The 109,102-nt window shown below is 38.0% G+C and overlaps 10 protein-coding genes and 1 pseudogene across 15 annotated transcripts; 7 read left to right on the top strand and 4 right to left on the bottom strand.

Annotated features, from left to right (window-relative positions):
* Nucleotides 1–6,367: 6,367 nt before the first annotated feature.
* On the top strand, nucleotides 6,368–12,149 carry LOC105044647 (protein IQ-DOMAIN 2). 3 transcript variants are annotated; one of them, XM_029264449.2, is made up of 7 exons: nucleotides 6,455–6,647; nucleotides 6,860–6,938; nucleotides 7,095–7,214; nucleotides 7,308–7,634; nucleotides 8,797–9,018; nucleotides 10,775–10,894; nucleotides 11,132–12,149. In XM_029264449.2, exons 3-7 carry the CDS (start codon nucleotides 7,140–7,142, stop codon nucleotides 11,855–11,857), a joined length of 1,470 nt encoding a protein of 489 aa, XP_029120282.2. In that variant the 5' UTR covers nucleotides 6,455–6,647; nucleotides 6,860–6,938; nucleotides 7,095–7,139; the 3' UTR covers nucleotides 11,858–12,149. The 3 variants fall into 3 exon arrangements, with proteins under 3 accessions (XP_010920914.2, XP_029120282.2, XP_029120283.2); XM_010922612.3 differs by lacking the exon at nucleotides 6,860–6,938 and having other exon boundaries at nucleotides 6,368–6,647; XM_029264450.2 differs by lacking the exon at nucleotides 6,860–6,938 and having other exon boundaries at nucleotides 6,455–6,620.
* Nucleotides 12,150–14,259: 2,110 nt separating this feature from the next.
* LOC105044646 (mitochondrial import inner membrane translocase subunit TIM14-2) lies at nucleotides 14,260–19,632 on the bottom strand. The gene is made up of 3 exons (XM_010922611.4): nucleotides 19,433–19,632; nucleotides 16,670–16,848; nucleotides 14,260–14,748 (listed from the first exon to the last, which is right to left on the bottom strand). The coding sequence occupies exons 1-3, from the start codon at nucleotides 19,433–19,435 to the stop codon at nucleotides 14,592–14,594; spliced, it is 339 nt and encodes a 112-aa protein (XP_010920913.1). The 5' UTR covers nucleotides 19,436–19,632; the 3' UTR covers nucleotides 14,260–14,591.
* Nucleotides 19,633–19,873: 241 nt separating this feature from the next.
* On the top strand, nucleotides 19,874–25,475 carry LOC105044645 (elongation factor 1-alpha). Its single transcript, XM_010922610.3, has 3 exons — nucleotides 19,874–20,027; nucleotides 23,265–23,731; nucleotides 24,266–25,475. The coding sequence occupies exons 2-3, from the start codon at nucleotides 23,270–23,272 to the stop codon at nucleotides 25,145–25,147; spliced, it is 1,344 nt and encodes a 447-aa protein (XP_010920912.1). The 5' UTR covers nucleotides 19,874–20,027; nucleotides 23,265–23,269; the 3' UTR covers nucleotides 25,148–25,475.
* Nucleotides 25,476–27,349: 1,874 nt separating this feature from the next.
* LOC105044643 (protein disulfide isomerase-like 5-1) lies at nucleotides 27,350–32,215 on the bottom strand. Its single transcript, XM_010922609.4, has 4 exons — nucleotides 31,987–32,215; nucleotides 28,800–28,858; nucleotides 28,420–28,595; nucleotides 27,350–27,690 (listed from the first exon to the last, which is right to left on the bottom strand). Exons 1-4 carry the CDS (start codon nucleotides 32,110–32,112, stop codon nucleotides 27,605–27,607), a joined length of 447 nt encoding a protein of 148 aa, XP_010920911.1. The 5' UTR covers nucleotides 32,113–32,215; the 3' UTR covers nucleotides 27,350–27,604.
* A 4,281-nt stretch (nucleotides 32,216–36,496) lies between these two features.
* LOC105044642 (uncharacterized) lies at nucleotides 36,497–45,689 on the top strand. Of its 3 annotated transcripts, XM_010922608.4 has the most exons (7): nucleotides 36,497–37,363; nucleotides 39,519–39,710; nucleotides 39,815–40,054; nucleotides 41,742–41,959; nucleotides 44,305–44,559; nucleotides 44,924–45,015; nucleotides 45,153–45,290. In XM_010922608.4, the coding sequence occupies exons 1-6, from the start codon at nucleotides 36,895–36,897 to the stop codon at nucleotides 44,987–44,989; spliced, it is 1,440 nt and encodes a 479-aa protein (XP_010920910.1). In that variant the 5' UTR covers nucleotides 36,497–36,894; the 3' UTR covers nucleotides 44,990–45,015; nucleotides 45,153–45,290. The 3 variants fall into 3 exon arrangements, with proteins under 3 accessions (XP_010920910.1, XP_029120284.1, XP_010920909.1); XM_029264451.2 differs by lacking the exon at nucleotides 45,153–45,290 and having other exon boundaries at nucleotides 44,852–44,971; XM_010922607.4 differs by lacking the exon at nucleotides 44,924–45,015 and having other exon boundaries at nucleotides 36,499–37,363; nucleotides 45,153–45,689.
* Nucleotides 45,690–46,328: 639 nt separating this feature from the next.
* Nucleotides 46,329–50,377, bottom strand: LOC105044641 (uncharacterized). The gene is given in 3 exon segments (XM_010922606.4): nucleotides 46,329–47,037; nucleotides 47,040–47,177; nucleotides 50,176–50,377. Coding segments are annotated over 3 exon segments (768 nt in total). The 5' UTR covers nucleotides 50,270–50,377; the 3' UTR covers nucleotides 46,329–46,501.
* A 191-nt stretch (nucleotides 50,378–50,568) lies between these two features.
* Nucleotides 50,569–54,265, top strand: LOC105044640 (uncharacterized; annotated as a pseudogene).
* A 3,444-nt stretch (nucleotides 54,266–57,709) lies between these two features.
* LOC105044639 (E3 SUMO-protein ligase SIZ1) lies at nucleotides 57,710–88,693 on the top strand. 2 transcript variants are annotated; one of them, XM_073257238.1, is made up of 16 exons: nucleotides 57,711–58,325; nucleotides 59,443–59,523; nucleotides 60,238–60,280; nucleotides 72,590–72,674; nucleotides 72,830–72,995; nucleotides 75,650–75,783; nucleotides 77,684–77,752; nucleotides 79,139–79,226; nucleotides 81,010–81,085; nucleotides 81,350–81,423; nucleotides 81,835–81,942; nucleotides 84,645–84,806; nucleotides 85,563–85,667; nucleotides 85,745–85,825; nucleotides 85,912–87,097; nucleotides 87,973–88,693. In XM_073257238.1, exons 1-16 carry the CDS (start codon nucleotides 58,302–58,304, stop codon nucleotides 88,116–88,118), a joined length of 2,628 nt encoding a protein of 875 aa, XP_073113339.1. In that variant the 5' UTR covers nucleotides 57,711–58,301; the 3' UTR covers nucleotides 88,119–88,693. The 2 variants fall into 2 exon arrangements, with proteins under 2 accessions (XP_073113340.1, XP_073113339.1); XM_073257239.1 differs by lacking the exon at nucleotides 81,835–81,942 and having other exon boundaries at nucleotides 57,710–58,325.
* Nucleotides 88,694–93,129: 4,436 nt separating this feature from the next.
* On the top strand, nucleotides 93,130–94,710 carry LOC105044638 (cell number regulator 8). Its single transcript, XM_010922604.3, has 3 exons — nucleotides 93,130–93,458; nucleotides 93,749–93,951; nucleotides 94,295–94,710. The coding sequence occupies exons 1-3, from the start codon at nucleotides 93,221–93,223 to the stop codon at nucleotides 94,532–94,534; spliced, it is 681 nt and encodes a 226-aa protein (XP_010920906.1). The 5' UTR covers nucleotides 93,130–93,220; the 3' UTR covers nucleotides 94,535–94,710.
* A 1,460-nt stretch (nucleotides 94,711–96,170) lies between these two features.
* On the top strand, nucleotides 96,171–102,077 carry LOC105044637 (small ribosomal subunit protein eS26y). Its single transcript, XM_010922603.4, has 5 exons — nucleotides 96,171–96,318; nucleotides 96,405–96,497; nucleotides 96,813–96,897; nucleotides 96,989–97,119; nucleotides 101,686–102,077. Exons 1-5 carry the CDS (start codon nucleotides 96,202–96,204, stop codon nucleotides 101,749–101,751), a joined length of 492 nt encoding a protein of 163 aa, XP_010920905.2. The 5' UTR covers nucleotides 96,171–96,201; the 3' UTR covers nucleotides 101,752–102,077.
* A 1,585-nt stretch (nucleotides 102,078–103,662) lies between these two features.
* LOC105044636 (uncharacterized) lies at nucleotides 103,663–105,074 on the bottom strand. The gene is given in 3 exon segments (XM_010922602.4): nucleotides 103,663–104,589; nucleotides 104,591–104,710; nucleotides 104,713–105,074. Coding segments are annotated over 3 exon segments (1,074 nt in total). The 5' UTR covers nucleotides 104,947–105,074; the 3' UTR covers nucleotides 103,663–103,869.
* Between the last annotated feature and the right edge of the window lie 4,028 nt (nucleotides 105,075–109,102).

The following is a 109,102-nucleotide window of genomic DNA, read 5'->3' on the forward strand; positions in this document are numbered from 1 at the left end:
TGCACTCCCCTCCGTATTAAGCTCAATCGATTTTCCACCAATAGGTCTCCATACTTCTTTCACACCTTGAAGCTTCTTAGTGCTGTCTATGGGAACATATGGCACAATTTGTCTAGAGTGCTTCACATCAGATGGCATTTCCTCCTGCACAATGATCTTGGTTGTCGGTGGAGACTCAGATCCTGGCGGTCCATTCTTAGTAACAGATTTAGTGGGTAACCTCTTCCTTTTCTCCTTCAAAGAGTCCATCCCTGATGTATCCCATTTAGCAGACAAGAAGAAACTTATATCCATCAGCTGGAACACAGGATCATCAGGTTCGCCCATGAGAGGAGCAAACCTAGATCCCTGGCCCTTATCACTTTCCAAATGTGTAGCTGAATTTTTAGGAGGAGATATCTTCATTGCCTACTTTTTTGACTGCATCCAAGGATTTGCAGAAAGTCCCCCCTGATTACTGACATTAGGATTTGGCCTAATGTTTCTATTAGGATTATCCACAGGAACCCTGGTCACTCGAATCCATGGCCCATACAACTACTTACCCCTTTGTCCCTCCGGTATTCGAGAGCAACCACAATCCTCCACAGCAGCAACTATACGCCCACAAATATAACATATATCTGGTAGCTCCTCATATATACATTCCTGCCAAATGGTAGAATCCTTTACCTTGACCTTTGTTCCCAGACATATCGGCTGATTAGTAGAGATAAGCAAGCAAACTCGGGCAAATCCCCTACGAGAAGAAGCCTCTATCTATTTATCCAGAAACAGAGGTTTTCCTGCTACTGATACAATTCTCAGTATCTTCTGCTTCTCTCAAAGCTCAAATGGCAATTCAAGCAGCCGAACCCAGACTCTCACCTGATTAATAGCATCCCTACTAGGCTTAAAGTTCGGCCTCCAGTCTTCCAAAGCCAACAGTTGCCCTGCTAGTGATCAGGGCCCTCTCTCTAATACCTTTTGCTTAACCTCCTCTGAAGGGAGTTGAAGTATGAGAACTCCCCCAGAGACAGGAGACACCAAGAAATTTTCCTCAATATTCCATTGGAGCTTAAGCTCCTTTTGCACAAAAGTGTTTTCTCCCCAATTCATCTATAAAGAAAGTTAAAAGTGTAGCTGAATGCTTAAAAGAGTAATGGCATAGAGGGATCACAATGCACTTGATTCAGCCGAGGCCTAAGCCCCATCAAGCCAGTACTTTTTTAGATGTTGCAAGCTTCAATTTTAAAGTGCAATCTGAATTGAGGCCTTAGTCAAAGCAAAATGTCCTCCAATTCTCAAATACTGCTTTAAACCCAGATTACCTCTTCCTACCAAAAAGAAAAACCCATATTACCTCCATTTGATGTGTGACATAAAAAATCTTTCATCTTCCTTCCATAACATAGCATATCTTTAGGATTTCATGTGTCTAGAACATCATATCCTCTGCACCAATCATTCTCTGGAATTAGCAGCTTTTATGGTAGTTGTGTTGAGTTCATATTTAGCTCATCACTCATTCTGGCTCTCAAAGAGAAATTTCTCTGATGGTACCTTATATGCCTAATCACATTGGGACTATATTATAGGATCCTAGCTAGTCTATCTATTTAATTTCTAAATATTTTATTTTTAAATTTTTTAAATATATTTATGCAAGTCTATCTTCGAATTATCGGAGAAAACAGAGAGAAATTTCTCTCCTCTTCACATGCTGGGCCACCACCTTAGGATGTTGTTTAAAGGTTGTTTCAGAGCAGTGACAGACCATGGATAAACAGTTAAAGCCCCGAAGGACGTTATTAATTGGACACTCACCTGGTGCTTCTGTGTTGAAGCCAAGCATTTAATTCTCTGCACATGATGATAAGATAAACATAAATGAGTCAATTCCAAAAGATGGTGCTCCCCTCGTGTTCTGAAGTCAGAAAGTTATACAGTGGAAACTAAGGTGGTGCGCCCGGTGCTATTCAATTCCAAGCTGCGCCCACAAGCACAGCAGGCTCATTCCTCCAAGTTAGACTTCTTTGACGAGGTTCATACTTGGTCGCGGTCTTCGTAGACCAGATGAGGAGATCTCGTTAGTATGCAAACAGAAACGGTAGAAAAAAATGGAAAAGAGCGCGGCAGTGATGATGAGGATCTCAAGGGAAGACAGCCTGGGTGATGAGCGAGCCCACCACTAACACCCACCTTATCATATCACCCACCTAACGGAACCTCTTCTCATCATTGTATTATTAAATAATAAAATTTATGCAGCCCCAGCTGACGACAATGGAGCGGTTATGAAGTATTTTTTTTTCAAATAAAAACAAAAGGTAATCTTTGACTGTTTTTTTCATAAAAAGACCCGCGCCAACTTAGCCTTTATGAGTGAATCTGCTGCGGCTTGTATGTTTTTTTTTTTCCTTTTCTTTTTATACGACGAAGCACTGGTATAAGTCTGATAAAAATAAAAAAAATCTTTTAAATATTTTGCAATAAAAAAGATGATTCAATTAGCGAAACTATTCAACTCACGATAAACATGCCTGACATCCACAAAAATATACACTTTCAACGATCTCCGTATATCAAAAAGGAGCAGATGTATGGTAGCAGCTCTCACTTGCCTCTGAATCTAGTCTACTATCAGGATTAAATCCCCTCAATAATAAGATGGTCAACCTCACATACATAGTGCCCATCTAGCCTGCTCGTAACATGGCTCTCGAGATGTTAGTATCATATACATGGCTATTGCCCGCAACCACTAGCATTGAATTTGGCCTGCTAATCATGAACCCAACTCCACCACTATTGCCGCTCACACCGCTATCAAAATTGATCTTGAAGAGACTTGAAAATGGGGGCTCTCATATAATAAAAATCAAATGAATCCCATCATGAGTACAGAGGAGTTGTAGGTGTCTGAGTCCAGCAAGGTCAAAGTAGTTGACGATCGATGAACAATCTCGATAGTCTACGTCAAAACTCTTTCTAAGATGAACCTTGCTTGCTGCCTCCTTGACTTAAAGCCAATATTGTTCCTGATTTAGCCAAATGTGTTAAGTAACATAGGCAGCTCTGATACCAAACAATCTAGAAACCTTGATAACAGCACTCTAGTGCAAAAACTAGAAACGTCTGTATCGATGTCGCTACCTAAACAATCGAGAGAAAACTGGTTAGATGTCAAACTTATACAGCACTCTAAAATTGGAACCAGACGTGCCCCACCATCTCATCATCCACTCCACAATAGAGATGACTGGATGAAGGGTCCATGCCTCTATCCATCAGCATCATTATGGTCAGAAGGTGAATACAAGCAATCTTTCAAATAAATAGACTAACTCTTAAATGCACCCTGAGTCTCCAAATCTAAGTATTGGCCAACTTCCTATCCGGCTCCCTCCTATATAGATCATGGAGGTCACTAGCCATGACACTTGGACCACAGGACAATCTCCAAATCCTCACATTCTAACTACCACAAACAGGAATAACCTAGGATAAGACCCTCTCTAGCAGCTGAGCATCAAAAATATGGATCACCAATAAATATAGTGTTCCAGCCCCTCCTATCATGATGAAACAGGTCACAAATCCACATGGACTCGCCAACCTCAATATTTACGAAGGTCGACTAGTGACTCAGTGGAAGATCAGCAACTCACGAGTCCCATAGAAAATCTATAGTTTATCCATCTTCTACCAGCCATCAAACTCGATCCATCATCAATGGAGCATGAGCACAGATCTAGCTACCTCGTCTAGCTCGAATATCAACTAAAGAAGTCTATGAGTTATATAGAATTATTGAGCTGGAGAAGAAAACATATGGCATGTCTAGTGATTAGGGCCTTACGTCTAACCAACAACAAATGAAAGCCAAGGCCCCCATCTCTGATCGACTAGCAAATCACATCCCATGCTATGAGGTGCACACTGCCGCATCTCTGGTGTAAGCCCCATAAGAAACTCTTGAAAAATTGTTTGAGATTTATCGAGCATATCCTTGAGAGAACATGTTGGATAGAAGTTAGATGGGGACCAAGTTAAGAACAGACCTCACCAATATGACTATACCCGTCGTAGATGATAAACTAGCCTGCCAACCCTCAAGATGCTCCTGAATTGATCGCTCTACTCTTGAGCCCTGCAACCTTCGTCCCATGATGGGGACGTCTAAGTATCTCCAAAACCTGCTTTAATCCGTAATGTCCAGCCGCTCTACAAGCACATGCTTCAATAGAATCTTCGTTTTCGGGATAAAATACACAACAGACTTAAGAAAATTCATCTTCTATCCAGAGGTGAGGTAGTATTTCTCCAAGATCCTCGTGAAGCAATCATATTTCAGATAGATGTCGGATCCATCAGAAGACAGTCATCTATAAAAAGCAAATATAAGATCTAACATGTCTCTAGTATATAGGGATCCAAAATCTACCCTATCTTCGCAGCCTACAAAGTATGGGATAGAGTATTAGTACAAATAAATTGGGATTGTTCCAGTAACATCAATTATTTTTATATTCTGCCCTTCAAATGAATTTGCTAGGTTTCATATTTTTTATGGAGAAAATAGTAGCAAAAAATTTATTTGTCATTGGCTTTAATAATATCAAAATAGATAATAAAGCTTAAAACAATAAGGCAGTAAAATATCAAAGGACAAACATCACAGCAATATTATCACGTCAATCAATATCTGTATGCCATCAGATTTGTCTTTGTTAATGAGAACATAATACCTGTCAACACTATGATAGCTATAGGCTAACAAGCTATTAGTGACCATCATCACTATTAACTAAAAGCAAACCAAAGGATAAAGTTGGCAGAGAAGATTTCAGGAACATATAAAGATGGAGAACACCTAAGAAGGACCTTTAACAATGTCAAAGAAATAATGTTGTATATTAAACTCAAATTATAAGGCATGGCAAATGTGGAAATTTAAGTACAATACTCTTAAGGACTCAATAACTAAAAGAATAAGAAGGGACACTTTCCATGAAGAGCCATCGAATTTCATTTTCATCCATTAACATCCATTCAACAAATTGACATGTTGCCAAGAATCTGCATCCCAAAAAAAATTACTTAATTTTTAGAAAAAAATAAAATTTTTTGAATCGCTTTCACACCTACCCCCAACATTACCCGTTAAAGCCACCCAAACCATTCCTCTAAATTAAGATTAAAAAAAAATGCAACAAGTGAAGCCATGTGCAAGTACACGGGATACCCTACGCGAGCTTCCAAAAATAATTAAATAGCAGATCATATGCCGGCAAAATTTTTTTCCCCTTTTTTTTTATTTTAAAGCAGCATCATCAACTTTCTATGTCCAGCTCTAATTGGAAAATGGAAACAGCATCACCAGCCCACAAGTCAAGATACCCAAAACCCGGAAATAAATAAGCTCGCAATCACTGGGATTAGTAATTTAGTACTGACGCGGTGACCATTAATGCGATCACCGCAACGGTGCCGTACTTCGGCCGCTCTCTCACTTAATCCATTAATCGATCAGTTGCCTTCTGACACGTCGACGGACCGACAATAAAGTCCCTGATAACGGTCTAAATAGTACTTGGACCAGGTCCAATCGACCACGTATAATTGCACGGTGGATAACACACCACACATTACCCCCGTGTATTTCATCAATTCCCGATTGCACGTTATCCACTGTACGTATGCTCCGCGATTAGCCCCGGTCCACTTGAATCTGGTCTATGCAATAATTTCTCTTGCGATTTGGGAAGCAGGTGGGCGGTTTATCGATCCAAAGAGCTGTAGGATACGGAGAAATTCTTTGTGCACCGCGGGCGGTGCAAACTTCGACGACAAATGCACGATCACGTTCGGCTGGTCTACATTGTAATTATTTTTAATTTATATTTAATATTTATAAATCAATTTTTTTATTTATAAATTTTATATGATGAAAATATTTTTATTTTTTTTAAAAAATTATGACAATATATATTATAATATAATTTAAAATATTTTAATATAAAAATTATTTTTATTTAATTATTTTTAATATATATTTAATATTTATAGATCAATTTTTTATTTAAAAATTTTGAATGATAAAAATATTTTTATTTTTTTTAAAAAATATAATATTATATATATATTATGAATATAAAATATTATAATATAAATATAAAATATTATAATATTTTTAAAAAATAAAAATATTTTTATCATATAAAAATTTTAAATAAAAAATTAATTTATAAATATTAAATATATTAAAAAATAATAACTATACGAATCAATCGGAGGTAACGATGCACTCATGTCGGATTTTCGCCGCCCGGATATGATCCAATACAATAACTACAAATAAATAAATTTAGATCACCACCGGCTCGGGCTCCCGCTGTGGGCCCCACCCCTTTCTCCTACCCTCCACCCTCCCCTCAGCTGGCGGTTTTTTTTTTTTTTTTTTTATTGCCTGCTTCGTCGCTTCGCACGGGGTAAAAGGGAGATTCTTCTTCTCTGCTCCTATCCCGATCCGTCCAAATCCTCTATCTTTCTCCGTCGTTAGCTTGTTTCTTTGTTCTCGTTGTTCTCTGCTCGGGGGAGTAGAGAGGTGAGGGAGAGACGAGTATCGACATTACGAGGTGATGGGGTATTTGAATCCCTAACAGGTTGATGCATTGCTTCCCAGCTTTCTTTTTCCTCTTGGTTTTTGATCTCTTTTGCTTTTCCTTGTCCTTTAATTTTCGGCGGTGTTGGGGCCGATGCGAAGCTCTTTTCTCTTTTCTTGCTTGTTTTTTCTTCCTTTGGGCGTATAGTTTTTGGTGAAAGATCTCTTTTTTATCTTTATTTCTTCCGAGAGAATTTTTTATCTTGATTTCAGTGTGGTTGTTCTGGCTTTGCGCAAAAGATTAAATTGTTGTGGTATTTTTGGTTCTGCTAACTCTTCTGGATCTTTGAAGGTGAGAGACTTGAGTTTTGAATTTTTTTTTTTTTCTGGAGGAAGTCGAGATCTGGCGTTTCCTAACGCTCGAAAGATTCCATTTATTTGATCTCGCAATTTCACTCGACCGTGTGGAATTTATGGTATTCATTCTCGGATGATTGTTTATTTCAAGATCGGAGCCGTGTAATGAGATAAAGAGGAGGGAAGGAAAGAGAGAATGGGGAGAAAGTCGAAGTGGTTTGGTGCTGTCAAGAGGGTTTTCAGCCCAGAATCGAAGGAGAAGAAGAGCGAGGTTTGGGATCTTACTCACATTCCTTTGCTTTTCCAATTTGCGATTATCAAATGTCTTTGTTCAAATTGTCATCTTTTCTCCTCCTATTATCAGAAATCCAAGAAGAAATCAGTACATGAGACGTCCAAGAATTCAGATCCATCCCCTTCGGAGCCATTAGAGAATGCTGCTCCAGTCTCAGCTCCTCCTCCTCCACCTCTGCCTCAGCATGAGGAGGTCAAAGTGGTCGAGGCCGAGAATGAGCAGAACAACCATGCCTGCTCTGTAGTGCTGGCCACTGCAGCTGCAGCGGAGGCTGCCGCGGCAGCTGCTCAGGCTGCTGCAGAGGTCGTTCGCCTCACAACAGTAGCAAGGTTCCCCGGAAAGTCGAGAGAGGAGGTTGCGGCAATCAAGATCCAGACTGCCTTCCGAGGATACCTGGTATACAAACCCAAATACTCAAACCTTCTCACTGTTTCATATAGATTTCTTTTTAGTTTTTGCTTCGCATTCTTGCATATTAATGGATGGAACTGTGATATTAAACTGTGTGATTATGATTGAAGAGCAATGCATGTTAAACTATGATCGTAGTAACTGAAGGGGATACTGTTTCTCTCTGGACCAGGATTGATGATTTGAGAAATTAGATTGCCTATTTGCCTTCTACTTTTTTCCTTTTCTATTTAAAGATTAGAAAAGAAGGCCAACTATTATGGTGGTTGAAGAATGTAGTTATTTGCCTTAGATATTATCAGCATCATATTTGAGACCATAAAATTTTTGGTATGAAACCTTTCAAACAAGGTTTCTCAGTGTTCTGCAAAAGATAATAAAGAAGATCTTTCTCTTGTACATCTTTCTAGAAAGTTCAATTTCTAGTTAAATCAGTTTTCCTGGCAGAGAATTACTAGTCAAATAGTTTGCTTTTACAGGAGGGTTATTGCATCTATGAATATGTGGCAAGCTTTGGATTACTCGTGAGTTGTTGAGCACAACATTTTGTGCTGGAGACTTCAAGTGCCAGATTTGCTTACGTTTAAAAAGCATATTCAATTTTACTTTATATTTTATTGTATTCATTATTTTGTCATTTTCTAGATCAATATTTTTAAGAGACATAGTTGTTAAATTCATTTATACAAAAATAAGAAAACTTCCCTCAATGTGCATGAAACATGTTATTTACTACATCCTATACAGTCTTTTTTTTTTTTAGGCCTCGGTATGCCATTTCCCGATTCCCGTTCCTGATTTTACATTTTCACCAATGTCAGTTAAAGCTACTTATACTATGACATATTAATAAAAAAAAGTTGTAATTTGTCTCCTTCCAGCTCAAGCTTTATGAAACAAAATAGGAACACTGATCATAATTTAAAAAATTCAGAATTATTCTTGATAGTATGACAGTTATCTTTTTCTTAGAATCAAACAGTATATCTAATGCCAACATGAAATCCACTAGGCACCTATGGGCCCTATCTTTTGTTAAATTTACTGTTGACAGTTTACTTCCCATAAAATTTAGTATTTAAATCTCATGTTCTTAAGCTGATGAATATGCTTGCAAAATTTTTAAATTGTTTCAACATTATATCAGGCAAGAAGAGCACTGAGGGCCCTGAGAGGACTGGTTAGGTTGAAGTCCTTGATTGATGGAAATTCTGTCAAGCGTCAAGCCACAACTACATTACGTTGCATGCAGACACTGGCAAGAGTGCAGTCACAGATCCGTTCTAGGAGAATCCGAATGCAAGAGGAAAACCTGGCCCTTCAACGGCAGCTCCTGCTTAAACGTGAGAGAGAGCTTGAAAGTTTAAGGGTACATTCATATACCTGGCATTTTATTTATTATATTTAAATGGGGTCTGCTTTTCTGCTTTAACCCTTTGTCTGCACAGACGATCAGAAACCAGCATTAAACTCCAGTTTATTGTTGTCTTGCTCATTTCTCTTTTTTCACATTACAAAGTGACCAGGGCTTGGAATGAAATTTTAGGTGGGAATAATGTTTTACAAATTACCAAAAATGAGACTAGGAAAATGAACACTGTCTGGTAGGACTATGCTTGACAGTGGAACACACAAGTGGACTTGTGGGTTTGCAGAATAAAATAGAGAAAGATGCTTTTAGCGTTGCCTTGCTCATTTCTCTTTGTGCCTTAACATCCTTTCTCAACAAACCTCTTCTTTATTTCCAGAACTAAAAGCATTGCCTTTTCTTTCGCTTAGAAATTTTATCTGTGTGCTTCTAGAGAATGGGAAATTTTTGTTACACAAAGCAGGCAAACCCTTGCAACAACAGCACCCCCCCCCCCCTCCTCTCTCTCTCTCTCTCTCCCCCTCTCCATGAGTGTATCTTTGTTGGGGGAAGGAGGGGACCAGCTCACTTGAAGTAACTCTGTTTAACAGGTCAAAAGATTCCATTCTGTTGTTTTATTTTTAGGACTTAGATGTAGTTATTCTATGTTTTTATATGTGCTGATATTGATTTATAGGTCCTTATAATTTCTTTAGCAGCTCCATATAGATCACTATCTTCTTTCAACATCTTCTCTAACTCGTTTCTTTGGTTGCCTTTGCTTTTAAGGTAAGCAAATCTATAGTGCAATGTTGATTCGAGAACACTTGGCATGGGTGCTCAATGTCCAAAAAGGCTCAAGTCTTTGACCTGTCAACCACCTGGAAACTTGACCAGTGTATGGTTATATGCAAGATGTGAAGTCATTTATTCAAAAAAAATTACAGAAATAACTATTTCTTAGCGCAACAAGTGTATATTGGTACATGCAAAACTATATATATATATTTGCTACCAGATATATGCATGCAAATGTGATGGATGTAATGGAGCATGTGTGCACCTGTTCATGTGTTTGTATATATACTTGTATATATGAATGTAAGGATGTGTACATGGATGGGTGCCTCAATCATATAAATCTGATGCAAGTGATGATGTGTGCATAAATTGGCTAATATTTCATGTATGTATATCTGTATGAAATAATGTTATTTCAGATCACATGTAGGCTAGGATTTCTTTGACGTATTTGGTATTAGTGATACGGACATATAGCTATAATGGAAAGAGGCACATTTAGACCGTGCCCACAGATTAGGTATTCCAATTGAAACCAATAGCCTCTGGGTTTGGTTGTACACCCTATTCCATCTGTGGCTTCTCATTAATAATGTTCAAATATGATTTGTTGAAAACTAAAGTTTTCGTTTGCTGTCTCGTCCAAGCATTTTGAAGTGTTAGCAATTTGTGTCCTGGGAAAGAAGATTGATCAATATTTGTTTCCAAAAATGAAGGACTAGCATGACTAGGATCAAGATGTATATTGATAGGGTTTTATTACATTTCAATTTAACCATAACTCCTTGAAACTATGCTGTGATCTAGGGTTCGCTGTTTAATAGGTGCATTTTCCTCATTATGTGCAGTTCTCCTTTGATTGTTAAAGCAATAAAGGATTTAATTGTTGGTCCACCAGAGTCTGATATGTTGTTTATTACACTTATGGTAAAGCAAGTTAACCATATCAGCCTACTGATGTTTGTTTTGATTACAGAGGGGAGAGGAATGGGATGATAGAATGCAATCCAAAGAGCAAATTGAAGCAAGTCTGCTGAGCAAGCAAGAGGCTGCAATAAGAAGGGAGAGAGCATTGGCTTATGCATTTACTCATCAGGTACTCAGCTTATTTAACTAAATCACGTGATCGAATACTAGTTCAATTTTCTTCATGCAACAGCATCAACTTATGTTTTCTCATCAGCCATTCGCAGTTTATTGTATGTTGTGTTGTTCCATTTAGCTGTTACTTAGTCTTAGTACTGTTTTAGTCAATCTGATCCAGTCTCCATTTCTATTATGAAACGAGCATGGATTATATTCAAGTATTTTAAACTCTTGAACTGTCCAACAGTGGAAGAACTCTTCAAGGTCAGTGACCCCAATGTTTATGGATCCCAACAACCCACACTGGGGTTGGAGCTGGTTGGAGCGCTGGATGGCAGCAAGGCCATGGGAAAGCCAGAGCATGACGGATAAAGAACTCAACAGTGAACATGCCTCCGTAAAGAGCACCAGCCAGAATGTTGGAGGGGAAATAATCAAAGCCTATGCTCGGCGTGACAGCAATCCGGATCGGCACTCACCCACCACCCAGAAATTAAACCGCCCTGCCAGCCGCCAGTCTCCATCAACGCCTAACTCCAAGACATCTCTTCTTGTGGGAAAGATAAAATCAGCAAGCCCGAAAACTGGCTGGGGCCTGTCAGAGGATGACTCGAGGAGTGTAATCAGCACACAGTCGGAGCGCCCCAGGAGGCACAGCATAGCAGGGTCATCCATTAGGGATGATGAGAGCCTAGCAAGCTCTCCGGCCGTTCCTAGCTACATGGCACCAACAGAATCAGCAAGGGCCAAAACCCGCATCCAGAGCCTGTTAAATGATAAAATTGAGGCTTCAGATACAGTGTCTGTCGGTTCTGTGAAGAAGAGGTTGTCTTTTCAAGTGGGAGATAAGAATAGTGTGACATCTCCAGCAGGAGTGAGGCGATACTCAGGTCCTCCCAAGGTGGACATTGCATTCATTGAGGATGTCGAAGTCCATGCAGACCACAAAACTGGCAACGGTGTAAGCAGGTAACAAGTCGAACTTAAGGTGACACAGAGATGGAAAAAAGCTCGGGTGGAGGACCTATTATTACAGCCAATTTGTTTATTGTAATACAATTGATTTTTATTGAATTGTTTATGGATGGGACACACTCGCTTATGCGGATTGCTTTGTTTTATTATTTTTCTTAGTTTTATTCCCACATATTACTTGCTGTAGTGGGATAAACAAGAATTTGTTTCAAGTTCTACGACAGGATACTGGATCCTGAGACTTGTCTTTTCCTGCTATTGGGTGTTGAATGAAAGATAATATTTATTCATGATGGATTCACCTTTCGTTTTGTTATGGCAATGTAGGAGGTGGTGATCTGTATATCAACACGATATTTAGTAGCTGCAATGAAGTCGAGGGCATTCAAACCATGTAAAAAAATGCTTGGCATAGTGATGATTTCAACTGTTCGAAGCCTCTGACTGGCTGGAATTTAAGCTGCAGGTTATTATTATGTGGCAGTGACCGTGATCTAGCGGCCTAAATAAAGCATAGATGCAAGTGCGAAGACTTGGTCTCTGCAGCAAGTTTTCTCCTGTACTTCTGGGCATTGGAGTCAGGATAACTGTATAAGCCGTTATCACCATGAGATACTGCATTTGTTTGTGTGAGATGACATGATAATTTCTGAAGTTTTCCGATCAAAACTTCTTCAGAAGGTATCTTTGCAATTTTTTTTTAAAAAAAATAATCAAGCAAAAATAAGGTTTGGCTCATATTTAGCCCAGAATGTTTTGACTTAGAGATAACATGCCATACAACGGATCAGAGAACTTCATCTTCGGAACATGGTTCATCTTATACCAGCACCAATAAACTCCCTAATATCAAGTCATTAAGGAGTGTTTGGTTGGGAGGAGTGAGGATCTGGAATCGAAATGGGTGACTCCCATTCTAATTGTTTAGTTGGAAAGAATCCGATTCCGGGATGAAATGAGAATGACTCAATCTATATAGAACTCAATTCCTACTCTTTTCTATAGATTCAATTTTTCATTCTAATTTCGATTTCGATCACGAACCAAACGCTTCGGAGGATTTGACTATTCCAATTTCAATTCCAAGCAATTTCGATTCTCATTTTCATTCTGATTTCGATTGCGAATCAAACACCTTTTTATTTTTTGTCCGAAGTCCAACTTTTTGATGGCATAAAATTACAAATACCTTTCCTCCACGCGGTCGATCACAACTGCACTTTTTCCTTCTCTATCTTTTTCTTGTTTTCTTTTTCCCGTTCTCAAACCTCTGATATTTTATTACCACTGCGCTAGTCAATACCCCTTTGGTTTCTCTCAGCATTCAGATTAAAGTGCCTAAACATGACCTTGATCTTTACGAGGTCTTTAAATAATGCGTGAAAATTTGCCTAAGGGTTATTGCAATTGGCGACGACAAGCCTGACCTTGGATCATCATCAGTGTCTGCGCCTTGTGTCAACCGGATCAGTATCGACTATGAAAAGCTTTTGCTAGCCTGGTACTTTAATAACAATAGCAATGATGCTATTTTACTCTTTGATTTTAGTATAATCTGTTGATAACATCATATAATTAATTCAACATTAAAAATAAAATTGTATACAAGAATCATTCATTGTCATCAATTTTTGTTCATGCACCTCTTCTATCCCTCTCCCAACCAAAAGAAGAAGAAGAAGAAGAAGAAGGGCAGAAGAGAGGTGGACTAAATAAAGCACATAATAGGTGTATGACAATTATTTTCAAACACCCACCCCCGAAGTGCAGTGCAAACCGTAAGAACGTAGAGGTACTTGATGGTGAGATCATGGTTAGACTTGCACTCTCCATATAAACGTGCTTACTACATCCGTTAATCATAAGTTTATTTCCCATGCAAAGAGTGCATATGTGGAACACCCAAATAACGGGTAAAATGTAAGCACACCCTGAGGCAAGAAAAAAAAAAAAAAAAAGAGGTTTCTGCGTCCATGTTAGGCATTGGACCCATTTAGGCATTTGTAATACAGCCTGATTAGAAATCTCAAAGTTCTTGATATGGTTTTCAGAGCAATGCATAAATGTTCACAAAAATTCACAAAACACAACCACTACATCCCATATTTGACTAAAACAAACAAACTAGAGCAGAGTACTCGTACCAGAATTGAGAATAGGGATTACGATGAAAAAAAGTTGGCCACAACATAGTCTGGACATTATCAAGCACACAAGATTTTGTAAATAAGATGGTGGTGGTGACGCATTACCAGTCCCCAATTTTCCAATGGAAATAGTCAGTGCAAGATATTAAAATCATGCAGTTCAATTTAATGGGATTTGTTGCCAAGTCTCAAATATCCAAACAGAACTTTTCATGGTGTATATTTCATGCCACATTATCATTTCTCCAGGTCGTTTGCTCAAAATCAAACAATTCCAGTATCTGATAGCCACAATGCATAACAAATTTGAGAACATCCGGTGATTAGTGTTTACATGTCCTCCACATTAAAAGTAATACATTTGATGGTACTCTTAGCGGATGCACAACAAAATTTTTCACAGTATTTTTTTAAAGGTGCCAGCTTATTTGAAGTTTAGGCTAGCTGAAAAGAGATTGAAGATGGTCTAGGTAAGTGTAATAAATGATATAATAAAAAATCAAGCTCTCCACCTTTTCTCTAATTAATTCAGTCTTCTGATTTAACTGGGAGGCAGCACCAGGACTCTTAATAAGAGGGGAAACATCAAAATGCAGATCCTCCGCCTTTGGTCTTCCCTAGCAACACATCTTTTGCCTCGTTGATTTTTGAAGCAAGGTAATCGCTTCCTCCCGCATCTGGATGGTTGGCAACCATAACCTTTTTGTGCGCTTCTTTGACCTTATCTGGCGGGGTGCTTTCCCTGGGACATTGGAAAGAAAAAAAGCAGGATAATGGTAGGGGAAAAGAGGAATGAGAAGAAAAAAAAAGTACATCAATCACATAGTCGATAATATGGGGAAAAATACAGAAGATAAATGTCAAGTTCATCTCCTGCCATCTTATGTACAAGAACAAGAAACAAGCTCGGTAAGCGGTGGAAAATTGAACTAGGATATGCTTTGCACAATAAGTGAAAAGTGACTCATTAAAGAGCCTGAAACATATGGTTTTCCATTAATTATTACACAAAATGCCTTTACAGAGAATACAAATGAGAATACACTTTGCACAATCCCGAATTGTTGAAAATTTCTAATCAGTGAAATCAACAGACAGGCATTGATAGGGAAGGAGAACCAATTATGGAGAGTTGCTCTATTTGCTTCATAATATGAAATATGATAGCAAACAAATCCAACATCATCTTGTATCCTTCCACTTTTACAGCACATAACTATCAAAATAGAATTAGCTAAAACAAATATCTTTGACTTTTGCCAACTACTGTTCATAATGCAAGCCTATGAGTAAAAACATGCACCAATAAAGATGTGCTAGCATTAGAGAACTAGAGATAAATCCTCAGTTCTACTTTCAACTTAAAAGCAGCTTTCCAAATAATTTTATGTAAAAGTACCTACCCATCTAAACATAAGTTAAAAGCAACTACCCATTTTGACTGAAATTATCCTTATAATCTTATACCCTTTAAAATAATACAGTATTACATTATCATAGTTCAATATTCTTTTACAATAAGATAGTATTACATTATATTAGTTTAGTATTCCTTTATAATAATGTAGTGTTGCTTTATTGTCTTATATTACTATAGTATTTCTTTACAATAAAATGGTATTACAATATATTAGTGTAGTATTCCTTTATAATAATACAGTGTTGTTTTATTATATTATATTAGTGTAGTATTTCTTTACAATAAGGTAGTATTACATTATCATAATATAGTATTTCTTTATTATAGTATTATTTTATAAAATGTAGTGTTGCTTTATAATAGTGTAGTATAACCTTATAATAGTATAGTATTATTTTATAATAGTGTAGTATTACTTTTGTTATAGTGTAGTATAATAGTATAGTATTACTTGATAATAGTATAGTATTGCTTTATAACTGCAACGGCAATTGGATTATTTCATCCCATTTGGATAGTTGATTTTAAGTTATATTTCAAATGGAGAGAATTTTTTGCTTGAAACTTAAGTGGGTAGCTACTTTTAAGTTTAAACTCAATTAGATATTTCTCATTAGTTTTTCCTGTTAGCAACAGCATGTATATGCAACTTTCTTTTCTTTTATAATCATAAGATGACAAATGTGAAATATGACCAAGTTTCGTCCAATTAGTATAAACATCATACCCTGCAATTTTAAAGATTTGAGTTTGCATGGGCATATGCGGTTGCGTGATACTGGTCTAGTTTGTATACAATTTATTGAAGACGAGGCACCATGGAAAAAATGGCCAAACGTAAAAAATGCTCATGGTGTAACTAATGCAATACACTGACTCAATGAATAAAGATATCATAGAAAACCAGTCGGTTGCAATTTATTTGCATGGTGGTTTATTCACTGCATCCAGTAGCAAAAATATTATAGAAAACTGCAGCAGCAATTTATTTGTATGATGGTTTATTCACTGCATCCAGTAGCTACCTCAACTGCAGATCAATGGATGATACTGCCAACAAGAATTCATCATTATCATTCAATAATCTTCTATGTGCATTTCAAATTTTTAAGCACATACATAAGATATTATACCTGTGAATAGACCTTGGAAATGTCTACCTGTTTCTACAGGCAGACCCCAAAGAGTAGCTGATATTAAGAGATGTTTGTATTATCTATTCCCATAACTCAGATATACTTACCTAACTCCAAGAATTAGAGCAGCTTCTCTTCTAGTCATGGTAGGTTGGAAGCCACCTTCATAAAATTTTCGCAACCGAGGAACAACAGGCCGTGCCTTGTATGCCTGCCAGGCTTGGATTCCATATTTACCAGCATAAGCAGTAGCAGCTACTGCAATGCCTGCTAAAAGTGGTGCAACCTGCAGAAGCAGACAATTTGACATCAGAAACAATACAAAACCCTCAACAGAATTAATAAGGAAGAGGAAGCCATGTCATAGCATATAAGTGAAATCTCAAAGATGTTTGATAAAATGAAAATACAAGTAAGATGCTACAGAAGCATGATCAAAGGTATAAATCCATGTAGAATGTATAGAATCATATCAACAAGTAATTTTCCATCACAGCATGACACAAGCCACCATATCTTAGATTGTATCTCTTCTATCTCTATAGGCACAGTATTAATTATCAATTAACATCTATTCCAATTATGGCATTCCAGGGCCCTGCATTGCAATATGAAGAAATTGTGATGATGCATATCAGGAAAATCTAAGACCTACAAAATATGCAGCTATTTTAAAACTTTTCTATTAATTGCTTTGAGGGTGAGTCTTAAAGCAATGGTAAGGTTCCTCCAGTACTTGGGTGTCATGGATTTGATAAACGAAGATAACCTCTCCACATGGAGAGGTAAGGCTGCATATATCTAACCCTCCCCAAATGTTACAGTAGTGGGAACCTCATGCATTGGACCACTGCTTTTTTTACTTTTACCTATTAATTGCATTCCATGATAGAGTCAAGTTATGACAGTTTGCAATCTAAAGATGCTAATACAGTTTGACATTTTTCAGAGATGTTTAGCAACAGCAGCATGTACCTCCAAGGAAATCCTGGCATTTTAATAAGACAAGTGCAGGAATTCTTTTTGGAATTATGAAACCCATATTGATTTACTTATATATTTGAATGAGTGTCAAGATTACAAGCCTACCCAGGAAGCTTAAATTATGAAAAAAAAGAAGAGTATTACACATCAATGGAGAACAGTAAATGTCGCACTGGGTCTAAAGAATATGGAGCATTCTCTAGATCAACTCAAGCTTCAATACATCCATATGGAGTCAACTTAATGCGTCACGGGTATGGTCCAACAAAACTTTTTGATATTTCAGCTCTGAAACTGATATCAATCCCAGTGTCAGAGAAAATAAAAGAACTTAACTTAGGTTCCTAGTTGATATGTAACATCAAAATAATGAATAAAATATGCAAAACAAAATTAAACAATATATCAACAATTTCCAGTTTTAGGGGTATGCAAGGAAAAGGCAGTGCATCATTAGTTCCAGCAAGCAAACTGAAATATCTAGCTAACTTAAGTACAAGTACTGCTAAAGATTCTATGATATCATAATTTATAAATATCATCTTAACGGTAGAAAAAAGATAACACCTACTACCTAGCCCACAACTTGTTAGTGATTCCAAAAACTAAATAACAACTTAATGTCATCCACATGTATTCAGCTATAGGCGCACTTTACATGTTGACTTCAAAGAAGTCATCACCACAAATCGGTGCCCTACCTGAAACCCAAATAGCACAAGGAAATGAATTGAAAATAGTTATAAAATTAAAACATGACCTTTATGAGTGGTTAATGATGCACTTCCATCCAAATGGAATGGGCACTATCTGGGTGTGCAAGAGGGAGAAGAGGCGGTGGGAGCATGTGCACTATTATTGGTAAGTAAGAAAGACAATGAGAGCCTAAGCTCTAATGGATGCATAAATCCTTGTGGACTCTCTGCTGACTTTAAAGTGTGCTCTGCATGTTACTTTATTGAAGCATTCTCCTTGAGGCCAGAAGATAATTTCACTTGATAGCAAAAGCTTGCAATGTTCTATGAATCCGAACATCAGGAATACTGTAGAGCTGAATATGAAGAAAAGTATGCCTATGGTGGAGTAAAGCTAGATTTTTTTGCTAGAAAATAGAATGCCCAAGGATAGAAACTTGTGCGGAAAAGAATTTGATGCTTGCACCAAATGACGCTATTGAGGGACCTATATTGTCAAAAAGTCATGTCTAACACACCTAAAGAGAAGCAAATGAGAAGATAAGGGTAAGTTTACATCAGAGGATTAGGAATGAGAAGAAGACATAACGAAACCTATTAGATGGAAGCTTTGAGATAACCATGTTATATAATTCCAAGCATTGAAATAAGAATCTTGCAATGATGAAGGTCCAGAAAATTCCAAAGCAACTACAAATTTCACATTTTTGTCCCATAATATGATAATTTTTTTTTGTGAATGATTTAATTTTACATTCGGCTATGAAAGATCTTTTGCTGTGGAAGGTCAGTTTTTAAGTGTCGTGCCCGAATGCATCTAGAACATATTATCAGATTTCGGCCATGAATTTTTCTTTAAAAAAAAAAAAAAGATAAAACTCTATGATCTTATCTGGATTCTCTGTTGTCTTCTAATCTCACTTGTACCCATTTTTTTCAGAATTTTCATTGGGTTTGTTTGGGGTTCTTCCCCCTCCCTCATTCTCCTTGTCCTCCGTTAACCAATCCCTCGATTCCAACGTCGAATCCTAGCGGCCCGATTCATCTTCTTGAGCCACTTACAGGCTCCAGCATCAAATCATAAGATTTCTCTACTCGCATCAAGAAAGTAAGATCAAGAGACAGAGATATCAAGAAAAAACCCAGCTGTACCGAGGATTCCGACATTGTTGAAGGGTTTAGAGAACTCACCATATTGCGATAATAAATCCGCGAGAGATGTAGGGATGGGCGTTCCCGCTTGATATCGATTTGTTTGCTAGGGTTTATATCGCCACGGCGTGGAGCAAACGGCGGTCGCGCCGGCGGCTGTGACGGTCGCTTCGCCCGAGAGTCTGGTTCTCCGTATGGGGGCTTCAATGGGCAAGCTGACGTGGTGCTCAGTGGGCGTCTTCCTATCTGGCTAGGTTAAGACGAACAGCAAACACGGAGCCGGCACGAACTGTTCCAAACTTCCCATGGGAGGTCACGTGCGCCGCAAGCGTGCCGATGGGCCTTGAAATCCTACCAGATATCGCCGCGTTCATCTCACGCAGCCTGGAGGAAGACGTGGCATCCTCTAGTTTGTCCGATTATAATCGATGGTACAATACCGAGCACCGTCCGATCAAAGAATCCAACGGTCTGGAGAGAAACCCTAGCGTGTCAAGTCTCCAAAGTTTCAGTCCTCCTCCATATAAGGATCGCAGTGGTTCGCGTCCCAAATTCTCTTCGCTTCTCTCTCGGTTCTCGCGGCCCCAATTCCGTTCTTGAGTGGGGTTCTATCGCTCTGCCGCGGACGACCGAGGTGAGATCGATTGTCTGTTCGAAAAGCTGTTCCTTTTGATCGAATTTTGTTTCTTCCGGTAAAAGCTTGCATGAATTCTCGAGTTCTATTGAAAAATTACGTAGCTGTTATATGACATGGATGTACTTAGATTTGTGTGTTAGATCTAAAGTTCCTGAGATTCGTCTCTGTTTTTAATTTTATTTGCGTAGCTAATATTGCTTGGTGGAGGATTTTTAAGAAACAGGGTTTGTTTCTCTCTGATGCAGTTTATGTTCTGATCTGAGTTTTTATGCGGTTGATATGATTGTGTTTTGAACGAAATCGCTGGAGGCGGTTGTTTAGATGTTCCGTGCCTTGCTTAACGTCTTCGCTCTAGAGTGTCTAGTAGACTATTCGTCTTACAATTTTTACTTTGAACCGATAGCTAGCTGAATCTTGCTTTCCGATTTTAGTTCGTTGGACAGTGATGGTCGTTTCTTAGAAAGCCGCTGTTTTTTTTTTTATTGTATATCTCGGTGAGTTTCTTTCTTTATTTATTTTCTGGTCCAATTTCTATCATCTTTGTATGTGCTTTTGAAAAGAAGAGATTGGAAATTCATGTATACACTTGTACTGCAATCTTTTCAGCACTTTGTTGGAGATTAAAGTACTAAGGTTCTGGCAATTTAATGTGGTAATCTGGATTACCATATGCTTTTGGGGTGGTAATCCAAATTGTCTTGGCAATCCAGATTGTCTTGGGGAGAGGTGGCTATTCAGATTATCACTTCTTTAGTAATATTGTAATAAAAATTTTGGACAAAATTATCCTTCAAAAAAATCACACAAAACTTATTGCCAACCCTCCCCCCTCGCTCCCACTCCCCTTCGCGTGCGCCCCCAGCCCATAGCTCCATCTCATTTTGCCTGTTTGCGGCTCGTCCGCCCTTATCCCCCACCACCTCCTTTGGCTCCTCCATGCCTGTCCCCACCACTCCCACGGCTCCACACGTGCCCGCCCCCTCCCCACCTCATTAGTGCCCATGGTTCCCAGCACTCCTCGGCCCACCACTTCTCCGTGCCACCACTACACCCACGTTACTCCCGTTACTTCTTATCAAGGAAAAAAAGAGAGCATCAGTGCAAAATTATTAGAGATATTTTGAAAATTTGATTTTACATTATCAATAATCTAATTGTCATACCAAACATGTCAATTAAGATTTTCAGTAATTTTATTACTATATTATCTGTGTACCAAACATAGTAATTAGCATTACTGGTAATTTAATAGTGGCAATCTATCCTGAAGGTAATTCACATTACCTTCCAAGATTGCCTGACGATGCACCAAAACGCAATCTAAGGTCTTTCTGGAAGTTATATCCCTTTGTTCCTGTAGTGCAAGAATATACCTAACCGCTTTATTGTTGTATTGTGAAAATTTTGATCTTAGCTGGCTTTATTGTGGTTGTGGTTATTAAATATATTGCAATTGCCTTTTGGTATTACTATACCGTATTCAAATATGTTGCAATTGCCTTTTGGTATTACTATGCCGTGTTCAAATATGTTGCAATTACCTATTGGTATTACTATACTGCTTAGTGATATTATAGTGCTGATTATTCCTTTTACAGAAGGAAAATCCACGTTATTTGTGTGCTGAGTGGTTCCCGTAACTTGAAGGACATGCTCAGAAATATTGTTCTGATATTTTTTGGTCATTTAAAATATTTTCATGTTTTGCCCTTTTGTCTGGTTTATGTATACTCGTATGATTGATTAGATCAGTGGAGTCTTAGTCAATTCTTGCCTATCCTTCTGATTGCAAGAGGTTTTGAATCTAAATTCTCGTTATTTTTTTTGATATGGTAGCACGTGTTAATCCTTATGCTAAGGAGGTTTTTTTGGCTTTATTACCTATTCTGAGTTATTTCTTCACGTTAGGTTTCCAGTTGTTATACATTTTCTTCTAGTTCATAGTTGCTTGTATTATCAATTGGGGTTCTTTAAAGTTTGATTTATTTTTGCCTCTCCTTTCGGCTGCAAGAGTTTTTGGCTTTAAATGTCTTGATGGCTTTGTTCTGGAGGCATATATCAAACTTAAATATCAGAGAGCTTTCATGTCTTGAGTTTTTTCATATTAGCTCTGGACCTCAAACTCTCTTATACATTGCAACATAATTTGACTTTAGTCTTTTTCTCTTTTGGATTTTTTTGGATCTGGCTATTCTGAGTTATTTCTTCATGTTTAGATTCCCAATTGTTATACATTTTCTTATAGTTCATAGTCACTTATATTGTGAATTAGGGTGTTTTGAAGTTTGATATATTTTTGCCTCTCCTTTCGGCTGCAAGAGGTTTAGACTTTAAATGTCTTGATGGCTTTGTTCTGGAGGCATATGTCAAACTTCAATATCAGGGAGTTTTCATGTCCTGAGGTTTTTCTTAAACCCTGCACCTCCAACTCCCGTACATGTCAGCATGATCTAACTTTAGTCTTTTCTTCTAGATTTTTTGGAGCTCGATAGCACTATAGCTCTGTGACTCTTTCCGAGCATTTTGTTTGTTTTTCCTCCTCAATTGCTGTATGTATTGTGTTGTATTTGTGTATGTGACATAGTCTGGATTTAACAGTGGATGAACTCTCCTAGTTGGTAAAGGAAGATACGATGGTTTTTTTTTTAAGATGATGTTCTTTGTGGTTATGGTAAAAGCATTTTATTGTAAACTCATTGACTCTTTTTTCTTTGCTTTGGACAAACCGTTGGTTTATATAGTTAAGGGCATTTTATTACTAAAGTGTAGGAATGACCTCCTAAGTTTTTTATGGGCATATTTACCATGTTTTCCCGTTTTATTGTCTTATGCTTATTGTCAACAAAAATTTTTCTGGAGATGCTCATAGGTTTTTTCACATGTTTTTCAAGTTCTTTCTTCTCTATTTTCTATTTTTTTTTTCCCTGCTTTGTGATGATTTCTACCTGATGAACCTATATATGCAATGTGACTGTGGGTGTATCATGTTAGATTGCATTAGTTTTATTGTTTACAAGCTATCCTCTGTTGAAGGCCTTTATCTTGACTTAAATAAAGTATATGAGTTTAAAATTTTGAATGCAAGTATGAGTTTAAAATTTGGAATGCAACCTTTGTATTTCCACTTAATCTTCTATGACATTTGTGTTCTTAGTTTTTTTCTCTCTCATTAGATATGCAGGTTTTCTTGTTTCCATGTTATTTTTCTTGATCATCCTCTTTTCCCCCTTTCAGCAATCATGGGTAAGGAAAAGGTGCACATTAACATTGTGGTTATTGGCCATGTCGACTCTGGGAAGTCAACCACTACTGGACACCTTATCTACAAGCTTGGTGGCATTGACAAGCGTGTGATTGAGAGATTCGAAAAGGAAGCAGCTGAAATGAACAAGAGGTCATTCAAGTATGCTTGGGTTCTTGACAAGCTGAAGGCTGAGCGAGAGCGTGGTATCACAATTGATATTGCTCTCTGGAAGTTTGAGACCACAAAGTACTACTGCACCGTCATTGATGCCCCTGGGCATCGTGACTTCATCAAGAACATGATAACGGGCACCTCTCAAGCTGATTGTGCAGTCCTTATTATAGACTCTACAACTGGTGGTTTTGAGGCAGGTATCTCAAAGGATGGACAGACACGTGAACATGCATTGCTTGCCTTTACTCTTGGTGTGAAGCAGATGATCTGCTGTTGCAACAAGGTATGAATATTTCTGCCTGCTTCCTGCTGCTTGCTGTTCCCTCTGTCATTTAATACTACATCACCATTCATTGTCAAGAGTTTTAAAATAATGACTTCCACAATATGGTGTCGTCATATTTTTTTTCATGGCTTTCTGTCTAGAGTTCTCAGCCTTCTCTGCTACGCAAGCTTGTAAGTGTTTTAGTTGTAGATTACATGTTTTCATATTTGGCCGTTTTGTTTGCTCTGCAATGGAACCATGATATTTTTTAATCACGATCTGTTTATTTTATGTTTGTATTCCCTAAATGCTGTCTTATTTTAAGATGAAAAAAAACTGAGATCTATTTTGTTCAAGGAGCATCTGTTTGGTGTGCGTACAATTTATGTTCAAAATGGAACATTTAGGTTCAATGAATCCCGAGTTTTTTCTTTTGGTTGCTAATGTGATAAATATCATGTTCCTTTTCTTCTTTTCTCCTTCATTTAAGTGCATAGCCTGTCTACCTTTTTTTTTTTTTTTAATCATATTTGTTATGCTGCATTGTTCTAGATGGACGCCACAACTCCAAAGTACTCAAAGGCTAGGTATGATGAAATCGTGAAGGAAGTTTCTTCTTACCTCAAGAAGGTGGGTTACAACCCAGAGAAGATTCCTTTTGTTCCCATCTCTGGATTTGAGGGTGACAATATGATTGAGAGGTCCACCAACCTGGACTGGTACAAGGGTCCCACCCTTCTTGAGGCCCTCGACATGATCCAGGAGCCCAAGAGGCCCTCAGACAAGCCTCTCCGCCTGCCACTTCAGGACGTGTACAAGATTGGTGGCATTGGTACTGTCCCAGTCGGACGTGTTGAAACTGGCATTCTCAGACCTGGCATGGTGGTTACTTTCGGTCCCAGCGGTCTGACAACTGAAGTCAAGTCTGTGGAGATGCACCATGAGGCCCTGCAGGAGGCCCTTCCTGGTGATAATGTTGGTTTCAATGTCAAGAATGTTGCTGTCAAGGATCTCAAGCGTGGTTTTGTGGCCTCTAACTCGAAGGATGATCCTGCGAAGGAGGCAGCCAGCTTCACTTCTCAGGTCATTATCATGAATCATCCTGGTCAGATTGGCAATGGCTATGCTCCTGTGCTTGACTGTCACACCTCCCACATTGCTGTTAAGTTTGCTGAGATCCTTACCAAGATTGACAGACGGTCTGGTAAGGAACTTGAGAAGGAACCCAAATTTTTGAAGAATGGTGATGCTGGTTTTGTTAAGATGATTCCCACCAAGCCCATGGTCGTTGAGACCTTCTCAGCGTACCCACCACTTGGTCGTTTCGCTGTGAGGGACATGCGCCAGACGGTGGCTGTTGGTGTCATCAAGAGTGTTGAGAAGAAGGACCCAACTGGTGCCAAGATCACCAAGGCTGCTGCCAAGAAGAAGTGAACAATGTCATCAAGTGCCTGGTAGTGGTAGTATTAGATGGCTTTGTAGCCTGTTTTTAGTGTTGGTAGAGGGGGCATCGGTCTTTCGGTTTTCTGCTGCCCATTTTTCTGGATGGAGGCGGCTGGATTCTCAGCTGGAGGCGGTGGTTCTTTTTGCAAGTTCTTTTCCCTTGTTTATTTTTCCGTTTTGAGTTTGGATTAAATCCACAAACAGCTTAAAATTCAGAAGTCCTTTTTGTTTTTTGTTGGATGACGAAAGTTTTGGACATCTGATTGGAAAATTTTGAGAACAGCATTTAGGGTTTAACTGAAGTGCTCCTCTTTCGTTTGTTTTTCCTTGATGGCTTTTTTGTAGTCCCACTGATGTTACTGGGTCCTTGGAGTAACCTGTGCTCATAGATGAAGAGGTAAAACGTACGTGCTCGGATGGTTTATTGTTACAAATTAGACTGTGGCCCTCTTTCGGGGATTCTGTTTTTTCTATCTTAATATTTGTTATCTTGTTTTGCTGCGTTTGTCGTTTGTTAATTGTTTATCCGTTCTTGTTATTCAAGTATGGCGAGCTTTGTATCAATCCATCAAAATAAAATATCAAAATAAAAAGATATTTGATTTGTGAGTGAAATCGGAATGAATTGAAATTAGGGTTGAAATAGTTAAATTTTTTAAAGTGTTTGGTTCGTAGTCAAAAGTGAAATCAAAATGGATGGTTTTTGTTATTGAATTCATATAAAAAATAAAAATTAATATTAATTTAAATTTTTATTTTTATTTTTGATTAAAATTTTTTAAAATTAATTATTTAAAAAAATAAAATTTAATTTTTTATCTCAAAAATTTTATAAAAGATTGTTAAATTTTTTCTTCTTCCTCATCGCCACCTCAGCCATTTTTTCCATCATCACAACTTCATCGTCTTTGAACTCTTTCGCCATCTGTCCAGCCACCTCTTTCTCTTTTGTTGGAGTCCATCCTCTTTCCAGCCGTCTCTCCTCCCTTTCGTTGGAGTCCATCCTCTTCCCAGACTGGGAGATCCTCCTCATCTTCCCCCTTCATTCTGCTGCCTCCGCGTTGGCGATCATCGAAATTTCTTCTATCTCTTTCACAATGGTGCTTCGTCGGAATCCTCGCCATCTCTCCCGCTTGTGGCGTCTTTTGCTGTCCTATCCTCACATGCATCCGCTGCCTCTGCCACTTTTGCACCCCTTGCCTCATCAACCCCACTACCGGCATCTCCATTTCTGACAGCCACGATCTGCACTTCGAGATGATCAGATGGACCCACCTCGCCTACGAGCTCCTTTTCATCTCTATTGACGTCGTCATCTTTGCCAAGGACATTGTCGTCCAAGGCTTCAACGACTCGTTATTCGATGGAAAAAAATGCTACAAAAATTGAATGGATGATAGATATTTTTTTTTTAATTTTATCTCACTCTGGTGGAATGAAATTTTAACTCCTCTAGAGATGGTCCAAATTCAATTACGGAAAATTGGACCATTCTTATTCCTCTCTCAAATAAAAATCAGAATAAAACTCTCTCCAATCAAATGGTTGAAATGAAAATCATCCATTCCAATTCTCATTTTAGATCTCAATTGCCCCAACCAAGCATCTCCTAAATAGACCACCGTTCCAGATGAATAAAGCGGAGGCTTTAAGCTTCTGCTGGGCTCGGTTAAAAGTTGGTTGGTCGAGGGTTTTTGCTTGCTAGCTTTATGTGTCAAAAGAGCTGGTTGAGGTTTTCGCCAGGTGGCTTTCTGTGTTAAAAGCTTCTTGTTGAATTACTACCCTTGAACACCGTCAGGAAGAAAGGCCAAAAAAAAAAAAAAAAACACTCCTCAGATTCTCTGATTTTGATCAGGAAGAAAATAATGGACCACCACACTATTTGAAGACGCCCATGCGTGAATAATATGATACTTAACTGTAGTAAAATAGGACGCGTATAAACGTGATTTGACAAATATCATGCGACTGAAATGGGGTTAGCTAGACTTGGTCAGGCTCCTTACTTTTGCATCCACTCCTTTTTTTTTTTTTTTTTCTTTTTTTTTTCTTTTTTTTCTTTTTTTGGTAAACATCCACTCTGTTTGCTCTTGTGCGTATACAGTTAAAAGAAGCCATTCAAGTTTTTGCAGACATGTACTAAATTAAACTATCGGAGACCCTAATCATAATAGAGGGCAATGCATAGCAAAGTACTCTGATAACTGGCCATATTGATTGCAAATGCTTCCTATCAAACCTGAAATACTAATACACAATGTCACGTTAAGAAGATATCTCCTTCCTGTAATTGATCACTGATACGATAAGATTATCTAGATTGGGTAAAGAAAAAAAAACACAAGTTTGTGAAAATGCAAGCTCGGTTATCACCAAAGAAAAATCAGTTTCCCTGCACTCCCTTGGTAAGAACAGACTGGGGGCATCAGAAATTTTCAGCATATACTCTCAAGTATCAGCATCAAGCTTCGTGCCCGCTGCTTTCTCTGCCTCATTCAAGACGAATGCTTTTAGTGACTCAACATCTCTTGGGCCTGCATATCATGTATAACAATTTCCACCAAGTCTGGTAGTTAGCAGAGGTGATCCATCCAACCATCGGTCAAGTAACAGAAGGATGACCCAGACACAAAAAAGAAACAGAATATCAAATATATAGAGCGGCTATCAACCAGAAACAGACATAAATAGCCATAAGCTAAATATGACGTACATTATTTCACCAATATTCTGCATCTCACATTAAAGTTTAGAGGGACTTCCTAACCAGACTAATAAATGCTGAACTTTGCTGTCTGCTTGAAAAGTATGGTTACCTTTTAGTTACCAACACTTTAGTATTCGTTTGGTTCACAAATCCTGAATAATTTCATGATCAAACTTATCCTGGGCAACATAGTGTTCAAATTGTGATTTCCTCGAGTTAATTTAGGCTTTTTTCCTCCTACATGCATTATGTCATTTCTTCAAGGTGTTTCCACATACTAGATATGCATCTCAAGCTAGAGTAGCTTTTTACTATAGGCAAGCAGGCAGGCAGACAAACTATAGTCAGGGGGTGATCTGTTCAGATCTGCTAGAGTAGCTTTTTACTATAGACAGGCAGGCATGCCTGCCCACGCGCGCGCACACACAGACACATGTGTATATCCAAATCAACAAAAGTAACGAAAAAAACCACCAAATTTCATCAACTAGTTCATTGTAGAGGAAATTGTTTAGAAACATGTTAATGTGCCTCAACAAATATGACTAAAAGTTACCTTTGTATTTTGCAAATTCTTCTCCATCATAAAATATCTTAAATGACGGGTATGAATGGATGTCCAGCTTGGAGCATAATGGTTTGCTTAAACTGCAGTCAACTTGTCCTATCTCTATTTCATCTTCACCTTCAACAGCCCTTCCTAGGTCCTCCCAGAGTGTTCCCAAGTTCTTACTGAGAATGAACAGTCTATTAGCAGCGATCAAGATAACCAAAATACTACTCAGAGTTATGCTGTATAACACATGCATGCAGATCGCTAGGTCTAAGTGAAAAGTATACCATGGATCTCTTTTTTCCTTATTATAATCAGAAAATGAAAACAGTTAACACCATCTCTAGGTCATGGAGATAAATTGATATCCATGGGATATTTACCAGTGTTTACACCAAGGAACGCAGAACTGCACAAACCACACAGTGTCTTTCTCCTTTACCTAAATAACACATTAAAAACATAAGATCAGAAATAGTAATTAACATATACATTCATCGATAAGAACATATTGAAAAGTTTATAGAACAAGTATATGAGGTTACTAAACAAAGACGCAAAACTGCAATACTCAGTGTGCAGGCCCATTTATGCTAAAAGTTATCATGAGACCCTAATTAAGCTACAACAAAGACGCAGTATAATTTCCTCTCCTATTTGATCAGTTATCAACCATTATCAGAATTTTTTGGGAATTCCATAATTGAAAGAATATTATAGGTATAAACCTTTCATGGAAACAAACAAACCAAGTTATATGCATACAATTTCTAACACATAATTTGGCACATAGCAAAATTTCACTTTTTGTAATTATAAATTCAAAAGTCAAGATTGTTTAACAGCCTCAACCTGGCTATGTAATCAAGATAAAATTAAATTATATACATAATTACATAATTATATACCTGATCAACGTGGATTCTTAGAATTCAAACTAACTACTAGATTGATGGACTGAAGTTAAATGGCAAAAAGAGGATAGACAATTATTCCTACCTGTAGGCATCGGTAAACATAATCAATTTTGTTGATGAACTATGAATAGGCTAAACATAAGACATGAAAAAAAAAATCACAAACTAAAATTTTCCAGTGTAGGATCTTAGGCTGGATGAATTCTAGGGTAGAAAAGTGTCCTGATCAAAGCTTGAGAATCAGTATGCAAGGTATGAAAAAATTCAGATCTGTTGTAAATCTATACTCGGTGAGAAGGGAGAAAAAGAACTATAAACAAATAATAAGAAAGAGAAGTCAGAATAAAAGAGATAAAACAGAAAAGGAAAGACCGGAGTGGTCAACTTTACTTTTTGCCACAGAAAAAAAAAGAAAAAAAGAAAACAGAAAGAAGAAGCAGCCAGGATAAACTTTCCTACCTCATAAATAGAAGTTGCCAGCTGCTTCAAGTTAGAGAGTCCTAGTTGAGCTCTTATATATTTAGCAAAAGCAAAATGTGAGATATAGAATACATGTATCTCCAAAAGACCTAAAGTATTAGAAAAGAAATTTCAACCATTTCCCACTGATCTTCATCCTGGAGATCCTCATAAGTTCAAAAAATTGGCATATGCATCCAGAATGGACCAGTAAACAGTTTGCCAATATCTTCAAAATTTGGGCCCATTGAGAACCAAAAAAAGTATGGATCTAGCTTCTTAGGCACATGTACTGTGACCTTCTGGCCTTTCTCCCCTTCTTTTTCATCACCTCAACCTTTATTTGACATCCCCTTGTTGCTAGAAAATTTCATGCCTATGTTGCATACATGCAAAACACCTCAAAGGATTCTTTCTGCCATCATCACTCCTAAGTTTCCATTAACCATTTCTAGCTTGATCCTTCTTCCACCATAAGAGTCAAAAATAACCATTTCTAGCTTGATCCTTCTTCCACCATAAAGTTAAAAAAAAAAAAAAAAGGGCTGGAGAAGAGAGAACAATCAATACATCTAGTATATACCAGGAGAAAATAAAAACATTTAATAAAAAAATTGCAGGTTGAATTCAAAGAAGCTATCCATGATCGAAGGTATTGCAAGGCGAGTCAATCAGTCAAATATGGAATAGATCTTCCAACCCTCTTACAGGTTGTTTTAGTAATATGGCAGGCCACTATCCTGTCCATAGTCAACTTTGCTGCAACCTAGCATAGACTAGCAAAGGGACAACTTTAGATTTAAAGCCAGTCGATCCATTTGGTCAACCCTTACCGATGAGATGAGGTTTGTGGTTAATACAGACTATATTAGCCATGGAGACCGAAGATTCTTTAATTTAATGGGAATGAAATACAATCAATAAAAAGATAAAAAATTAAGTCAATCTGATGGAACAGCTTTGATAAGGAGAGAAATCTAATGGCAAAGAGTTAAATGCAACACATAATTAGGATGAAGAAAGGCTTAAACTCAATATTGAGAGCTACTATAAATTAGTAACCAAAAAAAAAAAAAAAGGGAAAACCCAAGAGATGAAACAAAGAGGCAGGAAATATTAAAAACTGATATTGCTCTGCATAAGCTCTGAAATGTCAGACAATTAAAAAAGTGCACAGTATGTAATCCTTATGCATCAAAGGTTGCATCCTACTCCCGGAAGCATGGTTGGGAGCTTATGATACAAGTCCCATGCATCAAGACAAAATCAAAATCATAGGATGTAAGAAGTGTTTGAATAATTACAACACCGTCTGAAACGAGATGACTTGCTGATGTTTAATGAGGAGAATCATCAAATTGTTGTAGGACAAAGAAAATACAGTCACGAAGAAGGTTAACATAAATAAAAGCTGTTTTGCAGTTAACTACAAAAGGGGTAAAAAAAACCCGAACATGAAACAAATCAGAAAGTGATATGCTACTAAAAATCACAAACCAGCTCAAAGGAGTCCATACCCATGCATAAGGTGTGAGTTTAAGTATTACACACTTCAGTATTTCCTATATATCAAGCGACCGTAGCCTCATACAATCAAGGCTAGGTTTGGAGCTCAAGGTATATTTTGCATAAAGCCAAGTCGTGGAAAACATGACCTGGATTTTGACAAAAAGGCAAGATTTGAAAAATTTTAGTCTTGGACAGGCCATTCGCATCATCTCCGAGATGGAATTTCATGAAGCCACTGCCAAGTTCCAACAACTAAATAAAAATAATAATTCCCTTAATTAAACATTGCTGGTTGCCAATAGAATCTATAATTACATGCTGGTTTGCTTGGCGCTTTGATGCTCATCAAAGCCATTTCATAAATTTTTCTCACAGAAATACGTTGCATCTTAAAAAACGGCCTTTTTTATGAAGTAATTGTCATCATAATTCTCGCATAAATAACTTATCTATGTACTCACAAAAAAATCGAAAAAGGAAAAGAATCACGCGTCATATTGAATTGAGGCTTCAAAAGGGGTAAAAATCATTTTTACGGCACAAAACGTAAAGACGGTCTCGATTTGGAGAAGAATCGATGAAATCCCTACAGCCCAAACTACTCAATTACAATTTTCCCTTTGATACTTCGGAAGGAAAAAAAAAGGATAGAAATAGATCAAGACCAACCTAATCGAGAGGTTACCTTGTCCGTGAAGGATTCTGCGGTGAGCGTGAGAACCTCGGCGTTTGTTCGAAGGGAGGCGTTCAGAAAGAAGAAGAAGAAGAGGAGGAAGAAGAACGCACGACAGCGACGGAGGACCGGATCCATGGTTGCCCTTCGCTGTGTCCCGCAGCGGGCTCTTCAAGAACGTCTTCGGCAGTGAGGGTACTCGGCTCCTCGCTTTCCTCGATGCCGGGCCGATTCAATGTCAGCGTCCGGTCTGCCCTAGGCAAATTTGGACCGGAGTCACACGGTCCGCAATAATTGGGCTAGTCGACGGCAATTGGGATTTGCGGCCCATTTTGTGTCCTCTATTGTGATCCTGACTGTGACCGAGGGTTGCGTGGCTTAGGAAAAAAATTTTTATAATCGAATTAATTATGAAAAAAATTATAATCAAATCATCATTATCTAAATTTATTTATTTTTTTTAATATTTTAAATTTTAATATGCATACAAATATGTATAATTATTTATTTTTTATAAATATTTTTAAAATATATTCGATCATAATCCTTCTACGATCGATCGATTATAAAAATTTTACTCGTGACTAAGCACCATGGCTGCGAGTCTCAAGCTAAAAGGAGACAGTGGGTTTGACCCAAAAATAACTCAGTGAGATATGGTAGAAAGAAAATGATAAAATTAACAACAAAATGTGATCGCATCATTTCATGTTGTGGCATTTTATATAGTTTTTAAGTTACAAGCTTTACGAGGGGAGACAAGAAATTTTTATAGGTTCCTATTTTGCATATTAATTTTTTTTTTTTTTTCCTCTTAATCTTTCATTCTGTATATAGTCATCTCAAGATAGGTAATATGATCACTAGATGATATGCATCAAAACAACATCGTATGAGCCAAACAAAACCATTACATGGTGCACGAGACATGCAAAGCAATCACATAATTGGGAGGCCACCATATATAAATAGGATATATTGAGATAATTGTTTAAAAAAATTTGTACAAAATTTTTGGCAGCATAAAAAAAAAATTGAAAATTTCAATACGAAACTTAACACATATTTGTACAGATCTTCACATATTCTCCTATCTAAACCATGATATTCTTATTAAACTAAAGACTCAAATCTATTTAAATCTAATCATAAGCATTATGAATGGCCCATAATAAGCTTCAATAAATTTATACTATAATGTGCCATGTCCATATGGACTATAAAACATATTCATTCTGGTATCATTTGAAACAATTCAAATCCCATGTAAAAAGACTAACAAAAAAATATTATTTGCATTATTTAGACCGCATAAATATACAAGATCTACTTAATATAAGTGTGACTAAACGTATGCTCACACCAATCTTCACAATTACATTTGGCTCTAAAATATCTCTCACTTTATTGAAATGTGAACTTTGAACATCTGCCACCGCTCTAAATGTTGACTCGTTTGGTAGGGTTAGATCCCATTTTCTAAGATTTTCTTTCAGAGTATCAAACTCTTGACCCTTTGATGCTTGCTGATGCCTCCACTAACGCATCGTTGTCAATGGGTAAAAAGCCGCATTTGCATCATACTTACTTCCCTCCGAATGCAACCTATTCTGTGAAACGAATTAAGATTTTGCCTTGGCAAATACCAGGTGGAGCTTGGGGGGAAAGAAATCAGGCGACAGATACCAAAAAATGCGCATTAGCAACAGCTTGTAATCATTGGCTTCCGGTGGTCTTCCATTTCGTAGTAGACTTGAGAGTGCCTCCGCATGTGCACCTACCAACTCCCACCATCATAACCTTTCCTCTCGGTTTATTTTTTTCTCTTTTTTTTTTTGAAAAAAATACTCCTTTTAAAACCCTAATTCACGAAGTCAAACCTACCACCTCCCCTCCCGGAGGCACCATGTTCTTACCAAACATCCAGACAGGCAGGAACTGAGGAAAGATGCCTACGAAGTTTCCGCTAAATAAACATCTTCGTGTTCTGGCTCTGACGCCCACGGGCAGTCCTATCATTTGATTTATCTTTTTTTTTTTAATTTTTATACGGACCGTATTTGATTTATTCTCGGAATCAAAATTAAAATCGAAATAAAAATTGATTGAAATGATAATACGATTGATTTTATCCTCTAATATCTTTGATTAATAAAATTAAAATAAAATAAAATTTAAATATTAAAAAATAAAATTTGAATTTTTATGAATCTAAATGGGTTCTAACTAAATAGACGAGAAGAAGCTTACTCATTTCTATTTTATAGTTTAGCTCCTTCTAATTAAATAAATCTTTGTTGTTTTTCTTAAAACTATATAATAATAGATTCCTTGCAACCAATTATGCATGCGCTGGAGTTGGATAAAAACTCCACCTCACACATGTATGCACAGATGGTGCTCCAATTAAAAAGTTGAAACAAAAGTTATACAACGACAGGTTCCTTGCAACCAATCATGCATGTGGATAAAAACTCCGCCACATTCATGTATGAATGGGTGGTGCTTCAATTAAATAATTGAAACAAAAGTTGCTCAATTTTGTTCCAACCATAACAAAATCTTTCGATCAAGAAAGATTTTGATGTATAAAAATTTTACAATCAGTCAAGATGGATCTCAATCCGGATTCAATTCAACATTTGAGGTATTATCTGTTTTGATCGATGGATCTTATGATTTTATCTTCAAAAGATGCCTCACATGAAAAGAATGATTTCCTCCTTATAAGTGCGAGTTTCTCTTGATTCACAATTAATATGAGACTATTGATGTCTTCCATATTATTAGAACCATAATAACTCTCTAATTTAGTATGCCCATAATATAATTTTCAAAACTATACAACGGTCAATCCCTTACAATCATTCGTATGTGTGGATAAAAGCTCCTATCTCATTCATATATTAATGAGTGGTGCTCTAACTAAATAGTTGAAATGAAAGTTACTTATTTTCATTACACAATTTAATTCTTCTAAATTAAATATATCTTCGATACGGTTCTCTGAGCTATGCTGCAGTCAATCATTTACAACTAATCATGTATATGGATAAAAGCTCCGTCTTATCTAAGTAATGGATGGTGCTCTAATTAAATAGTTAAAATAAAAAAAAATTAAATAATTGAAATTAAAGTTACTTATTTTCATTCCATAATCTAGTTTTCTCAAATTAAATATGCTCTCAGTGTAATTCTAAAAGCCATGTATTGTCAATTTTTTGCAACCAATCATGTACGTGGATGAAAGCTCCATCTTATCCATATAATTGATGGTGCTTTAACCAAATAGTTGAAACTGGGGTGATTCATTTCCATTCCACAGCCTGCCTCTCCCACATTAAATATATCCTCAGTGTAATTCTCAAAACTATGGAACGATTTTTTTTTTTTTTAACAACTAATCATGCATCTGGATGAAAGCTCCACCACATCTCTGTAGAATGGGTGGTCCAAGCTTCCACCACTCGAACGAATAACAGTCCGGGACGAAGACCTTGGTCTTGCTCCGTACCCGTCCATCAAACCACCATAACTAATCCACCTATCGTTCTCAATCTGACTCATGGTTCCTCCATAACAAATCAAATCATATCAAATCAACTCAGCTCATTTTTTATGTCGCATTGCCCGTAAAAGAGACGGTTCGCCTACCGGCCCGAGACTAGTCGGACTCTCGCGTGCACTGGACTACTTGCTGGTCCACTGCCGCACTACACCGGTCGCTGACCCAAGAATTACCGTTGCTATCGTCACCCTCCAACGGCACCCCAAATTCCGATGACCGCGATCACGACGGTCGGTTCCTCCCCTCCGACTGCTCCCACCGTCCCCCAAATACGCACCGAAACGTCATTGATGTTCACTGCGTGGCAACGTTCCAATGGGGCTAATAGATGTCCGATGTATGCTGTTTGTACAAGTAAGAGGTGATCCTAGCATCACAAAAAAATGGACAGCGGTTCTATCTATCGCGCGAAAAACGATTCGCGTTCCTTCGTGAGAATCTACCGTTGGATCGTATAATGATCCTTTTGAGATCTGTGCAGACGGATGAGTAGAAGGTACAACCCGAACCCCACAAAAAATAGCTTATGTCCGCTTCCGATGTGTCCCCACAGCCCAAAATTCTATTTTAATTCCCCCCCCCAACCCCACCCACCCACTACCGCAACCACCCATCTCGCTCAGTCGCTCGCTCCAACCGTTAGATCCTAGAAGCGGTTTCACATTAGTTCCTCGCCGGTTGCCTCACCGCGTGCCACGTAATCCAAACCGCCTTTTCATACTCACAGCACGACTTCTCTAGTGTTCGGTGCCGCGCACCCGATCAGTGGACCCCCGACCGGCATATCGGCGAGTGTTGGTGGCGCCCACCTCACCTGTCCCCACCAACGTAACCGATGCGCGCGCCGTTAAATATACCCGACGGACGTGTAGCTGACCCACGTCCAACGTGGACCACTCCACGCCGTCTATTTCTTCCTCTTCCGCTCCTTCCCACCGTCCAATCCCCCGTTCCCACTCCCAAGACCTCAAAAAAGAAAGCATCGCCCGGTCCAGATCAAAGAAAGAGAGAGGGCTCCATTCATGGCGGTTATCGTAGTCCTCCGCCGCGAGCGTCTCCGAGTCAGCACGGAGGGGGAGGGGGCGTGTAAAGGATAAAGGCGATAGAATCCGACACGGGGCTTTAGATGCTCTCCTACCTTTTGCTCCCTGTCCCTTTTCGCCCTCTCCGTGATATCTCGTCCATCCATTCGCTGCGCCCCTTCTACACCAGAAGACCGCATCTAGCTTCCATCTCACGCTACTGCTCACTTCTAGTCCCTTAGTTTCACCCGATGACTATTTAAGCCTCTCCATTTTGTTTAGATTATTCTTTCCTTTTTTATCTAAAGAAATTTTGGGGCGGTGGTGGGGATGTCGCCTGGGGGCGCCGGCGGAGGCGGACGAACGATGACGTGGCATGAGGAGATTGCGAGCCTGGTGGACGACACCGGGACCCAGTACCCCGCCGGCGTGGAAGCGCCGGCGCCGGCGGCGGCGCCTGCGGAGGGGGAGGCGGGGGATCCGAGAGGAAGGATATTCGGGGAAGGGTACTACGGGTACGAGGATGGGGTGGCACCGGTGGAGGAGAGCTTAAAGGATCAGGTGAAGGGTTTCTTGGTGGCGACGGCGGAGATGCTTCAAGAGTTGGGGCGAGGGTGCCGGGATATAGTGCAGCAGAGCCTGGAGGGGGCGGAGGACACCTACGTCGTCAAGAAGCTCCGGGGGCCGCTGGCCGTAGTGTCGAGCCGGCTCAGTTTCTTGAACGACTACCTGCCGGAGGATCGCGATCCAATGCATGCTTGGCCGGTCGTCATCTGCGTGTTCCTTCTGGCGCTTATAGGTAATAATGCCATGATTTTTTTTTTTTCGTTGCTTTTGAAATAATTAATTCTTGGTTTCTAGATGGGGTTTTGTTTGGATTTGGGCCTGCTAGTTGCAGTTTTTTAATGTGAATTTTGCTTCTGCTTTAGATGTTTCAGTTAGATCCTGTGATCTAGATCCTAAGAGGTATCTTGGGAAACGAAGTAATCTTTTTCCTCGCAAACGAAGAAATATATTCAGATCCAGGGTTAACTGATTCTTGGTGGGCGAGAGTAGTGGGTGGACAGGAGTTGATTTGGTTGTGCCAAACTCCTCATCTTTGATTTGGAGGTCCAATTTTTTGATCTGAAAATTGGACGTATTCGTGGGAGGAATGACTGCATCTTGTAATTTTCCTTGATGTTTATCTTTTTTTTTTTTTTTTTTTTTTTTTAGGATTTCATGGACTTTATGTGCGTATTTGTTTGGCATGAGATTGATGTGGCAACGTATGCTTCTATCGCAACGATCTTCTTTGACTGCTTCCCTGTTCTTTTCTGTTCTTCCTCTTTTCAATCCTCTGACCTTGGTTCAAAGTCATTTTACCAAACCAAATTTAGTGTTGATAGCTTCATGCTCTGTTTTTGCTACTCCCATGCTTTCTTTGATATGCTAATTTTCGCATACTGAAAGTTTGTCGTATATATAGTAGTCAACTGACATACCGTTACACATATGCTGATCATGTCGTTATATCAAGTGCCATGCATCAAACACGTATAATTTTTTTCTCATTTTTCTAGTAGCCGTTGATGACGTCTTCTGATCACGCAAAACTTAGGAAAGTTACTACTTTTCATCTGCCCAGTCAAATTCTATCAAAAGCAATTATTTAGATCTTTGCCCTTGTGTACGAGATTAAATGTAGATGAAATTATCTCTTTTATTTTGCTATCAGTTTTTATTTTGTTCTCATATTCAATATTTATAGTTTAAGATGGCCTTTTTCTTTAAACTATATGGGCACGGGCAAATGCACGGTTAGATATTTTTTTTTGAAGTTTATATATCAACAATTCAAATAGATTTGAAGAGAGAGTTTGAAGAGAGATAACATTGGTTAGCATAAATACTGGATAGAGAGTTAGACAACTCGGTGATATCTTTTCAACAAAGTTGAATTTTCAAAACTACCTGTACTCATGATTACCGTATAACGAAGTTTTGTTTTCAAAAAAATAAAAAAAAAAATTGAAAACTAATCAGTTTCCTTCTTAAGGGCAAATATGACTGACCCAAAAGCCCTCTAATGCCCTTTTCAATATAATACTAATATTTGTTTTCATGGAAAATCCCGTAACTTGTAAATTTTAATTTTTAGCACACATCTCCACCCTTACATGCACCATCTTATACGCTTAATAATAACAAACATGAATAACAAACATCAAGAAAATCTCGTTTTGGACATAGTTCAGCTATATATTGCAACTGCAAAAGGATGAGATCACAGAGTAGATCATACTGTTGTCTTGTGGTAATCATACATATATTTGTCTCTCCCATTGATTAAAGAAACGTCACCTACAGCCTAGACTGCCTAGGTGTCCACCTAGGCATAGGCAGCTCTCAATCTCAATGCTTGGGGCTTAATAGCCAAGGAAGCCTCTGTACATGGGCCAATCACCTAGCGTGATACCTAAGCAGCTCATCTATATTTAGGCAGCTTATGGGGGTCAAGTTTGGAATATATATTAGGATGGGTCAGGATAATAGATGGTGTAGCCATTTCTTTACACCAGTGCTCCGATGCCATAGTTGTTTTGCAAGGATGCTTACCACATGAGGAGAAATATCAAAAAAGACCTTTGACAGTGAAAAGACTGCTTAGAATTCAAGACTTGCTTGGAAAGGAGATACCACCCAGGAAACTCTTCCACAAGATTGACATGCTCCTGTCCTTCAATAAGCTGCCTTGTAGCGATTTTCATCCATGCATCTGCAGTTTTGGTTTTACATATCCTAAGAAATTCATGCACGGAATTTGTTATCCTAAGAAGTATTCATATATTTGTAATTGGTTAATGCTATGATTTACAGAAGGCCATGCATACATAAAAGAATTTAGTCAGATGGTTTTGCTGCTGTCTGATTTGTCATCTTGTTTCCTTGTTTGATGAAAAAAATATGTGCAGCATTGAACGTAAATAGTGGAAATGAAACTTCAGTTCAACAACCAAGGCAACTGTATATAGGCCCCCCAAATGCAAGTCGAATCCAACTTCCTGATGGAAGGCATACGGCATATCAGGAACAAGGAGTTCAAGCTGAAAGAGCTAGATTTTCTTTGATAGCTCCTCATTCCTTTCTTTCATCTCGACTGGCAGGTAAAATTGCTTAATGCTTACACTTTTATGTCATTAGATAAATCAGCAAGTTTATTGCCGTGTGTCAATATATGCAATATATACTTGCTAGTCTTTGTTTACAGGACTCCCTGGCCTTAAAGCATCACTCCTGGATGAGTTTGGAGTTCGGTTTATTGCATATGACCTCCCAGGTTTTGGTGAAAGTGATCCTCACCCAAGCAGAAATCTTAATTCATCAGCTCTGGATATGCTTCATTTAGCAAATGCTCTGGGAGTTACAGACAAGTTCTGGGTGATGGGCTACTCGGCTGGAAGCATACACGCATGGGCAGCTGTTCGCTATATTCCTGACAGACTCGCAGGTACTTTTATCGTTGCCCAATACTTGCATGAGTTTTTCTTCACCAGCCCTAGCATCGTCAAAGCATTAGCGTCACTTGGTCTAATTTATTGTATTTGTAGATGTTAAAATTCTTCCAAGTAGTTCTTTTCTTACTGGTGACATGAGATATGTCAAGTCAATTGTTCACCTTTATACAGTTCAAGGAGAAGATAAATTTAAAGCTCCCCCCCAAAAAAAAGCACTCCCAAGAGAGAGGCAAGAAATGAAAAAGAAATTACCTATATAATCTTGCCTCTTAGAATGCTAGACTAATATAGCATTATCTCTCAGAATGACACTTCTTGTTGTTGTTTGCACCTATTCCTCCAGAAGAAAATTTCTGCAATTTCAGTGCATAATGCAGCATTCCAACCAGTTATATTATCAGTCTTTTGTTATGTGGTGTAACAAAATGCAAGACTCTGACACTCGGATCTGTCAACTTTGAAAATTATGTCATGCTGGTTGATTGTGCTCGAGAATTTGTGAACATCTTGGTGCGATGGAAGAAAAATTGGAGAGTTAAGATTGATTAGTTAGAATAAAACTGAGACCTTGTATTTTAGTTTGTATTTTGTGGAGTTGAGTACTGAATTAGAATCAAGAAATAGAGTTCCCTGAACAATTTGTTAATCATAGTGAATATTGGAGAAAAAGAATTTGTGCAGAGAGTAAAGTTGAGTCACAGCTTTGTGAGCTATGGATCATTGATACAGTTAAAATTTAACCAAACAACATACAGGACAGCTACAAGAGCAGCTTTGCAATGTAGAGAGTAAGCATGTATAAAGCAGAGGATCATGCATACACATGCATAGTAGAGCAATGTCCAATAAACAATCACTTTTCCTTCATCATGGATTAACCTTTTGGTGACTCTGACATTAAGTGACTAGAATTGGATGCATATGATGGACATGGATATGGTTAAGGAAAGACTGAAAAGGGGAGATGTGGTTGCTGGGCAGCGTGTGGTACGTGAAAAAGGGGAAAAACACGAGATGATTCTTTTTCATTTTCAGGTGGCGTTGAGACTCTAAAAGTCCAATATAGTACAAGGTGCTGGGCCATGAAAAAAAAGAGTTCAGTTTTGTAGACTTCTCTGATTAGATATTACTAAGATGGTTTCTTTCGAATTCTAGAAAGCCATAGAGGTCTTGAATGTGTTGAACCCATCTGGATTCTTCCTTTCATAGAACTTATAGTCATGTCTGCATCTTAGCATTATTGTTGTCTAGACTGTTATTCAGTCATTTTTAAGTATTTTGATGGTTTGCGTGTTCCTTTTATAGAACTTATCTACAATTCTGTCTGTATCCTAGCATTATTCTTTCCAGAATGTTATTCAGTCATTTTAAATATTCTGATGGTATGTATGTCTGTGTTTGTGTATCCATGTATCTATGTGTTTGTGTGTGTACAGGTATATGTATGTGTTCGAAGTGCAAATAAATCTCTTCTGAGTGAAGTTTATAGTATTGCATTTTGGATGTTGTAACTGCTGTATGCTAGGATGGGCACACTTCATTGTGGCTTCAAAAGATCTAGAACCATTATTAAACGGGAAATTAAGGCTGGCTCTAAATAACAAGATGGCTGAAGTTTTATTTTGTCTTCTGTACTTTGATTTTAGTTCCTCATTTGTTTTAGAGGTTTCACTGTTTCAGGGGTAGCTATGTTTGCTCCAATGGTTAATCCATATGACTCCAGCATGACCAAGGAAGAGCAAGGTAAAACCTGGGAAAAATGGACAACAAAAAGGAAACTGATGTATGTTTTAGCTCGAAGATTTCCTTCTCTTCTTCCACATTTTTATCGCAGAAGCTTTCTATCTGGAAAACAAGGGAAGCTTGAAAAGTGGTTATCGTTGTCATTGGGGAAGAAGGTATGTCTGGATTTAGCTTTCACTTTGCTTGAAGTTGAAAATGCTTCATCTTTGTCAAAATGGTCAAATCATTTCTCAGATCTTTCTCAGCTTAAATGTATTCTAATTGTGAATATGATGCTATAGCATCTTTAACATTTTGAATTTGTCAAATATCAAGTGCTCATATATATGAGTCCTTCTGTTTGTAGGTTAGCTGGTTTCAAAGGCTTAGCCATAAGATGCAAATATCTCAATCTAAATTATGGCTCATATTCTTTTGACTATATCAGCTTAATATGGCAACATAACGTTTATTATCTTATGGTGTAAATTTTTTGAGTATATCACATGAATATGGCTATGCAATATATATTAGTTTCATCTATGATTGTTTCTGGTTCCTTGACTACCGAGAAACATCATCTAGTCCCTAGCTTGATGACCGATCAATTAATTATTCTCATATTGCTGGAATAGTGTAGTAAATGAAAGATGATCCCTAGTTAAAACAGCAGATGCCTAATGGTTTATTTAATGCCAAAGATAATAACTGTATTTGAGAGAACTGGGTATGCTAATATGGTGCCACTACGAAACATGATTTTAGATGAGAAAGTTATGCTTTTTTGCAATTTATTTTTACTCTGATGCCACTGTCCATTCTTTCTAGTAAGGGTCTTATGCTTTTTGATCATCAGATGATTTCCATTTATAGATTGCACAATTACTGGCAGTTTGTACATTTCCAACATGAAATCTTAAGAGTTCTGTCTCTTGACGTCACAATGACATAGACGATCACTTTGTTTATGAGGTGCTTCTAAGTTTACACATTATGGTTTGTTGCAAACCAACGTTACTTTCTTCTGTTTATTTCAAATTCCTGAAATTTGTAACTGTGAATACAACGATGCTGGCCTTCATGTTTCACTTGTTGTGAAGCTTTTTTTGCTTCAACATTGATCAGAACTCCTGATCTTGATAAGTAACATGAGGCAAGTTTTTCTAATGTTATCTGCAGACAATTTAGTTTGGTTAAATTATAAATTGCTAGTAGTATATAATACAAAAGCCTCAACTGTCCTGCTGGCTGCTGGGAGTGTACTGCCCGAAACTTGTGTTAAAAAGGAAAATAGCACAAACTGCAATAGCACAACCAACTCAAATGTTCATCCTTCCATGCAAAAGTAGCTCCTCACATGTTGCACACCAATTGTTTTTAAGCTTGTGTGGTAACAAGTTATTTTTGCTCTTTAACTCTGGTTAATGTTCAAAAGATTCTGGCGTGTGGTAACTATTAATAGTTGGACTTTGTGTAAACCTCACTTTCTTGTGTTTTTTTTTTTCCTCTCTCTTTTTTGGGTATATGATGGCATCTAATTACTAAGAATTTGTAATAATCCCTTCAAAAAACTACAGTGTAGTAACCTTACTGTTAACTTTTGATGGTGGAGTGTTGCCATTAGTCTTTTGCCCTCAATCCCTTCAAAATTGGGTGGTTAGTTTTCATAAACTATAACATAGTTTTTCTGGAGCTAATGTAAGAGAAATTTGCATATAACACACTAAAAGGATTATATAAAATTCCATCAGTTTTATATATTTAATTTAGTTACCAGAACAAGTGTTTGTACAACTGCCACATTGGCTCCAACTTTTCTGATATCGGCCTTCCATTCTTTCTGTAAATATTATACAAGACAGGTTGATTGTTAAATATGTGATAAGGCTAAACATGAGTCTATTGAAGGTACTTAAATCAAATCAAATAGTTAATAGAAATGTCCTGGAGAAATCATGTTAATCATGCTTATAAAACTTTACATAAATTTGTAGCCAACAGCGGCTTCATACATATCATTTCACTTTTGTTTCTTCCATGTTCATTTTCTAAGAAGAACTACAATCCAATCATTAGATTCTACGTGTTCAATGGGAAAAATCTCAACAATTGAATTGTTTCCTCAGCGAGTTAAACTAAAAATCATGGTATTTTCACAGAAAAATCAGCTGAAAATGATCACCATTTCATTGAATTTCAACTATGTTTTTCTTTTTTAATTCTTAACTCTCCTTCCATTAGATTGTTAAATGTGCACTACAACCATTATTTTGGGGGAAGGTTCTCTAAGCAAAGGTTGTTAAATCTGTGTTTTAATAATAAATATAATCTAGTCATAGTTTGTAATTGCATAGCTTCCAAACATCGGTGTTCAAAAGGCATTCTGTTGTAGGTATATGCAAAAGATCCATATCTGACCCTTGTGAAAATTGACATCTTGTAGAAAAGGCTGTTGATATTAGTTGATTAATTTCCACCTAAAAGATGTTGCAGTTTCTGACTGCACATTTGATGTTTTCAGGATAAATCTTTATTGGAAGAACCAAATTTTAATGAATTCTGGGAGAAGGACGTGGCAGAATCAGTTCGTCAGGGGGACTCTAAGCCATTTGTGGAGGAAGCTGTGCTGCAAGTGTCAGACTGGGGTTTCAACCTGGCTGATCTTCAGGTGCAGAAGCAGCATCGTGGTAAAGGCCTTCTTCAATGGCTCAAGTCCATGTACAGTCCAGCTGAGCGTCAGTGGACAGGCTTTCTTGGTCCGATACACATTTGGCAGGTCTATATTTGTTTTCCTTCTGGTGTAACTATATTTGCATTTGGGTCTGCTTTCAACTATTTGGAAAAATACTTCAAATGTTCAATGCATATTTGATTTTTACCTTATAATTTCTTTTTTCTCCTCCCTGAATCATGCATTTGCAAGAATTTGTACCAATTATCTTGATCTTGGCTTAACTCGTTTGTGAACTTTGATAATCTACTGCCGAGCTTAGGGGATTTTATGATTCTGGAATTTGAATATCTCTTCATTTACCCGAATTTTTTAATATAAAGGTCACTTTTGTCAGTTGTTCTGGAAATGTTCTGGTGATAATTGGGCATTTCTCAAATTCTGGTTCTCGTCGAATTGAATCCTCAAGGAATCATATTTTTCTCCCCAAGAAGTTCGCTTTCTTTTCTATCCTCAAACATGGGGTTGCAGTTGACAACTAATAGATAATTTGAGCTCATGGTCAGGTTTTTTTTTTTTTTTTTTTTTCACTCATAACTGTCATACTTGGATGGTTCTTTTTCTTTTTCTTTTTCTTTTTCTTTTTTTTTTTAATTCTTACCTTGTTATTGGCATTCTAAATGTTTAATTTTGGGCAGGGTATGGATGATCGGGTAATGCCACCATCGATGACTGAATTTGTACGACGAGTAGTTCCAGGAGCCACTGTGCATAGACTGCTAGGTGAAGGCCATTTCTCATATTTCTGTTTCTGTGATGAGTGCCATAGACACATATTTTCTACCCTATTTGGCATTCCTCAAGGTCCTCTCAGCAGCTCTATGGAGGAGGATCGGCCGCCACCTGAAGAAATCTGTAAAGAAACAGCATTGCATAACTGTACTGAACAAGAATGAAAGAAAATCTTTCTTCTTGATAGTTAAATTCAAACTTTTGGGTGGGAAATTTGTAGATACATAGTATATTTCTTTTCAATCTAATTTTTAGAGCAAAATAGCCCTATATTTCTCATTAGCGATTGAAATGAGATATGGTGGGGGTTGGATGGTGCCTGGGGTTAGAATTTTTCCAATCTTTGTTATGTAATATGACCTTAGAAAATTTTGTAATCACTGAGTTGCCATGTCAAGATATGGAAAAGCTATCAAGGGGTTTTATTTTCCCGCTTTTTTCAAGGGTGTTACTTTTGTGACCGTATAAAGATGTGCGGTCAAAGGGGATGTGGTATTTGCTGGTTGAAGCCGTTCTACCGTATCCCGGATAACGGCCGATGTAGAACTGGACCTCACCGGTTTAACCTCAATGTCAAGGGGGTCCAAACTCAAAAAGTCGAGACCTCTCCTGGGTGGTTTGCTTTGTTACTTATTGGGGACGTTACATTTATCATAGCTCATCCCAGAGCTTGGAGGTGCATCATTCTCGGCATTTGCACTCCTACTATCATATTCTTCATTGACCTCTCATCAAGTCTGGATGTATGATTAGATCATATGGGTGTTAAATTCTCATGTGCCTTCCTTTTTCCCTCAGCTTCCTCATGCAGCGCTTCCAAATTTATGTTAAGAGTTGGGCTTTGATCGCCTGCCGACTTTATTTGTCTTTCAGAGTTGCAAATGTTTACACAACCATGCTAAACAGATTAAGAGCTTCTCGGTTCATTGAATGGGTTAGGTAGCACTGTGAGTTCAAGTTCTACAGGCTTATGGTCTTGATTCAGATCAAGTTGAACCATCAAGCATAAAACAACTGCAGTTTTGCAAAGTATTACCACTGTTATTCACCAAGTTGTGCCAGTCTGACCCTGCAGCATTAACTTATCTAAAAGCAGAATCAAGTATTAAAGCATAAAGAGTTTAATACGGGCATCAGACAATTTGTAGGGTGTGAAGTTCTCAAAGCATCAACCCTAGCAGCAACTTTTATCCGCTTACAAATCTTAATGCGCTAAAGAGAGGATGGTGACAAGCAAAACAGTCAAGGTCCTTCATCACAAGTTCTTGAAAGCAGATTCAGGAGATGGTTTCTGAGGTGTCAGCCTTGCAAGTAAAGCCTTGTTGTGGCAGTGCTCAACATCGACGAAATAAAAGTTACCATCAGCCTTAAATGTCACAAATGGTCTATTGGTCTCTGGTGGCCTCACATCGGCGAACTTGATTGTCCTTGGGATAGGTGTGGCCAACCAGGACATCATTTCAACCTCAAAGCTATCTGAACCAGGGTGCCATCTGAGCTTGTGGATATATGGGCTGACAAACCAGTGTAGGGCTGCTGTAGTGGAAGCACTAAGGAAAATCACAGTAGATGCCACCGCTCCCTTGAGGATTACATTCAGCTCAGGAGAAGTCATGAATGTTATGACAGGGCCAAGAGACACTGAGAGGCAACAGGTGGAGAGAGATAAAAGCTTCACTTTCTTTATGGTTGATGAGATGGGTCCTTCATAGACAACTCCAGTTCCTTTACCATCTTTCTCTATTTCACTCCTTTTAGGTCCAATGCTAATTCTGCTGTCACCTACTTCAGTCTTGCAGCTGCAGCTTGAGAAGCCCAACGTTTCTGAGAAGATATATGCACTACCGATCCAAGGCTGTCAACTTTAATTGGAGACGAGGGATTGATATTAGAGTAATGCTTCCATATTTCATACCTCGAAGCCTGAAAATCTGTTTGATAAAGAAAGTAAGCAAAATATGTCTTGCAGCAACATAAACTTACAAACATGAAATGAAGCATGATATAAGCCACAAACAATGCTTTTTTGAAACTGATCATAGAATAGGTTACCAGCGCCATGCCTGAACTAAATCAGATCCATGGCAGTGAAAATAATAAGACAGTTTCTCAGCATATCCATAGATATTCCCCAAAGGCAGACGGTTGTGCATGTGGATCGCAAGTATTTGCAGAAAATGTAGTAAAAATGACATATCGAACAAGTCTCATGAAAGATACTCCATCCATTCAGAAAAGTGACATTAACAAGTCAAGTGATTAACTATAACAATCCATCATCCATTTTCGAGTCAGGTGATTCAGTGTATACATACACTCATCACTGACTACTACTGTCCACCAGAAAATGCTAATGCTAACAAACAATCAGCTGTGTAATACCATATCAACTTTATTGTGGTACCTTAATAGACAATATCATGCAAAATTAGAATGGATAAAGAAAATCATGGAAAAAGAGGGGGGAAAAAAAAAACAGAACCTTGCAATAAAGAGAGAAGAATCTTCCAGCAGACAAACCTACCATGTCGAGGATAAAGACCCAAAAAATCTCCATCACCTGGATCAGCCTCTAAGCAAATGCTAGACATGGTATGGTTCGATATGCAATTCTATTTTGTGCATGTGAAGCCTCGATCCTCTAAAATTCATGTGATAGCTCTTAAACCCCTTATTTGCAGTACCTTGTAGTTACTCAAGAAGTACATTCATGACCAATGCTGCTCATCAATAACACGCATACTATCAAATCTTCTGGTTTATCTTGTGGGAAGAGCAAATCTCAACTTCCTAATTCCTAAGAAGATGACCTAAAGGAGAAAAGGAATGATTAAAATATAGAAAAAAAAGAACAGAACAAATTTACCCTCCTATATATTTATAATATAAGGTGCAATGTCTCGAACCATTTGCAGCAAAAGGGGGAAAAAAAAATCCAAACATCATTCCTATCATTATGTATTTATGAAAACATTGTTCTTCGATGTTTTCATAGCTACTGTCTAAAGGTAGAGTTTGGGCATCCACTGCTTCTCTTCCCCAAATACTAAATATCCAGGAAGTCAACTATCATTTTGCAAACATTAACTCAACTCAACTAAACCTTAATGCCGAACTAGCTGGGGCCTGCAGACATCATACTTACACTCTTTACAATGTGACAGTAAATGTAGTACATTTATTGCCTTTGTCAGCCAATTTATTCTCAATCTGCCTCCAACCACATAGATTCCTTTATTTCGACATTTCCCTGTAGCACCTCCAAAATTAATTCCTAGACATAAACTTCTCTTTTCTTCCTCCGCTAAAATTAATTTCCATCACTTTAGACCTTCTTTTACAGGTTCCAGTTTATGAGACAAATTATAATTTCTCTATCCAACTAACTAACACTCTCAGATCAGAAATTCAGAACTTGGATACACAAATGATTGTTTTTAATCTAAAACTTTAGGTCACAAGACCTTAAGTCTAATGAGGTTCAGATATGGCATGTGACACTGTAGGTGAGCCCTTCTATAGTTCTACTTCTGCATGAGGATATGGACTCTCAAACATAGAATAGCAAAAACAGATAATTTCTATCATCACCTGATCTACCTTGAAGAGTATCATGGAGGAGGTCTATAGCTGGAAAAACCACACAAACTTCTATCCATAACAACTCCTTTTCTTTTTTCATAAGTAAATCAAAGAATTGGTCTCCCATGGTTCAATCTACATCTAACTTGACATATTGCAAGCACTGGCACCTTTTCAAGAACAGTTATGTGTCAATACATGACATTGGCATTATCATGGCATGTGTCTTCCCAATTCACATGTCTACTTCTAATAGTGTCTCATATAATCCATGAGTACTGCATCAACAGTCATCATACATCTTTAAATTCTTCTGCACCTAAAATAACAATTACCATGTTGAGGAAAAAATTCAGAGGTAAGATGGATTTGCTTAAAAAGCCCTTTGTCTTCCATAAGTGGAAAAGTAGAAAAGAAAAGGAAGTAGACTTAGAGCTCAGAATTCTTACCACAATATAGAACCTACCATTTGAAACAATTAGAAAATGAAACAAAGAGCTAAGGAAGATCTTTAGATTTTCACACCCCTTTTCTTTGAGATGCAAAAGATATATGCAAGAAGGCTGCATATCCTGAAGGAAGAAGAGGAATACAGAGGATTGTCACCCTGAACCTGAAATACATGTTTCAGAAGAAAAACAATACGAAATGTGGATTCATGGGACAGTGCAACAGAAATTCATCACACATACATAACCATGCATGTCTTTTGATGAATTATACATGGTACAAGTTAAACAAACATGGCAATCATTTCCAGCAAAAGCAAACCAAACCAAGATTGGCCAAAACAAATATTAATTTGTGAATATAGACGTCGGTTCAGGTTTAAGTCTGTAGTTTAGAGGTTAATAAGATGATTTTTCTTGAACTTCTAGAAGCGCCAAGAAAGTCACCTAACCCATCAGCATCAGCATTGGGTGACTCCCTTGTTTGCTTCAAGCACAAGATTTTTTGTTGCATACTTGGTTCAATCATCTTCTTCAAGCAAAATGAACTGCTGAAAATCTTTCCATGTAACTCCTAAAGGAGAATTCACCCGGAAAAGTGGCATGAGTTTATAAATCTCATGTCACCTCATCTATGCCACATTAAACGACCATGAAGATCGCTCGATAAACTAATGGACGGACACCAAAAACTTAAGTTGCTAGGGTTTATGATTCCTTCAAAGATCTAAGATCTAATAACAGATTCTCCTGATCATTTACTTCGAAGTTCTTTCAACCAGATAGTTCTACGACAATTTGCGAGAGAAAAAGGGGAAACTCTTGGAAAAAGCTTCGTCAAAAGCCACAATTCAAATCAAAACCCTAAGAAAAGAAACGACAGGGAAGAGAGATCGACCTGGTCGGAAGCTTCTCATCTCCGGTGGCTTCGCCACCGCCGGCGAGCGAAGCAGAAGCAGACGATAGAGAGAGGCAGGCCGTCTCGTCGCCATTCCCGTCTCGTCTAGTCTCTGCTCTGGTCTCAGCTGGAGCCTCCGCTATACCATGCTTGCGCTCGCTGGGTCTTACAAAGCGATTTAGGGTTCCGGTTCGAGTCGCAGAGATCGCATGACCCATTTACGTGGCAGACCGTTTGGGAGCCTGTGATGAACTCCACGTGGTTGATGGAGAGGATCCAACGGGCAAAAGTAATCCAATGGTACAACTCGACAAGTGCTTGGACTAGTGTGATTATTTTTTAGGACTCTCGTGCCGTCGTGCGTTTATTTATGTCCCTCCGTTTGGGGGTTGCACCTTGCACGACCGTCCGTTATGGAATTTTGCATAAATTCTTTCTTTTCCAATTCCCAATCAAATCTAATCTAGTTCCATCATAACCGTCCATCACGCCTGCCGGGGGCCCAGCGCTCTTCCTGTTCTTTCTCGTTACCGGTTCCCTCCGATGAAGACCCGATCGCTCCCCTCTGCCGCCGGCTTCCGTTCACTCCATCCGTCGCCGCCCCTGCCTGACCCCGTCCATCGCCGGAATTCCTCTGTATCTGGTTTCTAATGTTGTTTCCTTTCTCCGGCCGGCCGCCGTCCATTTATCTCTCGCTTATATCACCGTCTTCTTCTCTCTGAAACCCTGGGAACATATATATTTTTTTCTACGTGCAATCTCACCGTCTATCTCTTTCCGTCCAGGTTTTTCTTTCCAATTGCGACGGCGGCGACGATGTCGGCTTCGGGGGTGGGGATCTCGCCGGACCTCTACCCGACCAGGACAACCTCGTCTACGGCAGGAGATCTCCGCAACCCTTTCAGCCTGAAGCTATGGTGGCGCTACCTAGTGGCCCTCGCCACCCCCTTCAAGAAGCGATCCGGGATCTACGAGAAGGCCTGTGACATCTTTGAGGTGGACCTCACTACCGTGATTAGCGTGAGGAATTTCAGCGCCATCTTCGAATCCTATGCCCAGTTCGAGCAGAGTGCGCTCTCTGCAAAGCATGAGACGGTTGAGGACTCTGATGAAGAGGGGGACCGGGACGAGGAGAATGGCGAAGACGGCATCGCGAAGCTTGTGAAGAAGTTCCTTCATGGCTTTTGTTTGAATGACGATGACGATGTGGATCTCAGGTTGGCTAGGTACGACCACCTCTTGGAAAGGAGGCCGGACCTCCTCAACAGCGTGATCTTGAGGCAGAATCCTCACAATGTTAAGGAGTGGCACAAGTAAGCGCTCGGATAAACATGTCCTCCTTTTGTCAACGGATTAAATTTCTTGCACAAAAAATTATTTAAAAATCACTTTTTAGATTCACAACGCAGTATATTTTCCTTATATTCTATGTTGGTAAATTTTTCCAATGATACTAAACCTTTCTTGAATCATGGAATTTACGCCAATGCAGCTGAGTGAAGCTTTTCGAGGGCAATCCCACAAAGCAGATGTTGACTTATATGGAGGCAGTGAGAACTCTGGATCCATCAACGTAGCGCCGTAAGCCTCACACTTTGTGGGTCGCTTTTGCAACGCCGTATGGAAGCCACAATGATCTTGAGGATGCTACAAAGATATTTGAGAAGGCTGTGGAAGTGAATTACAAGACAGTTGACAATCTGGCTTGTGTGTGGTGTGAATGGGCAAGAATGGAGCTAGGGCACAAAAACTTTAAGAAGGCACCAAAACTCATGATGCGGGCGACTGCAGAGCCCTCTGTTGACATCAAGCGAATAGGTAATTTATTCTGTTTACTGATTCTACTTTTGGAATGATTCAAGTTGTTCTGATGTTGAGTCCTTGCCTGCTTGATCTGTGAAAATAAAGGACTTCAAAACTTTTGTTAAGAAAAATATGATCTATGATTTTGATACTTATTTGCTTTGGGCATACATTTACTGCCCTAGGTCAAATATGGTTGATTCAATCTGAATGAAGAAGTTAGATTGGAAAGGGTGTTGTGGGGAGAGACAAGGTTTGTGTAGAACTGAGCTTTAATCAGTGAGTACCAGTTGTTTGTTTGGTGACTGTATAATAGTTGGATACCAACCGGGTTGGTGTTTGAGCCATGCAGGAACTTGATTGTAGCCAGCCTAGTGGCATGCTATGGGCCAATACAAATTGTACATGATAGCATGATACCCAGGGTTTAAATTATTCTCATGAGGTTTGATTTTCTGCCAGACAAAGTTGGACTTTAACCCTCGATCTCATCTTATTTTCTTTCTCTCAACTCCTGTTCTGAAGGCAGAGACACACCACAGCCTTTACAAACAAGCATTGTCTCATCTTATGAGGTCATCTAAGCAATAGACATATGCTCCTAATGTTTCAATTCTGGATACAATTAATACAGACACATAGACGTACCTGCATGTTTCTGAAATGAATAAATACAGGTGTGGATCATTGTCTTGAAATATTAAATTATAAAATTAACCTATTAAATTTTTGCTGTTTGATATTGAAATAATCTCCTAATGTCATAGGTGATATGCACGTATATTGACCTCTTGCCTCAGTTGAAGCTCCTCTCAGAATTTCTAGCTGAACCAAGCATATCATATGATGATGAAAGAGCTGTTGACACTTGCTCTGTTTCTAACTTGCATACTTTTTGCAATTGCTGCCAATGGGAATAAGCCCGTGCAGATGAAGTTGCATAAATCTTTGAGGCTGTGGAGCTTTTATGTGCATTGGGAAGAGAGCTTAGGAACATTAGAATCCACTTGTGCTGTTTATGAGAGAATACTTGACTTGAGAATAGCTACTCCACATAATTCTTAGCAATGCTTTTCTTCTTGATGTGAACTACCTGAATAAAGTTCTCCAAAATGTGTCAATTTTCTATCTTCAATAAATGATAAACTTATTTGCTGCTGAATGACTTTGGACTTTCTTTAGGAGCACAAATACTTTCAGGATGCATTTAAGGAGGTGCGAAGATCTTTAAATACCCCCACGTTAAAGATATATGGGTCACCTACCTCTCCAATTTTGTCTAAAGACATGGAAATACCGAGATAGAATGGCCAAGGGAACTATTTGAGCATGCCGTTGAAAAGGTACTTGACCGGTGCTGTACTCGTGTTTGTCTTTGTATGCAAGCATTGTGTGCATGTGTATGTGGATATGTTTGTGAATGCAGTACCCTCACTTTGCTTGCATGTGTGATCAGGTTTTTGATTTAATGATCCAAAAGTATCATTATCTGGGTAGGTGATACCTAACAGGATCGAATGGCTAACTTTTTGAAGTGATGAAAATGTTGTAAACAAAAATATCTACTTCTGAACTGACCCCCACCCTTTTGTTGTATTTTTTATATCTTCCTTTTTGATATTTGTGCTGCAAGACTTTCATTTGTTTACGCCTCATTTGTTCGTAATCTGTTGTGTTTTTTCTTTTTTGATGTAATATGGAGGAAGTAAGGTACTTCCCTCCACTCAATTTAATTAATTTAAAGTAAGCATATGTACAAAAGGAAAGAAAATCTGAGGAATCTGTTCTGTGTTTTGATGGTGTGGGAATGCTGTTCTGAGAGCATCCCAATCTTTACATAAATATTCTTGCGAGCAATATCCTTGTCTTATACATTCCTTTTTGTTTGAAAAAAAAAAAATGGAGATTGACAGAGTTAGGAAGTATCTAGTTAACTTTTAGACTATCATTTTTTGAATTTATTTTTCGTGCTAATATGGTATGGTATTTGATAGTTGTCTTTGTCTTCAACATTGAATTAAAAAAAGCCAGCTGGTTAACAATATGCGTCTACACTTATATATCTAGCATTTGGTATAGTGCATTTGTTACTGAGGCTTATATTCATTGCCCACCACCACAAAAGCTTGCATGTATGCACGTGTGCATGTGGTTATTTGTATGTGCGGGGACATGTTTGTTCATGCATGCATACATATTTCTGCTTTTGGAATACTGCATTGGCTTTCTGGCATGTATAATTTGGTTCCACAGCAATAGAGGCTGACTCATGATTTTGTTTGTTACTTTTCATCCAGCACCTGCCAAAGATGTGAAGCCCTTATAATGAAAAATTGAACATGTATGAAATTTACATTGCTCAAGCTTTATCTCATGCAATTCTGATCAGATTGTAAGACGTGCGTATGTGTGTACACGAACATATACATACATATATATATATGTATGTATGTGATTACCTCAGTGACTTGTCAGAAATGATAGAAATAAATAATGAGGTTATTTTTTATCCTCTCAAATTAAACTTATTCCATACAAAAATGTGCTTGTCCTTTCATACAGAACTGTTCTTGTCCTTTTTGTATACATTGGTGCATTCGTGGTGGTAATTTTAATGGATATTTACGTATGCTAGAGTGATAATGCATTTGTGACAAAGAATTGAAGAAGAGTATGGATTTCAGCCAGGGCCGGCCCTGGGGCAGGTCAAACTGGACGACCGCCTCAGGCCTAGACCTTGTATTGATGTTCCAATAGGGTGCAAGGATGACTTTCTACAATATTATAACAAGAAAAATAATTAAATAAATTAATGATGGGTTTTATACACTGCTTAACGAATATATCTATAGAAAATTATTGCACGTAGATTAATTTTTCAATGATAATTAATATTTAAAGTATGTTAATTTTTAATAGAGAAGGTCTCATTTTTTCATTTAGCCCTAGGTCTAAAAAAAGTCAGGACCGACCCTGATTTCAGCTTATGTGATAGAAATTGGAGACAGGTTACTTTTGCAATATTTCTTAAATTAATGACCTTTAAGCAGTGTTGAAAGAAATTTGCGATGTCTCTAGGCTTGACACGTTCAACAAGTATACAGGCTTTTAGATGCTCGACAATCGTATACATAAAAATGTCAAGGCTGCACTGATGGTGGAACTTTGAACAGATGGTGACCTTGGAAGCGCTATGTTTGACGGTGCTTGGTGCTTTGTGTGGAGGCGCGGCGGCTGCAAATTGGCTTCAAGAGATCTGGAAAGCAAGATGCCGCCTTTGATCATCCTTTTTCTTTTTCATTGAATTCATTTATTACATTTCTTTTTATGACCATTTTTTTATATGGATAATGCTCATGATGCTAGACTGACTCTCTCTCCATCCATCCATCTGTCTACGATTATTTAAATATTTTCTTGGCCAAATAAGTGTCGACATCTTTGACTAAATTGTCTCCTTGAGGGTACAAAGGACCTTTGGTGTTAGGTGCTGAACGTTAATCCAAATATGGAGGAAGCTCGTTCTAGTTAAAAGCTGAACAATAGGTGTTTGGTGTACTACCTGAATAATAGGTGTTAAAAGCTGAACATATTTTTAAATTATGCAGGGCTAAGCTATGGCTGTAAAAAGGAAAATGTGATAGCAATGTTTTTTAATTCCTAAGGAAAGCATTGGTTGGAAGTTTAAGAAATCTCTTTGACCAACGTCCATGTTGGCCACGTTTTTATTCATGCATGTAATTATTTATAAGAAATATCTGTAAGAAAGTTGAAGTATATATCATTAATTTCTGCAAGGGAGGGCACATGGGTGGATTGGAGCTGGGGAAGGAGGCGGGGCGATTGCTCTCCATCCCCCCACTAAAATTTAGATTTCAGTTAGATTTTGTAGATCACCGTTGTTTCTCCCCACATAATTTTGGCCTCCAACGGAAAGCGTCTAGGATTTAAAGTTTGAGATAATCTTGGCTGCTAAATTTATGGGATAGTTGTTATGGTGACATTACGGTGACTCATCGGGTTATAAATGCACGGATTTGATCTCTTATTTGATCTCATGAATTCTACGAATTTCATATCTTTCTTCTATCTATATTTTTTCAATTAGAGTTTTGCTATTTAAGAGATGTTTGATTGCAAAGAGTGGAGGTCTGAAATCGGAATCAGAATGGATGACGCAAATTTCAATCGTTTGGTTAGGAGGAGTCTTATTTCGATTCCGATTTTGAGATGAAATGAGAATGGATCAATTTATATAGAATTCAATCCCTACTTTCCTCTATGGATTCAATTTTTTATTTCAATTTTGATTTCGATCGCGAACCAAATGCTTCGTGAGACTTGGCCATTCCAATTTCGATTCTTATTATGATTCCAATTACGAACCAAACACTCTCTTAAAGTGTTTGCAACCCATACTAAACAGATGTTATAACCGATTTAGGTGTGGCAAAAAAATGCTGCCCGTTCTCTACAGATAAAAAAGAAAAGAATAAAAAAGAAAAGAAATGCTGCCCGCTACTGATGGTGTATAGACTTCAAGGGGATATTTGGTTCGCAACCAGAATCAAAATAAAAATGAAAATCGAAATAATTTAGAATCAGAATCGGAATGGTCAAACACTCTCCATGTGCAGCGGCAAAGAAGAAGAAATTTCTATCCACCTCAGGATAAGCTGCGAGAAGGGCCAATTGCCATCTCCCAAAGGTTCGAAGAAAGTTGTCTCACCGAGTAGTTGAGTCTGTAACAAGAGACGGGATTGCGAGAGTGATACAGGTTGCAGTGACCTGTACATATTGATCTAGCACGCCTCCAAACATTATGTGTCACATTAATTCCCCGATTTAACCTTACATAGGGGATGAATCTAGTGATCAAGGCTACAAAAACGTGAGTCCACTTGCCCAATCGTTGCTATAAAGATGAGTCCATTTGTCCCGGCGAGATGTTGACACGGTGATCACCCTCTAATCAATGATATATTTAATTGACAATGGAGTTTGTTTGTGTTTCAGAAAGTGCTACTTTACCGGACGACATCCAATATGGGTATGATGGCTCAGTTCCGTCTGAATTCGGCCTTATATTGGATGCAGATGCTTCTTCCGTGATGTTTCAAGGCAGATGCTTCCTATGTGATGTTTCAAAGATTGTAAAGCAGATTCGTTCAACGTAGATGATTCTTGCGTAGTTTCAGGGTAGATTGGTTAGCTGCTTTGGCCTATCAAGATGACTTCTCTATTACTCTTTTAGATGGTCTTTATCCTAATTTAGATTATGTTAAGCCGCTGATAAGATGGGTGCAGCTGGTTACGCTCAATTTTTGTTTTGGGATTTTGTATCCTTCTCCGTATTAACCCAACAAAACAAAACAAAAAAAAAACCATAAAATTTTCCTTTCACACTTGCCAGCTCCCTGCATCAAAAACAAAACAAAAAAAAAAAAAAAAAAAAAAAACTAGCACCGGCCATGATAGCTCTAGCTTAAAAAGAAGGATAACAAAAAAATAAAAAAATAATAATAAATTTTTTTGGGTCCCGAACTTTTTTTTTTTTTTTTTTTTGGAGTTAAGTTCGGCTCGGGATACCAGACCGAAGCGGCAGGCCGTCCCTCCCCTTCGAGTCCAGGTTGATCAGCCGTATAACTGTCATCAGATGAATTATATATATATATATATATATATATATATATATTATATATATAAAGAAAGCAAAGCAAAGCTTTATTTGAAAAAGCCAAAGCGAACAAAATTGACGAACGAGAAGGAGGAGCGAAGTTGCTCATGGCGCGGACTCGTGCGAGTGTAACAAACCCCATTTGAATATGGAGCATAAGTCCGCAGCACTGCTTGTGCGTTGCTGCTACATAGGGTTGTGGATCGGGCTGCGACGTCGCTGACGCCACCATTTCCATCGATCAACTCGAGCTCCCTCTCTCTCACGCCACCGCCGCCGCGAGAAGAGAAGCCTCCTCCTCCTCCACTGCCCCCTCTCCAATTCCTTCCTTCTCTTCCCGGGTTTCTATCAATTTTCTATCCATCGAGTCCCAATGATCCATCGATCATCTCCTCACACTGCCTACGGTTTCTTGGAGCGAGTTCTCTGATGCTCGATCGATCGGACCCAAGCTGGGGATTGATGTATCGGTCTTTCCGGGTCCGATTTCGCTGAAGGAAGATCGAATTGAATTGGAGGTCTCTGTCTTGACTGAATTTTGATCGGACGGAATTGGCACGCTTTCGGGACCGGAGGTTGGTCGATTGAGGCGACGGTGGGCTAAAATTTTGGTCTTCTGGTGGTTGGATTGTGGGGTTTTGGATCAATGGATTTGGTGCCGAGTTTCAGGGTAATGTCTTCTTCCATATATCTTGGACTCCTTTTCTTCTGCCTTAAATTGTTTTTGTGGTAAATTATGGTAGTGTCAAAGGTGAGTTGTTCGAATTCAATTTAATTTTTGTGTGGGAATTCTGTATTTGAATTTACTAATGCTGATTGCTTAGCATGTTAGATAGATTTGAAGTTTTTTTTTCTTCCCCCAAACGCGCAAATTTAGGATTTTCCTGGGTTAGTCGTATATGTCTAAACACAACTTCAAATTTACTGAGAATACAATTTTGTTTTTGCAATGGTCTTCTTTGGCATTTTGAGCTGAAAGTACTGTGACCAGTGCTGAATTTGTTTGTTTTCGAGTGCCTCTGAAGATGGTTCTTCAATGTAAGCTATGGCCGCTGTTATCTGCTTAATTTTCTTGTCTAGCTATAGGTTTTTTTAATAATGGATAGGCTAGTGGTCTGATTCAAATGGTTGTCATCTTTGTTATTCTTCTTTTCTTGAAAAGGATGCTTGGAATGTGCCAACTTTATCAGTACGGAAGCTGTAGTAATAGAACCTTGCCAATAGAAATAAATTGGCATGTTCTGAGCAAATTGCTTGATCAATACTGTGTACCGCTTTTTATGCAAAAAGTGATAAATCTCTCTCTCTTTCTCTCTTGTGGGGGGGGGGGGGGCGGGACGGGGGCATTACCTACTGGCACAAATTAATGATTTAAGTCATTATCTGGTTTCCCAACTTGGAAATTATTTCTCAAATAAGTTGGATGATCCACACACACACACAAAAAAAAAAAAAGGAGAAGATGGTACAAATTCCTGTATCATGAAGTGCTAAAACGTGTTATATGCTGTAATCGAGACAAGATTCTTTCTTTATCCATGCATGTTTTTCTTGGTAAAATCCAGGTGCTTTTTTTTTTTTTTAATAAAGGTTCATATGATATGTTGCATGGCTCATATCTGGGATGAATGGTTTAATTCTGCAATTCGGACCAAGTATGAAAATGAGTGTCTATCATCTGATATGTAGTATTTCTGAAATCATACATCTTATGTACAATCTAAACGTCTCGCAAAGAGACGTTATATTTTGTTTCCAATAATCATGCCTGCTTAATTTTTCATCAGGATAAATTAGCGTGCTTCAGAATTAAGGAGCTTAAAGATGTCCTGACTCAACTGGGTCTAGGAAAGCAAGGGAAAAAACAGGTCAGCAATTTACTCTCTTTTTATATGTATATTCGTTTTTTTCTTTTAATGTGGAGAGCTGGTATCCAGAGTGACTATAGTAAAAATGCCACAACAGGTAGTGCTTGGAGTCTGGGATTCTCTTTGTTGGATATCTAAGGAACCTGTGATAAGTAACATTATATGGGGGGAACAGTTTTGCCTATTTCGTCAAAAACTTGTTTTATGATGTACTTTGGTTCTTTGACTTAGATGCAATATATGAGTTATATGAAATATCTCCAATATCTATGAAATGTATGGAGAAATTGATGGATAGATTCTCTTTTTCTGGTATCATTTGATTTTTTCAGGAAAAAGTTTTTTTTTTTAATTTTTATTCTTATTTTAATAACCTAAACGATAAATTAATCTCATAAAAAGGTCTAGAATATGGAATTTGTTTGGTGCAGTAATTGTTTATGTAGTATTTTGATACTTCTTATCTTTTAATAATCGTTATATTAGAACACATAATATGAAAATTATCGATGTTGACCTGAGGCTCAATGCTTTCATGTTGACTTGTTGTATTCCTGAATAGTTAAATATACCAAGTTATAATTTTAATTTACTATCACTGCTTATATGTACAATTAAACCTGTTCTGTTTCCTCACTTACAGTACTATAGATGCTTTTGCATCGTATTTGTATAATCTTTAATATGGTTTTTATGTGGTTGAACGCAATGCAGGATCTTATTGATAGGATTTTGGCATTATTGTCAGATGAACAAGGTACCGATGTTTTGTGACTTTTCTTTTCCTATAATATCTGAGATCTCATTCTGATTAATTTTTTCCTTGGTGAAATTGCATTTGTCTGCAGATTTCAATTATTGATATATATCTTCTTTTGGTGATTTTGTTCTATAATTCTTTTATTTTTCTTTTGCACAATTATAAGTTCTTTGTTGTTTGTTGAACATAATATTCGATTCTATTCAATTCTTCTGCTGGTTGGTGTTGCTGCTGCTGCTATTTAATCTTTTCTAATGCGAGGTAGTTTTATTCAGATGTGTTTATGTTCATTGATCATATACTATTAATTTTGGCTCATTGTGATATATTGTTTTTAATCCCTATCATCTGTAGGTAATTGTTGTGTTATGTTTTTCTCTGTATCCTTTTTGTTCTTGCATCTTTGCTGTTTCAGTTAAAGCTATATATGTTTTCTTTGTTAGATGTTATCTTTTACAGAATCATGGAGCATCCCATAAAAAAAAGTGTTCTGAACAACCTTCATGCAATAGTACATATTGATTTGAAGCATGGATATAGACATCTATGTGCATGCACATCGGTCTTATTGTTTGCATTTTAGCACATCAGCTTTCATGCTTTCCTAAGTAATAGTAGTTAGAGGAAAATATCACAGAGTAATGACTGATTCATGTATGCCTCTCTCTGTACACCACTAAGGCAAGCCACGAGAGAAAAAAATGAGTTCTTTACCCAAATAATATTAATTTTTTTTTACAAAACTAATGCACCTTTCAATTTATTTACAAGAATGATGCAAAACCATAAAACGCCATTTCAAATAGCATTTATTTGATAGAAAACGCCATTCCAACTGATGTTTTTTCGTTCTACGTTCCCATCCCCCGTGGAATCAAAAATCAAACTTCGCTACACGTCATCTCCTCCCCATCTTTGGTGGAATGAAAATTCAAAAAAAAAAAATCAAAAGCGCCATTTCAAATGGCGTTTTCAAACCCCTCATGTTAATTTTAAAACAAATTACGAAAATAATCCACCACCATCCCTGTTAAATTTAATTTTTTACTAATTTATTATTAATTTTAAAATAATTTATGAAAATAATGTTCAAATTTTTACTAATTTATTGTTAATTTTAAAATAATTTATTGTTAATTTTAAAATAATTTACGAAAATAATGTTCTTAAATGCCCTCACGCCATATGCGAGTGCTGAATCACCCAAGAAAATTGGATCACCCAAAAAAATCATGGTGTGGAAGGAGAGTCGCCATATCAAAGGGCGACTCATAAAGCCTTATGAACCTCCTCCCATCTCTTATCCTCCGATCGGATCCGGTCGTCCTCCGATCTGATCCTCTCAGTTCTCATCCTCTAGTCGGATCCGGATCCTCCCAGCTCTCATTCTCCTCCGATCGGATCCGGTCATCCTCTGATCGGATCCTCCCAGCTCTCATCCTTCGGTCGAATCCGGATCCTCCTAGCTCTCATGCTCCAATCGAATCCTCCCAACTCTTATCCTCCGGTCGGATCCGGTCGTCCTCCGTCGAATCCTCCCGGCTCTCATCCTCCAGTCGGATCTGGATCCTCCCAACTCTCATCCTCCAATCGAATCCGATCATCCTCCGATCGATCCTCCCAGCTCTCATCCTCCGGTCGGATTCGATCGTCCTCAAATTGGATCCTTCCAGCTCTTATCCTCCGGTTGGATCCAGATCCTCCCAGCTCTCATCCTCCAATCGGATCGATCATCCTCCGATCGGATCCGGATCCTCTCAGCTCTCATCCTCCGATTGAATCCTCCCAACTCTCATCCTCCTCCGATCGGATATGATCGGAGGTCATGATTCAATGATCAGATGTGATCAGATAGGGAGGAGATGATCTCCAGGCCATCATGGATGTGCACTAATGTGACTGGATGCTGACCGACCACTAAACCCTAAACCCTAAACCTAAACCCTAAACCCTAAACCCAAACCCTAAACCCCAAACCCTAAACCCTAAATTGGATCGGAGGTCGCTAATGTCCAACCAGCACCGTTCTTGCGCTTCTGATGTTGTGATGTGCACTGATGTGGACCGGACACTGTGATCTGACCTAAAGTTCCGTGTGACCTGACCTAAAGTTTTCGTGATCTACCACATCTGGATACTGTGACCTGATGATCTGACCGATCCATCCGTGATCCAACAGGAGCGAGCCACCCGTGACCCAATAGGATCGGAACAACCCGATGTAGGCACCTACATCTGGATTGTAGGCATCTACAATCCCATTAACAATATTTATTGAAAAAAAAATAGGCGCCCAGATGTAGGCGCCTACATCTGATTGTAGACGCCTACAATATGTCATTAATTAAAAAAAAAAAGCACCTAACCCAGATGTAGGCGCCTACATCTGATTTTGGAAAAAAATAAGCGCCTACATCTGGATTGTAGGCGCCTACAATCTAGATGTAGGCGCCAACATCTGGTTAGGCGCCTATATATATATATATATTATTAAATATGGTTAATGGGATTGTAGGCGCCTACAATCCAGATGTAGGCGCCTACATTGGGTTGCTCCGATCATATTTTAAGGCGGCTTGTTCTATGGCTTTTATATATTTCGAAATCGAACACTCCTTCATCTGCTTTCCCTTCCATTCCTATCAGAATCCCTAGCTCTCATCTTCACAACCATCTCCACTCGAAAAATCTCCTTCTGCTAAAAACCTCCTTCCATCTCCTTCTCGGCCAATGGCTCCGAAGATGCGTCTTCCCCAACGTCAAAGAGTAAGCAAAAGTGAAGAAAGCAGAAAGGGAGAAGAAAGCAGAAGGGGAAGGGGAAGGGGAAGAGAAGCAAGCGAAGCACCATCACCTCTTCCTTCAAGATCTCCTCCTTCGAGAACTCCTTCAAGATCACCTCCTACGAGAACTCCTGTAAGTGATAAAAATATTCTTTCCAGCCGCATTGTTGATATAAACTTTTTAGATTCAGAGAAATTTGAGATTGCAAACTTAATTAGAGTCATGAGATGGAAATTTATCTGCACTGCTGAAGTTCCGATATTTATGAAGTTAGTTAAAAAATTTTATAAAAATATTTCATTTGAAGAATATACTGTATCATCTTCAGTGAAGGAAAAAGAAATTTATTTGGATGATAAAATACTAGGAGAAATTTTAAAACTTCCGACGATAGGTAACCTACAGGGTAGTAGAAGAGATAGAACTACAAGAGTCGAAACTGTTATTGGGGTAGAGGATCATGGTCAGTTTTAGAGAATTCATGAAAGATACTTAAATATTGAAATGAAACGGCTCCATATAATTATTTGCTGGATTATACAACCTCGGACTGGAGGATTTGATGCTGTAACTGAGAGAGATTTAGCAATTATGTATTATGTTGTCAAATGTCTCCCACTCAACTTTCCAAAAATGATAATCAAGATTATACAAGAAGCGGTCGCTAGGGTACAGACGTCTCTGCCTTATGCAATGATGTTAACCATATCTTTAAACATTATGGAGTAAGAATTCAGGATGAATAATCAGCAAAATTAGGTAGAGATAGCAAAATCAATGAAGGAGCCTTGCACAGAATGTATTGGTTTAAAATTGATGATGAGTGGACTAGAAAAGATGGAAGGAGAGAACATATGGACGAAGATATTTCAGGTGAGGAAGAAAGAGCTAGGAGTGAAGCAAGATCTTCTTCCAGGAGGAAGAGTGAAGCAGGACCTTCTAGGTCTATGAAGGATACGAAACCTGTTGAGCAAATGAAGATGGCTCTAGATATAGTCAGTGCAATTGCTCGGGAGGTTATATCTATTCTTCAGTCATCGTTTTCAGGAGAAAGCACTACACGTATGGATCTTAGTGGGATACATAGTTCTTTCTTGTTCGAGCAAAAAGTGGACAATCTTATTTCAGCAGTACAGGATATCAGATAGGATATTCGTAATTTAGTCTGTTGTATCGAAGAATTAGAGAGATATTCGTCTCATACAGATATGCAACATCAGCTAGGCGAAATTATCTGCACTCTTAGAGTACTTCAGAGTACGATACAGAGAGAATCAGATGGAATAGAAAGGCAAAATATTCTCTCTACTAGATTGGCTATAGTTTTACAGAATGTTGTCCGGATCGACCAACAGATGAATATTCTTGTTTCAAATTTTTCAAGTGATCAATCTAGCAGCCTCCTCCTAGTCAGGCATCCTCCTCTATGTGTATCAACTAATGTATCCAGTTGGCACCTATAAACCCGTGCCACTCTCGTCGATACATGGTGAATGTTGAATGTAACGTTCCATCTGCTTGACAGTGTATTCATATTAAATAAATTTTATCGAATTTAAAATAGTACTAAATTTCAAGTAAAGGAAGCAATATTTTTATACCTATATCCCAACGGTCCGTCTAGTCTGAATGGAACATCAGGGTCATGCTGTTCTGATGGCATCTCAAGCAACTGTCGCCATTATGGACTGATAGTTGGCATCCTCTTCCATTTCCAAATCTGCAAATTTCAAAAAAAATCATACATGATATACTCAATCAGAACTACAATAGAATATTAAAAATATAATTTTTAATTTACATATCTGTAATAATACAAGATAACCACCAATCTCGCTCTGATCAGCATAAGAACCCTGGTACATAATCCTGTACAGGCAAGCTAGTACTGTACTGCTCTAACTGAGCCTACGAGCGAACTCTAAATCCTCCAATAATGGCAAAAATATCAACTTTATCTTGTTCGATGAAGTATCAGGTAATAGAACACTACCTAGCAACCGCAGCACTTAGTTCCTGATATACTGCTGCACCATCTCATCTGGTGCATCATCTCCAATATAAAAATATTGATAACGATCATCCAAACACTCTATCTTGAGTCATGAATGATCGAAAAATTGAACCTCGGGCTCAAACTCTAGTAATCATAAGCACAAAACCTGCCACTCTAGAATGGTAAGCATGGGATTAACTCCGATAACTGGATCGTCATCAACTGGTAGTCCGATAAGGATGCTGACATCCTGTAATGTGATGGTCGCCTCGCCGAATGAAAGATGAAATGTATGTCTCTGGACATCATCTCTCAAGCAAGGCAGTAATAAGACCAATGTCCATCTGTATGCGATCAATCCGATACACTTCATAGAATCTCAGATATCGTAAATAATCTAACACTCTATGTGGGATGTGCTCTGTCCTCCAAAAGTCAGCATCGAATCATCGTAGTCGAAGGTGTCTAGGCTCCTGAAATAAGATATAATAATTAATAATGTATACGATTTTAACAAGATTTTTTTATAAATAATATAAGTAGTAAGAGTAGGTTCGGAATGCTTACACCGCCATCTAAAATAGTCTATGATCGATGGTTTTCCTGCAATGTAAGAATACTTCTGTCTCGAGGGTCTGGATGCCGTGGATCGTACGCCATAACACGCTAATATATCTAAAATAATAATATATATCTCAAGTGCATTAGAGCATGAGAAATATAATTTTCAATACATGAAAACGATGATGTCACTAATTCATTACTAGTAAATATCTGATAGCATAATATTGTCACATAATACAACTTAAACACACAATACATCTCTGGATATAAAACAACATTCAAAATACAATCCCACAAAAAGATATAAAACAATATTAAAAATATATCTCCGGAGCTTTTAATTTTTTCCACTGCTTGAAGTTGAAGTGTATTGAAGTATCATAGGACAACGATGGCGATCATGACTCTGTTTTTTACAAATACTACAGTGATTCTTACTTCTTATTTGCCTATCATCCATCTCATTTCGCAGTCTTGTTGACTTTGGTCTGCTTTTCTGCTTGGGTCCCAAACGATGATGATTAAAAATACATTTGAACATACGTGTATGCATCCAATAATCTTCATGTGGTAATGGATTAAACTTGCTACTCCAAGCATTTATATATGCTGTAATTGTATATGCATCATTCACAAATCCATTAAAATATACAGTAATTTTTTGGCACACAGCTAAAATGTGTGACATGGATATTTGTACATGCTCCACTTTTTACAAGAACATTTTCTTTCACTTAAAGTAACAGTATATGAATTTCCTCCATCTCGCAATCCTGCACTTGCTCTCCTCGTAAGCACTTCATATATGCCTCTTTGAAGGTTGAACGTCGTTACTCGATGCTGATTAGTTTTAACTTGATCTTCAGTAATCTTAATAGCAACATGAGGAGTAAAAAGATTACATATCTTAAGGCTTGGGCATATCTTGTATTAAAGTATTTCACAAGACAGTAAAATGTCATTTGAACATAAACTGTAATTGGCACATTTCTAGCTCCTCGTAAAACATTATTAAAAATCTCCGACAAATTTATAGTTAAGACACCATAGCGCAGGCCGTCATCATGTGCCAATATCCACTTCTCTTTTTCTAAATCAGACAACCAACTCCAAGCCTCTTCATTCACTGTTCTGATCCTACCTATGATAAAGTTAAACTTACGAACTTGATGAGTACTTTCTGCTTGCCATACTACTCTTTTAAGCTGCACATTTTTAAAATGAGTGTTGAAATTACTGCAGATATATCTTAAGCAGTATTGGTGATAGGCACGTGGTGGACTCCATCCAATAGATCATCTGCAATGGCATTTAATATACCTGGATGTCTGTCAGAAATTAAGCATACTCCATTTCTGTCTTTGACGATGTGTTCTGAGCTGGAAAAGAAACAAACTCCAACTGGCATTCTTTATCTACAATTGCATATGCTAAAGAAAATATCCCATTTTCTGCATCAATTCCTGTTACAATTAACATCTTACCTTTAAACTTTTCATACAAGTGCGTGCCGGTAGTGCCTAAAATTCTGGATGGATGGTTTGAAAATTCAGAAAATATAATTTAAAATTCGAACATCGAAATTTGCAATTTGAAAAAAATCTCATGAAACCACAGTATCGAGATTTGCATGTTGGAGTGCAGCCATATAATAAGGTAATTTTGCATAAAATGACTCTCATTCTCCATAAATATTAATCAATGCCTTTTGCTTTCCACACCATGCTTTCCTATAAGACACTATGTATTGAAATTGATTATTAACGGTTGCCACAATAACTTCAACTCTAACACTGGAATCCTTCTTAATAATATGTCGGATTAGTGTGTCAATCATCCTTCTACTGATATGTTTGTAGTCTCGACTCAATCTCGTAAACAAACAAGTGTGAGGACCCTCATATTTTGTGATTTGAAAATATTCATGCTTTTTCAACAATGCAGTACGAAGCCTTCATTTACAATTTTGTACGTTACCTGATGATACACATCGTACGGACCACAACTTTGAATGTGATTGAACTACATTGTATGTCCGATGCTTCATAATGTGATAAAGATCAACAACTCTCTTTAGATAATCTTTACTCTCAAACATTAGACTTTTAGAAAATTCAGTCATCGAGGAGTTTCAAAATTGATAGTCAGAATTCAATCTTCGACGAGCGCTAACACAACCACCATCAACTAAATTTATGTTGTTAAAAAATTGTCGGGGTTCATGCAAACAAGATTGAGATTCTCCCACATTAATATCAAGCTGAATATCTTCATCACCATTTTCATCTTCATCATCATCATCACCGCTATTATCCTCATCCATCCAATAGTCTTCATCCTCACTTTCATCTGACTCAAAACCTAAATTATCAGAATTTATTTCACCACTTACCCAATCATTGTCCCTTATATGAGTCTCGTATCCCGCACTTACTATTACTTCCACCATAAGAGAAGTCACCATAGCAGAAGACATCACAGGAGAAGTCACCATAGGACTTTAAATAATTGGATAACTAGGACTAGCAGTAGTAGAATGTTATTCTGCAAACATGATCTCAACACTATCAGTTTCCATCATTGAAGTTACTAAAGGAGAGGAAGGCCCAGGAGTATTGCCGTATTGTGTTAAAAACCGACTATAGTACCCAAAACTCGATACATCTTCTTTTTCAATATATAATTTTAAAAATCGACATTCTGAATATTTCAAAGAAAATGTCAGCATTTCTTGGACATCTTCATCGTCATCAATTAGAACTAAGATATACTTGCTCTGCATTAACTGCCTTAACAGATTAGGAGATCTCCATTTCAATTTGAGTTCATATTTTTCTTTGTCTACAGGAATACTACTATATAAATGGTCCAATAATTTTTGACGTGATAATGATGAAATATCTTAATCATCTTGGTTTACAGGTGACTGTACTGCATGCCAGCTTCGTCATTCTGTATTATGCCATCATAATACAATAGCAGACGAACCCGAGTACTGGCCATTTTCTCATAAAAATTTGTGACAATATCAAAATCAAAAAAATTGATATTAATAATTATTTTATCATTTCAAATGACTTACATGATAAATGCATCCTATCATCAATTAATAGGCAAAAATATATCCTATCCCATTCAGGAATTGCATCAATTCTAGTTAATTACAGTAATCAAACGATACGCAATAGGGACAGAAAAAATTTTGGCAGTGTTTTTTTTTAATTGTCCCCACACCGCTGAAAATATGTGAGGAGAACTAAAGAAAAATACTGTCCAAAATTTTTCTCAAACCCTCTGCGTATTGTTTGATTACTATAATTACCTATAGAATTAAATGCAATTCTCAAACTGTCCAAATTGGACAATCAATTGACCAATATATATTTTACGGCATTCGTACAAAAATATATAATTAAATTACAAAAATCTTCTTAAGTTTAGGTCGAGATTATACTTAAGTCCAGTATTTTGAAAAATATACACATACAGCCCGACATTTACGAAAAATCTACAATTTAATCCCCACTTCAGGGGGTTACGTGTAGATTTTTCCTAGATATTAGGGATGTAGGTGTACGTTTTTCAAAACATTGAACTTATGTGGTAATTTCGACCTAACTTCAGAAAAATTTTTATAATTTATTCATATATTTCTGTCTACAGATGTCGTAGAATATTCTACATTGCTCAACTGACAGATCTACGGATGATAAAAAATTAAAAAAATAAAAAAACATGATGGTGGTGGGGCCATAGTGGTGGTGGGGCAGGGGTCGGCTGAAGGCGCTGGGAGGGGTGCCATGACGGGAGGGGAGGGGGACCCGTCAGGGGGGTGAGGGGGGCAGCCGCTGCTGCCAGGGGGTGAGGGGAGGCGGGTGGGGAGGGGGGGCGGTTGCTGCCGGGGGGCAGGGCTGCCGTCGGGCCACTGCCGCCAGGGGGTGAGGGGAGGCGGGTTGGGAGGGGGGCGGGGCTGCCGTCAGGCCACTGCCGCCGGGGGGGTGAGGGGAGGCAGGTGGGAGGGGGGGTGGGGCTACCGTCGGGGGGCGGGGGCACCGCCGCCGGGCCAAAGGGGGGACAGGGCTGCCGTCGGCTTGGGATCGGGGGGTGGGGGGAGGCTGCCGCTGGCAGAGGGAGAGAAGAGGGGGAAGAGAGAAGAGGGGAAAGAGGAGCTTACCGGCACGGAGGAGGAGAGATCGGTCCCATATTGGAGTCGCCGTCGGAGAGGGGGAAGTCGTTGCCGGAGAGGAAGAATAGGGGTTTTTCAGGTAGGTATTTTTTTTTTTAATATATATATGAAGGAGAAATGTCAATAGAAATGACGTTTTTGAAAATGCCATTTCAAGTGGCGCTTTCAAAAATGCCATTTCACTTGACGTTTTTTTTTTTTTTTTTAATTTTTTTCTGTGTCCTATCCTTTTTTTTCGTGTGACTGGACGGATGGGTTTTTTTTTTATTTTTTTTATTTTCTTGTGTCCTATCCCTTTTTTTTTCTGTGGCTGATCGATGGGGGACTGGTGAGGATTGAAAACACCATTTGGAATGGCATTTTCAAAAAGGCCATTCCAAATGACGTTTTCAAAGGGGGATGGGGAGGATGTCCATGGGGATGGGGGAGGTCCACGAAGGATGGGGGAGGAGGTGACGTGAGTGAAGAATCGTCATTTGAAATGGTATTTTTTATTAGAAAAATATCATTCCAAATGGTATTTTATGGTTTTGCATTAGTTTTGTAAATAAGTTGAAAGATGCATTATTTTTATAATTTTTTTTTAATATTATTTGGGTAATGGACTCAGAAAAAAATATCCTTAAAGTTTAAATGCAAAGAATTCTAGGATTCTCCAACAGGAGGCTTTACATCAACCTATGTCTGGTCCACTTGCTTTTAACAACCTCTCTTTCTCTCTCTCTTCATTTTGTATCATACAAGTCCTTCACTTGCTACTCACTTTCTACCGACCACCAATAGGCACCGATCATGATCACTGGAGTAGGGTAAACATACACTTAACCAAGGTTTTAAATCCCATGCAATGGGGCTGTCCCAGTTTGCCCATAGAACCCAACGCACGGCCATCTCGTCTCGTCCCAACACTTGGGATAGAGAATGTCCCAAGATGTGCTGATCGAGATACTGTGACAATAACAAGACAGTCTTATCCTGACACTTAAGACTAGGATTCGCCGAATCCATCATTCGTAGCATATCAAATTGTACTGATGGCTAACTGGTGCGATTCGGGCATTTGATTTGGAACATCGGCAAAAACAGAGCGCTAGAGGAGGAAAGAGAGGAAGAGAGAGAGAGAAGAAGAGGAAAGGAGAGAAAAAGGCTGTAGGTAGCCCGACGAGATCGCTGAAGGACCGTCGAGGCCTCGAGGTTCAATGGTCCTCCGCGAGATGCGAGAAGAGAGAGAGATAGAGAGAGGAGAAGAAAGGAAAGAGGAGGGAGGGGAAGGTAGTGGGAAGGCCGTCGGAGGGCCATTGGGTGGTCACGGTGATTGTCGGATGGCCAAAAATGTCATTCGGTCACTACAGGTTTGAAACAGGGATGACACCCCTGTTTCATTATGTTTTTTTAAAAATATGATAAATAATAAAGTCGGTAATGGGTTTACTGACTTCAGTCATTACGGAGAGTTTTTTGGCCGTCCAGTGGCCACGACGGCCACCCACAGTCTCTTTGCTGCCTTCTCCTCCCTCTTCTTACCTCCCTTCCCCTCTCTCTATCTCTCTCTCCTCTCATTTTTTCTCATGGAGGATCAGGAGCTCGGGAGGCCTCGGCAGCCTCGACAGTCCTCTGATGGCCACCGCTGGCATCTCCATGAACCTCCGTTTCCTTCTCTTCCTCTCCCTCCCTTCTCCCTCTCTCTCTCTTTTGCTCCCTGGTTCATCCCTCATTTTTGTGTCGGTTCGACCTCGATATGGTCCTGTATGGGAGCATACTGATTCGTACTATTGTCAGCTGGCACAGGATCCGGTTCCAAGTCGACGATCCTTGCTCAAGGCAATATTCTGTCTCGGTGTTTTGTAGGATGTCCCACTAGGATTTGAGACCATACACCTAACTATTAACTGGGTTGCTTTATATCCCAAATTTCATAATGCTATCTCTTTTTGCCATCATGGCAGATGAGAGAGAAAAAGCAATCCTAATTTGTAAAAAGAAAAGTCCGCAAAAAATGAGATTTTGGTGTTCTCTCAAGTTTGCCATAGTTATAGAGGGCGAGTTTTGGTGCAATGGTAAGGTTGCTTCGTTGTTATAGAGGTTGAGCCTTGGCCTGTACTCCGAAATGACAAGAGCTTTGTGCATTGGGCTACCTTTTTTATGAATTTGGCTATAATTATAATAATGTTAGTTTGTAGTACATATTTTGAACCTATGGCTTGTGTTACTTGAATTGCCTGAAAAGCATGAGAATCTGTGTCAAATATGTATATGAATCCAATATGTGTCAAACACTTGGATACTTATCAATATTTTCTCCTCGCAGCTTCTAAAAATTAGTAGAGATTTGTATTATTCCATAATAAATTTGACTCTCTCTACTAAAAGCTTTTTAGAGATTGGTTGACACATATGTACTCAAACAAGTTTACAAAATGTCATTTCTTGAAATCCTTAAGCTTGAAAGGTTGAATGAGAAATTGGATATCAGAAGACTTCAACAAATAATATCTTTTAATTTTTTTATATAATAAGTAACTATCAGTAAGTTAGACCAACTTTGTAAGTTCTAAATATAATATTTTGTCTAAAATTATTTTTCCATGTATCCCTGTATCACCCTTTTCTCTCTCTTCCAAGCGAGATATTTGGACAAACATCCAAATCCAGTTCTCTTATTCGTGTCCATGCAACACTGCTCTTGATGCTGTGAACTTGAGGCCTTCCCCGCAACCTTCTCCTCCTCCTTCTCTTTGCATTAGATTCTCATCAATCGTGCTTTTGTCTTATTGAACAGTTCCCAGATCTCAGGGTTGGGGAAAGAAAAATTTTATTGGAAAAGAAAGGGTGGCAAACATAATTAATGATACATACAGCCACAGGTGACTGTCTCTGACTTTGTCTACGCTGCTTATCAGCTTGCATTATTAAATACATAGTACGATTAACTTGTCATTTACATTATATAAAAACATTGCATTTATGTTGTGAATACCTGCTTACAATATGTTTTGGTGTATGCCCAATGCCCCTTCAGAAAAAAGCAAGTTCATGGCACTACAGATTTAGCATCTAAAAGCCACAGTGCATCAGATTTCAATCATGTGAAGCCTAAAGAGGAAATGGATGTTTCTTATCAGTTGGATACGAAGGTTCGCTGCCTCTGCGCCAGTCCTTCGTTTACTGAGTCCAGGATGATTAAGGTGATGTTGCTTATTTATGTTTCAGCATATCCAGGTACAGTCTTGAGCAGCATCGTTTTTATTATATCCTGGTACAATTTATTATCTGTTGGTTGTTGATGTCACCCTAATAAGTGTAGCATGCAAATTTGATAAATTGGAAATGAAGAAGAAAATATGTCATCATCACCATCATTACTATTCATTATTATTATTGATGTAAATTTGTGAGTTATGTTCTTGAAAAAGGTTGCCCTAGTTTTGATTTAGCTCTTGATAGTGAGGAATGGCATGACATATGCTATAGAGCTGAACTCTTGTACTTGGGTCATAAGGTCTCATTGGTTATTGTTAATCTTTTTGAGGAATGCTGATCCATATCGAGTTATTTAGGTGTGTTTGCATGTCACCAAGTAGAACATGGTTCTACTTATCCAACCAGATGCATCTATAATACTATTTTGCCTCTTGTTGACTAATGTATGCAGATCTCATAAAGACCATCCCATTAGTCCATGGTTTAATTTTTGGGACCAGCCTTTGCTATTATGTACAGGAAGTCTAAGATAGTTATCTTTGTGTTATTCTTTGATGGGTCATGTAGAAGCCCTCGCCTTATATTTGTTTTCGATTCTTCTGTATATTGTTATTAGTCATTGGATCAGACAACAGAGCCTTGTGGAAACAAGAAGAATTAGGAGCGCTAATAATGGTTTACTTGTAGTGAAGATCCTAGTAAGTAGATTGTAAAGTTAATCATCTAGAACAAATACTGATTTGGTATCACATTGTGTAAAGACAATAAGAAAATCCTGAAACATGATTTATTTGTTAATAACCATGCAAAACGCAATCTGTAAGGGGTTCTACTTTTCTAAAATAAGCTGGACTTTGCTTAATGTCGCAAGCACCAGAAAGGTTAAGATTTAGACTGCCACCATTTAGAACCAGTGATGTGGTTCAGGATGAGGTAATTTTTAGTTTCAGAAGAACTTATCTACTATGTATAAAAAGAGCTCGGAAAGGTGTAGGTGACAAGTTCTAGTATTGAAAGGAGGATTCTCACTTGTTGTTGATCTGTTCTTATATTTATCTAACAGCTTGCTTGAGACTTATAGACCTCTAGTTCAAACTACCAAGTACTTCTCCAGATTCCCATGGATTTTCCAAATCAATTGTTTAATGGTAGATGTTTCATCTAGTCACTTTTCTTGTTTCTGCTTTCTAGCATATATTACTTGCCAGTTCTGTAAGTTTTGTGTATGGACTCCTGTTTTATAACTTTTTTCTGAGTTAATGGCCCACTATTTATGTAATAACATCTATAATGTGACGTCTTATAAGGATTGTTTATCATTTCTCTCTTATAAGTGGCCACCTCTTTAATAATAGAAGATGATACTTGGACTACATCGATGGATCATCAAGAACTGAACTCCTTATCAGATCAGAACTTTCAGATATCTCAAGCTTATCATCTCATCAAGAATCATATGTGCTACAACAAACTGAACTCCTTCAATTTCTCATTACTTTGAGATTGGGTTTTAAATAAAACTGCATTACTTTTATATTGAGCTTCATGGAACAATTTGACTTACTTTTACTGGGGGTATCAGAAATATTATTGGACTTTCATGATTGTGTATCAAGTGGAATTGGATGCAGGTGTTCTTGGTCATTGAACAGAACTGGAGTTCTATGTTTAAGAATCATTTTGAGTGGAGACATAGAGTAGCAAATGGGCATATATGCAACACAGGCACTAAAAATGTGCTGCTATAATGGTGTAATTCTACAGCATTTTATGAAATGAACCTTCATGTGCCTGTTTTGCTTTGGGCTTATTGCCATCTCTTTTTGTTCTTTTCTTGTTTTCTCTGTCAGAAATACCTTTTAGGTTGGTTGCATTCTTTGATACCCGTCCCTAGTTATTAGCATATCTAAATCTATGTACAAACAATGTTTGAGATAGTATTGCTGCAAGTTACTGGTATAATAGTTAGTTCTAATGTTGAAATAATAATTAGTAATTTGTGAAGACATCTAGAAGCACCTCACAATGAGATTGTCTTGAGTCATGGACCTTCAATAGATGGGTTCAGCAGATGTTCCAGAGTCTCCTTGTGTTAGTTCTAACCTGGCGGTAAATTCATTATACCTGAAATTAGTATACTGTATTCTTGCTGTTTGCAAGCTTCTAGCAGATCTCTCAATGTTACATCATTCAGTAAAATACTTAAGGAAACTTGTAGTATTGGCTTTGTCATCATGGTTGTTGTTTACTGTGATGGTCTGTTTTTTCATCTTTATCAATTATCCTTCTTTTTGTATTAATTGACATACGGGAATTAAATAGCATTTACATTATGAATGGCATGCATGATGAGTCGGGAAAACTCCATATCCACTATAGTGAATAGGTGCTGTTTGTCTCATATTTCTTTTATGTTTATTTCCTTAAGTTTGATTCTTCATTTACTCTTTGATTCTTTGTGTCCTTGGGTTATCACCATTAAATATTCTTTTTTCCTTTTATATGTTGATATTCCTTTTGGTTTATCTCAGATGCAGATTTTTTAGATGTAGCTTAATATTAACTTTTAACAGTCTTTATTTATATATTTTTAGTTTCACTTTTGCCTTCTCACCAATGATAGTTTCAATAATTGCAGTGTGAAGATCCCCAGTGTCAAGTTTTGCAGCACATTGGTTGTGTAATTATACCAGAGAAACCTATGGAGGGTGTTTCACCTGAACTTCCATCTCTCTTCTATTGTGAACTATGTCGAATCAATAGAGCTGACCCGTACGTCTTATTTTCCTTTATTGGGATTTCTTATATTATGAGCAGCTGGTTGTTCCCCTGAGCATTGATCTGATCATCCTCATAAATTCTCATTATTGTTGAACATGTATACTTGTTGCATGTCTGTCTATAGATGGAACAAATTTAGTCTCTATATAAAGTAACTGAGAACATAATTACCTATATAGATCTAAATATATCTTGCAGACTGCATCAGTTATCTCTCAAGGAAACTGATGTTCTAATTGTATATAGCATGTCTATCACTTAAGGATTGGTCGTAAGGTATATAAGTATATAACTTTCTTCCTTTTACCAAGCCAATGTAGCATATTTTTGTCCAGATATTGATTTTATAAGTTTATTGTCCATTTCTTGAGGATTCACCAACCTTATAAAACTTTCTGTCTTCACTAATTATTTTCAATTAGGAGTCTAGTTTATAGGTGGTACACTAACAAAATGTGACTGATGACTTATATATATTAATATTTTGTTTGGGTAATGGCAATTTTAGAGTGGATAATACTCCTAAGATTTGGTAGAAGAGAGGTTTGATTTAGTACAGGTTTATGATCTGGTTAGAGGCATGATACATGTCCTAGTTTGCTTGTAATTGTAAGTGATCTTATGGCCTAGGTAAGGATTCAAATAGTGTTTTGTATGTTTCCTTGCTTCATGGTAACCACATTTCTTCTGAGGAATGTTGTACAAATTGCTCTGTATTGGCATCTAAAACCCTTGATCCCTTCATCAGCATATACTGTAATATATAGCGGTGGTATGCTACATTACAAGTCAATGTGATTGAACTCGTTTGTGTATTTACTCATATAGCTTGGGTATGTAAGTAACTTGGTTCTTCCTAATTTTCAATTGTCTTTTAGGTTTCTGTTTCTGTTTTTGTTAGTTTAATTTGATATAAGCTACTTTATATTAGTTTTGCATTGGGTCCAAATAAAAAGATAATGCATGCAGCGTACCTGTTAATCAATAAATAGAATGTATCATTCATTTGATTTAGGATACTAGTTTGGTTTAGCTGGGCAAGAAGTTATTCCTGTGTTCAAAGCTTGTCACTTTCACTTCAAGTTATTCATCCTTCTATTCTCTTATTATTCTTTTTTCCCCTGATCTACATTGAAGGTAAGCTACTAAGTTCTCCTATAACCTTAAGTACTCTAGTTCTCTGGGGACTGTGGCTGTTCATTCTCTGTTTACAGTGATTTTTTTGACTTTGTTTTGATCATGAATGTGTTGGAGCTTGACATTTCTGCCTAGTCTAGATAAGGTGTCTTTTATTGTTATGTTCTTGAGATGGTAATTATGGAGCAAAAGAGATGAATCAGTCTGAAGAAGAAAGTCTGCATGGAAACCTTTGATATTTGATGCGAGGTTGGGAATATTCTTAGCAACTTCATGACATGTCTTTTCTTTTTTAATCATATTTTTTTATTTGAAATAAATTATGTATCATGTTTGTCTAGTTCTAGTGCTGACCACCACAGTTTTGATCTATGGATCTTAAATAATCATAATTTAAGTTTTCAGCATATGGCATGGACAGCACATTTAAAATTTTCAGAGTAAATTGATGACTGAGTTATTTATTCAACAGAGAAATTGATGAATTTGAGCACTGAAGACAGAAAAGGATGTAGAATCCTTTTAAATTTTAAATGCTGAATGTTTGTGTTGATTAATAGAAGACATGGAAGAATCTAACAGGGTTGTGATCAGATATGACTAGTAAGAATAGGGACAAAGTTCTCTAATAGGTATCTGTAGAAGAACACATTTCACTATGATGTATTTTAGATAAGCTTCATCTGGTTTTATGCCTTTTTTTAACACAGAGTTGGATAATTTGTTAATTAGGGGCATCTTTTGCAACCTGCAGATTCTGGGTGACAATAGGGAATCCCTTACTTCTTGTAAAGTTGATATCTTCAGGCGTCACAGCAGAAGGGTGAGTGCTGTATGCCATGTGGCTTTCTGTATGAGTTCTAGTTTGTTAGTTAGTGGTGTATGGACAACATTTGCCAAAGCATCATGTGTTTTTGAACAATGCCTATTCTCCAGTTTTGTATCTTTTTGGGTGAGAATTGACAATTAGACTGCATTTAAAACTTTAAATTGAAATGGATAAACATTTTTTTCAGATGTTCAAATGAATTCAGTTTTATAGGGCATCATACCACTTGTGATATCATGGACTTGTAATGTTTTAGGAATTTGTCATAGAGATTGCAGATGTAGGAAATCTGTGCAATATCTATTTAACTAATAGAAAAGAATGGAGACAGCACATATGGATAAGATCTTGTTTTTTAATTATTATTATTTAAGGTTTGATGCATATAAACTGCTATAGCTTCCAACAACCTTTATCAATATTATTTGCTTCCTAAGTATAAATATGGAAGTCTCTAAAGATGACACTACAGTGTGAGTGCAGACATACCTCTTACTAATTTCACGCATGTTTTCTTACTGCTAGAGTGGAATTTTGTCTAGCAGGTATGGTTAAATTTGGTTGATGATATTACAGAGAATCATTTAACTTTTTACTGGTGCATCGTTTTCCTAAGTGATTGGATGCTGTAACTAGCAGGTAAATGTGGAGAAAAAGGCAATGAGAAGGCAAGAACACAAGGTCACATCATAGAAGAATTTTTTATGATAAAATTTGCTTGAGTTTTATGAATACGTTGTAACAAATCCTCAAATAGTCAATTGTGGTGTGTACATATTGGTCGGGAAAATAATTTGGAATACTATTTGGTGAACAAAAAGGTCACAAGAACTATTAGATAATTTGGAGAATATTATAAACTTGCTTATAATATTCTATTTAAACCTTTTGATTCAGTCAAGATGGTATTCATAAACTTAGAACATCCATGTTTGTGTACCCCAATGGTTTACTACTATGTGTTATATATGGATGGATTTGTTATTATACCCAATCTGAATTCTACGACTTCATGGTTAGACTGTGGTTGAAAATTAAAAGTATATATATATATATATATATATATATATATATTTAAACTTGCATGCTCGTGTATGATTTGATAGTATATATTGTGTTTATCTTGTACATGCTGTCAACATCAATCTATTTGTTTGTTATGATTTGTTTGCATGGATTACAGAACAAATACTGTACCAAAAGTGGAAAGAACATTTCAGTTGTCAAGAAAAGATATATATATATATATATATATAAATATATATATATATTTAAACTTGCATGCTCGTGTATGATTTGATAGTATATATTGTGTTTATCTTGTACATGCTATCAACATCAATCTATTTGTTTGTTATGATTTGTTTGCATGGATTACAGAACAAATACTGTACCAAAAGTGGAAAGAACATTTCAGTTGTCAAGAAAAGATAGAGAAATGTTGCAGAGAACTGAATATGATCTTCAGGTTGGTTTCTGTATTCATTTTTTCCTTCTGGATTACTGATATATTATAGTTGGTTCTTGATGACAATGCATTAAAGGCATTACAGCATTTGATGGCACCGGTTCATTTGTACAATTTTGTGTTAAAGTTTTCTTAAATAATGATTGAGCTCTAGTAATTAGAAATTAACAATTGCTTATGCAGTATCCATATGGTTCATCAATTTATTTTCTTTTAATTATAAATTAATACCCGAGGCAAAGTACTGTTTGTTTTCTTTTGTCATAACTTCTCATATGTTGGACCATGATCAATTAGCAATAAAATTGCAAATTCAGAACTTCTTACTATGTTACTGATAATTGCATGGATAAGGTTTCCTAATATTTTCATTTTTGAGTTGACAAGTCTACTCTGGGATGATTGTCACCTAGCAGTCAAGCAGTTTATTTATTTAGATCCCTGCCAGTCATAGTCATATATGTTTGTTTTTTTTTCCTAAGTGTGTGAGTGAGAACCATGCCTTTTTATCCATATGGCGTAACTTTGATCTGGTATGTCATGGGTGAGCATAACTAATGCTTCTTGTTCTTAATTGCCTAAAGTGATGTGACAATCCAGAAAAGGCTTAGATATTAAGATGCCTAAGATCATTGGAGTGAAGATGTTATGATCCATGATCCAGGTCATACACTTGGGACCAAAATGGCCTACACATCAGATTTCTAGACTAGGATCATTTTGGATCATAAGATCCAAAGCTAGATCATGTTATTAGATACTAAAGCTATTACAACAGCCATGTTTTATGTTCCATTGATTCCTTGGACTTTTAAAATGACCTATCCGTCACTAATAAGCTTCAAAACATAAAATTAGCTGTCTCTGCTGGGTTTTCAACTTTCAAGGAGTAAGAGACATGTCATTGTTTTCAGAGCTTAAATCTAGAGGCAAGTTTTCATATCTTTGCAACCATTTTTCAAAATTCAATTCCTTTGTTCTTTATTCCTCTCCTTGAAAGAAGAATTAAGTTTTGTACTTACAAGGGCGAGACACATTTTGTTGGTTATCTTCAAAATTGAATCATCAGGATGTTGTATAAAATTTAACTAGTGGACGACCAGAAAACTTTGTTCTTCAAGAGCCAAAAGGGAGGGAAGGAGGTGTCTTTGTTTATCAGATCCAGTACTGATGTTTTGATGATGATAATAACATATTGGTTATCTTTTCTTTGTTTTGCTAGCAGATTTGTATGTATGTATATTTAAATTTTTGTATTGGACCGGACTACAATGACTTATGGAATTGTAGTGTGTTATGTATCTTACTGACTGATTCAACATGGTGTTACTTTCTTGGATATGCATGGTACTGTGGTTGTTGGAGAATGAAGTCCATGTGTGATGGTTTCTGACTCATTATTCATCTAAATTTCAGTTTAACCTTGTTTCTTACTTTTCATATTGCTTTACCTTTATTTCTGATGCTTAAAACAAATTAGAAAAGATCTTACTATCTGTAGACAGCCATGGTTCTATCTGCTCACAATATGATTTATGATGCAATCCAGTTTCCAATGGGATTGTTTAAAATCGATTTTGCTTTTGTGACACCAATGGCATTTTTTTTCTGTTATATATATAGAACTTAAATGTAACCATAGCATAACTAAGGAATGAAATGTATATTTATTGATTTATATTGGCAACCTGATAAAGATCCTTGATTAGGTGAAAAGTTGTAGACATGCAGGTGTCACGCAAAAATGATCATAACGATATTGTAATTGTCTGTCGTTTTGCAGGTTTGGTCCATACTTCTTAATGATAAAGTTCCATTTAGGATGCAATGGCCGCAGTGTGCAGATTTGCATGTCAATGGTGTGTGAGACATCTATACTTTCACCTGTTGATGTCACATATGTCATTTGGGATGTCATTTTGTTTAGCAACTTTTTTTTTTTGATAAAATAAGTTATCATTGACCTAAATCTTCTATATTTTTTGTCCTAATTTCCATTCATATTTGTGTTTATTCACTTTATTGTGATATGCTATATCTGCTTCAGTGATACTTGAAGATTTTCGTGTGCTCAAGTTATTTATTATTTTCTCTTTACTTATCTTTTTTGAATCTGCAAATAGGTTTTCAAGTGCCAGTGGTTGGTAGGCCAGGCTCACAGTTGTTGGGAATCAATGGTCGGGATGACGGTCCGGTGGTAAGTACCTTGCTATCTCAATGCAGTAAGACTTTCTTCATCAATTAATACCATTAGGTACTTGCAGTCATACCATGGTTTGCTGCACCTTAATGTACCACCTGGTATGGGGCATTATAATGTGCTGTACTTGTAAGGTGCTAAGACTAGGTTCTTCCCTTGTTCTAAGTGTCGGTGCTGAGATATGTCTTGTATAGCACTCGGTGCAGGGGCTGGTATTGAGATTTCAAATCTTGAGTCATTACAATTTATAGGCTGTTTGCTATTTCTTACTCATCTTCAATCAGTTTGGCTCAGTTTTGAAAGCATTTCCCCTTTTTCACACTAAACATCCTCAAAAAGCAGCTGCATTACAATTCGCTTCACTCTACTCTGAATGTTTGTTCCATACCATCCTATTTTTCTACTCAGATCACCATATGCAGCAGGGAAGGAATTAATGAAATTTGTTTATCATGGTTGGATTCTCGCATATTCTGTTTTGGAATCAGAATAGCACAGAGGCGGACAGTTCAACAGGTAATTTGAATTAATTTTTACTTTTCATATTAGAAAAAAAAATCTCAAAATGAATGGAACTATTATTTAGAAACTTCCCTGCTACCTATCTCTGGACACATTTCATGAGGTGTTGGTATTAGGTTCATCTCCTTAAGCTGTTGCATCATTGGTTGTTGGTCAAGCAGAGGACATTTGATTTTAATTCTTATTATAGATTACAATATGAACTCCTCTGTTGTGACTCAACCGCCACTTTTCATAATAGCACTTATCTTCCTTCAGATAATGATCAGTGGAGGAAAACATGAAAGCACATCCACAAAAAGTGAGTATAGATTTATATGTATAAAAAGTCTTATGGCTAAATTCTATTTCCACGTGTCACCTCTAGATGGAATTCTAAATCAAGTTTTCAACAGCCAGTGCCAGAACTGGTGCTGATGCTGCCTCAACAATGTCTAGCACTTCAGTCCTTGTGCTAAGCAACTATGAGATATTCTGTTCATTTAAGTTAGTCGCATGCATTGCACTTGCATTTTCATTGGATGCTTGAATATAATTCCTTAGTTGAGGGTTGGATGATTTTATTGGGCAAATTTATTAATAATTGTGTTTGGGTTTGCATATTTACTGTTAGAATATCAGCTATTTGAAGTCAGTTTAATATCTTTAATCATTTAATCTGTTCATATGTATGGATCCCTGTTTTATATTGTTTTGTTGAGAAAAAGCAGATGTTTTGTTGTCTTCAATTTACATGTATTAGGTGGCTCAGTAATTTTTGGTGTCAATATTGAAAAAGCAAAGTTCCTTTGTGTTATCCTTTTTGCTTTTCTGACTTTTGAATCTAGGAAAAGATGAAGTTACAATTTTGGAATTAGAAACATCCAAACAAGGCTTTTAAGGTTGCACATTTGTGTTCCTTTGGCATTAATACTAGAATTATGATATATTCATGTTTGATTTGCATTGGTATTATAATTATATGTAGGAAAGCATCAAACTGCATCATGTTTTTTCCCCAATATACCAAGATCGTTATATCATTTTTTATGAGGTTTTATTATGAAGTTGCGAGGAATCCCATGTAGTTAGGTAGGAACAGAATTGATCTCCAAAGCAGTTTGGGTCCATCAATGTGAAACTTCATGAGTGAAGTTTCTTTGGAATTTAAAGGGATCTTCATTGAAAGAGATGAATAGATATTTTCTATAATTTCTGGAGTTTCTATATAATTTTGGTCAGGAGAAGCTCAACATTCCGACTAAGTTAATAACCTTATTAGGAAGCTTATTCAGAAGCCTCAGTGGAAGAAGAATTCTTTATTTCTACCTTTCAAAAGCTGTTTATAAACAATGGATAAATTACAAAAGAATGAGTGCATTGGTTACCTTTCATTTGTAGTAAATGCCTTTTTTATGCTGATAGCCATTTATAGTTGTGTGCTTCAATTATTTTACTGGGAAGGGAGAGCTTAAAACCATTGGAGCTTGGCCTCTGCAAGCTTTCAGAAGTTACCTAGTAATACTGTATTCATGCATCTTCCTAAAGTTTTGAGGTATATTACCTGCCAACAGCAGATAAACTTATCTCCCCACCTCACCGCACATCCCCTGACCCTCCCCACCCCACCCCAATTTTTCTATGAAAAGCACCTACCTTTTATTAAATTGTTGACTTGGTCTGCAATTTGAAATTCTGTATGCATATCAGCTGGAAACCAGGAGTTCTGTGAGCAGCACTCTCACAGGTAAGAAGGAGCCCCTGTCAATGTTACCAGCAGGTTCAGGACAGAGGAATATCTCCCAAAGAAAATGCATGCTGACAGGGGTCAGACATGTTAATATGTTGAATTTTTTTTTTTTAACATGCGTCCTCAACAGTAGCAGGTCGCCTAGCTATATTAAGAAATGCGACTTGGTGTAATAGAAGTAGGAAATAAGAGAAGTGAGGAAGTGGAAGAGGAAAATGATGAAGGCAGATAAAAGGGCGGAGAACTCGTCTAACTGGCTTCAACTAGAGCATGACCAAGGTGATGGAAGGATGAGATGTGGACTGGCAGGAGGGCAGTGAAGTCCTTATCTTCATCCTTCCCCTTTCTTTTGCTCCATTTGCAAATCAACTGCACCCTCATTCATTGGGGGTATCAATAAATCCCTAGTTTTTGTTATTTCCACCATTTGGTGTGACTTCTAATTTTCTTATGTGTTGTCAATCTCTTGATGACATCCCACTCCCTTACCTGCAATAGTAGATTATTGTTGTTATTTTACCAGCAGCATTTGCATGACCAGTATTTTAGGAATTTGTCAAAAACCTTCTTTTGCATGTCAGAAGTAGCTGACTATCACAGAAGGGAAGTAACACTGTAAATTCCCTAGTGATAATGAAGGATAAAAATAGCATTATTAGTGGAAGAGTTAATCATGTTTTTAAGATTCTCTAGTTAACACAAGCTTACTTAGAAACTCCACTCAATATCAAAATGCTTTAAAGAACACTGATATTAGTACCTAGTAGGCTAGTACCTTTGGTAGTGGTATAGTGCATGCACGTAATTCTAATGCTGTGAATGGGGAAATCTTTCATGATCTTCCTTTTCCTTTTTGAACAATACGTCAAATATTCCTTATTCGGAGATCACAGATGTTTATCATTCCTGTTGAGTCATATCTGTTTGCAAATCAGCTTCTTCTCATTATGAAAGGAACTGGTTTCAGGTCCTCGACTTGGTACCGAAGGAAGCAGATGGTGAACATTTCGAGGATGCTCTTGCTCGTGTTCGTCGTTGCATTGGTGGTAGAAATTCTACAGAGGATGCAGATACTGACAGTGATTTAGAAGTGGTTGCTGAATCTTTCCTAGTCAATCTTCGTTGTCCTGTAAGTGGCCATATAATTTTTTGTGTAATGTAGATATATCTCTTTACCTATCTTGGAGCAGAATATATACTGCTGTTGTTTTTGTTTTCGGTTTGCGTCATGCTGCTATGAGATCCATTTTACTGGTCTTGAAGATGCTGAGTTATGAGGAATGATGTACTGAAAAAGGGAAAGAATTATATACACAGTACTGCTGATGGGGTTTTCAATCCGTGTGGGTTAAACTGCCTGCCAGAGCTGGTCCGATCTTAAGTTCTTGTTTTCCATGATCTGTCTATTTCACGTCAGAACATTAATTGCAGAGCATGCGGCAATATGTAGCTCCCAAGATAATAATTTGCTTTCTTTTATCTCCATACAAAATGGTCCATCATAATTGCAAAATATGTTCAGCAAAGGTTGACCTTTTGGAAGGAATATCAATTTAGCCAACATTTGACCAAATAATGTATCTTTTTTACCAAGTCATATGACATGGAAATGGTAATGCATGAGAGGAACTTTTAATAACTTGCATCTTTATGCTTATGCTTCTAGATCATTATATTACTGGCCCAGTGTATTTTGTTTGATAGAGGTATAAGTTGTATAGGAAAACTTAGATGTGTCCTACATTTAATGGTATGGAGATGGAGGAAATTCATCCACCCAATAAACATCGAGAGTTGAATTTCTGTTTTTTTTTTTTTTTTTGATGAAGTTCACCTCTAGGAATCCTCACCGATTTTCCTTTTTGGTTGTCTTAATGGATTTCAGATGAGCGGCTCTCGAATGAAGACTGCAGGCAGGTTCAAGCCTTGTGTCCACATGGGCTGTTTCGATCTGGAAACTTTTGTCAAACTCAATCAACGCTCTCGGAAGGTCACAATTTTTACTCAGTAATTTGCCTTTTCATTTTATTGTTTCTGTTTCTCAGAAAATCTTTTGCTTGCATGCAGTGGCAATGTCCAACATGCCTCCAGAACTACTCTCTTGAAAACATCATCATCGACCCATATTTCAATCGCATCACGTCACTGGTAGATTTCCCTTGAATTGTTCTTCACTAAGTTTGTTGATGTTTATGTTGATGTTCTGTTTTCACTGTTTTCTCCTGGTGACACAGTTGCGAAATTGTGGAGAAGATGTAGATGAGATTGATGTGAAGCCTGATGGTTGTTGGCGTGCAAAGATTGAAGGTGAATTTAAGGAGCTTGCTCAGTGGCACATGCCTGATGGTACTCTTTGTGCCAAAACAGATACAGAAGTAAAATCTGACTTGGAGAGCTTGAGGCAGGTTCAGCAGGATGGTACTTTTTCGGAAGGGAGATTAGGAATCAAAAGAAATTGGAATAGAATATGGGAAGCTAGCAATCTTGAAGACATGAAACGTTCATCTTCTGGAAGTCATGTTCTACGTAAGCTTGACAATTACTGCCAGAACATCATACCTATGAGCAGTAGTCCCACTGGAAGTTGCAGGGATGGAGAAGATCCAAGTGTCAATCAAGAAGGTGAGGGGCATTTAGATTTATCTCTGAATAATGGTCATGAGCTTGATTCTTTTACACTCAATTTTGATCCAATATATGTTGAGGACGGAATCCTTCCTGCCACATCAAAGGATATCATTGTCCTTAGTGACTCTGATGAAGATAATCTTATGTTGATCTCTCCTGAAAATGCCTATAAAACTGGTCCATCTGATGATACTGGAATACATTTTACTGCCATCCACCCTGGAGTTTCAGAAAGATATCCTGAAGACCCTGGCCTGGGAACAAGTGGAACTTCATGCCTTGGTATGTTTAACAATAATGGCGATGATTTTGGAATGCCACTCTGGCCAATGCAGACATGCTTGCAGACAGGACCAGGCTTTCAGCTATTTGGAACTGATGCTGAAGTTCCAGATGGCTTAGTTGGTTCACATAATTCCCTTGGCTGTGCAGCAATCAATGGCTATGGTTTGGCATCTGATGGTGATCTAGGGGATGCTTCTTGTGTCCTAGATCTTTCGAACTGTCATTCTAATACTGATGTGAGTGGAAGCTTGGTTGATAATCTGCCAGCATTCAGTAGCATCAATGCTTCTCTGCAAAATTTTTTCCCTAGCCAACCAGTTGATGTTGCTATGCAACCCGATTTACATGATCGCACTGAAATGCAAAATGGGGTTCATTCTGATGCTTGGATATCCCTTACACTTGCTGCTGGTGGAGGGCACGGTGAGTCTACTTCTGCAAATGTGCTGAGCCCAGGCCAACATTTAGCACCAAAGGGAAGTAGGACAGAGCCATTGGAAGATGCTGGTTTGTACCTTTTCTTTATGTAGCATTTCATTTGCTATTTATGTTTCTTAACATAACATTAAGGACATTGTCTGACATAGCTAGCTCAACTTTGAACAGTTCCCACATGTTTAAATTGCTGAACCTGCATGTTGTTAGGTAGAGGTGCTTCGCTGCTAAGTTGTCTGACCATTACCTCCAAGTAGCTCAACATGATAAAATCTCCTTTCAGTACCATATCTTTAAAATGTTAATCCATTATCTTATCGAAATACTTAATGTAATAAGTTGATTAGGCAACAGTACTTGCTGAAAAGCTTATATCCAATGCCATACTACATTAAAGAAATAGTAAAATGTGGCCATGCCGTGTGCCGATGCTTCTGCCAGGCATTGGTGGGAATTGCCTTTTTCTTTTTGCTCTTTTTTCTTCCTTTTTTTTTTTTGCCCTTGAAAGAAAGGGAGGGAGACCACCTGGTTAAATTGCCCACGTGCAAATATTTGGAGGTGCACCACCCCTGACCTGAACCTAGAACCCCTTCTTAGGGAATGCGACTGCTGCAGCAATTTCTATTTCATGTAGGAACTGCCTTTTTCATGTCTCCATATTCAGTGTTCTGGTATTGTTGAATTCCTAAAGTGTTAATGTAACACTTGCATCTCTTTATGCGACCATACGAGGATATAGCATATGTATTACTTGCGTATGTGCTAGTGCTTTCTGATTTCGTGGTCTATATTGCTTTATTATTTATTGATCTCTAGCATCCTGCCTCCTTCTTGCTTATGGCTTCAATGAGTTTTGACTGAAAAAAACTTGTTCATGGTTGGTTTTACTAATCTTGTGCTTTTGTGATGCTTCTCAATATTCGTTTATGCTTAACTTGTGGATGCAGCTTCATTGCTTTTGAGCATGAATGATGACAGACCCAACAAAGCAAATTCAAATACCCAAAGGTCTGATAATTTATTCTCACATCCCCGGCAACCACGGTCTGTTGCGCCTCATCTGTGTCTGTCAATAAATATTGATTCTGATTAGTCATTGGGAACTAACGGGATGATACTTTCTATCTGCACTAAGAGGTCGCTTCCCACCTCTGCATGCTGCTTGCTATGCTTTTGGTGATCATTTATTTTATTAGAGAAAAGTCCAGACAATCCTATCTTGCTGAGAGGAAGAAGAATCATGGCAACTGATCACCACTGCAAGTGGCATATTTAGGTGTTCAAGAGTGCGTCAAGCATATCCAAATTGCATGCCTGATAAAAGGCTTGAATCCGTGATAGTTTTTTGCATGTTTTCAGTGTTTTGTGCAGACAGATCCTCTAATTCCAACATATTGGTCAGCTCCAGAAGAATTTTTTTTTAATTTGAATTGCAGGCTGAATGCATTTACAGCAAGTCGTACAGTACAGTGACAGGAGATGAGAAATAGAGGCCTTCCCAAGGTGTAAGCCAAATTGCTGGGAGGGCTTGTGTATCATAATTGTATCTGGGTTCAATTTGTGTAAATTCATGTGCTTCTTGAATTTTGGTGACAATTGGAGAAAAATGCTGCAAAAGTTCAAATATTTTAAATTAGATACGTGCCTACCATGATTGGTGGTTTTTCATATGCAAAATGTTGATTGAATTGCTCCAGTTTTTTTTTTTTTTTTTGCTATAATGGAACATTTTATTGCTGACACATTTGTATGCTCTCTGGTTTTTGAATGAGCAATGCAAGTTTTCACATCTTTCTTGATTTTCAATTTTTTTTTTTTTCATCATGAATTACATGCCTTTAGCCGATGGCAGGCAGTTCTTTGTCACCTATGCTAGACTCAACCCCTCTTTATGTGTGTCAACGTTGGCAATCGTATCTAATTACTGAAGTGTTTTTGCTCCATGATTATAGAATTTTATCTGTTTGTCAGGCAAAGCTATCTGGATGTTGGAATAGATCTGGACAAGGTCGATTTTGCACTGGGCAGCCCTGGAGTTTCGTGCCTTGGTTCTGAGATAGCTTACCTGGTTGGAGGCGCACGACCGCGGAGACCAATATCAACTCCAAGTGTTTATTTACGAGGCTCAAATTCAAAATTACGTGTCTAAATTAACAGTAAGCTTTCTTCTATATTTTGAGTTTATTAGTGGTGTGCTTCATATGCTCCTTATGGAACTATAGAAGATGTTAATGATCATTCTCTATGAATTCCCTCTTGATCAATGAAATCACCAGGATCTGTTCCTTGTGTGCATGGGTCCGGTTAATTGTGGGATCGGTGGAGCACATACATGTTTGCTTTCGACTATCTCATGTTGTCCTTCATTCATCTTAAATTTTCATTAAGTATAATTTATCGGAAACAGCTATACGATTAGTAGACGGAAGCATAAGAACAACTTATTCACAAAAGAATGAGGTATCCCGTATTTTTTTTCCCGCAAAAAACTAGTTAGCAGCAGATTTTTTTTTTTTTTTTTTTGAAGGGGCATAAAATGACATCATTTTTAGTCTTGTTTCGTGTCTTCACATTGGAGAGTTTTGTCATACGAGAGTGGATGCATCAACCCATTTGTGAAAACAAACATAGAGATAAGACCGTCCGGCAACGTCTGTTTCCTCTCAAAAGTATGGTAAGATTTTTTAAAACTCAAAAAATAAAAAAGAAAACAAACAAACGAAAAAAAAAAAAGGAAGAGGAGTATGGTAGGATTTTTATATGCCCGATCTAGCGCAACCTAGAGGGCGTTACCACATTCAACAAAACAAATATATACCAGCATCCAATGAGTGAATTAAAATTCAGGAAAAAAAATAAGAAAAATGCCAAATTTGTAGTTTACCGAAGGAGTACTCAGCAACTGAAATGCCATTTGTTTCTTAAGCAAATGACGTTCGGGCACTTCATTAGCAATCTTGTGCCAAAATGATCTGTTGGTTTATCATGGACCGAGATGGAATGTAGGATAAAACCAAGCTCAAGGAAGCTAGGGTTAGCTTTAACTAAGCTTATTCTAGGATAAAACCATCCGGCCTGTTGACCAACCTAATTCTTACACCGAATTGCGTCACATCACATGGCTGGAGAGTTCATTTTTTCGGTGCATAGCAGGAGAGTTCTTTGGTGCCACCTTGTTCCCCTACCAACTCATTATACTTGAGCTGGCTGAGCCTTGCACATGATCTGTGGAAGTCCCATGCTCGATTAGAGTGTCCAAAGAAAGCAAGTACACAAAAAGTGGGGCAAAAAGCAGAGGAAAAGAGAGATGTGAAGTCATTGTTGAGACAGAAAAATAGAGACAGCCGCCATTAAAAACTCAGGATGCATGAAGAAATTTGAGGAAAGTCAAACTCTGGGGTTGGCGCCACAACTCCCAAATCCACGTTATACATAATGATGTTATAGTCAAAATATATTCTTTTATATGTGAATTACATTAGTACTTTATAGTTGTGAGTAAAAATATATTTTTGCCTGATAATCTATGAAAAATAAGAAAATATATGATGTTGTATTATTATATTATGGGATAATTATAATTTTTTATCTGAGATTAGATCCGATTTCACTAAACCCATGTGGTTTGAAAAGTAGCAGTTAACCCACTTGCGGTCATATCCGTCAAATACAGTTCTGCTCCGTTACCCACCCGCATGATAAAATGGGTTCAAAGATTTTTTTTTCAGGTCCTGTTGCATAGGAGAAAGAGAAAATAGAAGAAAATGGCTGCCAAATGTCAAATATTAGTAACGCCATATATCGATAGTTTTTCTCTCCAACTTAGGTCGGATCCCCTTCTTCTTTTCATTATTTTTTGTTGCGTCTACTGTACGACGAGAGGACATGCCCTCCATTCTTCTTATAGATTTCTATCATAAGGTGCTAATGCCTTGACCATAGTGAGCATGGTGGAGACAGGACGACCGTCCATAGCAATGACATGAAGGCAAATGAGAAGATGCTGTTGTGGTTTTGAACTCTCCCTATATAGTTTAAAATAAAAAAAATTATACATTGACCCCCCATTTCCCTCTACCATGCTTCATCGAAAATGCCATCCGTAAGTGATCCCCACCAGATAGCCCTACATTGTTATCACGAGAACAGAGCCTCATAAATGAAAATTTTATAGCCAAAGAAAGATCTTTCCATCAAAAATCCCCAACTCTACAAAATATCACGATTCTACCAAGATTAAGTTCTCAAAACCTCAATGAACCAACTACACCACCACAACTCACACAAAATCACATATACTTGTAAAATAAAAAAAAAAAAGATAAATGGGAAGAAGAATAAATAGAAGAAGGGGTCATCTTATTCTTCTTCCTTCGTAGTAGAGCCCTAGAAAAACTTCGAAGCCAAAAGCATATTAGCTCTCTCATCTACTCATTACAGTATGGAATCAACAAAAGAAAGAATTGGAGGAGCTTACACCATATTTGGAACATTTATGGATCTTCTTTCAAATTTTTCGCCATTCATGATGTTTTAACCATAGATTGTTTTCCATAATAATTTCAAATCTGTCCAATATCGCTGTTGCTTGAGGAAGATAATGACAATATGCTTTCAATTCGATAGAAAAAAGCTCAATTTGGAGAAGTTGATGACCCATCGAGAGATTTGGAAAAGAGCAGAGCATTCAAATCATGATGAAAAATTTTTGAATCTATTTTACTATACAGATGGATAATAGAGCAAGATTGTGTCGACAAATTTGACCACAAGTGAGTTAAATGCTATTTTTTAAATCACAAGAGTTTTAGTAAAATTAGACCTAATCTCATATGGAGAAATTATAATTATCTCTATATTATATTATTTATCTTTTAAGCTTGACCAAGATGATCTTGAAGGAATCAAATCTAGTTTTGGATAAACTTATTAATTGAGCAAGCTAAGTGCATGCTACTCATGAACAATTTAGTTGCATGACTACACACTATTGGCAGTTTAAGAAAATATAAAATAATAAAACTTGTGGGTACGAGTTGAATTATAAAATCTAATATCTTATATGCCAAATAGGATAGTAAAAATATGTTACTATCATTGTAGATTACAATTTTGATTCAACAAACTAAAAGCTCTTCTCAAGATATTAAGTAAAAAATCTTGCTGAGGTATTTATGGCTTTTCATGATATATTAATTCATGAAAATCATGATCATAAACACCGACTTTCTATAAGTACTATCGACTATTTAAATTTATTCTCTATGTCTTGCTCTTTGTTTTTTTTTTTGTAACATTACATAAACAACAACAGCTTTAAATATTTTTCTCAAAGAAATACCATGATCTTTTTTTCTACTCCTCCATTCTTCTTTTGTAACGTCAATTGAAAAACGACGTTCTACCGACTTTTCTAGAAGCTCACCACCGACCCTTCGTTTATAAACACGACATCTGCATCACTAAATTGGTGCCAACTCATCGTATATCAACAATGACCATTGCTGCATCTTTACGCAAACTTTTTTTTAAAAAAAGATAAATTTATAATCTACACCTAGAGTTCTATCCAATTTAGAGTCGAACCACAAGGAACCGACCTTCCAAATCCTAATCCTTCGTGTATCGATGATTGTGATTAATGAGCCTCACATGGTATCATAACGTGCATAGTTACATAGATAATCTCTAGACTTGCTTAATTGCAGGTACTGTATAATATATAGTTACATAGATAACTCTAGACTTGCTTAATTGCAGGTACTGTATAATATATAGACAGCTTTAATTAGAAGCATGGACTTCTCTTGTTGAACCATAAAATGGAGACAATGCAAGATCTAATGCAATGTAACATGTCACCTACCGAGTCCTTGCCACCTCAAAACAAGTGCGAAGTGTAGTGAACAAAAATGGTAGCACGAAACAGTGGTGCGACGCAGGCTGCATCTAACCGGTTTTGAGTGTTGGCGTCGGTTGCCCCAGCCTTACGTGGACGTCGGATCGGATTCCCCGCATAAAGGTTTCTGTACGCGCACGCGCCCACCGCTTACCAAAGTTTGTTCGGAGTCCCATTCCAAGCCACGTCACGAGCTTTCCAGCTCTCCGCGCTTTGGCCTTTCCGACACCCTTCCCTTTTAAAACCCCCCGCCATCGCGACTGGGATCCCCGCCCCTCTCACTTCGACTCCCATCCATGGCGAACCAAGAGGAAGCCAATCCCCTCCTCCAGCCCCGCCCCGACGCCGCTCCCAATGCCGGAGACAGTTCCTCGCCGGCCACCGTCAAGAGGCCAGCACGGTGGGCGGAGATTGAGCCCCCCATTGGGCGCCGGAGCGTCGTCCGCGAGCCGGTGGCGCGCAACCAGTGGAGCTCCGGCCTTTTCTACTGCCTCGGCCGCAACGATGAGTTCTGGAGCAGCGATTTGGAAGTTTGTGCGTTACCTCGTCTTCTCCCACTCCCCTTCCCCTTCTACGTTCTCGCCGACGGTTTCTTATTTTCGTTTTAGATCGCGCAGATCTAGGGTTTTCTAACTGGTTTATAGATGATTTATAGATGGTATAAAAGAAAAGAAGAAATTTTTGAAGCGGAATCTCGTGATCCCCGATTATTTTTATTTTTTCTTTGTCCAAGATGTATTGTTATAAGAAAGCTTCAAAGAACCGGTTCTATATCTGCTGTTATTTTCTCTCTATCTTGAACCGACTGCTATGGCAATGTTCAGGTCTTGTTGGAAGCATTGCTCCGTGTGTGCTTTATGGAAGCAATGTGGAACGGCTTGGATCTGGTCGTCAGTGGTTTGAGAATAGCTGCTTCCCTTACACTACTCTCTTTATGCTCGGGAATTCTCTTTTTGGCTGGAACTACCTGGCCCCATGGTTCTCTCATCATAGCCGTACAGCCGTTCGTCGCAAGTTCAATCTTGAAGTAAGTGTTCCACATTTGAAACAATATATACTCCATTGCATTATGGGCTGCACTTCATCATCATCTTCCGACATAATCATGTCTTTATGTTTGTATTCATAGATTTGTTGATGCTGACATGTTTGTTGGACTATTAATTCGTACATGTCCTCAGACAAATTGTTACACCTATGAGATTATAGTTGAAATATTTGCAACACAAATGTCGACTAGAGATTACATTATTCACATTTAGTTATCAGATGCAATGCCGTGGTATTTGGCTTCGGAGTCTTTTTTAACTTTTTGATGGTGAAAGGTTGAAGTCATCTAACCGGCTTCTCTTTTTTTGTCGTGAAAACAGGGTAGCTTTGAGTCGATGGCCAGAACATGTGGGTGCTGCCTTCGTGTCTTAGAAGATGAAGAGGCTCTGGAGCAGATAGAGACAGCCTGCGATTCCTTGACACATTACTTCTGCCACCCGTGCTCCCTCTGCCAGGAAGGTCGAGAGCTGCGCCGCAGGCTGCCTCACCCTGGATTCATTGGGAAAGCTATCTGGGTTATGATGCCTCCCAGGGCTCAGACCATGGGTCGTGGTGCCTAAAGAAGCTCTCATATCATTTCAGCTGCTGGGTATCGCATGAAGTTTGGTCGATGAACAGAGTTGCAGGCTTTCTAAACTAGGTTGCTTGGTACTTTAAATTCTGTAGTGTGTTGTGAGTCATGGTGTCAGCTCAGACTGAGGGTTGTAGAGCTACTAGTGAGGTGCTTGTTATGTAATGTCGTATGGGTGTTGGGTTGCTATTGTCTGAATCATTACGTATGTAGCAACATTAGCAACTATTGCAGCATATTTTCTATATTATGAAGCAATAAATTGAATTGGAGAAAGAACAACTCTGTTGTATTGCTTCAAAGTAAAGTATACAATATATGGGATATTTATAGACTACAAAGTCAAATATATATGGAAAATTTGATAGAAGATACAGAGAATATATAGAGAATACATGAGAAATATATTGGAGAATATTTTGGAATCATGAGATATTCTAGAATATTCACAAAGAATATATGAAGAAATGAAGAATACATGAGAGAATATTCTAAATTATGAGATATTTGAGAATATTCTTAGCATCCCCCCCTCAAATTTAAGGTAGTAGTGTAAAAACTAACTTGAGCTTGGATACCAAATCAAGAAATCTACTAGTAGAATGAGATTTGGTAAAGATATCAGCAAGTTGATCAATAGATAAAATATATAAACTGTAATTGTATAATCTCATCTCGAATATGTTGACAAATAAAGTGACAGTTGTTCCAATGTGTTTAGTGTGCTTATGAAAAATATTATTAGAGCAATTGAATGTTATTGTCATAATGTGAGAAAATAACATTTGAATATAAAACTCCTATGTCTCAAGAAGCCAACAAAGCAAAAAAAGCTTAGCGATAGTATTAGCTAATGCATGATACTTTGCTTCAGTACTGGAGTAGGCTACCACAATTTGCTTCTTGCTATGTCAAGAAATAAGAGAGTCTCCTAAGAAGTAATAGCTAGTGGTAGAGCATAAGTCAGTAGATTTCCATCCCAATCAGCAACAGAGAAAGGCATGCAAATATAAAGAGGACCAAATAGAAAAATGAAGGCTATGAACTAGAGTTCTTTTCCGCAACGAAGTATCTAAAGAATAGTAGCATAGTGCATAAACCAAGGAGCAACTATTAACTGACTAAGAATATGAATTGTATGGATAATGTCTAAAGAAATGACTTTAAGGTAAACTAAACTCTCAATAAGCTGGTGATAGAGAGTGGTGTCACGAAGGAATGCACTTTCAAATAGAGTCAATCCGACATTAGTTTCTAAAGGTGATGGGGTAATCTTATCATCAATCAACCCATAATGGAAGAGAAGATTAGAGGCATGCTGTGGAATCAATTAGGATACTTTTAATATTATATGATCAGTAATTTTGAATTTTCATAAAATATCAAATAAATTACTGATAGATATCTCGATATCTTTGATTATTAGAAGATAGCATACCAAATATGGTAATCTTAAATCATTTTGCTAATTATTAAATATAGATTAAGATCGTGGTGATCTAAGATCATCTTGATGATCCCATTTGGGCATCAAATGCCAGCATAGCTTAAGGAGGGATAGATGAACAAATTAATCCAACCCGCATTCAACTGGAACGGTTAGATTAGATTAGATTTTATCATATCAGATCGGTGGATTAGAGATGGACGGCCGAGATGTATATGAACCCCCGTCGTCTGCCTGTATATAATGGTCGCACCGCGCCATTGTCTCCGGAAACCCTAGATTACGAAAAAGGTAGCGCGAAGGTCGCGAGGAATCGGGCGGCGATGGTGAGAGATCGAAACCCTAGCCGTCGGCCTTCTTTGCAGCTTTCTTTCTTCCCTTGAGATCTAATCCGCCTGGATTTTCTCCGCAGACTTTCAAGCGCAGGAATGGCGGCCGCAACAAGCACGGCCGCGGCCACGTCAACTTCATCCGCTGCTCCAACTGCGGCAAGTGCTGCCCCAAGGTACTGCGATTTGATCTCTCCTCTATTTTGATTCTTCGATCGAGAGTGTCTTGCTGAATCCCTTAGTTTCTGTCAATATTCCTTGTTCACGGAGAATTTTACTCGTCGAATTAATATAAACGCCGGATCCTCGTCTTTTTAAGATCTGGTTCCTGTCATCCTGCTGATTCGATAGTACAACCCTTGGTTTATTTCTTTTGGACTTTCTTGCCAATTTTGAGCTTCAATGCTTTAGATTTGTTCCAGGATTATAGTTAGAGAATAACTGGAATTAACTTTAAAAATGTTTGGTTTCCTTGATTTGTGCCAAACAAGGACAAGGCTATCAAGAGGTTCCTTGTCAGGAACATTGTTGAGCAGGCTGCTGTGAGGGATGTCCAGGAGGCTTGTGTCTATGATGGTAGGTTTGATCTTATTCGTTCTTTCTTAGATGAGCTCGTTATTGTTATTATTTTTTCTTTGACCCAAGTATTAATTATTGAATCCTCTAGGGTACACTCTCCCGAAGCTGTATGCGAAGATGCAATACTGCGTCTCCTGTGCGATTCACTCGCATGTGGTCAGGGTCAGGTCTCGCGAGGCCAGGAGGAACCGTGAGCCACCACAGCGTTTCAGACGCCGGGTATTCTTCTCAAGAATTTAATAACTTTATTTCTTAGCTTCTTGGTGTACAGGCTCTTCCAGGCTTCTTGATTCTTATATTTAATGCTTTATTTGATATTTCTTGTCATTAGGGCCTTTTGTCCGTTGTTTTTATTTCTGATCATGAGATAAATTGTACATGATGGCAATTTTTAGTTCCATCAAATTTTATTAGTTAGTGGGATCAATTGGAAGTTAGCTTATATACATTATTTATTGTTTTTTTTTTCTATTAAAGAGGAAATCAAAGCCATTTGTCAGTTTTACTCCCTTGCCCTCCCCTTCTTCCACCTTTTAAGGAGTTGTCATGAAAGAGTTTTATAAAATTCTATCTACATGTATTGCTTGTTGCATGGAATGCTATCAATATGTCTATTCTGTATTATTAGTCACAGTTAACTTCGAGGATCTAAAGTTACTACAAATTTGCATGGTTGTCTTAAAAGCTGAACCTAGAAGTAGTGGAACTTTGAAAAGGAGGAAACACTTTTTTAGGAGATGGTAAGTAAGCACATTAAGCTAAGGCAGTGGTACACATGTTTTAGCCATATTCTTTTATATGTCATCCATTGGAAAAATTGTGAACATTGTCCTTGTCATTCTAGATCAATGAATTCATTGATTTTGGTCCTTGAACCATTTTTTCACGGTTGCATTCACTGATAACTCTTGTTCCACTTACATTATGATATGATCAGAAAGTTGTTGCCACCATGTGGTACGTTGATGTAAACACAACAATTTTTCCATCTGACAACTTCTTGCTTTTCTTGGCCATGGTTTTGGTAATATTGCAAAATTTCTATCTAATGATAGTGCATATGGTCATGTTGTTGCCTTTTAGAAGCTGACAATTGAGAAAATGGGTTGCGCTTAGGGAGTGAAATTACTATGTTTTTTAATTTAGATTGTTGATTTAATATAGTCCCAAAACCTTCTTTAAAGTTAACCTTTTACCCTTGCTCCAGCTTGTCCAACCTTTTGAGGTTTAATCTTTCCTAGCTGCATCCCAAAGGGAATTCTGACTTTTAACCATCAAAACTGAACAAATGATCAAATATTGATGCTATCAATATCTTTGACTGAGTTCCACCTTATGGGTGGGGGGAGGGTTGGTTGGATTGAGTGAGATATTGGATATTTTGGGAAGATGGTTGTTGTTTGGTGGTTTAGAGTCAATACTGTGCAGAGCAGGAGATGGTCCCTCTTGAATTTGTCATGAAGGTGAGTGCTCAATCTGAGTGATTATCTATACTTGCTTGTGCAGTCTTGCTAACTAAGTGGGCAACCTGCATTTTTTATCATTTAATAGAACAAGGTGGTGGCCTGGTGGGTTATTGTTATTCCATTTATTGCCATTATTTCTGGGCTTGGCTAAGAACATATTAGCAACAAATTCATTCTATAAGGATGATTGTTGATTGAGTGCACAAGGTTGTTGATGTTTGTGGGAATAGTGGCCATTAGTTTAGGTGAAGAGCTGGAAATGATCAAAGGTTATTGTGTTGTGCAGGTCATGAGATGACATGACATGGGACTATGTTTTCATGTGCTAGGGTGGAAAAATCAAATGGATCTGTGTTGGCCTGGATTGGTCCTCGTGGATACTTGCCAATGTTGATGTGTTAACAGCCATCTGAGAGATTAACTCGGATGGTCATTTGTGATCCATGGCTAATCATTTGGATCTCTGCAAATTTCTTTTGGTGTTATAATTACCAATAGAAACCTTAGAAAATGCATCGTCATCCATGGATGAAAGCAGGAATCTGGTATCCTATGTATCTTAATTTCTAGTTCCTCAGTAGTTCTAATGACCATGCGGAGTCCAACTTATGCCACTTTAAGTTCTATAAGTACTTGCCTGCTTTCTAGTTCCTCAGATTTATAGATTTGTTTATTAAGGAACATCTTGGCCTTTCAAACCCGTACAACCATCTTGCTGAGTGGGTAAGCTGTGGATGTCCAGGAACGTTAACTTTTCCATGAGCCATTTATGGAATATGATGGCCGAGCCACACGTTCCTACTTTTTGGTCATCATGACAAAGCTGAAGTTTGTTTTGGTTGGGAGAGGGCACCTTATTTAGGCAACACGGTCTATAGTCCTCTGAGTGTCCTGTCTACCCTTCTAATTTTTTCCACATTGATCAAACTAAAGTTTTAAATCCTTTAGGACAAAGGTATCCCGGTTTCTCCATAGAATTGGTCGTCTTGGTATCCCATCCGACAATCGTTTCGATCATGCATCCTGATAGATATCCTCCATCTTTTTTTCTTTCTTCTTTCCTTTCTTCCTTTTTTTCTCTACTTTTCTTTTTTTTTTCAGTTCTTTTTTCTTTCTTTTTCATCTCCCTTCTTTTCTTTTTTTCATTTTTCTTCTTTTTTCCTTTCATTTTTTTCCTTTTCTTTCTTTCTTCCTCTTTCTTCTTCTCTTCTTGCATGAATGGGTTTCGAATCCTGAGCCCGTCCTGATCCTGTTTTCTCACAGAAATGGGACAGGATAGTCGGGACGCCCCTGTCCCGCTGGGATATGAAACCTTGAATCAAACACAATTAGGGCACTTCTCCCCATTCGCAAACAAAAGAAATAGTGTTTGACCATTTGTCCCTTGTGTTATGATATGTGCAGGGGATTTGCAAAGAGGGATCATAATTTATACTTGATTAGCTGAGGGTGAAATTTTAGTTTGCAGATGTGCACAAATTGAGCCATTTTTGCGCAGTGTGTTGGGTAGTGTCCCATATGATCTAAAAGGTTGAAATGAAGGCCAATAGGTTTCTTCCTCTGACCAAAACAGAAACTCCTTTCTTTTGAGATTAGGACTGCTTGGATTTGAAGCATCTCTTGCCATAGATCGCTGTTAGTTTCATCCTAGCATTATCATCAACTTCATCAATATTACCATAAGCAGCTGCTTTGATGACAGCAGCACCAGGAAGACACCCACGTGCACATAATGATGCCACAGAAAAATTAATACAGTGCATTACTTAAAATTAGGGATAATGTGGGTTTCACAAAAGCTGAAATTCGGGAGGATATGATGGAGGCCATGACATCTTGATAACTTTTTTTTCCCATTTATTTTTTTCACTACTTTGACTTGTAAGGTAGTGAACCATTGATGTAGCGCACGGAGAAAACAAAACACTTCCAACTTTTCAAAAATGATAGAGACGAGAAAAATGCAGCTTTTTTTTTCCCCCCATCTTTCTAAATTTTTGGCTTCATCAGATTCTTTCCTTCATTAAAGGGACACAGCTTACGAACATTCACCGACAGCTATAGCTTTGCAAGGAAATATCATTGACTGCTTTTTAACATGTATTTTGTACCTTATTACTTGAGCAAGAGTAATGCAATTATTCAAGATAAAGCAACCTTTTTTTTTTTTTTTAATAAGTAGAAGACTTTGTCTGGCTTTTCTTCTGATCAGAGAATAGAACCATCTGATCTAGATCTTAGAACAACAAAAAATTGTAACTTATTGTGCTCATTAGTCCATACAAAAATCATATTTCTGGAATGATAAGAACAAAATTAACAACATGTTAGGACATGTTTGGTTGTTTGTGCTTATCTTTAAATTAAGTGTATTTTTTTGTCAATCATGTTTATATGGTTAAATTTATCAATTACTTGGTCATGATTTATCTTTTGGAGTATGTAGTTGGATGTTTCATTGATAAAATTCTCAAAGTATGAATTCTTTTAGCTTGATTATTTATTCAAGATATAAATTTTGGTATCTAATTGGAACCAAGACTTAACATACCTGTACCCGACTAAGGATGTGATGGATTTTATAATATTCTTGTTACCCGAACATGAACCCTACCTACTCCAAAAAGCCAGGTATGGAACAACCTGGGTGCGACCCGACCAGAGAGCACCCTTAGCTGCTCAGTCAAAAGACTGTCTAGGTAACTATTATATAGTCACTGTTTCTTGCCTGTGTTTATTTCTTGGTTATGCTTGTTTTGGTCGTTTTCATTCAACTAAACATTTGGTGTCGTTGAAGAGCTTTTAGAGAAGATGGTCAAGGAAAAAGGTAGTTTTGAATTTGTTTTTATTTTTTTCGGTTGTGATGGTTATGTTTTTGTTAGGTTTAAATATGGTGCTTTTTTCAGACAGGAGCATTTGGTTTAGTGAGCCATAGTTGGGTTGCTATGAATTGTCTATGGATCAAGATTTGGGCAATAACCAATTAGCTGCGATCTGAATCCTAAATTTATTTAATTAAAAAATTAAGAGTTGCAAGCATCATACCACAACGATTTTCCCTTGGAGTATGAATAGTTACGCCTGTCTGGCCACGTGCAACGACTATGGAATAGGCCCCAGGATTGATATGTTTGTAAATGCTTGGTGATCACACATTATTATAAAAGTTGACCGACATTACCAGATGCTAGTCCTTGTATCTTAAATGTTATATTATTGTGCATACCTGGTCAAATCATGAAACAGCATGACATTTGCAGCCTCCTGTTATGATACAGTAATGAATTATTAACTGCCTTCTGTCCTGCATTTTGTATAGGATGACATGGCAAGGCCTGGCCAAGGACCTCGCCCGGTTGGAGCTGGAAATCCCGGTCGTCCTTGAAGGCTTATTAGCCGTTTGAGCTGAAAAGAGTATGGTTTTTTGATTGGGATGTTAAGCATTGAATATTATCCCGACTATAAACGACCAGTTAGGCAGGTCGAGTACTGTTTACCATTTCTAGATTTGTTTAAGTTTTGGAGACCCCTGTGGACTACTATGAAGAGTTTTCGAACCATTTTCTGTGGTTTTTGCTTTTATGCTTCCATGCATGTTTGTTTGGTGAGTTATTTTATCAGAAATTTGGCACTCATATGATAATGCTCAAAGCAGTGTTATTACTGGAATACAAATCTCAAATGAAAAGTGAAGGTTGTGTAATTTGTTTATTTGATCATTTTGCTGGTAGCTCCTTAAGAATTACAGGTCAGCCAGTGTCCCTCGTTTATTCTCTGTTACTTTTCGTGTGGGTTGATCGAGCAACTTGCTTCGACAGTCGGGTCAATTTTTTCTTAATTTCATTAAGCTTGTACCTTGCTTAGAGGTTTCTGACACAAGCAGTGTTTGGAATATCGACGGATCACCAACAAGTTTCACGGCGGCCCATTAGAGGGTGACAACTCAGGATGTGAACGTTGTGTCGATTACTAGTCGCCTGAATGGTGACCATTTGAGATTCACATGTACGGTCGAAGGTTCAAAGACAAATTATTCAATGGCTTGCTGATATAACAACCTCACGATAAACTAATGATGAAAGATAATGGGGAAGGTCGTTGGTTTTCTTTACTGGTAAATGGTTGGGAGGCTGGTCACTGTCATGCCGCAGCTGTAGCCCGAGGTGTGATTAGCCGTTATTCTTGGTTTGGCAAATTAGACATACAATTTATTTGTCTCATATTACTGTCCGAAAGGATTGATTAGCCCTCCAACGGTTAAACTCAGTGAAAGGAAAGATATAAAATATTTTTTTCTTGGAAAATGTATCTGAAAAACTTGTGACACGGTCATACGGTATGATTGTCCTCTCGAAAGGTGGTTATACGTAAGTAATTGCCTAAGTGAGGATATAGATTCATAAGTGCTTGTGCGTTATCCAGTGCTACGACCCCTGGATACTGCCAGGTAGTTCCGAAGACCGAGAAAAAACCATGAACCACTTAATATGTTAAATCAGGAAAAAAAAAATCCATTGTCGCTTTGTGGGCGAGACCTAATTTTTTTCCTTGATTTGAAACATGACTGCTATGAATCATCCAACACGCCAAGGTGTGGTTGATTCAATGGTTTGGCTCGTCCTGCAGCGATGTGACGGATCGTTGTTGCTTGATATAGCACACAACCTTGTGGAATGGTGAAAGAAGAATTGTATTTTTTCAAAAAAAGCTATTTATTTAATGGATCGACCTATTTAGTCAGGACCAGTCCAGTAGGTATGGAAATAGCCAGTGTAAGCACGGTCACCTAAGGTTGGTCATGTAAAGCTCAGTATTTCATTGGCTATGCGGTATACAGTAGGTAAACCGGTAAAGGCTATGCCCCTGCTCGCCATTATTGAGTTCTAAATTAAATAACAAATCAAAACACTTGGGCCAGGCCTATGGCCAGGCAAAACAGTGACGATATGTGCAGTATCCACTCCCAGTGCTCAACCTCGAGGTACCAAAGAGGTGGGGACTCGCCTGCGGCCCTTCATCCCCCACCACCACCACCCACCCGGCCGGAGAGCGAGATCTATAATCTTATCGCAAGCGGAGTAAATAGCGGCAGTGTCAAACCAGTTAGTCACCATAAACAAATCTAAAATCCCCGAAGACTTAGGTCTGATGACGTTAGTTTACTCCTTTTGAGGCGTACGGACACGGATAGCTTCTTCTCCACGTAGATATATGATTGTCTCTTCCATTTCCCTTGCAGAAAGTGATGTGAGTGGAGATTCTCTCCATTCTCGGATTCCCACAAAAATAATAGATCTCGAGGAAAAACATTAAATTATCCCGTTTCCTGAGAGAGAGAAAATAGATAGATTAGGGTAGAAAGGGCACTCGAAGTAGTTCGTTACTAATCTCCCAGACATTAACTTTGTACATCAATTACCACTCGCTAAACAAACAAAAGACGACGCTTACAGCAAAAATTTAATTGGAAACCAGTAGAAATATTTGGATTTTTGGATCAGCTTCAGCGGTGGAGTGGTGGTGGTGGGGGCCGCTCCTCGTGTACGAGGGACGACCTGCCGTTGCCGTTGTTGGCCCAAAAACAGTAAGACGCTTCCGGGACCACGGCCCTCCTCGCCGGCTCCGACTTGCACCGCGTCAGGACCAGGGGCCGCGATCCTTCCTCTCCCTCCTCCCCTCCATCTCTCGAGCTCCCATTGCTCGAGTTCCTCCCCTCCTTCTCCTCCTCATCATCTCCCACTTCCATCTTCTTCTCTGCCGGAGAAGACTTCGATTCCGATGGCGGAAGCGGAGAGACAGAGACCGGGAACCGGTTGGCGGCCAGGGACGGCGCCCGGTTGTGCGGAGCCGATCGGCATCTCATCAGCAGCAGCGCGTTCTTCGGCGGCGTCATCGTCGCCGACGAAACGAAAACCCTAGTCTCATCCTCCTCCTCCTCGTTCTCCAATTTCTCCTCATCGTCGTCATCGTTCCTATATTCTTCTCGATCCGATTCAAAAACTCCTCCTCCTCCCACCATTTCTATCGGTGGCTTCATGAGATCTGCATCCTTTTCGATTGATCTTCTCTGCTGGTACCTCCCGGTTTTTCCAGATCGGAGGCTAAACTCCCACTGCCGCCACCACAACCACCGCCACGGCCGCCTGCCTGAGTCCTTTCTCCAGCCAGCGAACATGCCGCAAAGCAGCGGCCTCTGGAGGCATCGGCAACGCTCCACCGCCGTCGCCCGTCGGGCGCCTCTCCTTGGACTTCAACGTCGTCGTCGTGTCCCTGTTCTTCTTGTTCTTATTCCTGATCCGGACCTGGCCGATGCACGTGACCTTGGGCGACGACGGCTCCCCTCCTCCCCCGCCCCGGCCCGGGCATCCCCCTCCGCCAGCCGCCCCACGCTCCGGCTCCGCGTCACGAACATCGGGCTCGACCGTGCCGCCCCTCCCCGCCCCCTGCTCTTCCCCGCGCCCCCCAGCAGCCTCGCCAACCCCGGCGCTGGCAGCTTCTCCGACCGCCCAGGGCTCGTTCCCACCATCATCCCCTTCCCCACCGCCCCCGGCGCCGCGGCCGTCGCCGCCGACTTTATCATGGCTTCGTTCCGGTGTTTCGAATCACAGGTTGGATAGGGGAAGGGAGTACATGAATGGTGGTCGCGTGTGCTTCCTCCCTCTCTCTGGCTTTGCTCAACTGCACATATAGTCACGGAAAGAAAGATAAGATGTAGGTGGCGTTTCTTGTTTCCTCTTTTATTTCTCCTTTAAAAAAAAAAAAAAGTAATAAAGGGCAGGAGTTTACTAATTTATTGTCTTCCATGTAGTGGGGGCTGCACGAGCGGGTGCATCAGCTGGCGAGGTATTCTATTCCACCTATTAGTATTCACGTTTACTAGTTTTTAATCCTTCTTTCGACTTTTACGTATTAATTTAACAGCTGTTTGCTCTCTGGCTTGCGATGGGAATGGTGAATGACATCTGCCCCTTTCGAATTTTTTTTTTTTTTTTTACTTTGTGACAAGACCCCTTCGGATTGTTCCTTGTTTTCTTTTGTTTTAACTATATCGGATAATTAGCCCTAAATTTCCACATAATTCATAGATCAGAACAATACAACCTGTAAAGTGATGCTGGATCTATATAAATATCTAAAATATTTTTAAATGAATCCGGCCAAATTTTATGAGGAAAAAAAAAAAAAGACATCTTTTTTTGGCCCACTCCAAAATTATTCATGGATATTTATGAATATTGATCTAACTAAGTCTGAAATTTTATGATTTTGTTGGTTGTATTGATCCAACCCGATACATCCCATATGATTTTCAATCCAACCCTTCAAATAAACCCTTAAAGGATCGAGAATCTTGAGGTTTCTACATCATTTATTTATCATCCGATTTCCGTTTGTTTTGGTTTATGGGGATCAGGTGTGCATTTTTAAGCTGGAAGGCTGGAATAAGGACCTGCTCACTTTGATAGCATGGTATGGAAGCGATTCCTTTTGCTTTCTCGGGAGGGAAAGAAGGAAAAGGCGCATTGCTTTGTTGTGGTGGTTTAAACTATGTCTTGTAACGGGGAGGCAAGATCGTCAGGTAAATCTCGAAAGAGTGGCCCAAAGGAATGGCTGTGTGGATGTGGCATTATTCATTAACCTTGTGCCATCTTCCTTTGGAAGTGATCCCCAAGCAATTTCCTACTGAAAGAGACGTGTCTTGAGGTATGCCACGTCGAAAGTGGAATTACCTTTTTGGGTTTCAGCTTCTACCTCTAGCATTTCTGCATTTCATTCTGCACTAGGTTTATTCTCTATGCTTTTTGTCTTCTTAGATCAATTATTTTTTTGAAAAATGCCTCATGTAGACCCATACTGCTGCTTGCCCTTGCAAGCACACTCATTTGACAGTGATATGTCATCATACAAACAAATGTGACGTATGCCTTCTTGATGGAGAATGAAGGGGAAAGATCATTATGGATGTAGAAGCTTGTGACAACCATTTGCATTCATCTTGCTGCATCATTGTCTTTGGTGTGCGCTGGTGTGCAATTAGTAGCAGTAAAATGTGGTTTTTCTTTCCTTAAAGAAAAGGGAAAAGCAATTGGTCAGATGGTGCTAACTTGTCTGTGCCTCTACTACTAAACTATTACAAATATAATGACACATGTATCCCAGCAAAATGTCCATGATCACTTGTGAATGCATGGTTGTTTCATTCGTATTGTTCCAATGCTAAAGTATGTAAAACCTATCATGACACCATGTCTATTTATTGCGTGTCAATTCCACTTAGAATATTATATGCATATCTCATTTAAGTAATCAGGTTTCCTAATTATGCACACATAAGGGTGATGTTTGGGTTTGTATGCACCTAACTAGGCCCCATGTCAAATTTAGTGCTAAAACTCTCTCTCAATCTGTCTTTCTCTTCTATACATAATTGCGAGAGAGAGAGAGAGAGAGGAGAGGAGAGAGTATAGGAGGGGTTAATCCTTTTTTTTGTTCTACTCGATACCTACTCAATCCTTTAAGAGCCAACTCCAACCAAAATCAAACCCCCACCCTCTTGTCCGAGGGGCAAGGGTTCATAGCATCCAATCAAGGGTTCGATGGTGACTCTAATTGAACAATATGCGTTCAAATACAACGCATTCTCTTGACAAAGGCATGTATGTTTTGAATTTATTTTTTAAATTTATTCTAAACTTGATGGGTTAAACCTAAGTATTGTTTTCCATGTGCACCCAAATAATCAAATAGGGATGGCCTCTTTTTTGAGAAAAAAATATTTTGATTCTTTTCCATTTCTGGAACCAAAATCTGCGACCAATGAAACCAAACACCTGCAAGTTCAGATCTTGTCCAGGAGAAATTATGGATTAAAACCGTTTTATCATATATATCTTGCATCATCCAATAAAAATATATACTTTTTTGAATTGATATAATAATTTTTTATTAGATGATACAGAATAGTTCTAACAAATAACTTCTCTCTGTCCCGAGCTATCCAATCCTGGCTGGCCAATGGGTTGGAGATGCTTGGCACGAAACCAATACAAAGTTCTCGTAGGAGTTTAGACCCAGCCCAGCGCGACTCTCACCACAAGAGGAAAAAAAAAAAAAAACTGGCGTCGTCCGATTCCCGAGCTCTGGTTTTCTTGTTTTCTTTCTTTCCCATCCGTCTTCCCACAATCACGTCGTTTCTTTTCTTTTATCCTCCCTCCTCTCCTACTGTCTCCTAAGTTGTCTCTTTTCTTTCTCTTCCCAGTGCCAACAGTTTTAACCCGAACCGATTTCCGTGGCACCGTTTCGATCCCCAATTCTTTCTCATCTCTTTCCTTTTCTGAGAATGATGGCTAAGCTTAGGGTTTTTTTTTTTCCTTCGGATCGGAGTCACGGTTGGCCTCACAGAATCAAGAATGGCCAGGTATGCTACCCTTCCACGATGATCCGCATTGATGTTTTTTTTTTTTTCAAATTGTAAGTTGCTTTTTTTTTTTTTTTACCTTGCAGATTACCGTCGAAGGAGAAGTGATGACCGACCCTTGCATGGTTATCATGTTTTTTGGCTAATTTCTTGCTTTTTTTTTTCCCCCTTGCTTTACTTCTCAATGCATATAATTTCTATATAATGATTCTTTATTGGTAGAATTTATTTGCTCATGAGAAGATAGTATTATATGCTGCAAACCTTGAATGTGATTGCACTGTGATTTGAAGAAAATATTCTTTTGAATTGATATGATTTCATGCAATCAAATACTTTTCAGGATTATTTCTGCTTTCTTTTGAGTGGTTAGACCTTAATTCCGTTGGTGGAAAGAAAGAATTTAACTTCTGACTTTCAACTTTGTTTCTATTAAATGCACTACAATGTTCAATTTCTTGTAAAGATGGTTCCAAAGCATTTTATATAGGAAAAGTGAAAATATTTTATATACATATAAATACATACATCATATATACATACATGAATACATATACATACATACATACATTCCTGCATATGTGTGCGCGTGTGTATATATAACCAAACTAGAATAAAGTCAACCGGATTTGAACTCAAATCTGATCAAATCAAAACTCTATAATGGGGTTTCTACATCAATAATCCAAACCGTTAGATGCGATCTACTATCTCAAAACTGCTTGCACACTAAAAGTCATAAAGACTCTTAGCCTATGTATTAAGTACTCAAAATTTAGATAGCCTAAATAAAATTAAATTAGATATATTTTTTAATTGATTGATGCATAGGCTAAGAATTTTCAAATCATATAATTTTTAGTACACAAATAGTTTTGAGGTAATAGATTAAATCTAATGGCTTGGATCATCAATGTAGGATCCTCATTATCCAATTTTGATCTGAGAAGATCTAAGTCTAAATTTGATAAATCTTACCAAAATCTACCCTTATATATATATGTTTGGTCAATTAGATTTGAGTGGATCTTCATATAGAGAAAAAAAAAGTTAACAACCATTTTTTCATCCGTTTGGATTTTGAAAAAGTATAAAAAAAGTTAGGCCATTAATGCAGATGGGATGAAAAAATATATAAAAAAAAAAGTCAGCCTATTAGCATGGGCAGGATGAAAAAATATAAAAAAATCAAGCCATTAATATAGATAGGATGAAAAAAATATTAAAAAAATCAAGTTGTTAATTTGGATGGGATGAAAAAATATTTAAAAAGTAGGTCATTAATGCAGATGGGATGGGTTGGGTTTGAGTTTGTATT

This window comes from Elaeis guineensis, chromosome 5 (genome assembly GCF_000442705.2).
Source record: "Elaeis guineensis isolate ETL-2024a chromosome 5, EG11, whole genome shotgun sequence".
Classification (NCBI taxonomy): Eukaryota; Viridiplantae; Streptophyta; class Magnoliopsida; order Arecales; family Arecaceae; genus Elaeis; species Elaeis guineensis.

Excerpts from the sequence above, each read along its gene's own strand:
- LOC105044646 (XM_010922611.4), bottom strand. Across the intron at positions 14,749-16,669 it reads GCTCTAATTCTTGGAGTTAG|GGAAAGCACCCCGCCAGATA; the intron begins GTAAGTATATCT and ends CCAATGTCCCAG.
- LOC105044637 (XM_010922603.4), top strand. The coding sequence starts at position 96,202 with ATGTATATGAACCCCCGTCGTCTGCCTGTATATAATGGTCGCACCGCG. Across the intron at positions 96,498-96,812 it reads GCGGCAAGTGCTGCCCCAAG|GACAAGGCTATCAAGAGGTT; the intron begins GTACTGCGATTT and ends GTGCCAAACAAG. Across the intron at positions 96,898-96,988 it reads GGAGGCTTGTGTCTATGATG|GGTACACTCTCCCGAAGCTG; the intron begins GTAGGTTTGATC and ends TGAATCCTCTAG.
- LOC105044647 (XM_010922612.3), top strand. The coding sequence starts at position 7,140 with ATGGGGAGAAAGTCGAAGTGGTTTGGTGCTGTCAAGAGGGTTTTCAGC. Across the intron at positions 7,635-8,796 it reads CTGCCTTCCGAGGATACCTG|GCAAGAAGAGCACTGAGGGC; the intron begins GTATACAAACCC and ends ACATTATATCAG. Across the intron at positions 9,019-10,774 it reads GAGAGCTTGAAAGTTTAAGG|AGGGGAGAGGAATGGGATGA; the intron begins GTACATTCATAT and ends TTTTGATTACAG.
- LOC105044639 (XM_073257238.1), top strand. The coding sequence starts at position 58,302 with ATGGATTTGGTGCCGAGTTTCAGG. Across the intron at positions 81,943-84,644 it reads AGAGGCGGACAGTTCAACAG|GTCCTCGACTTGGTACCGAA; the intron begins GTAATTTGAATT and ends AACTGGTTTCAG. Across the intron at positions 84,807-85,562 it reads TAGTCAATCTTCGTTGTCCT|ATGAGCGGCTCTCGAATGAA; the intron begins GTAAGTGGCCAT and ends AATGGATTTCAG.
- LOC105044638 (XM_010922604.3), top strand. The coding sequence starts at position 93,221 with ATGGCGAACCAAGAGGAAGCCAATCCCCTCCTCCAGCCCCGCCCCGAC. Across the intron at positions 93,459-93,748 it reads GAGCAGCGATTTGGAAGTTT|GTCTTGTTGGAAGCATTGCT; the intron begins GTGCGTTACCTC and ends GGCAATGTTCAG. Across the intron at positions 93,952-94,294 it reads GTCGCAAGTTCAATCTTGAA|GGTAGCTTTGAGTCGATGGC; the intron begins GTAAGTGTTCCA and ends TCGTGAAAACAG.
- LOC105044643 (XM_010922609.4), bottom strand. The coding sequence starts at position 32,112 with ATGGATCCGGTCCTCCGTCGCTGTCGTGCGTTCTTCTTCCTCCTCTTC. Across the intron at positions 28,596-28,799 it reads GTTCCTTGGTGTAAACACTG|TAAGAACTTGGGAACACTCT; the intron begins GTAAATATCCCA and ends GTTCATTCTCAG. Across the intron at positions 27,691-28,419 it reads AGAATTTGCAAAATACAAAG|GCCCAAGAGATGTTGAGTCA; the intron begins GTAACTTTTAGT and ends CATGATATGCAG.
- LOC105044645 (XM_010922610.3), top strand. The coding sequence starts at position 23,270 with ATGGGTAAGGAAAAGGTGCACATTAACATTGTGGTTATTGGCCATGTC. Across the intron at positions 23,732-24,265 it reads TGATCTGCTGTTGCAACAAG|ATGGACGCCACAACTCCAAA; the intron begins GTATGAATATTT and ends GCATTGTTCTAG.
- LOC105044642 (XM_010922607.4), top strand. The coding sequence starts at position 36,895 with ATGTCGCCTGGGGGCGCCGGCGGAGGCGGACGAACGATGACGTGGCAT. Across the intron at positions 37,364-39,518 it reads GTTCCTTCTGGCGCTTATAG|CATTGAACGTAAATAGTGGA; the intron begins GTAATAATGCCA and ends AAATATGTGCAG. Across the intron at positions 41,960-44,304 it reads CGTTGTCATTGGGGAAGAAG|GATAAATCTTTATTGGAAGA; the intron begins GTATGTCTGGAT and ends TGATGTTTTCAG.